Raw genomic sequence first — 144,179 nt, 5'->3', positions numbered from 1 at the left:
TTTGCTCTCGAACATGAATTACAAATTATGAGCAATCATAGCTGTTAAAGAAGCTCGCTGTTTTCCTGTTTTATCTCAGGAAACAATTTTTTTTTGCGGAAAGCAAATCTTGCCTTTTTTTTCGTTCAATCGAAGACATCCTCTTGTTGCAGGAAAAGAATGGTCCACTGCAGGCATTACGACCAACCAGTCGGGGAATGTGACAGTGTGCAGCTCGACGCACATGACTGCGTTTTCACTGTTGCTGGTAAGACCAATACTTTAATAACAGTAAATCTACTGCGTCAGTTTATTTTCTTCTCTTCTCGCGTGTGCTTTGTTACCAGCAGAAACACTAGGAAAAATCTGCGATACCGAAGGATAGCTTTGCACAAAACCGTCGATATAAAGTTTTACTCAAGCGCTGCAAAAATCCGATTTCGGAAGCGTCTAGGAAAAAAACATTCCTTTCTTTCTTTCTTTCTTTCTTTCTTTCTTTCTTTCTTTCTTTCTTTCTTTCTTTCTTTCTTTCTTTCTTTCTTTCTTTCTTTCTTTCTTTCTTTCTTTCTTTCTTTCTTTCTTTCTTTCTTTCTTTCTTTCTTTCTTTCTTTCTTTCTTTCTTTCTTTCTTTCTTTCTTTCTTTCTTTCTATCTTTCTTTCTTTCTTTCTATCTTTCTTTCTTTCTTTCTTTCTTTCTCTCTTTCTTCCTTTCTTTCTTTCTTTCTTTCTTTCTTTCTTTCTTTTTATTTCAAAATACACATGTAATTACATGAAAACACTCAAGGATCCTTAGCCAGAGGCTAGTCGTGGATCCCAAAATGAATACAAACAAGTCTACTGACGATTCAGGAGGAAAACAAACAAAAAAAAACACACACACATTTGTCGGTGTAGAATGAAACAATTGCAATACAAAATACAATACAAAATACAGACTGAAACACTGTCGTATGACATTCATATAACCAAATAAAAAATAAATGTCATTCTACATTCTGATTGCCACGTTCAATAGATTTGTAGTATTATGCCACGCCACAGACGCATATAGTGTCGCTTCACTGAGACGCTTCTGTTTGAAGGAAAAAATTCTTCAGTGCTCTAAATGTATTAGGTGAAGATATGACTGACCATGGGATAGCATTCCAAATTTTGACACCAGAAAAACGGAGACATCGATGACCATAATGATTGTTAGATATTGGAAGCAAGAACTTTCCATGAGCGGCTGAGCGAGAACTGGACGGTGGAGCCTTGTATGAAACTAAAGGAAAGGTGCTAGGGTTGCAGATAGCATTTTTTACAAAAATTGCTAAACGATAGTTTCTTAGGTTAGTTAGTGGCATAATGTTATTTTGTTTAAATAAAGGCAGTGATGGAGTTCTAGGTGCAACAAAATTGGTCATTCTAAGAGCCCTTTTTTGCAGCCTTATCACGGGTTCAATATACGATGGAGACGTAAGGCCCCAGGCCTCAATACAGTATGTTAGCTGCGACTGAAACAAACTGAAATATAATGTTTTTAGCGTATTAGTCTGAAAAGTATGACGTATTCATAAGTATTCATAAGTATGACGGGATCGTTCTGTGACGCTCTATCAGTGTGTGGAATGGCTCCTTCCACTAAAAGCAAGCCCTACAGCATGCTACTTATTGCAGCGGCTCACAACTTTGCAGCTGTCCTTGCGACGGTAAAGTTCTTTTTGGAGTATCCTCAAGGGCGCTTTACTGCATATACTTTTGAACGCAGCGAGCACAGTGTGCCATTTTTTTCGCCTGGTCTTTACTGTCCCCATATTCGTGCACATGTTTTACTTGAAAGCCCGAAATTAGCCTAAGTGCCAGTAGCCAAGCTGAAGAACGAAACTGCATTAGCACTGCCTAGTGTCTTTCTGGTTTCCGTGTCAATTCTCTTGAAGTTCAGCTTGCAGGAAGCTTCACTTGTAGCTGTCATGAAGCACCTTTGTTTTTACCTATTCACCACTCAGTTTCTTAATAGGTATACTACCGCAAGAAATTATTCACCTAAACGATGGAATGAAGTCATTATTATGCAATAATTGAAATAGTTTACATGAAATACACATTACCTGCGGCGCTTGCGTGCCGTAAGGTATTAAGACCAGCATTTATCACGCAGGCGTATGAAATATTTTAGTCTGTTGTTAAAAATGCACTCTTCAGTTTTGCCATAGAAGGTAAAAAACAAGCCTGAAACAATTCTCTTATCTTACTTTTCTCAGTTGCTTTGGTGGCCAGCCCTGCAAATACGCACGCAAAGAAGCGGTCACTTAGACGGGGTGTATAGTCGCTTTTACGCACAAAGAAACCCAAATTTCTTCTTGACGTTTAGAACACTAACGTATAATTTCCAGTCGGTATTCCTTGGCCGGCCAAAGGTAATTAACACAGCTTAAGGTACCGAATCTAGGGAACCGTAGGCATGACAGTCAAGGGTGCCGAAGCAGTGTGCGAAATTTAGGCGTCACTGTCTGAAACCTGAGAATTTTGTTTAAGGGCTTCATGCTAAACTGACGTTTTAAGACCATTCATATCTTTTTCATTCATTAGGATCCGATGCCCGGAATGTCGACAGTCCGTCACCACTACCGGATCCTTTCTCTAATATCCTACGTCGGATGCATTATGTCGATCGTCGGACTCTTCTTCACCATTCTGACCTACGCCCTTTTCAGGTGAGCCTATTCGCCGACTATTGCGATTGGCCCCATTTTTTCTGCTTCGAAGTCTGTAAAGAAAAGCTGTTCCTTCATTGTCTGTATAGGCAATATCATCCCTTACTAAACCTTTCGTGCTAGCACTAAAACTGAAGAACGCGTGAGAAAACTAAGCGTTACTTGGGTAAAAAATCTTGAAATGAATATTCTGCTCGCTGGTCAACAGATGGCTTTGCGCTGTTCAGCCTAATCAAACTGATAAAATCAGGAAATGGTTTATGGGGATTTAACGTCTCAAAGCGACTCAGGCTATGAGGGACGCCGTAGTGAAGGGCTCCGGAAATTTCGACCTCCTGGTGTTCTTTAACGTGCGCTGACAACGCACAGTACACGGGCCTCTAGAATTCCGTCTCCATCGAAATTTAACCGCCGCGGCCGGGACCGAACCCGCGTCTTTCGGGTCAGCAGCCGAGCGCCGTAACCACTGAGCCACCACGGCGGCCTGAAAAACAGGAAATTATTTTTACTGTAAAACTCTAGATTCCTCCCCATACCGTCTGCCTTGTTTCCCTTCCAATAAAGGAAAGATTAAAGTAATGAGAGACGTGAGAAGTCGATTTCTTCTGGTGCAATTGAAACAAAGTTCTAAAACACAGGAATGGGAAACTATCTTTTAGGGCCAGGCACCTCTACTCCTGGATTAAAAAGAAATCCATTTGACAGCAAACGCGGATGCAGTGAATAGTAAGTTCGCGTGAAATTATGAAAGAAGGATGAAGAAAAAAAAACAAGAACAAGATGGTTTGTAGCTTTGCTAGATGTTTCATTTATCTTCGAAACCTGCACAGCATACAACGTGCTCGGCAAGACGGTTACAAGCACAGCGCTAACCTTTATCAGTACTGGCGCGCTGCCAGCGGTTCAGTCTATTTCTGTGTCTTTTTTTTTTGCTTGCGCTACGTGCTTAGAAGTATTCGATACGAAGGATACTATTGACTACAGGTTTCTTTCATATAGTAGTTTGGTTTCTATATCTTCCAGCTATCCTGTACTCGTTTTTTATTGAGCCATTATTAACGGCCTCGAAGGTGATTCGAGGCCAGGCGTAATTGTGCTTGAGGCCATTATTAAGGCGAATTAGTTCATAAATATCTCGGTTTCAAAACAATGCTCAAGCTTTCTCTTTGTCTTCAGCTCATGCAACAGGTATTGTAAAAAGGCTTGCACCTCTAGGTTGTAATGGGTGCCTTAAAAGCGTCAGCGCGTGCTGTGAGATGTGATACATGAGATGTGAAGTTATAGTGTCAGGTTGTGGCCATTTCGTATAAAGCTTAATTTTCTGAACTTTAGTTCATTTTAAACAGGTGCCCTAATGTAATAACATATTTCTGACGTGTTGTATAGGAAGGAATGCATTCCGGCAAATAGCTTCCGGAAATTCGGATCGAAAATACAAGTGCAGAAGAATTCGTAGCATGATCTGTTGGTCTCCTGAGTCGAGGCTTTGGTTAAAGAGCAAACCAACCACCATTGAAACACAGGACGCAGGGAAAGTTCTCTTGTAATGCCATTCAGTTTGCTCAAATGCAAATGATGTACACCTAACAAGTCGTATCTTCTGCGTCTTTAAGATATGAGATAAATAAGGAGACCTAGTTTTTCTGACCATTTACGTGTACACACCCCGCCGCGGTGGCTAAGCGGTTATGGTGCTCGGGTGCTGACCTGAAATACGCGGGTTCGATCCCGGCCGTGGCGGCTGAGTTTCGATGAAGGCGAAACTCCAGAGGCCCGTGTACTGTGCGACGTCAGTGCACGTTAAAGAACCCCAGGTGGTCGAAATTTCCGGAGTCCTTCACTACGGCGTCCCTCATAGCCTGAGTTGCTTTGGGACGTTAAACCCCAATAAACCAAACCAAACCAAACCATTTACGTGTACACGCTAAAAACATGTATAAATGGGAAGCTTGCCTTAAAAATGTTCAAGCTGCCCAGAGTCCGTCCTCGGGAAATTTCGAGCGAGCTCTTGTTACGTGAACAGCGCCGCACTGCACGTATAACTCAAAATCAAAAGTGGTGGCCTGTATATTTTTGCGCAAATGATGCACGTTATGCAGTGGTGCTGTAATTCTAAGGCCTCGTTCTTTTTTATTTTCGCAACCTCACTTCCTCGTAACTCTTCTTCTCCAAAGCCGTCCGATAATACAAGCTGATAATGACTTTAATAGATCAAGAAAGGCGGGTGTAGTACAAAACAAGAATTTTGTGTCGATTACATGCTGAAACATAACATTTCACACACCCGAGCAACCAAATCTCAAATAGCGAAATTTTCCTTCGCACCGTCCAGCGTGTAGCTGCTCCTTCATCCTTCTATTGCATCATTCGTGTCGTCGGGCAGATCCCTGAACAAGGATCGGTCGGGCAAGATCCTGCTCAACCTCTGCTCGGCCATGCTGCTGCTGAACGTGGCCTTCCTGGTGGGCTCTCTGCACGAGCGCTTCCCCAGGCTGGACCTCTGCCTGGGGACGGCCGTGGCCACCCACTACTTCCTGCTGGCCTGCCTCGCCTGGATGGGCGTCGAGGCCGCGAACATGTACCAGATGCTCGTGCACGTGTTCGCGTCCTCCGAGACGTGCTTCATGCTCAAGCGCCTTCTCATCGCCTGGGGTAAGAGCGCCGCCGGCGTTGGTCGTCAGATATTCCTCTGTCGCATTTTATATGATCCCAATAGAGTACGACTGCTTCCAATAGGTGTGTGCAGTTCCTGCATGGCTCTGCAGTGGCGTAGTATATTTTCAAGTTTTATCCTAAGAAAAACTTGTACATGGGCACTCCCCTGCGGGATCCACGTAACCTGCCTACATCCGGTCACGTGACGGTCATGAATCAAGGTCATACGTGCCTTTCCCACCTAACGAGCGGCGCCCTTTTGCGATCTTTGTGGTAGCACAGGTTACCGCAAAGCCAGCTCGTCTTAGACTTTGCTATAGGTCTTTGGGCCATGAGCAAAAGACAGCGCGAAGCATGGCGATTGTCATCCTGAGTTTAGCACGGTACTAAGCACAGCCCGAGGGCTTTTAAATTTTATTATTCAAAATGAAAGGCGAACTTTTTTTATTTTATTTCTTAGCAGTGCCTGAATAAGTAATCTGCATCAAAGTGAGAAGGGCTTCTATTATGTTGGCTGCGAAAGGGCCCACTGGCAAGTATTTCTTCTTTCTGTCCTCGGCGGCAGCTTTTTCTGACAATAAAGGAAATGCTACAGAGCCTGACCGCAAAGTCAGGCCGGAATGAAACGCGAACAGCGCATGTCAAGAAAACAAATTTTTTTACCCTGCCTACATTCAGCTATAGTGTGCAGCTAGCCTGATTCATGTGTCTGGATAAAGGGTCTGCCGAAGGGCATAATCGTAAATAGGTTGTAAAGGAATATTTCGCTGCAAAGTAGAAATGTATGACATATGCGTGTTCGCGTTTCATTCCGGCCTGAGTGTACGTAACGGCGTCATTTTGCCAGATAGTCTAGCCTCACGAAGGTTCGCCTGGCCACTTTGGTCGTTGCTCTCTCCGCGGGAACTTCACGCTTTCGGTGGTATAGTTGGCGCCTTCTACCAGAGCTTATTACCACAAGACTTACCTGCGAAAATCATTAAAAAAAAGCAGTTGTTAAATCGACTGTCTAAGCGTGAAAGTTGTAGTGTAGGAGCAAATTATTGTCTGCAAGGGGAGAATATATTCAGCGACGTACGAAGAGAACACGTGCTTCGCCTCCGTAGCTTCCTCTGCATCACCGGAAAAAGTCACAGACGATCAGTGCGATTCTTGCGGCAAAGCATACGTGATCTAGTCCATCACTCATTCTGTGGCACGCTGTACCCTTCCCGTGTCGCGGGGCCTACTCCAGCTATCACCGTGTGCCACGCCGCACCCTTTCATCACTCTCTCCACCCCGGACTTTCCGTCGCCTTCCATTGACTCGCGCACTTCTATCTGCATTCTCGGTGAAAGCCGTGGGATGAGTGAAACCTCCTGGCGGGTCACGTCACACATTTTCCGGCGGCTATAAATATCTCGTCAAATTTCGGGTGGTCCACACCATATTTGAGCATGCACCACCTCAGGATATGCCATAATCACATCCCCAACATTCAGGACGACTGCGAAACCGTTTCACGTCTGTTTTTACAAAACATATATTGTTGGTTTCCGGAGAGGGAGTATCGCACGTCCACAACGTGGTCCGTGCCAAAATAGGGTATGGACCTCCCAAAATTTGACCTTGAAATGACCTTTGACGAACTGACGCAGATTCAATGGTGGGTTCCTAAGAAGTAGTAGGGCACGTCCCCAACATGACCTAGGCTCAAATATGGCGCGGACCGACCGAGATTTGACCTTGAAGTGACCTTAGCCGAAATCAGCTAAAATTGTATGGCGGCTTCCTGAGAGGAAGTATGACTCAATTCCAACGCTTCCGACGCCATATTTATGGCGTGTACCACCCGAAATTTGCTTTTAGAGTGACCTTGGATGGATTTGCCTGACGGTGAATTTGGGTTTTCTCGTGTGGAAAGCAGGCTTCACCTAGTCTCAAGATGATAATGGTCACCCCCTAAATTTCAAAATTGAGCTGAGCGACGTTTCGCAGAGATCTGGGTTACCTCCAAAATCTGTTTGGCCAACATACAAAATTTGGGTGGTCGCCCCAAAAAATTTTAAAATTGAGCCGACCCACTTTCGGAACCGACCACAACACCCACAATGGGTATTGCCTACCCCTAAAATTTTGGTTGCCCACCGTTTTTTTCTACAATATTTCATACTTAGCAATGCAAAACCACCAGCTATTTTTCCAACGCCTATTAACCTCTCCTTTTCTCTCTCTCTCTCCACTTTGCCTGCTTTCTCCCGTGGCTAACCACGCCACCAACGCCAGACACTTTTTGCGTTACGAAGGTTGTAATGCTAACGCATAAGCAGTTGATCTGGACTATACTAACTATTCTGATGCAACAAACGCGCGTAACCTACTTGGTCGCCAAAGAGGAAGCCAGCCAACACGAAAGCAATGTTGAGCATAAGGGCGCCACTTTGTAGTTAAAAATCACAGATGAACACGTGTGCAGTCAAATCCTGCATTAAGTACATATTTCATGGCTGTCCCTGCTGGCGCTTAAATTGCGACTTCCGAAGAACGTTCTTTAAGTGTGAGCTAGCGCAGCTACTTAATTCTATATCATACGAAACTGATGACGCTTACTGCATTTGCAGTCACAGTAAGAAAAAGCGTGCATGGCAGGCTCATTCCTTTCACAGTTCTCGCTTGATAATAATGAGTTCAAAATTTCTCTTTAGACCGATGAGAATTTCCTAACTGAACACTGTTAGGACTGTTAGGAAAGTGACTGCTGCTATGACAAGGAAAGCGTTTATCTTGAAAATTATTGCACACTTTATTCGACTGCTGTCTTTTCTTCCAGGGATTCCAGCTGCTGTTGTTGGAACTTGCCTGGCTATAGACCTTGAGCCTTATAGGGGTAACGATGAGTAGTAAGTATACCTTCATAATATTGATCTATTTCATACTGAAGTATGCATTAAAAACAAATTCTTGGCACAAAAATTCCATGGGCCTCAAATTACTCGATAAACGAGTGCTTAGTGTACTAATCGCCGCTGCAACTTTAAGTAGCTGTCTTTCAGATTGTGTTGAACCTTCATTTCTCACTCTTTTCGGTCTGGTCACAAGGAAGCGTAATAGTAGATAAGTAAATCTATGTTTTTTTTTTATTTTTCAGCTGTGTGATATCTTCCCGGAACCCATTCATCTACTACATCGCGTTCCTGGGCATCTCCTGCTTCATACTTTTCATCAACCTGCTTGTCTTCATCATGGTGACGCGGGTATTGTTCAAGCCGCGCATGGCTGGGGCTACCAAGTCTGCCAGCCACACGTCCGGGTCCAGCTCCGGGATAGCCAACCACCCTCCGATCACCGCGGCCCAAGTTCGCGGCGCATTCACCGTAATGACTCTGCTTGGCGTCACGTGGATCTTCGGCGTGTTCGCCGTGGGCGAGGCCAGGACCGTGTTCCAGTACGTCTTCTGCGTGTGCAACTCGATGCAGGGTTTCCTCATCTTCGTGGTGCGAGTCTTGCAGTATCCCGAAGCGCGGGCCGCCTGGGCACAGCTCGTCACCACGGGAACCTTCAAGAAGCACCGTGGAAGCGGACCGCCGACGGGGTCCTGGTGCGCGAACTCCAACCCCAAGCAGAATAGTCACTCCTCCATGGTGCGCGTCACCTCCACCAGCACTGACAGCACGAGCACCGTGGTTTTCAACAGCAACATCTGGAGCAAGGGAGGAGGAGGTGGTGGTGGTACCGGGGGTCCGGCTGGTGTTGGTGACTGCCCCACCAGACTGTCCCGCTTCTCTGGAGTCGGCAGCCTGCTGAAGAACTGCAATCTGCAGAAGGACGACAAGAAAAACAATGCTGGTGGACAAGCCAGGAAGAAAAAGGCATCAAAGGTACTACTTTAGCTACGAATCAATTTATGTAAACTAAACATCAATCACGTGCCAATTTCGCTGGCGTACTGTTTTACTAATTAAAGCATGCATTCAATTCTTATAATTCTTACAAATTCTTATGGGGCCAGTTTGTAGTGCATCTGATGAGCAGAGAACAGAGATAACATATCAGAAAAAAACGAACGCAGTAAAAGAAACATATTTCATAAATCTTCTTTGGCGCTTTGATCAAATGTTTCCGTCTTTTCCCTACATCCTGTCAGCATCATTGAACTAGTGTAGATGACTTTCGAAAAAGGGTGATTGGCATACAAAGATAGAATCAAGCTTTGGCAATGTGATTTAGTATTTTAGAGGGCAAACGTGGCCGTCCTCACGTCTGAACAAGCATACTGAAAAAATTTGCGCAGAAAAAACGAGGACAAAGCAAGACGATACAAGGATGAGCGCTAACTCACAACTGAAGACTTATTCCAAAACACAAGCACATATAAATAGGAAAAACAAAACGAAGCATACCAATCTGACATCAAGAACATCACATGTCACCCCCTGTGTACCCCAGTGATTTTGCCAAAAACATTTTGAACATGATTTTGAACATGGTTTTTCACTTAGGAGTGCTTATGGAACTTAACTAGAATTTGAAAGTTTTTACTCCATACAAAGCTCACTGTCCAGAAGTCTATGTTACGTAGGCAAAGATATACTGCTATAAATTTTACCGTCTTGCAATTTAGTAATTTAGCATTAATCACGAACGCTTTCGAGAACATTGTATTGCATTTATTTTGCGTCTTCTTCCGCACCGTAATATTCGTCATGCTGTCCAAACGCTTTCTTTCTTTCTTTCTTTCTTTCTTTCTTTCTTTCTTTCTTTCTTTCTTTCTTTCTTTCTTTCTTTCTTTCTTTCTTTCTTTCTTTCTTTCTTTCTTTCTTTCTTTCTTTCTTTCTTTCTTTCTTTCTTTCTTTCTTTCTTTCTTTCTTTTTCCTCCTTTCTTTCTTTCTTTCTTTCTTTCCTTCTTTCTTTCTCTCTCTCTCTTTCTTTCTTTCTTTCTTTCTTTCCTTCTTTCTTTCGTTCTTTCTTTCTTTCCTTCTTTCTTTCTCTCTTTCTTTCTTTCGTTCTTTCTTTCCTTCTTTCTTTATTTCTTCCTTTCTTTCTTGCTTTCTTTCTTTCTCTTTCCTTCTGTCTTTCTTTCTTTCCTTCTTTCTTTCTTTTTTCTTTCTTTCTCTTTCTTTCTTCTTTCTTTCTTTTTCTTTCTTTCTTATCTCTTTCTTTCTTCTTTCTTCCTTTCTTTCTTTCTTTCTTTCTTTCTTTCTCCTTTCTTTCTCCTTTCTTTCTTTTTTTCTTCAAAAGATTGTTGTATTTTCAAAAATAAACACAGGGTCCTGATATATCTGCTAGCTTTGAAGTTGCGCAGTTATTCAAATGCGTAAATTGGAAGAATAGAATTTTGAACGTTCCTTTTCACAGTTTACTCCAAATGTAACGTTCGTATTTTTCATACACAGGTAATCCTCGAAGAAGAAGACGCTAAGGAGAACCACAAGGAGTTCTATTCTTCTGACGACCAAGTCTCCGCTCTTGTTCCCGATCTCTACGCGGGCCAGGAACAGCAAATTGCAAAGAGCAACAGTCATAACACATCTGACCCACTGAAATACATCGACGACGACTCACGTAGTTCTGCCGCTCTCAGCTTTGCTAGCAACCAAAAAGCTCACATTCTCTTCGCTTACTCCGGCGGTGAGCTGGCTCCCATAAGAATCAACGGCATTGTCCAATCGCCGATCGAAAAGCCGAAGGTCGAGTGCTTTAGCACGTTCCAGAGACCCTCGCCAGTTCCCAGCACGCCGAAGATTCCAGAACTACCGGAGGGCTGGAACACTCCGGTGGCGACAGGAGCCGAACCACACAACATAGTCGTTTCAGACCATGAGCCAATGCGGAAAACAGCCACGGAGGAGACATCCTTCCTGACGGCGAATGGAGCTAGCGCAATGGTAGCGTCGTGATCAATGCGATCTCTCAAGAAACGCTGACTGCGATCCAGGTCTCCTTCCGGACGTCCGTTGTCTTCAAGACAGAGTGCCTTGTAGCCTTCACCAGTCCCGTTACAGGTGCCTGGCGCTATATCCAGTACGTAGCTCCAGGTGGAGGCATGACTTCAGCTTTGTTTGTTGCGAAATGCTGTCACCATGATTCTTGATGGCACGCCTTTCCACAACTCAGTGTTGGACAAGGGAAATCCTCTCCAGGGGGGCCTGGAATAGCATGTTCGTCCATCGCGCTTGTGAGCGAGACGAACTGCGGCCCTCCTCAGAACCGTGATCTCAACGTGTTGAAGGTAAAAAACAAGAATGGTGGGGGATGGTTTGTTGTTTTGGTTCGACACGCAACGCTCCGCGTTTTTCCGCGTCGTGGCCAAAGAAGAGAGACTGAAGTGCGGTGCATCAAGTTTAAAACTGTGGGCAGTGCTGCTCTTTGCTGAAGACTTTGCTAGTCTTGTTAGCATTCATGTGAAATTTGAGTTTTCATTCACTTGGCTTATGTGGCAAAGCCTGCTAACACTTGCCGCAGGTCATTTCATTTCAGTTGTTTTCTGACCCTGTTCCCAAGGTTGTTCGGACGCGTGGTGATCCCACGGGCTGTTGTGAGTGGCCTCATGGCAAGAATTACCTTTCTGTTTTTGAATATACATACCTGTATATAGGCATATCTCTCTTTACGCGAATGTTCCGGATTGCATCTAATTTATTGATACATATACACGATCATGTACATATTATCTAAGCTAATTTAGTATTGGAGACGTTTTCCTCTCTTGTGAAGGTCTCCTCTCTTGGCGTACTCTACTGAATTTTTTCTACGTGTCGTTGTCTTTGTGTGTGTAAGGATGATAATTCGAAAGACGCCACTTGGCGGAATACACAAGTGCATTTACGTCAAACTAGCGTATGGGGAGTAGCTTAGTGGAGAATAAGCTGAATCGCCTCTAAAGTTTTAGGCCGAGTACGAGCAACGCAGTATGGGGTTCTGTTTAAAATTAAATTTTATTGGCGAGCAAAGGACTGGTTGGTCCAACAGGTTTTATTGTTGTGTACTCGGGGGGGGGGGGGGGGGGGGGGGGGGTAGGTTTGTAATGGTGACAAGGCTGATCATTAAGTATTCGCTTTTGCTACATTAGCCTACGTGAATGCCTGTGTTATAAACTGGTGAAAGTAGGTGAAAGTATAACACACTACATGCTCACAAGAATTCAAGGCCGAATGAAACTGTTTCATGTGGATTTTGAACGTGCTTCGTAGTAAATTTCGAATTTGTTAGGAAATATTTGGGGTTCTGCAGGCACCTCTTTATTGATCTTGTGCTGGGGTTCCCTAAGGTCATTTGTATTCACGTGTTGATGAATAATTGACTAAGCAGACTAGCACGTTTTTCTGTTGGCAGGGCAATAATGCCTGCTTACGGACGGAAAGTACTGGAAGTAATTATTTGAAAATATGCTTGTACGGAACTGGTAAAACGCCTCAAGAAGAAAATGGTTCTTACATGGCGTTCGGCGACACAGCACTACACAAACACACATGTGACCGTTATTTTACGCTTCGAATTACTACGTTAGCGGGGTGAATTTTGGACTTTACATTTGGTGGGGCACAAATCTTTACTAATATTATGCACCAGTTCTCAGAAGGGCAAAATTTTATAGTAAAAAATTGTTTCTTCGAATGGTGGAAGTATTTGTTCGCTGGAGAGAAGGAATAACCGCGAACTTGACAGGACTGAAGAACGAGAAGAGGACAGGACGAGCTCGTTCTTCAGTCCTGTCAAGTTCGCGGTTATTCTTCCTCTCCAACATGTCAGATCAACTGGCCCAAAGCTTCCCCTTGTTGAACCTTATTTGTTCGCTTTTCGGCACCCTCTTGTTTCAGAAGGACACCAGCCACCCGTGTCTGACACACTATCTGGCTACAATGGCGAAAATTCTGATGAGACTTGTACTTAAGAAACATTATTTGCGTGACTTATACCAGGTGCTTACCCGGCGTCTCTGCGTATGGCCAGAGCAAGGTTGTAACTATAATTTCTGTGCGGAGTTCCCGCTGAAGACAAATATCATTACCATAGTTTCCTATTTACCGTCGGAAGCGAAGATGGCCAAAATATATGATGGTTATAAATGCTGATATTAATTTATCACTGGAGTGAGGTTGAGTTGTGTGAACAGTGCAATTGATGGTGTTTCTCCATTAGGCAATCCTGAAGTGACGTCTTCATTTTTACATCACGTAAAGAGCAAGTATTTCATCGTAAGTTTCTTCAGGAGCCAGATTCTTTCAATTTCCTACTCTGCGGAACAATAATTCACTTTTGTGCTGCATAAGTGCCCGCCGTATTACTTGTCTAGCCTCTAATTTTTCTGTTCTTGGACTGCTAAATCGATGCTGCATATCTTTTGTTCATTTTATTTACACTCCTCCTTAAATCGGGCCCGCCTTACAAGCGCAGTGCATGAAACGCAATGCGACGAGGCCCATTGGTTCGTCGGTCGACCACTGCATACAAATAAGACTTGCAAATGGTTTCTAAAATGATCTGGATTATTAAATTCGCGGTATAATTGGTACTCGCATTCCGGCATATCAGCGAGAAAATTGCGGGGGTCCAAAAATTTTGCCTGGAAATTCAACATCAGTTAATCATTCTCTTTGCCTGTAAATGTTGATTTACCTTCAGAAACACGCTCCCAATTTCAATCCTCGAAAAAAATAGCTGAGTTACGAGGCCAGTAAAAGTTATTTCGGCAGAAATCTGCGAACACCGTGCTGTAAAAATTAATTTTCCGATGGGATCTTTGAAGGCTACCGCTACGCCATCTCGAAATGAGTGAGTAAAAAAATAATGAAATGCGTGGCAAGCCACAACCAAATATTTTTTGTCGGAGCATAAGGTGCTGACTGTGAGTGCAGAGTGGTGCCGTGAAAACTTCTTTGCAAAATTTGTAAAGCATTTTCTGCAAACATTAAAGGAGAACACATGCAACTGTAATCGCCAGAGGGCTGTAGCCACCTTCCTTCGCAAAAGCGGATTGCCTAGCACCCTCTGTGCCGCTATGACCACTGGCCAGCATCTATGACAAAAGGCACATTAGCTTTAAGCTAAATTGAATATAGCAGCAGTAAAGCTAGGTTTTTATTAAGGACAAGTTGTTCCCGAATCCTCATTATCTCATAATTGTTTCTGATAGCCCTTTTGGCAATGAATCAGACATCAAGGTTAGTTTTTAAAAACTTCTTAGTCATGAGTCCTCGTTGGAGGCTGTTTGTAAAACGCGCTCTTCCATACCACCGCTAAGAAGGAAAGGTTTCTAGCATTTATGCGAATAATTATCATTAACATGTGTCATGTTTCTAGGCGCAAGTTATCCCAGAGCCCTACTACCATTTTTAAGCGAAGGGTTTGACGGTTAGCAGGCAATTTATAAACTCGCTATTCAAAGCATCATCCTACACGATGTTTATCAGGCATTACTTATCTAAATAGTAGAATTCTATGTCCATATTTTTTACGTGTCTATATTCATCAGACCCCCTTTTGCTGACAATATTTAAACGGTATATTACAAACCTGGGTTGAAAGAAGGGTTGCATTTTTAATACGCGCAAACATGTATTCTCTTCGCCCTTTATTTTAGTTTCAGAAGACTTCGGTGCTGTTCAGACAAGTTATTTGCTTTCTAGTCCTTTAAAGTGGTGCTAGCTGCTGTCTACACGCTAGTATTCCTAAAATGCGAAGGAAAGAATACCGCTTTGGTAAGGGCTTTTTTATGTTTACAGTTCACGATCGAAATACGGATAGTTCTTGCAAACACACTTTAATATCAAGACTCGTCATGGTCGGAAGGTCATTACACAATTGTATGAATGCTGCCGAGCGGGCCAGAAGGTCCTGTCATCTCGGTTTAAAACTAACTCTGTCGCCTCTGTAGTGTTATCGAACAATATTTATTAAACTCATAGCAGAGAACATGGTCCCTTGGAGCACCATCGAGGGTCGCAACGATGTTTTAGAGTTATACGCAAATTACATTTTTCTGCAAGCCGGTCTTGCATTAAAAAATCGCGCACTACATGTTGTGGCTCTGCAATAACATTTGCGTTGATTTCTAAGCTAGGCAGTGTCCAGTGAGGGCCATTTGAGCATTTCAGGTATGTGCGATCTTGGGTGTGTATGCGTGTATTTTGTGTGCGCATGATTTCTGCATGTTTACAAATCAAGGTGTCCCCTATCCCTCCATTTTTCTATGACCGGCGGGGTTATTCCGTCCTTTGTGCGTGGATGTGCCCCCGTGTTCCTGAACTGAGGGACCGGAGAGACTTTGAAATAAGGTCGTCGAGGAGGGTAGGAGCGAAGAAAGCAAGAAGTCTTTATTAAAGATGTGTTCCTTTTACCAAAAATCGCTTCGTGTCTTTCTTTGCGAGTGCTGCCTTTTTCCTTTGCTGCTCTGGTTCTTCATTATACGCTATAGGTACGTACGAATATTCGGGATTTAACTTTCAATTCTTTTGAAACAATTCAATAAAAGCCCACTAAAAATAATTTTACCGAGCTCATAATTACGACTATGATGACATAGCGGCACTAATCGAACTTTTGTTCTATAGAAGTCGCAGTGTTTATTCAATTTATCTTTAACTTAGAGGCTGGTGCATGATTGGAGAGCATGGTACCCAATTGCACATAAGCTAGTACAACCGCACAAGAACGTTTATATGTGCTGAAAAATCATTGACAAGAAAGCGTACCCGACCTAGCCGCTTTGCACAAGAGAATGCCGATCAACAACAGTAAAGAAAAATTTGACGGGTGTGTTCCTAAACTCAAGAGCGGACAAGTGAGAACATCAGCGGTGAGAAAAAAATGGCTGAAGTGTTAGCTTGGTTAAGCCTGGCTGATTGCGAAAGCAATAACACCTGGCTGCGCTTGGTTCTGCTGGTAGTTGGACATGGTTTCCCGTGTAGTGCAACTCTGGTCACGACTAGGTTGTGCTAATATGGTTACCCGTATGGATTCACTCTGGACACAACATGGGTCTACTATAAATGTACTTTATTTATTCCGATTAACACGCTTTGGTGATCAGTAAAGAAATGGCTTTTGGTCTGTACATCGGTGATGACATCGGCGTGCTCGCCATTCTGCAGCATACGCACATTGCTTCGCCAACCGTTGTTCCCTTTCTTCGTCTGTTTCTTCGGCACGGCGCCGTCGCTTGGCCGCGGCACACCGTTTGTACGCATCCTCCGACATAGCACAGCACTGCGAGGAGCACAGCCGCAGCCCCGTTTTATCCCAGTCATGCGAGCGCCCTCACTTAGCAGCTGCGCCGGAGCGAAGGATGAGCCTCCATCGATGAGACGAGTTAGGCCCCTAGCTCTCCTCTTGTCGTGACGTCACGCGGTCACGTGGTAGCGCGCCGCACCTGCGCCGCAGCGAAGGATGAACCTCCATCGATGGCAGAAAAGTGCAAGCAGTATTGCTTTCGCAATAAAAATAGCCTAGCCATACTCGTTCGCTTTCTTGTGCTCATAATGCAGGAGATGACATTCATGTAAGCATGACACACAAAGATAGAAATTTTGTTTTTAAAGGAGATAGGTATGATATAAGGACCTGCTGAAGAAGCCGCCGAGTATAACTGCGCTAAACTTTGTCTCAAAAAAAGTGCGGTTTTGAAGAAAAAATTTTTCCCTAGCTATTTCACATGTGGCACCAGATACGATACTTTTCTTGCCATGGTGCTGTGATGCATACATCAGCTTTGAGTAAACCAACACATATCTAAGCGTAGGCCTGAGTACAGGCCTTCATTTCCAATTTAAACTCACTTGTTATCCTAAAATGCGTCTTGTAGATACCATAGTTTTGAAGTGCTTAAACCTGCAGACACTGCGCGAAAATACGCGACTATCTTGTACTTGTATCTTGTACCAAATTTGAGGATAAGTCCAAAATGCACCTTTTATAAACCGGAGGCCAAAACATTTATACTTGCCCGACGTCTGAAAGGCATCATTTTATGTTAACGATGTCTTGCTCTAAGGCCATTGTGCGTTTAAAATGGAGACAATGAATAAATTTTTTCGCAGGGGATAATAATGTCAGGCTCATCTTGCATGAATGCGAAAATTCCTCCACTGTACACGGCAGTCCAGATTACAATGTAATTGCAGGAAATTAAAAAAGATTTACTTGTGAGCACTTGTCTACAACGCCGTATTTTATATTATTTACGAAATAATAAGCGACAAAGATCAGTTGTCATCCGGCCACAAATGACTGGTTAAAGGAGGTTTATTCATTTCAAAATACTGCAGCCAAATACCAACCAAGAAGCCCATTTTACTGATGTTTTGGCAGAATAACCTGATTCTTGTCGAAATTCGAGCTCCAATAATAGCAAAATTTTACCCTCTGATTTCCTAAAAAAAATATGACCCTTAAAAGAAGGGTTCAGCGTAGAGGTGAATCCAGACCCGGCGTTACTTGACATACCGCGAATCTGTTTCCTACTCTCTGCAACTCAAACCACGTGAGCACGTTCAACTAGGAAAACAACTCACAAAACATTGGTACGCATTTCTATGGGTGGTAAAATTCACATGTTGCACAGGAGGGCGTGTAGTTCCCGCACTGGTAACGATAACCTCAAGATATAGTGGATGGTCAAACGAAAATAAATGCAGTGGTCTAGTCATTTGCGTCTTCGGCTGTCAGCCTTTACACCACACGACTGAGTTTACAGGCGAGCGCTGTCACTGGTGAATCTTACATGATACTGCCCAGTTGTTTTGTTTCTTCTTTTAATGCTGGTTTGGTTTCGTTTATTAGTGTTTAACGTCCCAAACACGACTCAGGCTATGAGAGGTGCCGTAGTCAAGGTCTCCGGAAATTTCGACCACCTGGCGCTCTTTAACATGCATGACATCGCACAGTACACGGGCCTGTAGAATTTCTCCTCCATCGAAATTCATCCGCCGCGGCAGGGATCGAACCCGCGTCTTTCAGGCCAGCAGCCGAGTGCCATAACCCCTGAGCCACCACGGCGGGCCCTTTTAATGTGTTCGCATCATTGTTATCACTTGCTCGAAACCTGCCCGTTTCTGTAAGGTTTATGGTTTATGGGGGTTTAACGTCCCAAACACGACTCAGGCTATGAGAGGTGCCGTAGTCAAGGTGTCCGGAAATTTCGACCACCTGAGGTTCTTTAACGTGCATGGACATCGCACAGTACACGGGCTTCTAGAATCTCGCCTCCATCGAGATTCGACCGCTGCGACCGAGATCGAACCCGCGTCCTTACGGCTTGCAGCCGAGCGCCATAACCACTTAGCCACCGCGGCGACTGTCCGTTTTTGTGACGCCACCACACACCAAACGACATCCTCCCACTAGCTACCCACCTTTGCCCTCCATCGAAATCCACGACCAGAATCATTCACCCTTCTGTAAACAACCCACCCTCATTAGCCAAAACCTGCACCAAGAATCAACGATTGACTCACCCTCCAGAATGACTCCACCCACAATCCACCCGTCTTTGCCCTCTACCCACCTTCACCGTTCAGAAGCTGCCACCAACCACCCTACGAACATCCTACCGAAGCTTCAACCACAAGCAACAACCCACCTTCATTCTCGAAAAGGCTTCACCCACCACTATCAATCACTGACGTCAACCCTACAGGCACTTCCTCTCACGAGGCTCCCGCGCAGCACTGGAACCTCAGTGCGACAGCAAACTGCAGTCCAAAGCCGCAACGTGCAGGTGATCATTGTTGCAGGGAAATTGTAGCATTGTAGCAAGCGCTTCTGCAAAAGAAGATTTCTCACGTCACCTCGTGTGCTCGCCTGTGAATTTTTTACTTCATGCATCCAAAATGCACATTACAGCTGGTGTTACTTTCGGCACAAGCAAAGAGATAATGACCGAAGCTTCCACCACTAAGCATCTTCGAATATACCTGCTGTAGACGAGTTTCGAAATGTTTTTCCTACTAGGAGTACAAATGCAGCCTACTTTGTAGTGAACGCTGTCTGCTACATGAAACGAGTATGACTCAATGCAGCCCATGCCTATGGCAACGCATGCATTCATAACACTGTCGGCAGCTTGGCACACTGCGCTGGCGAATTTCGTCGCTAGAATTTTGTTTTCGATCGAATACACTCGCCTCCGATTGTTCCGTTGTGCCCGAGCTTTCTTGCGAGCGTAGGCAGATGCGCTTCGAGCGAGCGGGGAAACTGCGAAATGCGCCGATGCGAAGCGAGCATGCGCGGATATTGCTAGATAATACCTTTCTTCTTTCCAGGTCAGCTGTTCAAATTTACGCGATGCCTACTATTTTTCCATGAGTGCGCAAGAAGTCGTGTATAGCACCTTCACTGTCACCGTTGTTTCAGACTGTGTCAACGAAAACTGCCGCTCCACACTTCGGAGGAGCTTATGCTTACCCGGATAGCTTCAATATGAACACGCACATGCGTGCACCATTCCTTTCTCTGGCCTTTTGTGACAACAAAAGCTCCAAGGATTTTCAGTTCTTTTATTAAATCCCTTCACGGCGAACAAAAATCGCGATGTTCGAGTTTGTTCGCAGCTTGCACCTTTCAAGGACATTTGCCGAAAGGCGAATAAAATAGAAATATTCGAAACCTTAGCGGACCGATATGTTTCTCGCGGATGCGACTGAGAAGTCACTATAGCGAATCGGCCACGAAGGACTGATATGGGAGTTTGAGGAGACATGACTTAAAGACTTAGATTGAAATTGTTTCGCAATATTTATCATAATCAAATTGGAAATAAACGCGAAAAATATATTTTGCTGCAGTTCGATAGGTCAGAGCGTGTCGAACACGAAGAAAAAGAAGAGAATTCAAGTGTAAACTCAGCTCTTCAAACCTTAACTTTTCCGGAGAAAATGCGCGACTTGAATGGTCTCTCATCGCTAGTAATAATATTATAGGTAATAAAATTTTTCCAGCAGATTTTTCATCATGCTTGCTTGGATTGCATGCTGGACGTAGATTTGTGCTGTATTCTCTTCTTATACTTTTCATTCTTCGCCCCCCTCTCCGCGCAGAAATGAAACATGGCAAATAAATAACTGAAGTTGCCGCCTACACATACTATGCTCTTTGCATCTATTTTCTGTTTATTGTTCTGTAGTGATACTTTTGTGCACCTCGCTGTCAGTCGGCGTTCTTGTGTACGTGTCTACCTATATTGTGCCTTGCATGCACTGTTTTAGGTATTGTCATCAATCATAACTTTAGCAAGCTAATTTATAACTATACTACAAATGATACGATCTCGAGCCACCTAAGGCTACTGTATCTTACCATGGAAAAGTCTCTAATACGTCTAAATCATGTGGCAGTGCGCGGATATCTTTGAGTAAACCTGAACGCTTTGGCATTTTCTGACGCGCAAGAATGAATATGCGAATGCGCAGTACGCAGCAAGAAGCAGCAACTAAGTCCCACAGTTTACTAAATATTCGCCCAGCAACTTTGTTTTCCTCTTTCGCTACAGCAAACAGCCTTCACGGCCAAGAAGACCAGCTGTAAATAGTGCGTTCCTTGTTTACACGTGGCCAAAACAACGGCTATCTCCATCCACAAAAACTTCCTATAATATCGTTTTTGAGGGAAACACACAAGTACGCTAAAAACAAAAGTACTCGAAAGGCAGTGCGAAATGCGATGTTCAATCTTTGACACACTTCCATCCGCTCCTTTTTTTTCTTTTACTATTTTCTTTCGTCCCTGCGGTATTCCCACTGCACACTGGGTATACAAAACTTCACTCCCATCAGTTTTTCAGCCGCATTGTTTTATTCATGTGATGTGCGTGTTTCGGCCGCTCCATTCGCGAGACCGACGGAAGATACGAAAGAAACGGTTGGAAAATCTTTATGGGATATGTATATAGCGGATGTATATAAGTGCACAGAGCCTCCCAGCGCTCGCGTGCGATCACTCAGATGCCGTTGAAATGTGCGTGCCACCTTCAGCGGTATAGCGAACTGCCTCTGGCGTGGAAATAATTCACCCGACGAAAACACGAACAGAATTTCCTCCTGCCTTCGCATCCGAGCTTGTTTACTATGCCTGCAGTTTGCGTGCATTATTCGTGACGATACCGACACGCGTAGCGTTCCTGCAAGGCCTCCCGGCGCGCATGCAAGATATATGCGTGTGAGACATGGTCGCCTCTCGTTTTTGCACCTCCTCGAATGGAGAAACTGTAGGGTATACGTCTTCTCAGAAATGCGAAAGAAAAACAAAGGGGCGCGATGTTTTTCACGAGAACACTAGTCTTCGAGTTCTCGCTTTTTGCGGGTGGTTTTGTAAGAAAAATAAAAGAAACACGCGGCGTGAAGTGCGACCTTCATACACGCAAAGGGTGCGTTCGAGAATCGCGAAATAAAAATCACAAAACGAAAGCTGCTGTCTACGTGGTTCCATCGTCAGCTCTAAGTGCCTTTGCTTTTCACGGGTGTGGTTTGCGCATACCAATGCTTCAGACTAGACCGCAGTTCCTGCGTGATGATTTATTTCACCAGGGTACACCATTAAAAACCACCTCAGCACCAAGGTATACCTAACTGAACTGAAAAGACCATTGAAAGTAGAGGAATGTTTACCCAAGGCGCTTTCGGTCCAAAGGCCTGCACAAAAGAGAACAAGAATTTCTCACTACAAGAGAGTGAGGCGCAGTGCGCCGGTCTCGAATCAAGGCGAACATTCCCAGGTGGCGCCCGCAAGCAGTGCGGCACGTTTTGGAATTTGCTGGGGGGGTAGTTACTTTTTCTTCATCATATTACATGCAGACCGAGGTATGTAGCTCTTACTAAAGTGCATGCCTAGGGGCGATGCAATCAGGGTCGGTATATGGACATCCAGACCAGCAGAATATGCTGCTTCAGCGTCGACCGCTTCATCAACAGGTAATTTACAAGGCGCAATGCAATCACGACTATTCTGGAATGTTTATTATCCCTTTCGTTAGAACCAATATGCATAATGTGAAAAAAACTGAGCGTGGAGGCAGTTACAAGGAATGGAGGCAAGGAATAGATACAATAGTCAACGTCACTTATTCGTCACCGTGGATTGAAGTTGCGAACATTGAGACGTTTTCTCTTTTTTTTTCATTTTGATACATGCCCCGTATATTCCGGCAGGAGACGAATGTGTGGAACAGTTCATGTTGAGCAGCTATGGGTGTTATAATCAGCGTTATGAGATCAAAGCTCCTGCTGTGAATTTCCTCAAGAATGAACTGATCGAGCCGTGATGCAGATTTCCCGATTGTGAAAGGACAGATGACACGTTTAAGAGCTCCGTGTTACTATGCGTTGAACGTAAAAGACCCGAGTATATAATCAACAACTTAACACTAACAAGGCAACGTTTAGGAGTTAAAAGTATATTTACAATATACGAACATATAATGCTTGGTGCGAACACAGCAACATTAAGGAACATGGCGCCGGGGCGCAGAGCTTTTCTTTTCTTACATTCCCATCCACTCGCTACCTCCTCTTTTGACCGGTTGTTCTCCCCACAAACTAAAAGAATCTCTCGATCAACCTCCATGGACTAACGGGTCTGAGCTTTGGTAAGGCACTCACTGACAGCCTTCTGACTTTGAACACACAAATCCTCTTCAGCTACGCATGATGAACAGCTGAAGTCAAAACTCGTGCATTTAACTTGGTTTTTTAGGCAAAAGATTTAATTGTACATTCTTTAATTGCAGGGTCTGCTTCCTTTCTCCATTTTGCAATCATTCTTTGGTTCTGTATGGTGAATTGTGATGCAAACTGGAAAAGCCTTGGTTAAATCCCGCTTTGTTATTTTTATTTTTAACACAAGACATAAAGGGGACGAGACAGGCGCTGTTTTGTGCCCTGTATGTTTTGTGCCGCTTAAAAGCATTCCAACTTCAAAACATGAACCAACTAGCCCACACGCAAACGCTGCTGTATGTTCCTAGAATGTTGGTCTGGTTTGGAGGAAGTCCTCTCTAACTATGCCTGTAAAATGTGCGTGGGTGCAATCTACGGTAAGAATAAACGGGCAACGGGCAACCACTGCATGCACTAGACGGCTGCATTCCCCTTTTTGTACAGCCTCGGCACAGGAGAATGACAGCGTGTGCTCGAGAAGGCGATTTCGAAGTCCTCCTTCATGTTTATTGTTGCAGAACAAAGAAATGTCGAAGGCTGTTCACACTTCCACTCCTCCTGCTCAGTCTCTGTCTTTTTCACATGATCATCGCTCGTCTTGCTAGATACCCGTGGTAGGGGACACGTCCGCAAGATGCCCTTCTTCCAAGACGTATCGCGGGGTTACCTTTTGCTAACCAGTTATCCGTTAGAGAGCGCTTTGTGGCAGCGCATCGGCTTTTATTCTTCTGCTGCAGAAGATGGAAAACACGACTGCGTTTGATGAACTCAACACGTCATCGTTATCATCGTCATCAAACTAACTACGCCCACTACTTGACACAAGCCTCTGCTATTGACTTTCAGTGAACCCTGGCCTTGCGCCAGCAGTTGTCGGTTTATCCCTGCTTACTAATCTCATGCCGGCTTTCTGTTGTGCACATTACTAAGTTTGTATTTTCTTTGAATCCTCTACGTTGACCTCAGGGAACATTAGCTGCCATGGCTTCATATTGCATATGAACACACTAATAGCCTCCTATCGAAATGCACCAATTAACTCGACACGTAAAAAATAGGTACTCTCCGATCAGCGCACCGAACCCATCATACAAAAACCAAGCCAGCTCACGGGGCGAACATGTGAGTTCAGTGTATGCATAACATAGCTCGCCCGAAATGAGAGTGCTGAATCCGCTGGAAGCTTCTGAGCTTACTCATGTGCCTAATCAGACTATCTCTTTAAAGCCTGTTTATTTACCAGTGACTACCGGAGGCACTCGGGAAGCCCAAGTTTGGCTGGGACTAGGCTAGCATCAGTCGACAGAATGAAAAAAATTATGGCACACTTCAAATGATTCATGCCATACCCGCTTTAGGAGGAATTAAAAGCACTTCAGAAAAGTCTATATTACCGCTTCTTCTAGTTTTGTTTGTTTCCGTGGAGGTTTAACGTCCCAAAGCGACTCAGCCTATGAGGGACGCCGTAGTGAAGGGCTCCGTGAATTTCGACCACCTGGGGTTCTTTAACTTGCACATACATCGCACAGTACACACGCCTCTAGAATTTCACCTCCATCGAAATTCGACCGCCGCGGCCGGAACTGAACCCGCCTATTTCAGGTCAGTAGCTGAGCGCCATAACCCTCGGCTGCTGACCCGAAACACACCGGGTTCGATCCCGGCCGCGGCGGTCGAATTTCGATGCAGGCGAAATTCTAGAGGCCCGTATACTGTGCGATGCCAGTGCACGTCAAAGAATCCCATGTGGCCTAAGTTTCCGGAGCCCTTCACTACGGCGTCCCCCATAGTTGCTCTGAGCGACTCTGTCGTTCCGTCCAAGGAGGAGCGTTCTACATAGGTGGTAGTCTCATTTCCTATACAAGGCTTTCCTCCGATTCAAGAAGAGCCCGAAGGAAAAGCTATCTGAACAAAATTGACATGAGTACGGCTGGTGGTGCTATTTAAGCAGTCCTGACGAAAACCAACGCTGATAAAAAGAAACCTCTCGGTGCGCGCTGGAGCACTTGGGTCGAGAATAAAAAATAATATTATACCATTTTGACGCGCAAGCCGTAGTGCGAGGTCCCTCACCTATGGGTCGAGCAACTGCTTCGAAGGATACGCCTTCGTGTGGCCCTCAACCCAGCGGTAACCTGGTCTTGGCCGGCACAGTGTCATGCAACTTTCGGTGACTCCTGACTCGCCTGTCCCGCTCCTGTCTGCAGGGCGGACACTAAATACTCGACTTGGACTTGCCCCTCTTTGCTTGCTATCCGGCAGAAACACCTGCTCCGGTGCGGACTGCGCCCAGGGCGCCCACCGGATCCAGAAGAATAGATTTTTGGGCCACATCAACGGACGTTTCTGAACTTCCTTTGAGAGCCCAGTGTGAATCTTTGTAAATAATACTTTATGCCAGCGGGCACACTCTCGCAACAAAACAAAAAGAAAGGCTGACGTCAGCACGGAGCGTCCACGATCATGTGACCACCCAGTGCAGACTGCCCATGCGTGGAGGATGGAAAGCTCAGGAGAGGCCGTCACTATACGAGCTGCCCTTCAGAAAGTGTGCCAGAAGTCGTGCTGTCGCAAGGACTACTAGGCGTCTGTCCGACGGCGAAGCCGTTAGTAGCGTTGGGTGCAGCGACGTCGTCTGGTGTACTGTGTGCTGCGCATGCGCAAGCCCACTGAGGCGGCGTACAAGTAGGGCGGGTCGCAGCCTTCTCTTCCGGCTTTATAAATGCGAAGTAAAGGGCTATCTTGAATTCTTTCCTTTCTCCACGCTGCCTAAGCGTCGCCCTTCACCACAACTTCGTCTTTATCAATGGGGTTCAGGGACGCAAATAAGCGCAATCCAGAAACCGCTCGCAACAGCATCATGAAATTACTGGATGGCGTGGAATTTTGTACGCCAACGCAGGAGCAGTCGTTGCAGTTATAAGAAGCCGTCAGCGGCGATGTGGCACGTATGTCGCGTTGTAAGCGGACCATAGAAGTGGCTGCGGCGAAGTGTGGTGCTCAACGCTGCCCGTATGCGGGAGGCCAAAGCCACAAACGTGAGGCGACTCGAACACATGACAGATGCTTTCGGGATGTTGCCCACAGTCCGACTGCGCAACAAGATTCTGATTTCCGTGCCAACCTATGAAGAATGCACGGCGCATGATCTCCAAAGTATGGATGAAGAAGACGAAGATTAGTAAAAATCAGAGAATAATGCCCCACATTTTTTCCTTCAGCTCAACAACAACACTTGTGCATCAGGTGAGCATTATGCTTACCTACCGGTTTCTTGAAGGTAAAGTCGCCCCGTCTTTCCCCCGCGTTTGCATCCCGTAAACGACAGCACCGGCGTTCACCCCTTGCCCAAAAGCGACTGCTGTGCAGTTCGGCCCTGAAGAAGAGTTTCTGGGTGAGAACTTTCTCGTCATTGTTTCCATTTGCGGTCACGTCGTCTTGGTGGAAACTTGCATTCACTCAAACGCTGGGTACTCAGGGATATTGCCTCGCCGTGGGGTAGAGCGAAGGGTTTCGAAATTTCACTGTCTTCAGAACAACAGCCAAATATCACTCGACGGTGAACAAAATAAAAGAATAAAGTGGTGTCTCGTCAAATGGGAATACTCTCTTGTCGTTTCTGATAAAATCCCTTCGAGAAAGATTTTCGTCGGTGGCTGTTTTCGACGAGCTTTGTGCCTTTGCTGCGCACTACTGCGTGCTCTTTTGCTGATGGCCATTATCTCTTTGGCACCCATATTAGAGTCTGCTGGGGACATGTTCATCCTTTTGTAGATTAATGCACCTAGGGAAACCTAGGGACAAGCCCAAATTTCTATTGAAGGCACATTTTATTCTCGTGCTTTATAAGATTTAGCGTGGTGCTTCCTTATAATTGAGCAAACAAAAAATGCATTGAGATCGAATAGCGGCTGCGGCGGCCTCATTTCGATTACGCAAACTGCCTGTGCCCTGCCCCTGCGCTGTGCGATGCCAGAGCCTTTCAAAGGTTAAGAGGGCTAAATTAATCGGAGCTATTGATTACGGCGTCCCTCATAACTCATGAATCACTTCGAAGATTAAAGCTGACATACCATGGGATGCCTTTCAAGTTTGTTGCAAAAGACTAACTTGTAGATTGGCCAACACCGATGTAGGGTACCGTCCTATAAGCGGTGAGAAAAGCTCTTCGTCTTAAACTGTTTGTTTATACTGCTTCTGCGGCTTGCCACTGCTATGAACAGTAAGAGAACATTTAAGGCTTCGGTTTTCATTGGATGGACGAATATGTAGCGCATGAAAAATACCGTCACAAAACCGAAATTTAAAGAGAAAAGTTACACGGGGGGATAAGAAACAACCTGATATTAATATCTGGCAACAAAAGGGGAACAACGTGCATTAATGAACACAAAGTATGAAGAAACCAGCCCCCAAACATCTTGCTCTAATAGGAATACCTCGCAACAGGCAGTGAACGTCAATTAGAAATGATTATTAATTTTATTCTTGTGGTTTTTATGAATACCTTGTATTCTCATAAAGGAAGCTTGGACAAACTAAACTCGAGCAAAAAGTTTGAGATTTTTTGTTGTCTGCTGCGACAAAGCTGTACAGCATCTCCGCCTGCGTGATTGCACCTTCTCTCAGGCGTACCTCTACCAGATAGCCACATGTCAGGTGTCAATAAAATGTTTTAAAAATGTTATTTTCTTCACTCAAACTTAAATACATTCCTTCTTAAATACATTTGTTCTAACGTTCTGGCAAGTTACAAATGAGAGTGAAAAAGCAAAAAGTGTGCACATAAAGATAATTAAAACATCCAAGCAAAAGTACAAAAACACATGTTTAATTTTCGCTCGAACGAGTATGTCGCGTACAGGACTAGATCTGCCAGTTATGAGAGCAGGCGTCTTCAATTAACACACTTTAAGGAGCAAGAGGTATTCAGTGCTACAGTAAGTACAATAAGCAAAAACCATATTCTTTCCACCGAAGTTACACCAATGCTTCACGTATTTTATAACCCGTAATAAAGCGAGTCCATGGGTGTTACGTGTGCGCCAGTAAAAAAAAAACGTTTTAAAGAAAGAACTCGCGCTATATATGCAGTTTATGACAGGTATAACTCAAAGGTTTAGCTGAAAATTTTTATGAATTGAGAATATTGTTACTCCATGAACAAGTAAAAAATCATACTAGCCACTTCTCATGAAATGTATATCCTTGGTCAAAAGTCCTCAGGCCATACGATATGCTTTCTAGTTTTTTCTTCTCTTTCTCAGAAAAAGCAACGCATAAAAGCCGTGGGCAAGTACGAGACGACAAGGACGGGCGCTGAACTTACAACAGCTTTTATTGTGGATGTATTCACTCTTTTAAACATTCTGGTTTGGTTGGTTTGGCTTATGGGGTTTAGCGTCCCAAAGCAACTCAGGCTATGAGGGACGCCGTAGTGAAGGGCTCCGGAAATTTCGACCTCCTGGGGTTCTTTAACGTGCACTGACATCGCACAGTACACGGGCCTCTAGAATAGAATTTCGGCTCCAAAGAAATTCTACCACCACGGCCGGTATCGAACCCGCGTCTATCAGGCCAGCAGCCGAGCACCATAACCACTGAGTCACCGCGGCGGCTATAAGCATTCTGTTAGCCTTTGCTATCGTTCACTCATCCGCAAAAGGTGAAGTCTTTTTGGGAAAGGGTGACACAGCCCTCCCCCAGACTACATATCTGCTCAGATTCTACTATTTCTCTTGTGATGCGTTCTGTGCTCTTTCGGGTAATGGAGGTGTTACCAAGTGCCAGTGAACAATCCCGGCAAGTAAGACAATGATTTGCGAGGAAACCTTCAAAATCTTTTCCCTCGCGCGCATTTTTTACGTTCCGGGCATGCCCTCGTAAACTCTCGTTCACGCATGTACAGAATGTTTATAAGAGTGAATACTTTCACAACAACAGCTGTTATAAGTTCAGCGCCTTTCCTTGTCGTCCCGTCCGTGTCCACGTCTTTATTGCGCTGCTTTTTCTGAAAAATATGTACCAACACGCCCATCTCGCTGCGTTAACCAAGCTTCCAAGATGTATAGTGGAGTACTTCCGGCACCTGTCAACACCACAGGGTGGTGAAAGGTCGAAACATTGTTTCTCTGCATGCTGGCAGGTACTTAAAGATTCCGGACTGCTGCGAGCGCCTGATTACAGGGATTAAAAGAGAACCGTGTGCCCTGAAGACCTTTGACTAAGACTGTACTTGCGTTGTTCATTTACCGTCAGTGCTTCAGCAATATAACATAATTTAGAACGCAACCACCTATTTAATTTCACCATTAACCATTTGATAAGAATATTTTAAGCATGAAATGCTTTTAGCTCCCGTTGTCGGCATTGTGGTGACGTCACGCCGAGACCGAGAGCCATCATCCAGGCACTGAATTCCACTCATCCGGGCTCTGAAACGAGAACATCCGGGCACCGTACGAGACCTCACGAGATTCAACGAGACTCTCTAGGCCCTCCTACGGGACCGGCATACAAGCGCCGGTTGCTCTCCAAACGAATCACAAAAAATAACTGCTGCCAGTGTTTTCTCAATGTTTATCAAGATATCAGTCGAGCTGTGCATTTGATAATGCACGGAATTATAATTTCCGATTTCTAATAACGCGTGGAAAAAGCACATACATGCCACAATACACTTCGTTGTCATACGTGATCTGTTAGGGGCTTTGAGAGAAGGCCGCTTAAAGAAAGAGGGCGAGAAGGGCTTTCGGCGGAAAACTTTCGCTCCCTCCCCAAGGATGGCGCTGTGGTCCCACACTCACGCATGTAAAAGACCGGCCGCTTGGCCTTCAAGCCCTTTTCCCGTCTGGCAGGCAGATGTATACACGCTCGCGGAGTATTCGAACGCGCTGCATATACATTCTTGTCAGGCCTGCGTCTCGTCGTGTCCGCGTACGCTTCTGCATCGTCCTGGATTTCAATGCCGCCACCGTCACAGCTGCTTAAGCCGAGCAATGGAGCCTGTGTTAGGCCCGTAAACATTTCATGCTTACTCTACTCTCGGTTACGGGAGTGGCGCAATTTTTTTTTTGGGGGGGGGGGGATTGGGGGGGGGGGGGGGGGGAAGGAATAGTTTTTCCGGCAATGGCCATGCCCGTTCATTTCCGTAAACAACGGTCGTCTAGTACTGGTTTTAGGCCGAATCGGCGCTTAGGTCTCCTTTTCAGCATTTCAGTGTCAAATGATTGCCTTTTATGCTAGGAAAGGTTTCACTTTAACGTTCACTGCATAGTAGAAATTGAATATAACTTATTCGAGAGTTAATTTTATGCTTCGCTACTTGTAAAATGGAGCCTGGTGAATGAAAGAGACTTTTGCTAAGCTAAGGTTACAGTTTTAGCAAATCATTGAGCGCGAGCTGTTGATCTTCTTCTTCCTTTCTTTCTTTAAAAGTGGCTCACATTGAATATAGTTACTGGTTTCATTGAGGCGTTCGGAGAGCATCACATGAAGAGCCCACGCTGTAAAAAAATACAGCGGCCTTTACCTTCCGCACACGCATTTGTATAGCTCTTGCACAGCTGGGCAATGACCTCTGTTGGCTCGGAGGTGAACGTCACAGTGAAGGGCTGCAACGGTAACGGATCCTTTTACTCTCCGTTAAATCCTTTCTACAGGTTCGTCTTCATGACAAGATTGCTGTTTATTTAATGTACAAACAGGCAGGCTGCTTGATTTTGCAAATCTTCATCTTCACTAACCCATTGCACCATCTCTTCGGTCAGCCTGCCAGGTGGCACCAGGACGAGAGAAAGAAGCTGCACATGCGCGCACGAGTCTCACCTGGCAGGAACCCGGAGCAGCATCACTTTTTTCTGGTCCGAGCAGTGAGAGGAGATAAGGCCAACATGGTGAGACATAATTTTGTTTCATCGCATTCTTCTGGTTCCTGTGACGTCCAATGCTGCTTCGCAGCTCTGTATCGGTGTTGCGTAATTTCCCCAGTATCCAGCGCCTAACTGAAACTACCTGTCGCTCGCCCGAAGATCCGTTTCTGCAATATTCACTGAGGCCACACGTACCTCCAGAGCCATGGGTGATCGCGCATTACGTGACGGAAATGTGCGGCCATCGAGAGGTGGTTTGGGGACATAGTCTTCGGTTGCGGTAAGGGGACCCTGTGTTGCGCCGCCATAAATGCTTACCTTCCGCCATCCTCCGACCAAGGATTTAGTGGCATTTCCTTCGCGTGTTTGCAATGTTCAGAGTTTGGCCTGCGCGATATTTTTACTTTGGCGTCCCTGCACTAGCCGTCCGTTTGTACGGTAACACTGATGTCCGCTGAGGCCACAGGCTGATAATGTTAACGCGGGACAGGAAAGTGTACCCGTGGTGCGGCAATGTCATGCACATCCCTCCCCGCCGGGCTCCATCGTGTGAAAGCCGATTTAGCCTCGTTGTCGAAAATCTGGCTCTACGGGATTTCGACCGAAACACGGTGTCATGGTCGAAGCCATCATTCACGCGAGTCAATGAAGGCAGAATTAATGCGGTGCTAACTTGATACCACAATTTCTTCGGTTTAGCGTTACTACAGTCGTCTACCGATTCACATGCCGCATTCGGGAGCAGACATACAGAAAACTGTATCGTCATCATCTCGTCATTAGCCTGACTGCGTCAACAAGAAAACAAAGGCCTCTCCCATATCTCTATAATTGACCTATCTTGCGCGATATGTGGCCACCTTATACCCGCAAGCTGTATAGACATCTAGAAAGAGATCTATAATTGTGTCGAAAGCTGCCAGCTTGGGCATCGCTTCTCTACAGCCAATCTGCCTTGGATGGCGCCTCCAGGAGAAGGCCATCTTGGTCAGCCGAATTCGAGCCGGGTGCATTAGGCCGGACGATGATAGATAGTATTCGTGGAAGGAATTCGTGGAGTCATTCAAAAGCTACTACATTATTTGCGCTTGATCAGTGATTGCTCTATGGCAGTGCAAAGCGGTCTTAATGGCAGTGGCAGCCATGCGCGCCATCAAAGTGCTCACCATTTCGCGAACTTGGTGGCGCTGATTATTCGCCATACCCTGAGGGTAAGTGGCTGTGATTCTTGCAGCAGCGGCTGTTAAGGGCACACCAGGTTCTGCCGCATCGGTTTCATTGACGGCGACGTTGGCGGAGCAACGTGCCACACTATCGAAAGAGCATAGAGTAGTGTCATGCAAGGCGCCACAGTGACGCGCCGCGATGAATGGTCCATATGCAGTTAAGTCACATATGACGTCACATCAGCATACCACACTGAATGGACCGACATCAGGGACTTCAAGAAAAGCAGCAGAAGACAAAAATATCGAATAAACGGTATTATATCTGCAACCAGAAACTTCTGCCGCTTTGAAAAGTACTAAACCTTTGTGTCATCATCAGCCTGACTACGCCCACTGCAGGGCAAAGGCCTCTCCCATGTCTCTCCAATTAACCCTGTTTCTCGCCAGCCGCGGCCACCATATTCCCGCAAATTTCTTAATCTCATCCGCCCAAATAATTTTCTGCCGCCCCCTGCTACGTTTGCCTTCTCTTGGAATACACTCCGTTACCCTTAAGGACCAGCGGTTATCTTGCTTTCCCATTATGTGCCCTGCCCAAGCCCACTTCTTCCTCTTGATTTCAACTAGGATATCATTAACGCGCGTTTTGCTATGATAACACTCCTATGAACACTACTACTACTACATTACTACTACTAACACTACTGCTATGTTTGCTACTATGATAACAGTTCGGTTTAGCGGTTGAGAGAGTACAAATGGTGGTTTTGAAGAAAGCGTTCGGTGTCATGCTGGTCCCGGATATGTAAAACCAAAAGTGGTAAAACTGGAGGCTTGAGTTTTCCCAGAGTTCTATTTTCTCACCGCTACTTCAATGGCTCGCCAGGGGCATTTACGTACGTCACTTTTTTTTCAACCTTCTACCCTTCACTCGGCAGGAAGTGCCGTTTAGTTGTGGTGTTCGTGGGTCCTGACAAGGAAGAAGCGATAAGAACACTGCGTAGTACTTTATTGGGCAACAGCTGAGATGCTTACTCCCGCGGCGCTCATGCAGGTGCTCGCTTTTGTAGAGCCACTGCTGACGTCACTTGGCGCGTCATCACGCGTCTCACTCGGCTCACACACAACGCCGGCACGCGTCTCACTCGGCTCACACAGAACGCCGGCACGCGTCTCACTCGGCTCGCCCAGAACGCCGGCACGCGTCACTAGCGAAATGAAATTGTCACCACTTTACACAGCATTTCCTTCGACCCCGCTATAACACTCTTTCGGAGCCCTTATTTGTTCTAAAGAAAGTGTGAAAAGTGAAAGTGAAAGTGTGTGTGTGAGGGGTTCTCGTACTTGTGTTCAAGAGATTGTTTCCAAGATGGGTTGTCGGGAAATCTTGGTATATTTTTGACGTTTTTCATCGTTCATGTACGGCTTCTCACAGCCATCATAGTTTCCTGGATGCGTCTTGTATTCTTTGCTCCTCCTGGTTAAGCAGCCTTCATATAACCAATGAGAGCATTATCCGGATATTCCAGTAACACAAAGTGGACGCTCTTCAGAATGCGGTTTCTTTGGTCATGTGGTTCAATAAGCCGGAGCTATAAGCGCAAGTCTCTAACCGGACATTGCCTACTATGCTTCATACATGCTTCATCTGTTCCATGTCAGCTTGGTGGTTTCAAGGGGTATTGACACTAATCTCTTCTAGGGATCCGATACAGCTACATCGCTGTCGTGATACGGTCCCGTTTTGTAGCTTCAACTGCCGTAGTTTTTCTCTGGAGTATTCGTTCGGATCAACGACTAGGCAGCTGCTTTCGCCTGATCATGCAATATAAGAATGTTAGGTGGGCGGATGAAATTAAGACGTTTTCGGGGATGTTTTAAGTTTTCTTTTATCCCCATGTCCACCGAAATCTGGAACAGCATTGACCGTTCGTTGTGTAGTTTGCCTCCTGAAGAGTTTGACAGTACATTCATTGCCTTTTCATATTACGACCGAATACCCTGTTCATATTTGTATTACCATCTGTAGCTACTCCTTCAGTCTATCTTACCAGAGACCGCAGGATCTGTAAATAAATAAACAAGTACACATAAATAAGGTAGCCGCGGTTGGCACAGAAACAATGTAACTGGAGAGATACGGGAGAGGCCTTTACCCTTGCAGTGGGTGTAGTCCCAAGCCATATTCCCCAGTATTGGAAACAGATGGTATCACTCTGGTCATATGTAGGACCGCCTTTTGCCAGTGCCTTTCCAATATTGGGCCCATTATTTGTGCTTCTCGGGTACGGTTGCTACTGCTGATCATAATGCAGTGTATCTATTCGCCTTTTCCTTTCACAGCACAAGAAGAACAGTCGATTGTCCGCTGCCAGGCGCTTGCTGCTAGGCCGCTTGGACGTGGATGAGGTGCCCCTCACGGAGAGACGAACCAGAGGCTTATTTTGCAGCGAAGCGCTCCTTGTGGACGTTTCCTCCACTACGGACGTCTCGCGCGATGCACGTGGGGACAGCGTGGAAAACAAGGGGACTGAGCCACAAGAGGAGAAGGCCGGGCAACATTTCCCAAGGCCCACTGCAAACATTGAGGAAGATGGCGCGCACGCATTCTTGACCACGCGCCGTCTCTCTCAGTTGCCGAGGCTGAACAAGTGGTGAGTGCAGCCTCGTGCGATGCGGAGCATGGCAGTCCGCTCAAATGTGTGGCCCACCATTTTGTAACCAACGTGGAGTTTGCTACTCTGCAACGCACGCACATTCTTCCGCCGGCTTATTTTCTCTTCTGTCACATTTAACATGACGGTCGTTAGTATGCAATAGAAGATTGGATAAGAGTGAGCTGCGAAATGAATTGTGAATTGTAGCAGTAGTGACCCGTGATGTCTGTGGCAAGGTGCCAGCTTTCGCTGGTAGATTGCCAGGCCAGATGCTCCAAAACCCAACCTTCATATCGATGCCTTGAGGCTTATAATATGAGGCGCTTGCTCAACTTTATTATTTACCACGCCTGACATCGCCTGAGCTTCACAGTCACCTTCTTTAGACAACTGCTGTGTGTGAAAGCATACCATCAGAGTGTGTGAAAGTTATGATGAAAACCGATATCGCATACCTTTTAGTGTTTCAATAAATCAAATGAGTAGTAGTCTTCCTGCGTATTTTGTCACTGACTGTTGGACAGATTACATAGGTGCACCTTTTGCCAAAAATATAAAGCTAACGTGAATTACTTTTGCGTCCCCCTGTCCAGCTCGTTGTGCATCGCTGGTTCACAAAACCTCCTGAAAGTTAAAAAGCAGTCTCGTCGCCTCTCCTGTGAGGCTTACTACTTTGCCCAGACGAACGCTTTGCCCAGACGAAGACAAGTCCTCTTGTCGAAACGTTGGCTCAAGCAACCTGAGGTTTTCCCCTCCCTCGTTCATTATGTGATCGCCAAGGACCATCTACCACACCCTCTCTCTACCATATACTTCCACAAGGGTTATATGATCTAAGTACCCTGCTAAGAACCCAACCCCTTGGGCTCTAAGCTTTTGAAAAAGCTCTACATCAGTTCATAGTCTATAGACACACCTCAAAGCCAAATGGTCCAGCCCCGAGAACAGCGTGTCAGTGCTTGTTTAAATGCCACTATGAGTACGTCACTCAAAATCACCTGGTGCACTATATGAGCAACAGTAGAACGTTCCACTTTAAATCACTGGACCTCTTCGTTCCACTCTTAAGGCGTCGCAGAGCATCTGCCTTGACTGTGTAATGTCTCTTTCAGAGTGCCCATGCCTTCCAGGTACCACTGGCCAGGAATGCAATTGCAGAAATGCGAACTGGCGCGATGAAACGAGGGCGAAACACAAAGATAGTGTTAGAATGTGTTTCTTCTTCAATTCTTACCGCCATTGCACAGTTGGGCAGGAATTTCTCCTAACGACCGAATATAAATAAAAATCTAGGTGGAATCAACTACTCTTATTTAGCTGCGCGATGTGCATACTCAAATAGCCGAAAAAGAAACTCCTCATCCTCTGTTCGAAGGGAGGCAAAAGAGGCAGTAAGGTTTATTCACCGTACGAACCCCTATTGCTCAGAAGTGCTCTCGTACTTCAATAATCTGGATCCAATGACAACTGATGCGGAGTCGGAGGCTCATTAATTACAGATACGGAAGCTCGGATCAATGCGTAGGCTCATTAGGACACGGATACGAGCAAAGCCACATCTGTAATTTTTAGTTGAAGCATACCTAAGCAAGTTAACGTATCCCTTATGGCTCATATACACGTGAGCAACCCATTCTGCGGCCAGAATATATGTGTGGGAATTTCCAGTGGCGCGTATAGGATTGGTCAAAAGTTCCCAGGCCACATGGTCGTCTTTTCTTCGGTATATCCTGGCACTTAAGATGCTGATAAAGCTGTCACGGTTCTAAGAGGTTAGAACGATTCTTCTACCCTCTACAAATACAGGGTCTGTTCTGAAAGTAGTAGGACTGGTTTTTTGCTGGGCGAACGGGCGGACCAGAGGCGGTCTGCGCATGCAGGATCGCTGAAGGGAGATATTGGGAATGCTGGGGAAAATCGGCAGTCGGCTCTCGGCTGTTGAAGAGAGGAGGTCGCTTGTACTGCGAACCCCTGTCGAAACGTCTCGTCACGCAGAATCGTCGAGCGTTTACTGGATCAGCGATACGCGATCAAATTTTCAGTAAATCTCGGTAAAACGGGCAAAGAGACTAACAACATGATTAAGGAGGCCTACGGTGACGCTTACATGGGTAGATCAGGTGTTTTTGAGTGGCACAAGCTTTTCCGAGAAGGTAAGGAAAGAGTGGAGGAAGACCACCACTCCAGACGCCCTTCGACCAGCAAGACCAAGGAAAATGTGTAGCAAGTAGAATATTTACTTAACAGTGATCGTAGAATGAGTATCAGAATGATTGATGATGACTTGAGCATTCCTCAAACCCAAGTTTTTGAGATCGTGACCGAAAACTTATCCGTGAGGAAAGCGTGCGCGAAGTTTGTGCCGGGAGTGTTGCCAGAGGAGGAAAAGGCCAACCGGTAGGATCTTCTTCATCATGTGAATGAGGACCCCGCTTTTTTGCCCAGCACAAAGCGGCAACGCTGCCATAGCCCCCCTAGAGCCTCGACTTGGTCCCGCCAGACTTTTTTCTGTTCCCGAGAATAAAATCGACGCTCGAGGGGAAACATCACGGATCGGTAGAGGTGGTTCAACAGGCCGTGACGAGGGAGCTAAACAGCATTCCGGTCCAGGCCTTCCTGGAGGCGCACGAAAACTAAAACTCATTGGCAGCAGCGTGTAGGTGCGGAAGGGTGCTACCTTGAAAAATTGTAATCGTTTGTACTATTCTCTTGAATAAATTTTGTTTAAAAAAATGAGTCCTACTACTTTCAGAACAGACCATGTATCTTGAGTTTCGCGTGTGTAGTAACTGCCTGATTATACTGATGAAAACCAGACCCTGTGGCCTGGGAACTTTTGATAGATCCTGTACATACCGCGGCTACTGGACAAAGTTCACAATATAACTATTTCTGTATTATATGCAAAAATACTTCCTCTACCTGGCTTCGATTGTGCTACAAATATACAAGAGTGACAGTTTCATTCATAGTGCCTGGTTTTCTTGCATATATCCAAAGGATAAAAGTGGAGATTTTTTGCAGGTAAGTAATTCTCGCACTTCCGTAAGGCACCTGCACAGCACAGTGAGTGAAGGACTGAAGGAAAGAGTAAAAGAAGGCAGAGAGAATGTGACGCCTGAACAAGTGGGGTGGCATAGAATAATTGGTACCACCTGTAGGGTCTGCTCGCGGGCAGGTCAAATCTCGCGCCGCTCACCGCGGGTAGCCTCGAACCCTTTCTCCCGAGTGGCGGGGCGGGGGGAGAGCGAGGCTAGGAGGAAGCCTTCTTAAGGCGCGACCCCGAAGGCTGGCTCTCTCTCTCTTGGACCAGCCCTGCGAGAGGACCACCTGACCCCGCTGCCCCGACGATGACCGACCCCCTGCCATGTGAGAGAATAAACCGTTTTGTACAAAGACCTGCCTCGAGTGACTGCCTGTGCGTCCCCGCGCAGAGGAATTGCCCACACACCTCAGTCTCTAACGTACTTTGATGAAGGTGATGGTATGGGGATGTTCGCATTGTGATTTCGTATAGATGCGGCTTGGATTAGATTCGCGGACACAGTGCAGGCCAGTCGAATGGCATGAACCACTGAATCACCGCGGCGAGTCCTGCATCTAGTGATAAACCGGGTAAAGCTGTTAAAGAGCAACTGAAGCTGTTTTAGAATTCGATGAATTTAAGGTTGGCGAATGTGCAAAATGTGCAGGTAAAGCCTGCGAAATCGCCTTGCTCTGGCATTTGAAATGTTGGCTTCATCGCCGAATAAAGTTGTCGTCGGCTTTCTGCTTCTCTGATGTGCACAGCGACGATAATGACGTCACGTACGATGGCACTACGTTTCCAGCGAACAACTGGTTATTCCATGGAAGAAAACCGACGCCATCGAAGTTGAAGCTGACGATGCATTGTTCGGCGCCATCTGACGACGCACAGCAGCATGCGGGCGTAAGCAGCGGGCATCTGAAATTTAGGCAACAATGACGTCACTGCCGAGTTTCCTCGCACTCATACAGTGTAGTGAGAAGAAGCCTAAACTTCGTCGCGGTTTTAATCGGCGAGTATGTCACCATTTTAAATGCTAGTGCAAAAATACCTTGCATGATTTATCTTGACGCTTGATATATTCGAATTATTGAATAAGCTCTAATTCTCAAAAAGCCGTTTCAGCTTCCCTTTAAATAGCTTTACCCGGCAAACCCTACAACAAAACGCCCACGAGAGAAAGTAACCGCTGGCGACCGCTTCTTCGCAGGTCTCCAATGTCTCTCGTACAGGTGTCCATGATCGTCGTGGCTCTCGCAGTGGCCACGGTCGTCACGCTTGTGTTCACGCTCCGCGACCGAGATAACGGCGTGGTGGATTTTGGCCACGACCAGCGCTACTCTGGCGTGAAGGTCGAGAGCTTTGCTAGAGATGCCAGCGCCACGACCATGGCTCCTGGCCACGCTTCACCGATACAGGGCGACCGCGGGCGGCATCACCAAATCACCAGTAGTGACCGACATCAGGAAAGCGAAAGGTCATCCCACCTCACCTCACAGAACGGTGGTGAGCACGTGACAATGGGCCACGGGAACTCGCAACCTCTGCCCCGTTCTTCGACTCCTGATAGAGTCGTGTGGTTGAACGACGATGGTTTCTGGCCGGGGCGTTTCCCGTTTCCCGGTGCGGAACAGGCGGGAAAGCGCCGGGAAGGATACAGCCAGCATGATTCCGCTGGAGCGCGTGATAAGACGGCATTCACGCCGGCGAAACGAGCCCCGAACGTTGCAGTCTCCCCTCTGGAAAATGGAGGTCTTAACGAGTATGACAGAAGAGAAAGGCGCCTCGGACGGGTGGACAGAAAAACTTATTTGAATAACGCCGTCTTTCGCTTGCTGCAGAAGAACTGAGCTGGTGTGACGTCCTTCGGACGGCCTGGTGGCCTGTCGGAAAAAAAAATTGATATTTTTCTCGTACATAGCGCCTGTATTGAGCATCGAGCCATTAAAGAGTGACACCAGTTTAGATAAGTAGCTCTATGGCGAGCTTATTGTACTGGTCTGCGTGTGTAGATACCGACCCTGGTTGCATCGCCCTATAGACTGCACTTTAGTATGGCCCTAGCACCTCGATCTGCACGTAATATCGGGGAGTAAAGTAACTTCCTCCAAATTCCGAACTCTACCGTAGTCTATGCGGGCGCTGTCTAATGCTGGCGCTCTGCGCCTGTCTCTGTTATGATGAGAAACAAATTTATGTTGTGAGAAATTCCTAATCGCGGTGGGGCTGGCCTCTGGCCAGAAGTTTCTCTACTTATGAAAGTTCGTTTCAGTCGAGCTTGGTGTCCCTCAGTGTTGAGGGAGTTGCTAACCTGGTACCCTGGTGAGCAAAAGTATCACGCAGGAAATACGGGCTAGTCTGGAGCATCGGTATGCGAAAGTCACCTGCGTGACCAGAATGCGCTGTACATGGGACGGCATAGCGGCAGATGGGACCGCATAGGCGACCGCTCTCATTTTTCTATTTTTTGTTACTCGATACAGGTCTCGCATCACGCGGCGTCGTTCTTCTGTTTGTCTCTCAAAACCACCCCCAAACAGTGAGAATTGAAAAACGCGTGTTCTCACCGATCTCTTCGTGCCTTTATGTTTTTTCTTTGCATTTCTTGAGAAGACGGATATCCTACAGTTCCTCCTTACGAGGACTTGGAGCAACGAGGGGCGACCATACCTCACACGCATATATCTTGCATGCGCGTTGGCAGCCATTGCGGGAAGGCTATGCGTCGTTCACGTGACGAATAAAACGCAAGCAACAGGCCATGTAAATGAGCTCAGAGGCGAAGGCAGGAGCGAATTCTCTTTTTTCTTCTTCCGGTGAATTGTTTCCATGCCAGGGGCAGTTCGCTCTGTAGGCGGCGCGCACATTTCAACGACATCTGAGTGAGCGCACGCGAGCGCATCAGGCTCCTGAGCGCTTGTGTACTCCTGCTGTACACATCTCCTATGTACATTTTCGAGCGGCTTGTTTCACATCTTCCGCCGGTTTCGTGTTTGGTGGGGCCGAAGCAGTCACGCCGCATGAATAAAACAGTGCGGCTGAAAAATTGAAGTGAGAGAAGTTGTGCATATCTAGCGTGTTCTGAGGGAGGCTGCAAGGCGAATGAATAAAGAAAAAAGAAGTCGGATGGAAGTGTCAAAATAGGAGACCGAATTTCACATTCCCTTTACTGGTGTTTTCTAAGCGAAAAATATATTCAGGAAAGTGATTCAAGCTTGGCAGTGGCGTTGTTGTTTTGGCCACATGAAAATATGCGACGCATTATTTACACCTTTTTCGCTCGTTTCGTGAAGGCTGTTTCTTGCAGCGAAAGTAGGAAAACAGAACTATTCGAACGATATTACTAGGACCCCAAAAAATTACTTGTTATTTTTCTGCTCTCTTTTTAACCTTCGAATATTGCTTCTTGCGCGTCAAAGAAAAAACACCAGCGCGTTTGTTCGACTTAGAAATAGACCACTCCCTGCCGCACGGTTTTAACGTATTAGAGACATCGCCAGGTGATGATGGGGTATACCTCAGAAGGCTCGAAACATGTCTGTTGTGCTACAGGTGCGATTTACATTGCTAAAAGGTACGCTATCTAACAGTGCCTAAAACAGCACAAACAAAAAAATTGTCAGTGGCTTAGCTCGGCTATGCCAGGATACACGTGGCGAAAGCTAAGGCATAGCTTGGGTAGCCTTGGGCGAAGTCAGCGAAGGCGAGCGCGACGACGAGGCAAGCGTTGTGATGTCATACCAAACGGCGGCTGCGCGGCAAGGCACATGGTGTGACGTCACGCCAGATGGCGCGGCGAGCACGTGGCGTCCGCCAGCTGAGGCCGTTGATAGGCAACGGCTCAAGGTCGGTCTCTGCGCCTCCTCGGAGCACCGCCACAGCGAAATCGCAAGTTCGTGGCCAATGTAGCTTTCGCTACAAAACGGAGACGCAGGCAGACACGTAAGTCGACTCCACTATGGCTTAATTAAGACCACTGCAATCTGTATACAAGGCAATAAACAAAAAACTATGTGATGAGTATGGCTGTTGAAGTGGCTTCTTCAGACAATAATTGTAAGTCACAGCTGCAGATCAGCGCTCCTGTTCATGTCTCTTCCAGCGTGCGCGTCTTATTTGCACTTTTAAGTATGTCAGCACTCCTATGCACGTCTCTTCCAGCGTGCGCATCTCGTTCGTGCTTTTAAGCGGGAACAACAGTGAATTCACTCAAGCTTCAGCAATGGTATGTACCGTCTTTGTCAAAAGTAACCAGGCTGCATGCTTTGCTTCTAGCTTGTATAGTGGAGCCCCTGTGGCTTTCCTAAAGATGAAAAGGTGTTGGAAGGAAAGAAGACCCCATGTCCTTACCTTTAACGACCATTTCAGCTTGAGAGACGGTGTAAGGGCTCCGCTGTATGAACTAGAAGCAAACCATGCAGCCTGGTTACATTTGACAAAGACTGTACCTCTAATGTAGATAAAGTGATCTCCGTGAATTTACCTTGGAATGCAGAGAAGATGCAAACTAATTATTGTTTTACGGTAACAGAGTCTATTATAAGGAAGGGAAAATGCGGAGGGGCTTCAGAAAATCGGGGTGGGGAGGAGAATCATATGATGGAGCTTTACTGTTACTTGCTTGGCGCGTCTGGGTATTAAGCCTATATCTAGAGGTGAATGCTGAGGGGCTTTTATCATGCATTTTAATAATCAAAACTGGCGATGAGGATTGAATTATATTTTTATATCGAAGCTTTGTGGCTTATAGTGACTTCATACCCCAGGTAAATAGCGTTCATGGTTTTGCGACGAGATCCCGTGACAAGATGTATGGACCAACGCGCGAAGTTGTTCGATGAACGGCGTGGGGACGTTGCGCTGGCTGGACTCGGCTTTGCCGGATGAAAGCACAAGAGCGGCAGAAACGCTGCATATTTATTGATTATATTCATTATAGAATACTTATAGAACCTCATGCTGAAGTAGGCAACAAAGTAGACCCGCGTTACGCAAGGCTGAGTAGAAAGTTCAATGCGAAGACATCACGAAAGAGGGAAAAATGGTAAAAAGGTTTCCACGAAAGAGCAAAACCGGATATTGGTCAAAAAGCAGTTCTACGGCAGAAAGCATATTTTCATTTTCGAGCGCAAACAGACATAAAGGGTTGGGTAGGGGAATCGCTCCATTCGGCTTCAGTTCTTCAAAAGGATGAATAGTAAATGCTACTTTTCGGGCCAATATAGGAGTTATTTTGTGAGGATGTAATAACTTGTGACCCTAGATGAACAATGCCGCAGTTATGTTGAAGGGATTAAGCAGAGAACGCAGCGATGAGACAACTCACAAAAAAGGCGACGCTGGGACAGGCGCTCCATTTTCAAAAGAATGAATTACGACTACATTTAATCAATGAGAAAATAACGCCAAAGTATCAAACATATTCCGAGTTCATTCAGTTTCAAGCGTAGCGCGCCTCCTGTTTTCCTCTCTGTGTGTTTTCTCAACGCTACATTCACCGGGAAAATTGTATGTCGTACCGACTGGCCCCTCAATACACTTTGTTGAAGGGTGAAGACGGAACTGGCTTTAGTAGAATTTAGGGTTTAAGCAGAAGCTCTAATCTGGGTAGCTTCCTGCAACGCTCTGAAAACTGCGCTACTAAACAATTGCTGAAATTTGAGGGCGTGTTAGTTGCAAAGAGTGCATGAGAAATGTCAGCCATAAGACGAAAAGAGAAATTTATTTGGTCTTACTTTGACCTGGCTCCTTATCGCTTTTAGTGTCTTGTCTGTTTTTCATCATGCAGCTGCTGACGGACATTGTAATGCAAGTGCCTTGTTTCTTCTGCCCTGTAAAAGTCCCTTATAGGTCACTCACGAATGTTTTCCGTTCTTAAAGCGCAGTATGTCGTCGCAGTGCCAGTGGTATCGGTGAGATGTGCACTGACATCGCACAGTACACGGGCCTCTAGAATTCCGTCTCTATCGAAATTCGACCGCCAGAGACGGGATCAAACCGTCATCTTTCTGGTCAGCAGCCGAGCGCAATAACCACTGGGCCACCGCGGCGGCTCGCAAGAAGAAAGCGGAAGAAAATTATTAAAGGTTGGCGAAACGAATGATCTTTAATTTAAAAAAAAATAAACACAAACGTACCACCTCGCAGCACTGGCCATTTTAGTGGCCGAGGTAATTCTTGTATTTCGATCTGTACGTTTCTATGGGCAAGCAGTCGAGGCAGAGGGAATGTTGAAAAGATGCTGGAAAGAAGCAACTGCCCTTCTTTGCGATACGACACATTAGCACACCATCTACACAACTCTAGTTAGCGCAGCCGAGGATGAGCTTTATTTAGGGAACTGTTTTTAGGATACAGGTAAGAAATCAGCCAGGAGAAAGAGTCATCTCTGTGCAAAATACATGAACGGATGGGTATGGAACATCTCGCGGAATAAATAACATGCCACTGGACAAGCGCAAATGTAGCTGTGTCTTCTTTCAAATATTCAAAGCCCCGAAGAGATTGGAGAATTGCGCATTGCACAGCCGCCGGTTTCCGCAACACAAGTTTGTTTTCTCTCGCGCGATGCGACCTCTACGCCCATACCAGCGCTTTTTTAAGCGCGAAAAGACTTATGCCCTTCGCATTTGTGTCGTTGCTGAAGCCCGAAATTTTCAAGGTTTCAGCTAAAAAATGCAATCTTTTTGAGCTTAGGCTTCTTTCGTTTCCTTTCTCTCGGAAACGACATCGCGTACTCAGAGACCATTAGGGCAATGACGTTCGACATATTTTCTTCCTTGGTTTTCAGCCACGCGCTAATTTTCATGTGCTTGCTTCAGTTTTGGTGTCTGTTAATATATGTATTCCTCTAGTGAATAGAACTGCAATTTTTATCAGCTTTTTCAATGACCTTGTAGAAACAGAACAGAACAATGAACAGGAGGAGAAAACTTTAAACGCTCAAGAGTGAAATCTAGCACTGTGCACGCGCTTGGTACTTCTTAATGACAAGGTCGCTGCAAACACGTTCACCTGTCTTAACGTCTACCTCGATTTGGTGATCTTTGCTCTCTATCTCGCAACAGCACAAATAAAGGTCTTACTTTGTCGCCCAACATTGCTTCGTGAAGAAGGCGCACTTGTAGGCTTCTTATATACTTCAACTTTTCTGATATCTGCGAGCAGCTAAAAAGGTACTATAGCTTGTGTAAACCGTGAGCATGTTTGAGCCCATTGAAAAGGTTCAAAAAGGATTTACGCGCCGATAAAATCGACATAAAAAACGTTTAGCTAAAGTAATGGTAATGGTGATGCTGGTAATGATGGTGGACCAGTGACGATGGTGGTTTTGAGCCTCAGCAAAACACTACAACATGATCGTGTTTTGACCAACGACAAACGAGCATTGCAGCTGTCATGTCTTGACAAATAACAGTACGCGGCGATTTATGCGAAGAAGGTATAGGGTACAGGTCTGCGATCTGTAAAATTTGTTGGTTGGAGAGAGGAGGTTGAGTGCTTGTACAGTTCTGGGTGTTATTTGTCAGCCTTTAAATAGAGCTCACAGTTGGCACTCTTTTTATCGATGTCTTGAAATCAGTACGCTGCGTAATTTTGTGATTGTTATCATTTATGTGCTGTAAAACAAAATTGATTGTTATAATTCTTGGGATATCTATCGCATTTGATGCTTGACGTGAAGAGGTATTCCCTAGAAAAAAATTAGATTTCTCAGCCTCCGGCCGTCGAAGTGCCGAGTGGACTTGAACATTCGGAGCTTTCTGTGATCCCTCGTTCCTAAAAGGCTGGTTCTCTCGCTGTGCGGATTCTTGGTAACATGCGATCTAAACAGATGGCAGGAAAGAAATGTATTTCATCGCAGTCACTGATTTCAGACCCCTAAAATATGTCTAGGTATGAGGCTGGGACGTGCATTCTTTCCGTTGGCAATAATACTATGCCACTGGATCGCGAGGCATAACTAGAAGAACGATTTCCTCAGAACTTGCGTCCCGCAATATTTGATCACATTAGTAAATGCGCAAAACATATTGCATAAAACTATCAAATGCGCGAAGAACATAAAGAAAAGTAGTTACGTATTTCTCATTCTTCGCCGCTGGGGACGTGTATTGCATGCCTTGTTCTAAAGAGAGAGCATTTTAGAGAGTTGATTTCGGGCATTAGAAATTACTTCTTTTTTTTTCAGCTGTCATTGTTATATTATTTCTATCGATGCCTTAACGTATTCGTTTACCGTGTCGAAACATATGCGCTAAGTCAATATATATTGAAACCGTCGGCAACATATTGCTGCCGAGGTGTCAATGTCCTTAGTGCGGGCAGCCTTCAAAATGCTCCTGTATTCCTTTGATCTGTCATGAAACAAAAGTGCACACAAGTACAACAGGATAAGAAAAAAACAGAGGTCACCAGCTTCATAAATTTCCACTTTTATCACGAAGCTCAGTCCTACGTAGGTAGGAACAAATAAAAAAAATAATTGCTGGTAAAGCTCTTTCATAACATACTTGTTTGAACGTTTATGAGGAATTAAATGTATATCTTAAAATATATTAAGATATCCGGAAACTAAGGGAAAAATTGGATAACAAGAATACCTTGATATTTTGCTACTTATCATTTGTAGCGATAGCCCCGCTTTCCCGACATGCAACGGCTCAAGCATTTGTGTTTTTGTAGGCCCCGATCTAGTGATCTCCCGGCGCACTTGAATCCACTCGGTACCACTCTGATTTATGTCTTGGGTAGACGAATCTAAGCCGCATGAGTGAGACTCGCCGCTACAGTGTTCTCTAGACCATTGCGCGGAAGTGCCACTCGCTCTTCCGGGGCAGAAAGATTTGTCCTCGAACGCAATCGCGGAAGTGGAGGTCGGGAATGCACGCCCAGTTTTCCCCAACGGCCTCAGTGCGCCCCGAATTCGTGTTTGATAGATTGCCGCGGTATTTCGAGGCACTCAGGCAGTGCGGATTTTGGAAGCAGCGCGGACTCCAGTGTCAGGTAGTACATCGTTTCGGGCCAAAGCTCTTGGGACAGGCAGCGAAGTTTCCAGAACTTTGAGAGGTATGGGGCACGTTTCTCCCGGAGAACGATTACAACGTGAACGATAGAAGCCTCGCCCGGAAATGAGAACTAGCGCCACATCGGTAAACTTCGCCTGATTAATCAATCACGCATGATTTAACTATTTTCGAATGGTTCGATATGACAGTGTCAGCTCGCTCCTGTGAGCGCTTTGAGTTGTCTTCATAACTCTAATCGGATCGAAAACTTAATACTTGAAGATGATATCAGCAAGATATTTGGGAAACTTTAACTGTAGTCACTTGTATTTAACAAAGAAATAAGGAGTAGCACTTGGCAAGTGACCTGTTCTTAGAGGCACCAAATATCTAATGTCCGCATTCTATGGCGACATCAAGCTTACGAAGCGCATCAGCTCAATCTCGTTATTAGGTTATGGGTTTTTTATGCTAGTAAAGCGCCAGAAGACTGCTGGCACTTGCATCGATCCCTCAGTTAATCAACCGATTAAATCTACCAAGCAAGCAAGCAAACATTTTTTGATTCGGCCAGTGACTCAATCAGTCAATTTATAGATCAAATCAATTTAACCGATCAGCCCCCAGCGGACTTTTAAAGGCACAGTTAATTTTTTAATCTGAGCCCTAAAGATTGAATTTTTGTTTTCACGTAGGACATGCTTTTGTCACCAGGGGATCGGTCGACTCCCTTATCTATGAAGGCGCGTTTCCTCTCCTCAGTATGTCATCTTTCCATGCTGAAACTTCGGGATGTTTGTTCTCATGAACTGGACCGGTAGTCGCTTACTTATAATTTTCTCGCGGCCATGTTTATGTACATATTATGCTGGGTTCAAGTACAGAGCAGCACGAAAGACTAAAGTAAACAATGAATGCTTTTAATGTCCCACACTTGCGTCTTTTTTATAGCTTTGATGAATTATATGCTTGTGTACTTTCTATAGTACGCTGGATCTTCCTGTGTGCACAACGGCGCCTACCTATTCCAGGTCATAGATCTTATGGTTCCTTGCAATCTTTAGAGAAAAACAACACTTTGTCTGGTCAGCGAGGCCTCATAGACTGCTGTACTTGTGGCTAGCTATCCTAAATATGACGATGGTGTGACTTTAATTGGTTATAATAAAGTTTTGATTATAAGAACTGGATGTCCTGCAGAGCAGACGGTTTCTGTTGTGCATTTCACACCTACTCTGGAAAGTCCTTGAGTTCGGAAAAACACCTTTAGGAAGCGCGCGTTGTCCTTTCGCTGCCTGAGAGTGATTTCAAGGCTTAGTGACAATTTCATCTTTAATGTCGATTTTTTTTAAAAGACATTCTTGTAACGCTCCACCGGGAGGAATTTCGGGCCATAGGAACCACTTATCAAAACGGCATTAGGAAGTGTCCAAAGAAAGCAACGGAATAGAAGCAGCCAGGAAAAATTGGTTCTTGCTTCAGTTGCGTAGGTTACGCGCTTTTATTGAAGTTAAAAAACAACAGTGTAGTAACTATAGCCTGCAACTATACCAGCATTGAGCTTAGATGTTTCGTAAAGCGATGGTTGTCTAGAGCGCACGAAAAACAGGAATTTTAACCCAAAACTCATTTCCTTCTACAACAGTGGTATGGCAGGTGTCGGCCTTTCAGATCAACTTCAGACTGGCGCGCTATGATTAGGCACAAGGACTTGTTACAAAAAACAGGACAAGACAGGTACGTATAGCGCGTCAACCTTAAGATGACAAACCAACTAGCCGCCAATACAGCATTCCTTTCAGATCAAGCCGTCAACTGCTACTAAATCTGCACAAGGGACAAAAATTGGCGGCGGCTGTTGGCACGAAAGATCAACTTTGCACTCATGAACGGCAGAACAATGTATCAAATTGCCAGAGACGAGCCTGTTGACCATTTTTGCTTTAAAAGAACGTTATTCGTAATTACCTACGCCTTCACATGCAGCAACCAGCGGTTCGAAGATACTCTTGCTCAATCGTGTCTGATGCTTCTTTGCATCAGCAAATTAGATTGCGCGCAAATTAGATTAAATGCGGTGCCAGTATAGCCAGAAAATATTCATGAGGGCCTGCATGAAGTGTCATATCACCCTGTGTAAAAATCACGGACACAATAGCAAAATTTACGGTACCAAGTAGGAGTGGGGCGAATTAGCGGCCTGTGCTATGGGGAGGACCCAGCCTACTATAAAATGTGCACCTGTGTAATTTCGGAATGAATGATGTAATCATGAAGAAATTTCAGTAATCTGTTTTCTTTTAACAGAACATTATGTGCTAAAAATGAAGAAAATCTCACGGTTAGATTATTCTTGGCCTCTAATGGGTTAATCAATCAGGTATGCCTCCCGATAATCAATAACTGTAACATGAACGCTCTTCGTTCCAACACTAACATATTCCTGGTATAAAGCTTCATTCATGCCTGCTGCTTGCATGCCTGCTGGAAATATGTTGATTTCTTTTTAGCTGATTTTCATTACATTTAGAAGCACACGGGCAAGAAAAGTGATTTGTTTCTTCAGATCGTCATGTAACAACATCCGGCTTTGGTAACTTGTCCATTTTACTAAAGCTTACGGATCATGCAACGGTTCACTGCAGGCGGTGCTTTATTGGGCCTAGTTATAATTATGCAACATATGTGTCGGTGTACCACGTGTGAAAGTGGTAAAGAGACCAAGGAATTTTTTTTTTTTGCGTTTGCCCATGATACGCGTAAAGGAGCGGTGAGAGGACCGGAAGCGCTAAGAGTGACGAAGCACCTCCCGGTGCTGGATTAATATATGTTGGTGAGAGCAGGGCAAAACTTGGCATTTTGTTACTTAGCGCCCTCGAACATTTAGTCGTGAAAAACATATTAATTACTTCTTAAGCTGGCGCGAACCACCAGATGTTCACTGCAACTGCACTTATTAGAAGATTGGCGTTTTCTGAGAAGAGAAAGAAATATCGAAGTGAGATATGGGGAAGGATCACTGAATTGATAACGGTCAAAATTCGGCACACCAGGTTTTTCAGAACGGTGCAGCTGAGCCTGTCAAGCGCTCCACCTCCCGGGGTGCGGCAGAATGCGATATGTCAGCTTTTTAACATCATTGCATTTTACAGTGCTACTACCCCTTGTGCTGACTCTTTCCTATTTAGTGCTTGGAAGCCTTGAAGGGATCAATTATTTCGGCGCCATTTCTTTGCCGGTACCTGCTAATAGCAAAAATAGGGGTATGATTCACAAAATCCTGCGCCGTATGGCTCTTTCTGACTTATTTCATGTGTTCATGCTGCAACGATTATTTGAAGTTTAACGTTTTTCCTTTCTACCTGTGTCCCGTATGCGTCATTAAATCTTCCAGCAATGCTGAAACGATAACAAATTAAGAAATAGCAAACGCTCGTAAAAAGGTAAATCGAAATGAAAAAAATTAATTTTCCACGCGTCGCAAATTACGTCTTCTGCATCATGAACATGAAAGATGAGTTGTGATATTTTAAGGAAGGTGATGAATGTTTTGAACGAAAACACCTTCGACGGTGGTCCGTCTGGTTGGGGTTTTGATAGTTGAGAGAAAAAACTGACGCCAACCAATATTTTAATTTTGCCCAACGTTTCGGGACCAACTCGGTCCCTTCTTCAGGGGTGACTAAAGAGTGCCAGCAGCAGCGGGGTGTTGCCTTCGCTTTCCCTTTGTTAGCACGTGGCGGAGTCCACTAACGTGCGTAGAAGGGAGCGTTTGACGGACTTTTCAAGGCGTCGCACTAATAAAAATTTTGATGGCCTCTCTGTTCCATCTTTCCCGATTTTCCTCTCTCACGATATTGCCATATGAACTAGTCCATATTTTTACTTGCTTGCGACTAAAGTCGCTTTGGGGTTCTATTTAAATTTCAATCTCGTCCTTCTTATTTATTTTTTCTTTCGGCAACAGCGGCTGCTGGGACGCAAGCTGCGAATATACTCGAACATTGCGATTTCCGTTCGCGCCTGAGGAGATTTAATAAAAGAGCTCGGAACCTCTGGAGCGTTTCTTAACGCAAACAACAGAGAAAGAAAGTGTGCACGCAGATGTATGTTTGCACGAAAAACACCCGGTAAGCGTACCCCACACACGGAAGAGTGCAGCGACAGTTTTCTTTGAGGCAGTCTCCGAACGCCGGCGACGGCGGAGGTGCTCTAGTAGACAGGGCTTGGAGCACGCTGATGGAAAAATGAACTGCATCGCGGAAACGTAGCTGACCTGGAAATAAGAAACGTATTATTTATCAATATCCGCAACCATTCGCGGTGCGCCGCCGCTTTTCGAAGTTTTTTTTGCTCACTCGAAGCGCATCTGCCTAAGCTCCCAAGATTGCTCAGGCACGTCGGAGCATTCGGAGGTGAGTGTATTCGACGGAAAACGAAATCCGAGCGACGGAATTTTCCAGCGAAGTCTGCAGAGCTGCCGACAGTCTTACGCGCGCGTGCGCTGCTATAGGCATGAGTTGCATTTAGTCGTACTCGTTTCATGTAGCACAGAGTGTTCACTACGAAGTAGACTGCGCTTGTATTCCTGGTAGGAAAAATTATTCGAGACTTAACTACAGCAGGTATTTTCGAAGATACTTAGCGATGGCAGCTTCGGTCGTTATCAATTTGCTGGTGTCGAATGTTACGCCGGCTGTGATGTGCATTTTGGAAGCATGAAGTAAAAAATGCACAGACGAGCATACGAAGTGGCATAAGAAATCTTCTTTCCTAGAATCGGTTGTACATTTCGCTGCTACAATGATTTGATTTGGTTTATGGGGTTTAACGTCCCAAAGCGACTCAGGCTATAAGAGACGCCATAGTAAAAGGGTCTGGAAATTTCGACAGCCTGGGCTTCTTTAACGTACACTGACATCGCACAGTACATGGGCCTCTAGAATTTCGCCCTTATCGAAATTCGACCCCCGCGGCCGGGATCGAACCCGCGTCTTTCGGGTCAGCAGCCGAGCACCGTAACCACTGAGCTACCGCGGCGGCGCGCTGTTACAATGATCGCGTGCACGTTGCGGATTTTAACACCATTTTCCTGTCGCAGTGAGGTTCCAGTGCTGCGGGGGAGCCTCGTGGGAGGAAGTGTCTGGAGGGTTGTTGTCAGTGATTGATAGTGGAGGGTGGAGCCTTCTCCACAGTGAAGGTGGGTGATTGGTGGCAGCTTCTGGATGGTGAAGGTGGATAGAAGTCAAAGGTGGGTGGGTTGTGGGTCGAATGATTCTGGAGGGTGGGTAGTACACTGGTTCTTGGGGCAGGCTTTGGCTAATGAGAGTGCGTTGTTTTGTGAAGGGTGTAGGATTCTGGACGGTGGATTTTGAAAGAGGTCCACTGGTGTATGGTGAGGTCACAAAACACCAGACGGACAGGTTTCGAGGAAGTGATAGCAGTTCGCAATTGGTAGCGAGGGGCTGGAAGTCGTAAGAGAATATATCTACTTAGGGCAGGTAGTGACCGCAGATCCGGATCATGAGAGGGAAATAACTAGAAGAATAAGAATGGGGTGGAGCGCATATGGCAGGTTTTCTCAGATCATGAATCGCAGCTTACCAATATCCCTGAAGAGAAAAGCACACAACAGTGGTATCCTATACTGGTACTCACCTATGGGGCAGAAACGTGGAGGCTAACAAAGAGGGTTCAGCTTAAGTTAAGAACAACGCAGCCAGCTATGGAAAGAAAAATGATAGGAGTAACGTTAAGAGATCGGAAGAGGGCGGAGTGGATGAGGGAACAAACGCGGGTTGAAATCTTAGTTGAAATCAAGAGGAAGAAATGGGCTTGGCAGGACATGTAATGCGAAGGCAAGATAACCGCTGGTCCTTAAGGGTAACGGAGTGGATTCCAAGAGAAAGCAAACATAGCAGGGGAAGGCAGAAAGTTAGGTGGGCGGATGAGATTAAGAAGTTTGCGGGGATACAGTGGCGGCAACTGACAAAGGACAGGGTTATTTGGAGAGACATGAGAGAGGCCTTTGCCCTGCAGTGGGTGTAGTGAGGCTGATGATGATGATGATACCAATAAACTTACCAATGTTTTGTTAGTTGTTTTTCTGGGTGTACAAGCTGGCTAAGTTTCAGTTGCTGGGAGTAGGAGCAAGATTCGTTGTATACTAAGTAGCAATGGGTCTGGCTGCACTGTTACGCTGGCACCTTCTTTTAAGTATTATATTCTGCGAGGAATTCAGGGTCTAATATTCTGGCCATGTTAATGAAGCTAGAATATGGATAAATATGAGGTTGTTGGGCCAAAAATTAAGTTCAAATAAATGGACTTTTCCGGTGGTATTTAGCCACAGGGTTTCTTATAAATCTGCTTTAACTACGCATTTTTGTGCGCAGCATAAAATGGTCATTTGCGCTCAAGAATTCATAAAGAGTATTAAAAAAGCCGGTGATCTTGAGTGCTGATTCAAAATAAATTTTTTTCTCATTTCTTGAAATTACAATTGCAGGGTTCGGCGCGGTTATTCACATCGGTTTCATCAGGGGGTCCTTCGCACATATCTACCTCCTTCAAAAAAAAAAAAATTCCTGTCCTTGTCACTCATATCCTGTGCAGAAATTTCCGCATCCAAGATCAGACTGACGTTCTTTGTTACGCACTGAGAAAATATTTATTTGTTTTCATCGCTTTAAACGAAAAAGAGCATTAGAGGAAGTCATCGTTAACTCGGGGAAACGCGTCGTACAATGGTGCCTGTAAGACGTTTCGTAAATATCAGTGTTTTGGCGTCTGGCTTATAAAACGTGCTTTTTGAACTTAGCCTCAAATTCGGTCACATCAGAAATTAGAAACGTTAAACCAGTAATAAATCATCAGCTAACCGGAAACTACACTCCGTAATAAGTAAAAATATTAGCCAATCCTTGCACAGTGTCTACAGATTTGTGAAATCGAAACTATCGTATCTAAAAGACCCATTTTCATTTTCAAATAGCAATTGAGTTTAACTCCGAAACGAAGACCCGTACTCATGCATACGCTTAGATATCGATAGTTTTACTCATATTCGAAATATACATCACTGCATCTTGGGAAGAAAAGTATTGAATCCGGTGCCACAAGGGAAGTACTTGCAGAAGAAACGTTGTCCCAAAAACCGTACTTTCTCTGAAATAGAGATTGGCGTAGTTATTTAGGGCGTCTTCTTCGCAAGTCCCTCAATCATACCTACCTTCTTTAAAAAAAATAGTGCTGTGACTCATACTTACATGAATGCCTCCTATATTCTAAGCACAAGGAAGCCAGCGAGTACGAATAGATTTTCCTCACCGCTGATGTCCACACTTCAAGTGTCCACTGTGTAGTTTAGGAATGCTCCCACGAGATAGTTGTACAATGTTATCAATCTGCAGTCCCCTGTGAAGTGCGGCTAGGTCGGATGCGCTTTCTTGTCAATTATTTTCCGATTAATGTGCCCGTGGTTGTACGTCTCAGCCCGCTTATGGGCAAATGTGTGCAGTGCACTACATTCAGGCACCAGCCTTTAAGTTAAAAAAAAAAACTCAATAAACACTACGATTTCTACGCAAGAAAGGCTTGGTTACGGCCGCCATGTCATCATAATTGTAATTACTAGCCCGCTAAAATCCTTCAGTGGCCTTTTATTAAGTACTTCGAAAAGAACTGAACGTTCTGATCACGAGTATTCGTACGTAGCTAAGCGTGTAGTGAGGAACCAGGACAGCGAAGGAAAAACATCAACGCAGCATTCACAAAGAAAAACACGAAGCGGTGGTTGGTAAAAGGAACATATCTTTAATGCGGACTTCTTGTTTTTGTCGCTTTTTTCCACTTCGGCGACATTATTTCAAAGTCTGTCCGGTTCCTCAGTTCAGGAACACGGGGGCACGTTCACGCACAAAGGACGGAATAACCCCGCCGGCCATAGAAAAATGGAGGGATAGGGGACACCTTGATTTGTAAACATGCAGAAATCATGCGCACAGAAAATACGCACACACACGCACACATCCAAGAGCGAACGTACCTTACATGCTCAAATGCCTCTCATTAGACATTGCTTAGCTCAGGAATCATCGCACATGTTATTGCAGAGCGACAACATGCAGTGTAAAATTTTTTAAATCAAGACCGGCCTGCAAAAGAAATTCGGTTCCGTATAACTATGAAACATCGTTACGACCCTCGATGTGCTCCAAGGGACAATGTTCCCTGCTGTAGGTTTTTGTAACTAGCGTTTGCTAACATTAGGGTATATAATTAGACCCAGGCGCCAGGTCACCTTCCAGGTGACCTTAGGGTCCACTCGGCAGCATTAATAAAATTGTGTACTGACCTTCCTACTATGACGCGTCTTGGTTTTCAAGCGCATTTGCAAGAATGACCTCTCTATTCCTATCATCATCGGTAACCATAGAAAAGTCACTAACCTAGGCACCATTCTTACCTTCGCGTTCCAATAATGCTGCCGTGAAGACAGTGGCAAGGCACCACTCTAACGTTATACTAAATAACTAAAGTTGCTAAACAGGATAAAATCTTTCGAAACCAAATTCAAGCTTCTAGGCGAGGACTTCCGGTTGGGGCTGTTAAAAAATTGAGGCCTTCTTCGAATCCTGGTTGGAAATCTATTGTTAAAATTATCTCAGTGATAGGGGGCTGTGATGCATTGAGGTAGGTAAAAAATATAGACGTAAAAGGTCTACCGGGAAGATTAGTAATGTCTGAAAAACACCGTGTTCACTGATGATTTGAGCGACTTAATAAAGTACCTGTTAACCCTCGAGCTGCTTGCATATAATATTTAATAGCGCTCTGGGGATAATTTGGCGCGTTGAAATATGAAACTTCTTATTAGTAATAATCTTCATAAATGCTAGAAATATTTCCTTCTTACGGGTTGTTTGTGAACGTGTCTTTATAAGCAGCCTCTGATGTGTGATTTTATATAACAATTTTTTAAAACGCACAAGGCCCTGAATTTACCACACAAAACTAACCTAGGACTATAACTCACTTCTACACATAAATATTTCTAAATTTGTTCTTAAGAAATATTTACCAGATAAAGTGGATTTGCGAACAATTTGCCATTAATAAAAGCCACCTTGTTTTGAAATACCTTTACTGGCGCAACATTATTTGGCTGAAAGCAAGTGTGCTTGTTGTCATAGATGTTGGGCAGTGGTCATAGCGGCAGAGTGGGTACTAGGCAAGTTGTTATTGCGAAGGAAGGTTACTGCAGCCCTTTGGCGATTACAATTGCATGATATCTCCACTTGTGATATATGCAAAACATACTTTACTTTGTTTGAAAAGGAGTTTTGACGGCATGACGCTGCACTCACTTCTGGCAACCTTATGGTTCGAGAAATTATTTTTGTGGTTTCCCGTTCTTTTCATTATTTTTATTACCTCATTCCATGACACCGCTGGGGTGATCATCGAAGATCCCATCAAAATGTTCATTTTTACAGCACGCGTACCTGCAGGTTTCCGCCAAAGTAAATTATACTGGCCTCGTGGCTCAACTATCCACTTTCAGGATTGAAATTGTAAGGGCCGCCGCGGTGGCGCAGTGGTTATGGTGCTCGGCTGCTGACCCGAAAGACGCAAGTTTGATCCCGGCCGCGGCGGCTGGAATTTCTTTAGAGGAGAAATTCTAGAGGCCCGTGTACTGTGCGAAGTCAGTGCACGTTAAAGAACCCCAGGTGGTCGAAATTTCCGGAGCCCTCCACTACGGCGTCTCTCATAGCCTCAGTCGCTTTGGGACGTTAAACCCCATAAACCAACCAACCAAATTGTAAGGGTGTTTCTGCACATAAATCAACAATTACAGCCAATCAGAATGGTTAACCTGGTTTGAATTCTTTTGTGTGCTACATCCAGGAAAAATTTTAGCCCTCATGCAATTTTTGCAATGAGACGCTGAATGGAAACACTAATAATGCCGCGAACGTAATAATTCATAACATTTGGGAAACCATTTGCGAGTCTTATTTGTGTGCAGTGATCAACAGACCAATCAATGTGCCTCGTGCACGCAGTTTGTGCACTGGCTTTCAGGCATTGCGCGTACGAACTACGCAGAGGCTGATTTAAGGAACATTGTAAATAAAATGAGCAAGGCAGAAGAAACAAATATTTAGTTGCCGAAGAATAGAAAAATTAAAAATGCTAGAAAACTAATACGGCCGGCACTTAAACAGTACGAAGATGGGTTACCTTTCCTCAGAGTAGGAAATTGAAAACAATGTAGTTCCCAAGGAACCTTATGACCAAATGCTTGCTCAATCCGTGATGTAAAAAAGAAAACGTCCCTTCAGGATTGCCTAATTGAAAAGCATCATCAATTACAATGATTACAGAAGTCCACCTCCCTCCAGTGAAATGAAAAAAAAACGTGATCATTTATGTCTGCCATGTATTTTGGTCATTTTCGCTGCCGATGTTCAATGGGAAAGTTTGGTAATCATATTTGTCGTCTGCGGTATCTCCGTGCAGAATTTATAGTTACTACCCTACTCCGGCCAGTCACAGAGACGCAGGGTAAGTAGTTGGTGTAAGTGACGTGAATAATGTTTATTAAGTAGAAGTCCCTTCAAATTTTCTACCATTACAGCCAGGCAGTGCGCCAAGGGCGGTTCACTATCCTTCTAAAGCGAGAGGTTCCCAAAAAGAAAACGAATACTTCCACCATTAAAATGAATAAAAAGATTGTTTCTATAAAATTGTGCTTGTCGGAGAACAAGTGCATAATATTACTCAATGATTTATGCTTTACGAAAATTAAAGTCTAGAACTCACTTTGCTAAGACACTGATTCCAAGCATAATGCGACTTTCACGTGTACATTTGGGTAGTGCGAACATCTCCGAGCGCCACCTAAGACAGTTTACATTCCTGACGCGTTTTAGCAATTCTCTACAAGTAAATTTTCAAATTACTTCCTTGATTCTACCTGCGTGCGCCGGCATTTCTGCTCTGTCATAAAAAGATAACCGAGATAGTTTCCTTAATCAATCATTCCTACACTCAAGAGAATAAATGACATCAGAGAACCCAACCGAAAAATGAAGGAAGAGGTGTGAAATGAAAACAAATGATTTCTGAACAAACTCTAGATTAACTGCAAAGCATGTTTGAAATGAATGTTCAAAAATTTCATTGTATTTTGTATTCTTGTGAGCATGTCGTGTAATATATTTTCGCTAATTTATAACAGGGCCGTGCTCACAGCGTGAAGCAGGAAAAGCGAATCCATTATGATCCCCTGAGCCCGCTACAAACAATAGAATTTATTGGTCCAGCCAGTCCATTGCTGGTTAATAAAAATTAAAAGAACTTACATACTGCGTTACTTGTATTTGGATTAACACTTCAGAGCCGATACAGCTTTCACCCCACTTAGCTAGTCCCCTTACGTTAGCTTGACGTAAATGCATTTGTGTATCCCGCTAAATGGCGCCTTTCGAACTGTCAACGTTACACACACAAAGACGACGACAAGTAAAAAAAAAGTCAGTAGAGTACACCAAAGGAGACCTTGACAAGTCAGGCAAACGTCTCCTATAATAAATTTGCTTACATATTAGGTATATGATTATGTATATGTATCAATAAATTAGATGCAGTCCAGAACATTCGCGTAAGGAAAGATATGCCTATATATATATATATATATATATATATATATATATATATATATATATATATATATATATATATATATATATTCAAAAAGAGAAAGGTAATTCTTGCCTTGAAACCGCACACAACAACCCATGGTGTCACCATGCGTCCGAACAACCTTTTGTGAACAGGGTCAAAAAGACAGTTCAAATCAAATCACCCACATCAATCGCCAGCAAGCTTCACTCTTGATTTGTCACATCAGCAAGGCAAAAGAAAACTCAAATGTCACTTGAATGATACCAAAGACTAGCAAAGTCTTCAGCGGACAGCAGCACCACGCATAGTTTCAACAGTGATGCACCGCACTTCAGTCTCTCTTCTTTGGCCAGGACGCGGATGAACGTGGAGCGTTGCCCGTCGAACAAGAACAACAATAAACACCTTCAACACGTTGAGATCACGGTTCTTAGGAAGGCGACAGTTCGTCAAGCTCACAAGCGCTATGGACGAACACGTCATTCCAGGCCCCTCTGGACAGCTGTCAAGGCTTGCCCTGGACCAGCACTGAATTGTAAAAAAGCCTGTGATCAATAATTGGTCACTGTTTTTCGCAACACAAGGCTGAAGTCTTCCCTCCACCTGGAGCGAAATACTGGATATAGCGCTGGGCACCTGTAACGGGACTGGTGAAGACTAAAAGGCACTCTGTCTTGAAGACAAGGGACGTCCGAAAAAAGAGCTGGGTCGAAGTCAGCGTTTCTCGTGACGTCGCATTCATCACGACGCAACCATTGCACTAGCTCCATTCGCCGTCAGGAAGGACGTCTCCTCCGTGGCCGTTATCCGCATTTTCTCATGGTCTGAAGCAACTATGCTGTGTGGTTCGGCCCCTGTCGTCACCGGAGTGTTCCAGCCGTCCGGTAGTTCTGGAATCTTCGGCGTGCTGGGAACTGGCGAAGGTCTCTGGAACGTGCTAAAGGACTCGACCTTCGGCTTTTCCATCGGTGAATGCACTATGCCGTTGATTCGTATGGGAGCCGTCTCGCCACCAGAGTAAGCGAAGAGGATGTGAGCTTTCTGGTTGCTAGCAAAGCTGAGAGTGGCCGAACTGCGCGAGTCGTCGTCGATGTATTTCAGTCGGTCAGACGCGTTCAGGCTGCTACTCTTTACAATTTGCTGTTCCTGGCCAGAGAAGAGGTCGGGAACGAGAGCCGAGACCTGGTCTTCAGAAGAATAAAATTCCTTGCGGTTCTCCTTAGCGTCTCCTTCTTCGACGATTACCTGTGTTCAAGAAATATGCATGTCAGATTTGGCACGGACACTGAGAGCGAACGTTTCAAGTTCGTTCTAGTAATTTACATTAAAGTTTAACAGCGCATGTTCAGGCATAACAAAAACAGGGCGACCCTGTATTTATTTTCGATAAAACGAAAATGTTCTTAAAAAAAAAGCGACTGTTTGGGTAGCATGAAAAATAATTCACAGTAGAACATGACAGCAATTGAATAGCCGTACAGCCGGCGCTCTCCAAAGCATTCGTGATTTTTATAACCGCTAAATTTCTAGACATCGACATCCATAGCACTAGCTGACTCTACGTAACATATACTTGTCGGTATCCAGCGTTGTATAAAAAAAACTTTCATATTCCATTGAAACTGCATATAAACTTTTCAGCTCAAAAAAGATGTTCAGAGGCGAGCAGGGCCATAATTAGCCTCAAGAATATATAAGCGCAAGGCCGCGTTCCCGCCTTCTATGCCCATGTCGTTTATTGCTAAGACTAATGTCACTGATAATACGTAGGAAAAGGCAGAAACACTTAATCCTTGCACAAAGAATATATGGGTATATCAAATAAGTTTCTCTATGTGTTAGTGTTGCCCTAACAACCTGTAGTGCTCTTTATTAAGCACAACTTTGCTCACCAAATGAAACACGCAGTGCCTCCATTCGAAATTTTAAACATTTTAAGAGTTGAAGGTATGCCAACGTGGTTGAGTGAGTAAACCAAAGTGCCTGCGAAATTGGTGCGCGATTGTTGTTAAGTTTGCATAAATTAATTCTTAGTTACAGTAGTACCTTTGATGACTTTTTCTTCCTGGCTTGTCCTCCAGCATTGCTCTTCTTGCCGTCCTTCTGCACATTGCAGTTTTTCAGCAGGCTGCCGACTCCGGAGAAGCGGGACAGTCTAGTGGGGCAGTCACCAACACCAGCCAGACCCCCGGTACCACCACCACCACCTCCTCCCTTGCTCCAGATGTTGCTGTTGAAAACCACGGTGCTCGTGCTCTCAGTGCTGGTGGAGGTGACGCGCACCATGGAGGAGTGACTGTTCTGCTTGGGGTTGGAGTTGGCGCACCAGGACCCCGTCGGCGGTCCGCTTCCACGGTGCTTCTTGAAGGTTCCCGTGGTGACGAGCTGCGCCCAGGCGGCCCGCGCTTCGGGGTACTGCAAGACTCGCACCACGAAGATGAGGAAACCCTGCATCGAGTTGCACACGCAGAAGACGTACTGGAACACGGTCCTGGCCTCGCCCACGGCGAACACGCCGAAGATCCACGTGACGCCAAGCAGAGTCATGACGGTGAATGCGCCGCGAACTTGGGCCGCGGTGATCGGAGTGTGGTTTGCTATCCCGGAGCTGGACCCAGACGTGTGGCTGGCAGACTTGGTAGCTCCAGCCATGCGCGGCTTGAACAAGACTCGTGTCACCATGATGAAGACCAGAAGGTTTATGAAAAGGATGAAGCAGGAGATGCCCAGGAACGCGATGTAGTAGATGAATGGGTTTCGGGAAGATATCACACAGCTGAAAAGTAAAACACACAGATGTACTTATTCACTATTACGTTTTCTTGTGACCAGGTCGAAAAGGTAGAAATGAAGGAACAACACAAACTGAGAGATAGCTGTTTAAAATGGCAGTAAGCATTAGCCCCAGTAAGTATGTGTTTATTTTTTAACGCGAGCTTCATTGAAATTTTGATCAAATAATTTGTTTTTATTGAATTCTTCCGAAAACAAAAAAAGATCACTTTCCTCAACGAATACTTACTAGTCATCGTGACCCCTGTAAGGCTCCAGGTCTATAGCTAGGCAAGTTCCAACAACAGCTGCTGGAATCCCTGGAAGAAAAGAAAGCAGTGGAACGAGCTGCGCCATAATTTGCAAGCTAAACTTGTTCCAGTAGTACCATTTTTCCATCATTGGGAAGATAAAGTACGACCATACTCTCATTTACAAGAAGTATGCAAGGAATAGGCCAGTCATGTACGGTTTTTATTGCTGTGATTGCGGTTGCATTATGCTTGAACAGCTTCGCATGAGCTAGAAATAGTAGGCGCACTAGTGCACACGTAAAGAACACTTAGTCCGAAGTCTCTATACAAGCGCCATGAGGGACGGTCATTGAAGTTCCTATTTAACGTAAGATATTACTGCTCACCTGTACATCTGCGATTTAACATAGAATGTGGTTCTCTAATGTACGAACTTTGCTTTTGGGCTGACTAGCCCTTTCTGTGGAGCGCAAGTGCGTTACAAACGTTTGTTGCGTCAAGGAGGGAGGAGGAGAGAGACTTTAATGAATAATGGAGGTTTGTTGCGTCAGAATAGGTACTATGCGTCGCGACCATTTCGTATGCGTTAAAATTAGAACCCCCATAGTGCAAAAAGGTCCTGGCGTTGGCGGCGTGTGAAGCCTCGTTGGATAGCCGGCAAAGCGGAGATAAGGAAAGCGGTAGAGGGTGAGGCAGGGGAAACTGGAGAGGGCGAGTCAGTGGGAGGTGACCGGGGGTGACAGGGAAACCGCGTCTGCCAATCAGAGTTCGCGGTGGGGAGAGTGGTGAAAGGTTGCGGCGTGGCAAACCGTAATTTCTTGACTGTTTCGGGCGAGTCGAGAGCGGTTACGACTATACGAGAGCGGGTATGACGGGTACGGCGTAATGACACCGTTAGGGACGCTCAGCCTCTGTAGCCTTCTCTTCACTGACAAAGAAAGCGGTCGCCTGGAAGAGGCAGGTTAAATTGATGTCCTGTCGACCCTTGCGAAGCCAATCGAAGAGAAGTCGTTCTCATTTTAATGGAGATCACTTAGAGAGGCACTGCTCATGAAGATATTAGGCTGTATCAAAAACTTCGCTTTTGATTCGGCATGCTAAAATTGCCAAGTTTTCACGGCCTGTTTATGGCTAAGACATCGAGTAAAGTCCGTGCAGACTTTGAGGCAAAGTGGGCTACGACAACGATCGCAAGCGGGCGCCTCTCACTTCGTGGGTGAATCACGTGATGAGGCGTGGCCGTCCTATGACCGTGAATTCGTGATCATCATGTGACTGTATGCTGAGGTTCTACACTGAACCGTTCGGGAAGGGCTCCGTATAATAACTTCTCCTAAACCTAATTAGTCAAGTGTCTCGCGACTGCCTAGCCGCGGAGGAATTGCACATATTATGCATTGGAAGCAGTCGCACACTATTCAGATCAGCTAAAATGCGGCAGAGGAATATCTCCAGCGGCGCTCTTACCCCAGGCGATGAGAAGGCGCTTGAGCATGAAGCACGTCTCGGCGGACGCGAACACGTGCACCAGCATCTGGTACATGTTGGCGGCCTCGACGCCCATCCAGGCCAGGCAGGCCAGGAGGAAGTAGTGGGTGGCCACGGCCGTGCCCAGGCACAGGTCCAGCCTGGGGAAGCGCTCGTGCAGAGAGCCCACCAGGAAGGCCACGTTCAGCAGCAGCATGGCCGAGCAGAGGTTGAGCAGGATCTTGCCCGACCGGTCCTTGTTCAGGGATCTGCCCGACGACACGAATGATGCAACAGAAGGATGAAAGAGTAATTACACGCCGTATGGTGCGAAGCGAAAACTCGCAATTCGCGAATATTATCTTTCGTATTGTAATCGATGCAAAATTAATGTTCCCTACGCCACTAGCTTTTCTTCACCAATTAAATTTATGTCACGCTGGAAGTGTTGAGAGTGTTAGGGAGAACAAAGTTTTGAGGAAGTGAGGTAAAGAAACCATGAACGAGCCGCCAGTTTTCACTTTGAGTTCGACAATGTGGTCCGGTTCGCATCTCCAGGGCACAAAACTTCCCGACAGTGTAATCTGAGTAGCTTGTATATTTTTAAGGAATGCCTCATGCTGCTACGCATTCTTGCCCTGGACACCTAATCAGTATACAAAAATACGACTTCTGTTTATCATTTACCTTAAAGAAGAGCATACAAGTTGCTAGGTATGCGTCGTTTGCACGTAAACTTCATGGCATTACAAGTGAAGTTGCATTATATGCGGTGTTTGAATGCTAGTTTGTTAGTTAACCAAAGCATGGTAACCAAAGCTCACATAAAGCTTTCGCTGCGTTCTGAGGAGCCGCGACACAGGAGACCAATAAATCATGCTTCGAATTTTGTATTTGTATTCAGCATTCGAAGCTCCGGAGGCTCTTTGTTGGAATGCATTATTTAGCATAGAACAGGACTGAAATATGTGCTTACATTGGCGCACCAACTCACAACGAACTTCAGTTCAAGTAATTCCGCCTTGTATCGAAAGGCCACAACCTGACACAAGAACTCCTTATTCCATGTATCGAACAGCATCTGCTCACGCTTTGAACGTACTCATGTCTTCCTCGAGGCGTTAGGATTTTCGGCAGTACTTATTTTATAGCCTGGAGACACGTAGAAAGCTTGCAGTTTTTTTTTTCATCGAAAACCTTGCAAATAAGTTTTCTTTGGTCAAGGCCTCAAGCCCAATCACACCTGGCCTGGAATTCCTTTCAAGCTTGTTAATTGCTCAATAAAACACAATGCATGATAAACACAGGGTCCAGAAACCTAATAAATTATTTCGCAGAATTGAACGAACCTGCGCGTGAAAGCATTTTTCGTATGGAGCACTTCAAAGTGCGTAGTGCAAAGGAAACCACGGCAAAGAAATAGGTTTGAAGCTATCTTGCTCTGTTCGTTTTGCGACTTGCGGGTTTCGAAGAAGAATGGCACATCTAGGAAAGGACAAACCGTCTCCTAGGAGTTTCACTGTTTGTTCCTCTCTCTTGCATAATTTTAAGCTATCTTTATCATTCATTGCGTCCCCGCTTGCTGTCCAGCGGATTTCTGTTTAACCCAGGAGTAGAGGTGCTTGTCACCAGCAAGCAGTTTCGCAATCCTGTTTTCCAACTTTGTTGCATTGGCACCAGAAGAAGACTTCAGACGTCTCTCATCACCTTGAGCTTTGCTGTCCAGGAAGGGGGTCGGGTGGGAAGGAGGTGAGTATAGGGAGTGCGCCAAAGTTTTGTTTACAATCATAATTTTCTGCTTTTGTAACTTTTTTTAGGCTGAATAGCACTAAGCTATTTGTTCATCGGCGAGCAGGGTACTCATTTCGAGCTTCTTGACCCAATTTGTCTTAGTTTTTTGGCGCTTTCTGCAGTTTGGTGTAAGGACTCAATGGTTAGTATGTGTTCTTGTTGAATACAAATACAATAAAGAAAAATCTTTCTTTTACGAACATCAAAACATAAAAATGGCGCTAATAGCAATAGTCAGAAAATAGGCTCACCTGAAAAGAGCATAGGTCAGTATGGTGAAGAAAAGACCAACGATCGACATAATGCATCCGACGTATGATATTAGAGAAAGGATCCGGTAGTGGTGAGGGGCCGTTGACATTCCGGGCACCGGATCCTAAAGATGGAAAAAGATAGGAAACGATTTAAGGAGTCAGTTTAGTATAAGGCCCTTAAACGAAATTCTGAGGTTTCGGACAATAGCATCTAAATGTCGCACGTCGCTTTTGCAGCTTTGACAGTCATGTGTTCGGTTTCCAAGATTCGCTGCCTGTGGGTGCGTCAGGTACATACCTTTTCCTGGCCTAGTAGTAGCAAATGTAAATTATACATTAGTTTTCTAAACGTAAAGCGGAAATTTGGGTTTTATTGCGGGTCGACAGCGACTATATAATCCGTTTAAGTGACCGTTCCTTCTCGGTACAACCAAATTGTCGTCACCAAAGTTTTCAGTTGAAAGGTTCAATGGCCACAGTTACGCAAGCATAAGTTCCAAATCGGGGGAAGTTGACAAGAACTCTCCTTCAATACTCTACGGGTGTCTACGGCATGTCTGCCGTAGGAGCCCGCTTCATAACTCAATAACTATGCCTGCGATGTAGTAATTATTTACTAAGTCTGTATTACTGTCCCCTCCACGAGGGATGCTTCGTGATATCTCCAAGTGCAATTTCCGCTGAGCAGAGCTTACAATGAATTGACATTGAATTCGCACACAGATTAGGCACTGCTTATGCAGTTTAGTGCGTAACCTTGTTTAGTGGCTGCTGGGCTAATTTTGTGCTTTCAAAAAAAAAAAAACGCATGAATACGGGGACAAGAAATACAGACGAACAAAACGCCACATTATGGTCGCTGCGTTCGAAAGTATATGCAGTAAGGCGCGCTTGAGGATGCTCGGAAAAGAGCTTTAGCATCGCAAGGACCGCTACAGGGTTCTGAACCACTGCAAGAAAGTCGCATGCTTTCGCGCTTGCTTTTAGTGGAAGGAGCTATTCCACACACTGAAAGAGCGTCACATAACCATCCCGTCGTACTTATGAATTTTTTCTTCCTAGACGCTTCCGAAATGAGCTTTCTTCACCACTGGAGTAAAACTTCACCGAGGAGGTTTTTTTGCAACGCCACCCTCCTGTGTGGCATATTACGGCAAGTTTTTCTGCTGCTATGAAGCGCCAGCAAGAAAAAAAAAAAGCTGATGCAGTAGATTAAGTCTTATTAATGTAACGTCTTACCAGCAACAATGAAAACGCAGTCATGTGTGTCGAGCTGCACACTGTCACATTCCCCGACTGGTTTGTCGTAATGCCGGCAGTGGACCATTCTTTTCCTGCAATAAAACGACGTTTTTCATTGAACGAAAAAAAGGCAAGTTATTCTTACTGTAATGTCGCGAGCTACATTAAGAGCTTTGATTGCTCTTAGTTTGTGATTCGTATTTCAGAGCAAAAGCTGCATAAAAAAGAGCGAATTGCAAAAGCACAAAGCTCCCTATGGCGCACAAAGCAGTCATGGCGTTCAGCGGCTCCGCACGAGGTAGCGAGTTCGTATCCCAGCCGGAGACGGTTTCATTTTAGCGGAAGGAAAAAGCCAAAGCCGCCGCGTGCTAAGCGATGCAAGGACACTTTAATGAACAACTCGTGATCGCAATTAAATCGAAGACCTTGACTACAGCGCATGTCACAGCACACGCCGAACTTGAGCACTGCCAATATCGCATGCTAATACTAACAATATTGTTTCTCTACTATATCCCGCGGAAAAGCACTAAGTTTTAACACATGACCCGCCGTGGTGGCTCAGTGGTTAAGGCGCTCGTCTACCGAGCCGGATTACACGGGTTCGAACCAGACCATGGCGGCCGCATTTCGATGAAGGCGGAACACAAAAGGCTCCCGTGTGCTGTGCGATGTCACTACACATTAAAGATCCCCAGGTGGTCGAAATTATGCCGGAGACCTCCACTACGGCACCTCTTCCTTATTTCACTACCACCTTCCTCCCTTCCTACAACGGCGCTGTTCACGTGTCCAACGAGATATGTGAGACGGATCCTGCGTCATTTGATTTCCGCAAAAACCGATTTTTGTAACACATAACGGTAGGGAGCCGCCGCACAAGGCTTCTAGAGATCTTCACATCAAAGAATGAGGTCGGATCCAAGTTCTCGGGCTATGCGCGTAAAACTCTCTCCCTGATGTCCAAGTCGCACAAGCTAATTTTCGATTTCTTTTTCAGTCGTCTCAGGCACGCTAACTGCGTACCAGGAATGGCAAGCAAGAATATGCTATATGTACTTACTGCTGTCGTCCCAGAAGGCACAGACGTATCTTTCAGCGCTGTATGTCGGGTACGAGTAGACCAACGGCTCCGTCAGGTTCTCGATCTTGCTGTCGCCAATCTTCGCCGACAGGACAACTTGTCCTTTATTCCGAAGGACCAACGGAGATATAATATGAATAAGTACTTATTCACCAATAAGATTGTATTGTCATCACTGTCAGTAGCAGATTTGATTTCAGTTTTGCATCTGCGGCGGATATATTTTAGTGACCCATGAACTCTCTTTGTATAGAACGCACAAGACCCTGTTTTGATTCAAGCTGGCAGTAGCCGACCGGCTGGACAAAAACCGACAATTCATAGTGCCACGATTTGGTCAAACTTCAGTGGAAATTAAAGCTGGCGTCATGTGACGCTCTAGCGCCTGTCGGCCCGACCACAGCGACAGTTCGAGACAGGAGAGCAGGAGTGCTGAGCAATCACGTAACGTGCTAACGAAGGATCAGTTTTAAAGATTTGGCACTGGTTTACTGGCGCTGACTGCAGCTTCCACGTCAAAGATGATAAATCATGATCGCGAGTCAGGGCAGAGTGCTCAGATTGCAACGAAGTATACGAATCAGTAGCTCTCTTTTTCCTTACATAAGCATGGGCAGATCGTCGCGCCAAAAAGCCGCGCATGTTACTCCTCGAGTGCTACTGCTGGCGGCTCAGCGATTGGCTCATATTAAAATACTGGCTGGAAGGCTGTGCTGGTTGAAGGCAGAATAATCACATAGCGTCATAATTAGCTGTTTCAAAATTAGCGATCACGGATCTATTCTCACAAAACCTATCTTGAGCAAGATACCGACATTATTAGGGCGGTTAAAAGGGGCGATACGTGAGTTGTGGGCAATATGATAACCTAAGGATGGGAACCAATTAAAAGTGCTGCTGTTCATATCATCGCTGGGCTCTCAGTTAAGCTGTTCATAACCACATGGACGTGATAGGGGGCATTCAGCATCCTTGCTGCCAGACGCTGTAACTTATCAATGATGAACCCAAGCATCTGAATACGGCAGCAGATTGCTACCATATTTCGAAGCTATGCGTTTAAAGCAGTTTTATGTGAAGCATATTAACGTAGGTTTCGGGCCTTAGCGCGAGGCTCGGCGGTGGCCACCATTGACCTTCAAGTGACCTTCAAGTAGGTCACGTGATGACGTCACACCGGCTGCAGATGGGGCCTCATATCGCGCCGTCGGTCGCCTCCCGGCGGTAGCCACCATTGACCTTGAAGTGAGATCACATGATGTGACGTCACGTGATGACGTCACATTGGCTGCAGATGGGGCCTCAATCGCGCCGTCGGACGTCGCCCGGCGGAGGCCTCCACGCTTCGGTTCGCGCCGTCGCGCGCGACGCGGTGGCGGCGCCACCATCGCTGTATCACGTGATATGTGACGTCACGCCAGGGATGAGGCGGCGCGCGCCCGCCGTCGCGTCAGTCTCTGTGCCCGCAACCGCGCCAGCGTCTTTGCGCCGGGCGTGTATGCGGTCAAGATGCCTCCAAACGCTAAGGACATGCTTCGCATCCACTGGGCTTAACCTTGATAAGCCTCCAATTTTTTTTAAAAACCTCCGCACGTAACCTACTTCTCACCTGCGCTGACGAGGGAAGTGAAGCTGTGGCGAACCGGCCTGAAGAACTTGTCGTTCCGGTAGGAGACGAACGCGATGCGCGGGCCTTTCTCCACCTCGTGGATGGGACGGTACGGCTCGCCCGCAGCAAGGCGCGAGTTGTTGATCGCCACGGACAACGCCTCGAAGGGAAGGGTGATCACGATGTTCTGTGAAGGAAGCGTGAAGTGAAGGGCACCAGTGAGATGGGAAGAATAAAATAAAAGTAAATGATTCTCGAATTTGTTGGTGGTGGTGAAAACTTTTTAATAAACAACAGGAGAGTTTGCAGACCAAAAATGGCCGTTTACATAGGTGGAGTCCTTAGTCCGGGACCCCGCTGGACGAGGCCGCTACTCGCGCCCGTTGGACTAGAGCCCTTTGAGACTCCAGCCCCGAGCAGTTGAGCAGGGCTGCCTCCCATGCCTCTCGGGAAGGGGAAGGATTGGGGCCTCCCATGGGGAGAAGTATAGAGAGCTGCACAACCTCTCCCGCCGCCCCTTCCCTCTAATCCGCCCGCGCGCTGGAAAGGGGGAAGGGAAAGGGCGAATGCGAAATTTTATATAGGAAAACTGCTGAATCTCATTCTCTTTTTAATTTTTTACCCCCTTTCTGCTAGCTCTCCGCCTAAAGGTGACCCATGAATATGTCCCTGCAATCGACGCTTCACAGAGAACTCCTAACCCCGAAAAGGGAGATAATGGAACAAAGGTTCAGAACCAACAAGGACAGAGAGATTCGCAAGAGGAGCTTTTCTTTGGCTTCCTTAACTGCGCTGGAGAAGAGAAGGGGGAGCATATAAGAAAAGAGATGTTGAAGATGACACGGATTGATGTCATAAGACAAACAGCTTGATAAGATGTCCAAGACCCAATTCACAGGACGCACACATGTCGCATAGACGCATAAAGTCTTATCTTGCATCCCGGGAACTTTTCTGTGTGCAGTGCTTTAGGCGCCGGAAAAAAGCGGACCACGCAACCATATAATGCTCATTTCCCTCATTCAACCCACGGATTGAGATCACATTCATCAATAGGCGTGACACCAGTGATTTTTTAGTCAAATCAGGCATACGGCGGCAGCTTTGGAAGGTGACGAGTTTGTGGAAATGCGCTTGAGCACACAAACACCCCGCGATAGCACTTACGTCTCCATCATCCTGTTCGTCGCCGTCACCGGAGAAGTCCTCGTGGAGGTAGTGGTCTCCGTTGGACCGAAGCGAGAAGCTGAGGAAGTCCTGGCCCTGCGAGAGCAGCTTGGGGGACCAGGCCACCGCCTTGACTACCAGGTTTTCGTTCTCGATGATGAGAGCCCCTGGACCCAGCACCACTTCGGAGGTGAACCTCTCCACCACGGAAACCAGCCTGCGCGTAGCCAACGCCATCTGCCATAAGTATCTGCTATCAGATCGAAGGCAGCCTCGTAAATGAATACCGCCCTCATCATCATTACTCTCCGCCGAGTTCGGTTATCTACTCCATTAAGGCATCTCTAGATGGCATCGAATTGCCCCCGTTTAGCACCAAATATGTGCGAGCTATTCGGGCTGTTTTATAAATATTAAATTGTTTCTTCAGCAGCATCCAAATATCGTTTCTCTTAATGCCTTATTATTAAGTGATCGAACCGAACAGACTATTGTGAGTTGCTGTATACGCTCAGCGACTATGTGCTCATCGCCTCCGCTAAAATAGCCGACCTTTCTGTCTTGCTTTTTAAATAAACCTCTCTCTGCTAAGAGAACTGTGCAGAGACATTTAGTTCAAACCCTACTATTTTCTTGCTTTCAGCAGGTGAGTGTGCGACTGTAATACCTATGCTGATCCTTTCACCGAAGTCGATGTCCCCAGCATAGTGTATTATTGGTATAAAATGATCACCAAAAAATTGAATCCGACAAAAGTTAGAAAAGGGCTAAAGCTGTACCCAAACCTGAAAGCCGTTTATATAGTTTCATGCACAAGAACAAAATGAACGCATGTGCGGCCGTCGGAGCAATAAAATGAAGCGTGAGCTGCTGACTCAGCATGAACGATAAGGATGCAATCAAGGTTCTGAGGACGGCTTGCATGTTCAGAGTCGAAGTTCAACCGGCATTAATTTCTCGAAAAAATAAAGCTGCATCTAGTGGGGGAACTTCAAATTCCTATATTTTACTCGTGCCTAGTGCATCTACCAGCGGCTAGCCTCTTTGCATGAAAATAGGTGTGCTTGAAGGTAGCCATCAATAAAGGGCAGAAACGTACTTTTCGACGGCAATTCCATTGGCGTCTCCCTCCTCGATGACGCTGTCATTGAGTGCCAGGAAGTTGCTAATGACGTGAATCATGGCTTGCGCGATCTGCAAGAGAAAGAACGCGTATCATTCCATTGAGGTTTTTGAGTTCTCTCCAGAAGAAGAAGAAAAAATCTATTAAGTTGCTTAGCATCCCGTTACATCATAGTCTCGTTGCCAAAAAACAAATCCGTTTCCCTACGATCTCTAAACACCGCTGCTTTTCAAAAGCAGAGTTCCCGACTACGCCAGTCCACGAAAGTCGTTGACTGCCTCGATTACGTTTCCCTTTCTCTAGCATACAGATTCTTTCCCAAAAAGTCGTTAGGTTATTTACAGTGTACATTCTACATCCCGTTCAGTTCGCACATTTTTGTTACAAACACTTACTTAAATTATCTGCCTGTCCGGTGGCATTAGCCAGAGTGCCGGCGTATGAGAAATATGAGCCAAGATATGAACCGAAATTAGCGAAAAACTTGATTCATTGACCCCATTGTCTCATTTCTTTTTTTGCTGCATGCACTGGGTGCGCAGAACATTTACTGTCACTCCAGATAGCACTGAGGGTCCTTCTGTTGGAGCAATAGACCGCAAATGCGGCTTTCATGCGAGCACTTTCTGTTTTCATAACATTCGGTCAGTGTTTTATTTATTTATTTATTTGAAATACTGCCAGTCTCTGGTTGAGACCTTTGCAGGTGGGCATCACATGTATAATACAGGGTCAGGAGAGCAAGCTGCCGGGCTAGTTGGTGAAGCATGTTAAATTGAATTCAGCGCAAAAATACAGACAAGGGACAAAGAGAGACACACTGAGACGTACACGAGCGCTACTACCAACTGTTTATTCATGCTGAAGTACAGGGGATATATAGGAAGGGGATGAAGAGCATGCGCGTAGCGAGGTACAGATAATGCACATCCGTCAAGCAAACGAGTTAATCAAAAAACGAATCTAAAAAAGCACATTCAGATGAGTATATGTGTACCGACGTGTCACTGACACAACGTTCGGACAGCTTTCTGATATAATAAGCTTCTAAAACGAGCCTTGCCTTATCATTACCGCTCTTGCCAAGAATCGTGGTCTTCTCTAATCCCGCCCTACATTTACACGAAGCAAGGTGCCGCACAAGATTCACATTCGTGTCGTTATTTTCTATGTTTTTGGCATGCTCCCGTAGCCGGTCATTAATACAGCGGCCAGTTTGGCCAACGTATGAAGCCCCACATGAGAGGGGGAGGGGGATGTATGTCTTTGTCCCTTGTCCTTGTCCTTGAGGGGGATGATGTCTTTGTCCCTTGTCTGTATTTTTGCGCTGAATTCAATTTAACATAAATAATACAGGGTAAAGGATAAACATTTCAAAAAGCGGCTGTGCAAAGGACAACAATAATCTAGACAATACATAGCTCAGAAAGACTGAAAAGAAGTTTGAAAGATTTCCACAAGCAATTCAAAGGAAAAAGCGTGCTAGTTAAGAAACATAAACATAATATAAACATGGGCATAACACATCGTATACACCTTGAAGTTGAAAAAGCTTTCGAACCACAACTGTAGTTTTAAAACGTGCCTTCTAGTTCAGAACAAAAATTTGAAAATGAATCAGCGTTAGTTATAGATGCGTCTAGACGGTTCCATTCCCTTGTTGCTAGTGGGAAGAAAGAATCTTTGAAAGTGTTACTGTGATAAGGATACTCGGTTAGCGTATACGCGTGCTGGTTTTTTAATGCACGTTTTTGTGACAGTGAAATGTACTTTGATGAAACGATCTTAAAAATGTTGTTAAGAAGCTGATAAAGGAATTGTAGTCGGGCGCGCTTTGCCCAAGTTGATAGTGTTTCGAGCCCGGAGATTACAGCTAGTTGTGTTGGTGAGTCAGTTTTTTTGTACTTGTTGTGAATAAATGTGACTGCTTTACGTTGAATTTTTTCAAGTCGTGAAATATTGGTTACAGACTGAGGAAACCAAACAGTGTTAGCATAACAGTGTGTTTTGCTTCCTCCGACGCTGCATCTATTTGATCTGGGGCGCACCGGACCCAATAAGTCGTTGTTTCGTGCTTCGCTTAGGCGCTCGACATTGTCGGCCGTATTCAATCGCATGCTCTCAGTTTTATACGTCACTGCATCGTTCTTCGAAAACACGAAGCTGCTGTCGGGACTAATGTGACTGTGTTCATCCATTATTCGGGGCTCCACCTCTATCTAGCAATACGCGGCGCCCCACTGCGTGTAACAGAAATCACAATACAGCTCGCTCCGATCATTAATGACCGTTCTAATGCTGCAGTCCTCCTGCGCGGTATCCAAGGTAAGTCCTTGGAATAAATAGTAAAAACAAGGGTGCTTTCTATTGACCACTAATTGTCTGTTTGCATGCTTAGCTGGAATCACTGCTCTTTTTGCTTCGTAATCGCAGAAACGTATTGAAGGGACCATCAGCCACCTGTAATGAATGTAAAAAAATCCACCAGTAAAAAAGCTACCGTCATGCATATAGTGAAAGCAAATGAAAGTGCTTAGGTACTACGCGGGTTGGCGTTGTTCACCAGATGCAATGCTTAAGGAAGTCATAAAAGAAAAATTCGGAATTGAGCAGGCCCACTGTCCTCGAATCAAGCGATTCAGCAGCTAAACGACATCGCGATCCCCAAAAGGTTGATAAATAAAATGAAGTAGTAAAAAATTCTTGTTAATTATTTTCTTAAAACGTGAAAGCCAAACAGCATGAAGCGAGCTTTCCACAACGTCATGCTAGTCACTAACGTTGCATCGAGGGTTAAATTACGTAAACTGACACATGGACACAACGTTGAGCAACTTATCTCAGGTGGCGAACCGTAGGCGATATCATGAAGAGCAATTTGAGTATCTCTACGGAGCCGCCGAACCTGCCACATTTTTTTGCTTTGTTTGAGATGTAATTCCACTCAGGGCTGTCCGCACCTTCCAGATACTTTCGGTGACAAAACCGCCCACCAAATGCAAACGACGTGGTCAAGAAGGAATCGCTACGCACGAATTCCTTGAGATTAATTCTCTACAAAACCCCTGCACCGAGCCTTACAATTTGAACGTACGTGGCAGCTACCGCTCTTAGCACGCGCGCTGACACACTTTAGAAAAATCTGGTAAGAACTTAGCCGCAAAAGTGCTGCATTCTGGTATAAGCCGGAAATCATTACATCATTGTACAGTAATTAATAATTATTCAGTGCTGACTCGTCAAATACTAGCAGCAACGAAGAAATACGATGCTGTGGAGAACTTAGAACAACTATTAACACATTAGGAATATTTTAACATGCAATTAAGGTTGGTACACAACCGGTTTTAGATTTGAGCTCCAGCGGAATGTTCCGCCGCTGCTGGAGTATCATCCGCGAAAATGGGCTCTGCGAGAGAACGCCGCCGCGGCCGAACCACCACGGCTGGTAACAGATTAGGCTAACGAATGAAGTTAATAACAGTCGTGGTTCTTAGTTCAGCCTTGAGCAAAGTGGAGCGTTGGGGTAATTGTTATTGCATTTTGACAAAAGAGGTTTGGCGCGGAAATGCAGGATGAAGGAAGAAAGGTGACAGGAGCACTGGAGCGAAGAAAGACGACATGGTCTCGTGAGCGCCCCAGTGCCATTAATCCTGAGGACATCATCATCCAGTGCTCCTGTCGCCTTTCTTCCTTCGTCCTGTGTCTCAGCGCTAATCCTCTCTATCACATTATTCACCCTTGCATTTATTTAGAAACCTTGCATTATCATGCAGCGAAACTACCACTCCAGTAAACAGGCGCTGCTCCCAAGAGTCACGAAGTCGTTTAACAATCGACCCTTCCTGAGTGGCTGGACGCTAACCTTGATGTCCTTGATGGCATAATCGACGACCGGCTCGATCTTTTCGGCCAAGCTCTGCAGCTGGTCCGGACGAATGCTGCTCGGGTCATGTGTGAGGAACTCAAGCTCGGAGGTGATGTTCTCGGCCGCTTGAAAGCTCTGCGGCGGACGAAGTATAGTATTGGGCGATAAGTGAGGCATCTGATCTCCAGGACGAAGTGACACAGTAAATTTTCTTGCGATATATTCACAGCGGGGTAAAGCGCAAGCACCATTTGAGACCACAAAAATAGAAATTACGAATGAACGTAAAGATTTCCCCTTGCCTTGTATCTGCAGTGCTGGGCCGAGGTCTTCATCCAGCCGGTCTCTCCGTTGGCGAGGAGGCGGCACTTTCGACGCGCATACTTGTACTCGCTCGCCGGATTGTACGCACCGTATGGGCACTCGACCTTCGCCACCGACCCATGCGCCACGGGTTGCCAATGGAAGGTGCCTTTGTCCGTCTGCTGGAACTCTTCGGGGCACAAGTCTGAACGGGGAGTGATCGCAGTGCATATAGCAAGAAGCGTAGCGCTCGAGAACGCAAAATGATTGCAGCACAGATACCGCAAATAACTCACATTGGATACATCGATAACCCGCGAAAAGCCTTTAGTTGTGCGCACGGAGAATACCAAGTAATTAGGGCCCTGAGTAAATCCTGCCACCGTTGAGAGTCATTTGCAGCCGCAGGCCTTCATGCACAAGGCAACATCACGGGCATAAACATACAGGCAATCATTCATTTCTTCAAATAGTAACAGATGGAGTGAAGGAACCTAATGAAAGTATGAAGCACCAACGAGAATCTTCACCACCATCATGCTTAATAATAACAAACTTGCATACGCAATCAGTGACCCGTGCATAGAAGTGAAATGGAATTTTGTGTCATTTTAATTGTAGAAAAAGTAACATGCAGTAATCTAGAGCACAATAACGGCAACATATTAAGGAAACTACAGAATAGAAGGAAACGGTCTGCCATATTTGTATGTGGGGAGGTAGATTCTTGAGATTCAATTTGAAGCCTATGTTCCTCTTACTCGTGCTTCTCAGCTGTATATAATATGAGCACGATTAGCGTGGAAGTCGATCCCCTCCAGTGGGCATGCCATGTTTCCTGGCTGACACTACGAAAGGGATTGACGAAAATGAAAATCGAGAAAGGTTTGTTGCGTGGATTGGTCTTGCATTTTTGGGGCGGAAAGAGGAGGCGGGGAAGCACTTATCGAATCGATTTGCACAATTTTCTTTGTGCTAGCAATTTGTGGCTATTCATGAACAAAAACAAATCTCCGCGAAAGTAAGGTTTCATTGAATGTCGGCCTCAGACATAGGTATGCCGTAACGAGGTCCCCACTCCCCTTCCTTTTCTGCTCACAATTTGAGAGTTAAGCGGTTCGAAATTGTTTACAAAGCTCTGAATAAAGATCCAATAATCTCACCGACAAAATACCGAACATCATGCAACCGTTGCATAGAGAATGCAGCACTGGTAGAATGACAGCTCGAGAGCATGTAGTTTGTTTGTATGGTTAGAGAGCTTCATGACCCCCCTGTATGATGAGTTTGAAAGTACAGTGTCTGTGAAAATGAAATAAAAAGAGAGAAATGCTTATAACATTCATATACAGTGGAAAAGCATGGCGTAATATGGCAGGTGCTGCCAGCGGTGGAATTTGTGTGATCCAGGTTGCTCTTTACCAGCACCCTGAGATGGCAGGTTCCTCCACCAATGTTACTCGTGCGATTCAGATTGGTCTCAGACTGACAGACAATCGTTAGACAATTTTGCTCGAGTCAGAACTATCGAATTAGTGCTTATTACTTCAAATATACTCGCTATACAAAGCGTTCCAACCATCCAAATTGCATTCACCCAGTAAATGGAAGGCCTACCTTTGAGCTCGCACAGCGGACCACCGTATCCAAGCGGACAGTGACAGGTGAAGCTGTTGATGCCGTCTTCGCACACTCCACGGTTCTTGCATGGACTGGACAGACACTCGTTTATGTTCTCCTCACAAAGTTTGCCTGAAATAAGAGACACCCCATTAATTATTCAGTGTCGCAACACACCTACTTTGGCTCAGTGGTTACTGCGCTTGCCTGCTGACCCGAAACACGCGGGTGCGATCGTGGCCACTGCGGCTGAATTTCGATGAAGGCGAAATTCTAGAGGCCCGTGTGCTGTGCGATGTCAGTGCACGTTAAAGAGCACCAGGCGGTCGAAATTTCCGGAGTCCTTACTACGGCGTCCCTCATAGCCTCAGTTGCTTTAGGACGTTAAACGCCAATAATCGAAAAAAACAAATAATCATCTTGGATCTGAAGCGATGTTTCATGTTGTGAACTTGCCTCCACAGCTAGTTAGGGCCGACCAGCGCAGTGTGCAAGATTATTTTGTTGCTTCAGGCACGTTTATAACACTTCTCTTAAGACTGATCATAATCTACAGTCTTCAGACCCTTCTCCACAGACACCCGCCGCGGTGGCTCAGTGGTGACGGCGCTCGGCTGCCGACCCGAAAGACGTGGGTTCGATCCCGGCCGCGGCGGCTGAATTTCGATGAAGGAGAAATTCTAGAGGCCCGTGTGCTGTGCGATGTCAGTGCACGTTAAAGAACGTACCCCAGGTGGTCGAAATTTCCGGAGCCCTTCACTACGGCGTCCCTCATAGCCTCAGTTGCTTTGGGACGTTAAACCCCAATAAACCAATAAACCAAATCTTCTCCACAGACATCTATTACCCCCCCCCCTCCCCCCCTCCCATTTCAGTGCAGTACGGTGCAGCAGAATGTAGCTCCAAAATACAAGGCTGTCTTGACTTGAGATAGCGAAAGCCAACGTGTAAGAGACACAGTAGACAGCTTAATGTGTTTCTGTGTCCAGTCACACGCGTCTCATCAAAGAGCGCAGCTGTCAATACATTCCCGTAATCTCGCTTCAGTTTTCTGGGAGACAGCTAGGCATGATCGGTGTTTATAATCTTTGTTCAGGAGACAAAGCAACCACGTCATACAGGGCGCAGTGAAATCAGAGGTCGTATGCAGTGCTTTGTAAACGTTCGCGAGCCACATCACACTCGAGTGGATAGGGCTGTTTCCGCACCTGAGAGTGAAACTTCTCTGCCACTTAATGGGTTCTAATGTTTGTGGAAATCCTGCAAAACTTTACTCAAAGACACTCAGGAGTCAGCAGCCCATTCCTCAGTGCGATTTGAAACCCTGGGCACGCATGTGTCTGGCACTGCTAATGGGTCCAAACGCTACAAGTTTCATATACGCCAGAGCTGTGTTTTCCCTCGCACTACCATTGCCATATTCTTTCCCATGTGACCTGGGGAGTAAGAACAAGAACTGTTCGTCATATACAGCACCAGATACTGGGGGAAAGCAGAAATTGCTTTGTGAACAGCCGCTACTCGAACGCATATGAAAGTGTGATAGAGAAAAGTGCGGCAAAAAGTCCTGCACTTCCTGTCTCGCCTTGTAGTGCATAACTAATGAAGACTGCTGACCTCATCCCAGTGCTACCCTCCGCCTAAAAATCTTAAAGAAAGCGGACTGCAAATCCAACCCACCAATCACTTGAATGAGATGATAACTGCTGGTACATTTTCAGCCGCTAACCGGCACACTATGCCTACCTGGTCACGTGATTCTCACTAGTTAAATCATATTTCCGGCCACGGCAAACAATGATAGCTCATTAGTAGATGCGGCAGCCCTAGACCGGCAACACTGCACATCCGCTTTCACATTCCCCGTACCTTCAGCGCAGAAAACAGCTCCTTGGTATGAGTGGCCGCTGCATCCGCGATTGAAGCACTTGGGGAGCCATATTGCTCTGGCTGTCATAAAACCGCAAGTGCTTCCTGCACGCAACACACCGCAGCCAGATGCGGCGATAAAAGCAACTCCTTTCTCATAGCTTTGGCGAACAGTGGTCCCGGGGTTCGAGCCCCGGATCAGGAAGAATTTGACAACGATAGCCATACATGTGATCTTCCCTGTTGTCGCAGGTTCGCATAGGAGGGGGTGAAAATTCTGACATTTTGTTTTTGTTTCAACACCAGAGACTTCTCAGCAATGGGGTCATAATTTCGATTACTTATAGCCACGATTCAGTCTCCTAATTCTCCCTGATGGGCAGATACTGCCTGTGACGTCATGACGCCTAGAAAAAGCGAGACATCCATTCCGTTGATTTCGGTACGGAAAAAGAAGAGAAGAAACAAACCGCGATAAGAATTGCTGTAAAATACGACGCCGCTCCACATTTTCTTTGCAGCTAGGCTGCAGCGCCAAGCCACGTGCTAATGGTACCTTCCGCTTCTCAGAGAAACTTGACGCTTTCCTGCTTGCTCGCATATGGTCTCGCATATGTTGACATTTTATTGCTTTTCAAGTACCTGTTCTCAAGTACCTGTTTTAAACGCGGGGCAAAATCTGATGTGTCTAATCAGCGGCCCACTTCCCTCACACCAATATCCTGCAAAACAGTTAAACACATATTATATTAGTTATTAATGCAGCACTTTTCTTTTATTGAGTTTTTAAATCCACGCCAACACAGATTTAGAACAGTATTTTCAGGTACTACTGAATTGACAGAATTTTATTATGATTTAACGCCAGTGAATGACGGCAAACATCGGGTTGACTGGTTGTTTTTAGATATGCAGAAAGATTTCAATAATATCGCCCACTCGGTGTGACTGCAGAAGCTGCCAAATCTTGACATTGATGACACTATACCCGCTTGGATTGCAGAATATTTAACTTTACGAAAGCAGAAGGTAGTATTAAATGCCACCTGCTCGAGTTTGGTCTCTGTTACATCTGGCGTCACCGAAGAATCCGGTCTGGGCCCACTGCTTTTCTTGTTTTCATTATAGACATCTCAAATGAAATAACCTCTAAATTGAGACTGTGTGCCCATGATTGTGTTTTATATTCTTTTATCACAAATGAGACAGCCTCCACATAGCTGCAGGTTGATATCTACCGTAAAAAGCACTCGTGCCGGGAAAATTCTGTTTTGGAACAGCAAGAAGTGCCTTCACCTCATGTTTACAAAGGAACGCAATAAACTTTCTAATAGCTTTATCTTGGACAATCAAATAATTGAAAATAAGCACTTTACAAATATGTGGGCGTTACTTTTTCTGAGGATAGAACATGGGCTGCGCATATGCATAGTATAGTTAGTAGGGCGGAAAGAGCACTGAGCTTTTTGCAACGAAATTTAAAGAAAGTAACGATGGAAGTAAAGAAGGCTGCGTGTCAAGCGTATGTGCAGCCGGTATTAGAGTCCGGTGTGGGACACGTTCTATCGTGTGCATGTTAACGCATCGCAGAGTTACAGTCTGTCGCTGGTAAATTTCTTACTGAGAAACTTGACAGATTTCTCTGCACCTCTAATATTAAAAGAGAACTCTGCTGGCACTCTTTAAATGAGCCTTGCAAAAAGCCTAGACGTAAATTCTTCTTTGCAATTTCTCCAATTAAGCAGGAATCATTGCCTCGAATTACTTCCAGCAACCGCATTATGTTTCTTCTTGAAATGATCACAGATTGAATGTTCGCCCACACAACCACCGCGTAGATTTGTTTAAGTAGTTATTTTTTTCCCGCGTACCATAAAAGATTTAAAATTGTTACCAGAAGATGTGGTCTACCGCAAAATTGTGCCCCTGCTATAATACCCAAGTGGCGCTGCGAGTATTGTAAAAAAAGAAAGAATTGCCTCTCTCGCGACAGCACCGACCTGCTGTATCACAGCAATGAAATGACACGGCAGCGAGGAACAGCAAGAAAACGATACTGGACTAAAGCAGAAGCAATAATTTTCTTCGTACCCACGACACACTGTGCTACCTCATCAGGGAAAATACCAAACACGGAACGCGCTCAAGAAGGTATCACTTCTCGATAAGAAATTACCAATCAAAACATTTTTGATGGCCGCCTAGAAGGCGAAAAGAAAGATACCTGAAAAATCGAAATGACAACGAAATGTACTTAAATTGTGTAGTGTGTCGCAAATTCAAATTGGTTTCTGCGCCCGTGAAATTGTCGCGATCGACAAGCAAGCCAAATTATTCCTGAATGCGGCTCTTTAAGACGGCCTGCCTAGATTTGCACAGAATTTTCTATCTTAGCATAAGGTACTGAAGTCGAAATCTCGGGGCGTTTGGGAGTTGTTCGGCATAACCGGTGACCTCCGGCAGCGCTTATATTTCCCTCACCCTCTGCCTTCTTTCTTCTGAGCGATAAAAGCCGCAGTGCTTTTGCATGCGATTGGTGACGATGCCGGAAAAAACATCGCCATGCAACTCACTTTTGTAAGGTTGCCAGAAAATCAGAATTCTCTGAGACAACACCGTTATTGATCACAAGTCCTTAGTTGCGACCTCTCGTCGTCCAGACATTCAAGTATATATCCCAAATTATAGGCTTGTTGGAACCACACAGACGCCGATATCACGCACTACATGCTCATAAGCCGAAACCAGCGAAAAAGAACCACACCCACAGCCGTCGCAATCGGCTGCGGCGAGAATTGACATGCAAGCCGCCTTATCCTCTAAAGTCTGTCACGTTGTCGGCTGAGGCCCTACAGGAACGTGAGTGATCAGCTACTCGCAGCGTAAATCTATCCTGTCTTCGCAGCACACAAGAGGTGCTTCTGTCGAGCACTGGATTATTTCCGCGATGCACCGTTTAGGCCGCCTGCATATTGCTAATGTATACCTCAGCGCCAACAACACGTTTCTCTTCTTCTTGTGTTCCGATTCTTGCTGTGAAGTCTCTTATTTTGCGGTTTCAACTGTAAGCATAGTAGTCGTCGTACAAAGCCCATAATTAAAAACTAATGTATTAACCTGTTGGCAAGAGCATATGTAACCCAGATGATTCGAAAGGGAAGCTCTATAAGCGACGAGCGTGTCGACTCCACCTACGTCGTTGTATCTGAAGTTTCACGGATGGAAAAAAACGTGAACAAAGCACACACGCATCCATAATACTTTCTCATATATTCTTGGTGAAAAAGGCAGCTGTTCTGTTCTTTTTTTGCGTGTGTGTGTGTGCCAAAATTACTTCAATCTGCTCATACTTTATTCAACCGCGTGCATTTAAAGCAAGAGGTGTTGAAACGCTGCTATGAGTTGCCGGGTTCTATGGATGTGGGCATTACCGCGAAAACAACTCTTTCTTCAGGATAAATATAGCGTACACTCATTCCAGAGAGAGGATGAGACTGACCCCCGTATCCGGGCAGACACTGGCAGGTGAACTTGACGTCGGACTCGTTGAGGCACCGGGCCCCGTGCAGGCAGGGCGCCGAGAAGCAGGGGTCGTACTGGTGGCACGTCTTGCCGTAGTAGCCGTCCACGCAGAGGCAGCTGAAGGTGTGCGACGCGTTCGACCGGCACATGCCTCCGTGCAGGCAGGCCGAGGGCTTGAGCAGGCACGGGTTGAAGTCGGAGCAGTTGCGTCCCGAGAAGCCCGTGAAGCAGTCGCAGCGGTACTCGCCGTGGCTGGTGTTGACGCAGGTGCCGAACGTCTTGCAGGGCTGCTCCGAGCACGGGTCGAAGTGCGCGCACGCCTCGCCGTAGTAGCCTGGCTCGCACAGGCACCGGTAGCCGGGCCGATCGTCCGTGGTCTCGCACGAGCCGTGCTTGCACACGTTCAGCAGGCAGTCTGGGAGGAAGAGGCGGAAGAGAACGTACGTCGTTTAGAATCGCGTTCAGGAATAGAACATTTCCAAGCATTTAGAATGCGTATTTACCACCTAAACATTTAATGTAACTTAGAGCGTCTAGAATACCAACATTCAGAATTGCCCCAAGTTTTCAGGATATGAACCTTTACAAAAAATTAGAACATTTAGAACCATAATTTGGAATAAGAACAACCAAAAGACCAGGAACTGCTGCTGGAGAGAAACTGAGAAGGCAATTATATGGCTGAAATTCCGGAGTGCTTGAATTCAGAACAAAAAGAATTTGGTATCTTGGCCAACAGGCATTCGCTCATTCTCAAACAAGTCTGCAAAACGGCGTAAGATAGGACTAACACAATGTCGCCGTAAATTCTGTCAACACTTCTGCACTCTCAAAAAGCGGAAGATTTGTGGTTTTTATTTGATTGTATGCGAGGGTACTTATGTCAAAATTGAATACACAGGAAAAAAAAGTCTTCCAATCTCAACTCGTTCTACGGTAGATGAGTCAGGCATAATTATCAATGAAGAAAAAAGAAACACTGGACGGAAACATGAGCCGTGCATCGGCGCATCATTACTCCTTTCTAAATTATTTAACCTGACTCCAGCAATTCACTCCTTGAAACTAATAACTATAATGATCCGCTTATATCCGCTGGTCGTTCTTCGCTCTTCTTAGCAAATAATAAAACGGTTCTCGCCAAACTGGTCAGACAAACGAATGAAGATCAGCCTTAAGGACACTGATTCACATACTGTCTCAGTAGAGACGAATCAATCACGCGTGTCATAATTGCAGCTGCGACCTGCCACACGAAAGGATGGCTCCATTTGGATCTTACCTAAACGAACCACAAACGAAATGTGCAAAATATCTACGTTTGCATTATAACCCAATGCACGGGATTCATGCCGCGCTTATGGGCGTCGGAGGTAGTTACTGTCAATCTTGCTTACGATGCTGGCCGCGTTGCCTGCATTGCACGAACCACCTGATAAGTAGTCTCATATGTACTGCATTCATTCAGCTATCAGTCGATACCTGTCAAAAAAGGGATTGGTGAGCAGCTTCAATTCGGCACTGCAATTGGCGAAACTAATTATGCATTTGATTTATCTGGAATACCTCCGTAGACGCTGAGTTGTCGAAATGAGACTTTCCTGTTATCGCAGTTACACATTTCATTGTCTGAACAGTAATGAAGCAATTGAGAACTCAGAGACTAAAAAATTTATCGACTAATTGAATGAACGATACATAAATACTAACCTTGCTGACTGGCCACCTGACTAAATGCATGAGAGTAATTCGCTGACTGGTAGATGAATTTGTTCGTGTCTGAAGGAGGGAAGAGTTAAATAAGTTATTCACATATCAAATAAAGAACTGAGTGACTGACTATACGAGGACTGGTTTCACAGGCATATTATAGCGGAAAAGACGGGATGACAGAAAGACAAGACGAACACGGGCGCTACTGACAGCTGCCTTATTGAAGCGAGAACGACTTGAAGGACTATCGTCTTGTCTTTCTGTCGTCCCGTCTTTTGCGCTATAATATGCCTGTGAAGTCTGAAGACCTACTAGCCCTACATTTAACCCTTTTGAGGACTGGTTTATTCATTAACCTATTGAACAATTAATTAATGAGTGAATGATCTGTGCTCACAGTCGATGCGCGTGGCGAAGCGGTCCACGGGACTCCCGATGCCTTCCTCGCGGCCGTTCCAGGCGTGCACGCGGTACTCGTAGTCGGTCCAGGAGCGGAGGCCGTGCACCGGCACGCACTTGTCGGCGGCGCCCGTGGTGACGTTGACGAAGGAGGTGACGTTCTCCGCCACCGCTCGGTACTTGACCACGTAGCCGGACACGTTGCCGTACAGGGGGCGCTGCCAGCAGATGCGCACGCTCGTCTCGTTCACCACCACGGCGCGCGTGTTCTGGGGGTCTGCGAGGGAGAGGAGATTGAGCAGGTGAGTCAGTGAGTGCGTGAGTGAATGGGTGAGTTCGTGAGTGAGTGAGTGAGTGAGTGAGTGAGTTCGTGAGTTCGTGAGTGAGTGAGTGAGCGAGTGAGTGAGTGAGTGAATGGGTGAGTGAGTGCGTGAGTGAATGGGTGAGTGAGTGAGTGAGTGCGTGAGTGAATGGGTGAGTGAGTGATTGAGTGAGTGAGTGAATGCGTGAGTGATCGAGTGAGTGAGTGAGTGAATGGGTGAGTGAGTGAGTGAGTGAGTGAGGGAGTGAGGGAGTGAGTGAGTGAGTGAGTGAATGAGTGAATGAGTGAGTGAGTGAGTGAGTGAGTGAGTGAGTGAGTGAGTGAGTGAGTGAGTGAGTTAGTGAGTGAGTGAGTGAGTGAGTGAGCGAGCGAGCGAGCGAGCTAGCTAGCGAGCGAGATAGCGAGTAAGTGATTGACTGATAGAGTGAGTGACAGAGCGAGCGAAATAGCGTGCGATTAAGGAAGGGATCCACCACAAATTACTCAATCCAGGGTTCTCCCGATTGGTGACCATTACCTTTTTTCTCAATTTTACCAGAGATGGTAGCGCAGCATAAGGTCTGTCTATATTTGCCTTACAACTTCATGGCATAAAATGCAGCATACCAGCTGTGAAACCTCTGCGGAGTGTTATTCCATTCTTTTTCAAGGTGTACTAGGGCTACAGAAGTGCAATATGAGAATAGTAATTTATTCCGGTCTCTATAATGGCACTTCGGATAATTACTGGTAGAAATAGGAAAAACTAGGAAAACCAAAGGTGTTTATTATCGTTCGCGATATGAGCAGAATATAGCACTTCAGCTGTGACGAGCACTTCAGTAAGCTCATTATTTTCAAATGAATTGCAGAACCAAATATCTTATTTTTTTATGAATACAACAGTTTATCAGTATTTACTTCTTCGCTAAAAGCAGAACAGCGAACCAAAGTAAACAAGAAATGAACAGACGTAATTAGAAGGTGTCCAAAAAACTAGCGCCATGAGTACCTTCGGGATAATAAAGATGGCCCATTTGCATATTGTCTTTGCATAGAGATATTTGTATAAACATAGTCTCTTAGGCCGCGGGTCTTGAGTACTTGTTCATTGACTTCACCCTCCGGCCGTTGGCACATCTACTGCATTAGTCGAGACAAACTCCAGCTCCTTACATTGTACTGCGGCACCTTAAGAAAACGTATCGGTTTGCTTTTCCCAGGGTATACATTTATTTCGTTCACTGAAAATACTTTTCCTTCTTTCATGTTTTTTGACGCAGCGTGCATCTACGTTTTTTTTACACAACATTGATTCCAGTGCCCTTTAATTTGTAGCGTCGTATGGGCATATGTTTGCAGCGAAAAAAAAATTCAGTTAGGAAAGCACAACAACGATAGAAAAACTGCGAGCAAGATATTTATACCTTTTAATGTGAGGTTTGTGGGTTTGTGCATAGTGAAAGGAATAACTCTAAAGAAATCAAATAAATATCTGCGACTGTGATTCGAACCTTGCGGTGGCGCGAAAAGATCAGCGTTGCTGACCACTAGGGGTAAGGACTACAATATCGCCACTTATTTTTTAAACATGGTACTTACTATAGTGATGCACTGTACTATATGCATTAACTATGTACAAATCATAAAGAATATAATTGCAAATGAACGCAATCCATAATAGGACACTCCTAGACAACCAACCACGAGAAAAGACTCAAGACAGGGCACATCACTACTACAACATAATACGGCACATCTAAGGAACGATTCACTAGAAGAAGGACAACGAAGAGCGCAGCACCAATTGTGGTTGCCATTTCGCTTAAACCCGGTCTATGCACACAGTTCCTTTTGATGAATATTCATTCTGCTAATGTGGTCTTTTGCGTCGCAATGCGTGTCCATCAAGCGTGTTTTCCAAAGGCTGTCCAATCAAATAAAAAATAACATGTCTGAGGAATAATTAAAAAATGTCAGTGTGGCGACATATTGAACGAAATTCGGCATCAAAACAAGAATTTTTTTCCAAAGTCCATTGCTAGATATTCCAGAAGAGTAGTGCATGTTTGCTATCGATTAAACAATGCTCAATCGTTTCTCGAACATGAAAATGCGGCAGTGTACCGTATATACAAAAATTCTATATTTTCTAACCGCATTTTAACGGGCAATGTCTCGATATGTAGATTATAGCAAAATGTCTTGGTAGACGGCAAAAGAGCCATTTTATGTACTATTTTGAGTACGTTATCTCATAGGAAATCAACTCACAGAGCGGTATATAAGCGGAGGGAAACGCTTACAACTTACATCACTGTACAACCGTTTCCTCGACACTAAAAACAGAAACTCAGGTAAAAAATTCGCTGTGGCTTAGCTTAGTTAAGCCCGCTAATTGCGAAAACAATATCCGTACCTACGCCATGGTTCAGCTGGTAGTGTAGCTGGTGATGGTGCTTGTGGTTAGACTTTTGGCGATGCATCTGTTATACAATCCAATCCAATCCAATGTAATGTAATGTAATCTAATCTAATCTAATCTAATCTAATCTAATCTAATCCAATCCAGTCCAGTCAGGCCGCCGTTCATGTGCACCGCCGTCGCACACGGACGGCGCGAGATCGCGAAGCAATGTTAAGCCGCTGGTGGTTGGCACATCTACTGCTTTCTAGCGACGTGAGTCGAGCCTAATCTCTTCAGCGTAACGCCACAATCGCGCTCCTAGCGGAGAGCGCAGGAGTTAGGCGCCGGTGGTGGCACCACCGCGGCTTACGACGGCGCGAGTCGGTCGCCCTTCTCTTCGGCGTGACGTCACACATGACGTCACACAGAGGTCAACTAAAGGTCAATGGTGGCACCGCCGCCCCACGGCAAAGGCTGAAAGTGCGAGTAGTAAAGCTTTCGCTTTAAAAACGAACAAGCAGGAAACGAACAGCCAAATACACATCATGCATGAAGCCCGATAAACACGTGCCATAAGATAGATTTGAAGATATAATGACGTTCAGCAAAATATGAGCTTAATTAACTTGCACAGTAATGTACCCATTGTTGGCTGTGTAGTGTCACCGAAAAGCATGAAACCTGAAACAACCTGTCAGACATATACAGGAAGCTATCGCCACAGCCGACCACGCCACATGATAAACTGCAACACACGATCGCGCTGTGCATTGTACATCGTTTTCTTCACCTACTAATACTAGTTTCAAATATTCGCGCTGTGACCTATATGGCGATAGTGACAGGGAGATATGCGCTGCATGCATTGGCGTGGACAACGTTGTGACAGAATCAAGGCACTAAAGCTATACGCATTGCCGTTGACAACACTGTGGCAGAAACACGGCAGCGGAGCAGAGGCTGCAGGCATACATTAGGTTACTTGGTGTTGATGATGAAAAAGTAGATAATGCGCCTAACTGCCTCCCTGCGTCAGTGGACAAATTTCCGCATTTAAGGATCTCTCAGCAATTTTCATGTATTCAATTCTCTGGTATTGTCTCTCGTTTTCTTGTTTTTTTTTCCTCTTTAATTATTCCGTGACTTATTATCGCAAGCGCAACCATTAGCATGGTACCAGTTCACCCTCTTCTCCTGGCCCCTCTCACTGAACCCTGGGAAATCCTCTTTCGTTGGTGTGTCATGTCTCTGAGGCAACAACAACAACTCATTCGCCCTTTCATATACGTGGCGGTGGTGTCCACATGCATTAATCTGTGCTTTCGGAGAATATTTTGTTGTTAACTATGCTACACCGCCAGCCATTTTTTTTTATTTCTTCCGGAAAGAGCCCATGCATTGTCATTTGTGTGCAACTGACAACTTAGCATAACCAAAAGGTGGCGTCTACCGTCCGATGATCATAGGATTAATAAAAGGTTTTCTGGGGGCCAGTGAGGGCCGATGCATACGAAAAAAAAAATGGCTGTGGCTTAGCTTGGTTAAGCCCGGTAATTGCGAAAGCAATATCCGTAGCTACGCCATGGTTCAGCTGGTAGTGTAGCTGGTGGGGATGCTTGTAGTTAGACTTGTGGTGATGCATCGGTTATACAATCCAATCCAATTCAATCCAGTTCAATCCAATCCAATCCAGTCCAATATGCTAAAATGGTAGCTACCGGCCTCGCTACGCGACGGGATGAAAGTGCAACTAGTATTGCTTTCGCAATAAAAATAAAGTACTCCTCTTGATATGTCTTTACGGTATCGGCATTCCAACAGTGCAGCCTCAGTCCACTAGCGTATTTACAAGCCGTACACCATGCAGATGGTAAGAAAACTATGCACGGAAATGCGATCACATGGCATTATTTCGGCGGAAGAGAGTCTAGTAATGCAACGCAAAAGGTAACAAGCGCCCACAAGGGATTGGTAAATGATTTTCGCGGTCAGAGCTGCCGGTTAAAAAATGAGGATAAATTACTCTAAACGGGGAACAGACGAGAGAAAACCAACTTCCAGGAAAACGAGTCGATTCGGGGTCTTGTACTTTAAAAGCTCAGCGCCAATACGTTGCATCACAGAGCCAACATAAACAAAACACTTTTGATTGGGCCATAATCCAATCCCACAAAATTTCTCCTAGTCTTCTCTAGGCGACGCTGCAATAAACCTCTGCATGGGGTACGGCATGGAAATGCGCTCCCGCGAACACATGCCACTCCCCCCAACTTCGCACGTTTTTTTTTGTTCGTTACAAGACTGCTGCTTGCTCCTTTTACCGTAAATGTTTCAATTTCTCCTGAGATTGCGTCGAACGTATTCGAGACAAATCAGGGGATTAGCTGCGTACTGCTTCATTGGAATATTGCCCGCGCGGCATGTACCGCAAGCGTTGTATAACCAGCAGAAGAACTTCTGTTCTAGTGTTGCTAGCTAATTAAGCTGATTTGTAAGGTTCGTGTGAGCCGAGGAGAACAGTCAACGTTATCGCTGATTCTTGAGAAAACAAAGTAATAATAGAACAGAAAGTTTCAAAGGCGAGGAAGGGGTAATCAAAGTTGCGCTAATTAGTTTCAAGATTCCGAAGTTGCTCCAGACTGTCGATGTACTTTCCAGACCAGTTGCATTCCGAGGGCCTGTCATTTTCTTCACTGAAAGTTTTCAGACACCGTATCTAAGACTTCAGACAATGAGGTCAACAAAAAGACATATCGGGAGAACTACAGCGCTTGGAATTTTGCAAGCGGTTAATTTTCTGCGCAAATTATCCAAAATGAAGACAGAAGACTAAGCAAAGCCTTACTAAATCGAAAAATTACTGTTGCCGGCTCAAGCTCTCGACAGAACGATAGCAGAAAGTGCTTCCTAGAATAAAGTCCACCCTCTTTTACGTCTCATTGGTTGAAATACAACCTTTGTTAAAGGTCCTTGAGACGACCTTTGCTTCAAGCATCTATGCGGGTGTGTAGCCCCACCGTTGTAACAGCTAGCGCCTGAGGCAGATGCTGATTCAGTAGCCGCTGATTGCCGTAAATAAAGGACTTTCTGGAAACGCAATGACTCACAAAAAAGAGGCAAGAAAAGAAGTTACAAAGCTAGGTTTACTTGATTTACAAGGTTTACTAGGTCTTTCATTACCAGCTTATTCCCCTCCATTCTCCTCTTCACAATACCCTAATGCAAGAAGGGCACTTCGAACTGAAGTACAGAGTGCAACTAAGGCTATCCGAAACTTAGAGACAACACGCTTCAACCCATGCTATGCCTGAGTGGAGCGCGGTTCTCAAAGAAGCGAACTCGAGCAAACGTTACCCAATGCCGAAAGGGTCTACCTCTATATGTATTTTTCAAAAACGCATTTGGTCTTAACGGCCGCTTAAAGGTCTGTAGACACCTACTTATAGGCGCATTTGTTTGCTCTGTACTGATGCATAACACATTAGAACAAATGAATGACCCCGAAGTAGTCGCTTACAACCGCTAAACGACTGCTAAACGAGTTCTTACTTGATGCGGTTTCGCTTTCCGTTTCAACAACCGAGCGTTGGTTGCGAAACGTAATAAATGCTTCGGTGAGGTGAAGGATGAAAAAAGCAGCAACATAACCGATGATGCATAGTGTATTGTCGCTGCAACCGTTAAGCAGGCTCGCTTAGCTATTATAGTAAATTAAAGCTGCGTATTAGTGGTTAAGTTCTTTTTTCATCCCTCGTGGACCCTAAACAATTCTTGCACGCCACAATCAACGTCCGCTTGTAGAAACCGAAACTGAAGCAGCATCGCGAAGGAAGCTAATTTTTTATATTTCGAGGTCGTAAGGGAATACCAAAAGGAGACCCATGCATACAAATGTCTAATGATTGTCAAAGAAGGAAACAGGTAAGCACAAATTTGGTGTCGATACCCCTTTAAAAAGCGTCACGCTTGGTGAAATGGCAACCAGAAGCCCGTTTAATGGCATATTTCCGGGATAGATGATGCGAGTACACGTTCCCTGGTCGCCTTTCTACTTGCGTGTCTGATTGTCGAAACTCGTTTAATGATTTTCCAGGGCCGTATTCTTTAAGCTGTCCATTGGCCGTTCGCATTTCTAGTCTATCCGGTCCGAAGTCAGTGATCACTCAGATATATCCTGGCTTTCAAGCGTCTAGAGCAAGCTAACCGGCTGTCTGTTTGGTGGTTGGCGTCCGGACCTCATCTTTGGCTGCTTGGCACACTCAATGGCAGCCAGCGGTCAGTTCCGGTCGCTGCTGTTGACAAAGCGCTACGATCCACCTCACCATCGGCTACAGATTGCATCTAGCTTCAGCCGAGAAGAAGCTCCGGTCGCCAACCACAAAATTGCTGGGCCGCTGGCTACAGACCCTTGAAAGCCGTGGGTATATCTTAGTGACCAATGACAGGAAACCGAATGGACACGAACTAGGCAGCGACAAATAGACAGCTTATAGAATATCGCCTATGATTTTGTTCAACAACATTGCAGCCTTGAAGTTGTACGAAGTAACTTCAACCTCGCAAGAGAAGGGCCAGTTCTCAGAAGCAGGTTGTCATTTTCTATTTTTCAATTACGAAACTGATTTCAAGGAATGCGCGATTGAGGCTGGATGCGAAAGTGACGCATGCATACGGTGATCATTTTGTCCAGTACTGGTCAGGCTATTGCAGAATAGCAGCATGGCACGTACTTTATATGACGCTAAGAACACTTGGCGGTGCATGGGTGTTGTGCACGTAAGGAAATCACGAGTAACAGCTTTACTTCGGATTTTGGGCCAAGCACAAAGTTAGCAACTCCGTTAAGAACGACGAGTGCAGAGGCCTAAACATACATGCGCGCGCGCACGCACACGCACACACGCACACACGCACACATGCACACACGCACGCACACGCACGCACGCACGCACACAGGCAGTCACATAGAAAGAGAGAGAGAGAAGCAGGCGTCTGCAGTTTGCGAGTGCATCAAGAAGATTATATTGAACAGTTCACGAACATTCTGAACAAATGACGAGTCCAATAAAGTAGTTTAACATAAGTTTACGTGCGCCATGACCTTCGTATTGCCGTACCTGGAAGGCACATTACGGTACCTGCCACTCTATTGCTAAGTCAAAGCTTCCGAGCGGTTCTGATGGCGTTTTAAGTGCCAGCCTCAACGGGTGCCGTGGAAATCGATAGCGGCGAATACACTGTTTGCGAGTATTTCACGACTATACTGCCATGCAGGAACAAAACCGTAAACTCAATACAATGCCACTACAACATTAAATACCGCCTCATATGTCAATGTTAATATTAAACTCTTTGCTGATGACTGTATAATTTACCGCGAAATTAACACACCAGATGACCACATGGCCCTAAACCTCGCTGTAGAAGCCGTATCTAGGTGGTGTAAAGATTGGCAGATGGCCCTTAATATTAATAAGTCCGCTCTTCTCACAATAACTAGAAAAAAAAACATCAGTCGTCCTACACTTACGTTGTCAACAACGCCCCCCTCACTCGTGTTAACAGCTATAGACACCTCGGTATAATAATATCCCATGATCTCAGATGGGATTCACATATCACCTATGTCACATCAGCTGTCGTTAAAAGACTCCTGTTCCAAAAAGGCATCTTCAACAAGCTCCTCCTCCAACAAAACTAATTGCATACAACGCTTTCGTACGTTCGGTACTCGAATATGCGAACGTTGCATGGTTTCTGCATACTAAATATCTCATAGGAAAATTAGAAGCTATCCAAAGAAAGGCAGTAAGATTTATGTTTAACAAATACAGGCCTACTGACTCACCCACCGAACTACTGAAGACAGCCGGCATTCTCACTCTGGAAAAAAGAGCTAAACTTGCACGACTAAAATTACTTTACCAGTTACTCCATAATCAGCTTAACATTGATAAAACTAGGTACCTGATGACCCCAGAGACAAGAGCTACACGTCACAGTCAGTCAGAAACATTAAAAGACCACAGATTTCGTACTGACTGCCTGAAATACTCCTTTTTTCCACTTACAATAAGAGAATGGAACACCCTTGACCACTCCATTACCCGCAGCACATCGCTAGATATCTTCACTCAGTCGGTAGAAAATTATCTTCACACGTAAACACACTTGAATTCAGAGCCTTTGTTGACAACTTCCTTTTTATTGTTTCTTGGAAAAAACAGCGCTAAACGAAAGGACAACGAAAAAGAGTACAACAGGACCGGCGCTGTCTCAACTAGCTCAACTCTCCTTTTTATTGCCTTGCTATTTTTCTTACCAGTGCTTGTTCGTTTCTAATCTCACATATATCCCATGTATTGATTATGTTATCTTGTCTTCAACTAACTGTACAATCCGACGATCCTATTGCTGTACCCATGACTATTATGTACTGAACCTTCATTAAGTGCGACACTGTAGTCGTTCTATATTGCCCTTCAATCCTTCTTCTAGTTCACTCTTTGTGTCCATTATTCATTTACGTTGTTATAGTTTATACTTTGATGTGCCTTATTCCAGCACCCTTCCTGTTAAAATCCCCAGTGGATTGACAGTATTTCTAAATAAATAAATAAATAAATAAAACTATAATCGACTTCTGTCGCATGTACTCAAACTTGCAGTCACGTCTACAAAGTCGATTTCGATTTTCGAAAGCGTCCGCAGTAAAGCGTAAAGCATTTACAGTGCGGTCATCGACAATGTTGTCCTGACGACAAGGAAATAATGAGCGGTTACCCGAGAGCTTGTGCAGCAACGTATCATCATGCACCGACCGATGTCAGGGCAACATCTACACAGTACTTGCTGTTTTCGGTAAAAACAAAAATCCAAGAAAGTGTGCGGGAGGATTCGACTCAAATATCAATCGATATTTCAGTTTTATTTAATTTTTTTGCTTCAGTAGTTACAGAAGCTCTAAAAAAAGCGAGAAAGCAGGCGGAGCCATTACCCGGAAAGAATATATTTTTTTCTATTTAGGAATTCTTGGAGACTACAGAACGAGCTTCACTCGAGACGCGATCGCAGTTCTGTTTTGATGCGTTCGATGAAAAAGACTGGCATTGCAGATGCAGTCATTGGAAATTTAAATTGCTTTTCCGATGTGTCGAAGCTATGAACAGGAGAAAAAAAAAATAAAAACTTTGCGACTCGAATTTCTCGCCGCATACATTTTCTGCGGCCTGGCTTCAACTTCATCGCTCCTCAAATTTCACCGCTTTCGCTGTCTAGTACTTGTATACGTCGAACGCGTTCGCCTTATTTTGTAAGCGAGGTATAGCTCTTCGAATACATGACAAAAATACTGTCAAAAGAGGAGGAAATCTCTCGAGAAAAGAGAGAACGTTCTGCGCACGATATCAGATGGAAATTAAAGCTATTCCGAGCATGGGCGAGCGAGGTGCGTCAGTCGGTAAACGAGTAGGCGAAGGGGTGCGCTGGTGCATATGACTTATGGGCAAGGAAACGAAGTTGCTATTAGTTTAGCGATGCTTGCCCGATACTACTACGCACCTGTAACGCTCACGTTGTTCTGCCGTATGATAGGTCACTAAAGACAACACTACCAAAATTTGTTCCACGTTTCTCGCATTGAGTAAAAGGATCGATTGCTATTTTGAGCAGGACTTTGTTGTGTTGGTAGTTGTGCCGACAGTTTATCTAGTCTGTTGTTCTTAGCACAGCCTGCGCTAGAGTGAATAAATACGCAGCCCAAAATAATGAGAGACATTACCGGACCGCCAGGGCAATATGAAGGAAGAATTTACCGTTGCAGAGGAGTCGTTGGTTCTGTATGGTTTCAAAAGCGCATGGTTTCGAAAGCCTAGGGTATCGGTTATGCTTACCCTAGTTCGTTGCAGAGAATATTTTAGGGCTCGAGGCCATACCTATGAGAATGAACCTATGGGATGAACAAACATTAAAAAGTAACACTTTTTTTCATTACACATCCGTGGTCATTTAGTGACTTTGGCGCTCGGCTGCTCATCCCAAGGTTGTGGGTTCGATCACGGCCGCACCGGGAGCATTCAATGGAGCCGAAACAGAAAATCGCCCGTGTTATGCGTGATTTCAGTGCACGTGAAGAACCCCAGGTGGTGTAAATTTACCAGTAGCCCTCCACCACGCCGTCCCCCATAGCCCATGAGCAGATTTGTACGTAACACCATAAAAGCAAACAATTGCATACAACAAATAACATTTTTTTTTTCGAAGTGTTTAAAAGGTTTTGCTAAGCAGCCAGGTTTGCAATGCTGAAATTATTTTATCAATAATCGATTACTAGTAAACTGCAATGTTTTTTCCATAAACAAGTCGGAACCAAGGCCATAACTTCCAGAACCTGCAGTGAGGAAGGAATTACGTGACGTTAGAGCGACAACGGTCGAGCTGCGGAGAAGTCGCACTCGCAAGTGCGTCCGCACATGCCAGCTTGAGTGGCCTGCATTTGACTAAACGTGTGTTCCGCGCCTCGCATTTCACCACACCGGCAGTGCCGTGTTTACTGAGCTTCCACTTTGTTCCCTCTCAGCGCAAACAGCGAATCGCGTCGCTCTGTTTAACTCACAGGTGCAGCGGAGGGTTTCGTATGTTACAGAAACGCACTTCCCTTCAACGCGTGTCAGTACAGATGTGTTCTGAAAGAAACGTGGAATAAAATTCCGGGAAAACTTCAAAAGCAACTGCAGGTTAAATTATCAACATAAATTATCATCATCTACAGGAGACTGTAGATGAAGAAATCCTCACCACCTCCTCCTCGTCCGTGCATACATGCTATCACTAAAAAAAAGATTATTTTAAGATTTATGAAGGTTTAACGTCTAGAGCGGCAGAGGATATCAGGGACGCCGTAGTGAAGGGCTCTTGAAATTTCGACCACCTGGGGCTTCTTAACGTACTCTGACATCGCACAGTACACATGCCTCTACCATTCCGCTTGCATCGAAATTCGACCGCCAAAGCCGGGATCGAACCCGCAGCCGAGCGCCACAACCACTGAGCCACCTAGGCGGATGAACAGAGTGATTAATTCTAAGTAATAGTAGACAGTTAAAGGTCTGTAATTGTTCAGTTGCTTTTCATTCGCGCTAAGTGACCACTGAAATCAGCAACATTTCAGGACAAGTAACTCCAATTGCAATCAATTCCTTGTTTCTTTCTGACCTTTACAAGAATACTGTGAGCCTCTTCGGGACGTTAGTCCCTCGGATTTGCTATTTGGTTATTTTTTTAAGATATGTTTACTTGACGATCTCTTATCTCCCTCGTAGCGAAGGCTTTCTACACATCCCTTCCGCTCGGCTTAGCTGCTCTTGACGTCTAGACTCGAGAAATATCCGCCTCGGAAGACCCGTAACGACGTTTTCCATCAAGCCTGCACGTCGTTGAAGAGCGTACGAAAGCGCCGTGTGAACACTCCTAAGTAAAACAAAAGCTTTCGGAGGACTGAAAGGAACGTCGTCTCTTGTTTATAGAGGCGTAGATGACTGTTCGAAGAATGATGAATAGAGCTTCTACGAGGCAGTGTTGCCGAGCTTGCGACAGCACGCAAACACACGCAGGCTCACAGACTTCCGTGCTAGAGCGGAGGGAAATAAACCAGCGCGGAAGCAATAATGTACCCTCAGAAGAACGCAGCTACGGGTGATGAAAGCAGAAGCGGAAGTTAGGGCGCGGATCCATCACAGCGCGCTTCTGAACGCTTCCGCTTCTTGGAAAAGGGGACGCTGACGCGAAGACGAACGACGCTTGATGTTTGGAGGAAGAGGGAGCATGGGGAGAAGTGCGGGAACGAGCGAAGGGTGCGGAGAACTGGCACGTCGAAGGGAGTTGTTTAGGGAGAGTTCTTTGAGGGAAGCACTGTTCTCGCTGTGGAGGTAAATTCCGACGCACGCAGATTAAGGTAAAAAAGGGAAACGATGCGAAAGGCAAGATGTTAAAAGGGAAGAATACAATACAATGTGCGAATGAAATTTAGGGAGTCCTCTCTGAGGATAGACAGCGCTCCTTATCGCGATGGGAAAACGCGGCTGATTTAGGGAGTAGGGAGGAAATGGTAGGAATAAACTCTTGGGTGTCGCGAGAGTGGGATTTTCGAGAGGGAAGGGTAGCAGGGGAAGAATGACGATAAAAAGGTAAAGAACGGAATTCGATTCAACACCGAGGGCAGCGGTGCACTTCATCAGAGATGGAAAAGCACGATCGAGGCCGCCGGGAAAATTGACGGCCTTCAACGTCGGGTGGCGCAAATATAAAAGTCAAGCGCGTCGCAAAAGCCAAGAACTCAGAAGTTGGAAGAACTTTACGACAAACGCCGCAGTGGAGTCGACGCCGCTCAACACCCCTTGTTTGGGCTTTCACGACATCAGTGTGAACTGCTCAGTCGCTGGCGCGCCCGAAAGGGTTCATTGTTTGCCGATAAGAGGGTACATAGAAATCGACGGCAGGAGAGCGACGTGAAAGCGAGTGCATAAAAAGGAAGAAAATACAATAAAGTAAAAAAAGTTCCTGTACACGTTGTATTTTTTTTTCTGGGTCCTGCCACTGCTTCTCTTAGCTAGTACTTATAAGAAAGCATTGTGAACGACGAAAAAAGGTGCTTTTTGCGCTTGTTCAAACACTTCCTCCCGTAAGCACACCGACAAAAGTGCAGTTTTTCATTACTTCCTTAGCAGTACTTCCTAACGTCCCAAACGCATCACCGGCACAGAGAAGTCTGCTGACGCTAAGCTCCAGATAAGTTTGAGGCACATTACGCTCCAAGTAAAACGCAGAAAGACTGCAGAGAGCGCAAGAAATGTACATTTTAGAAATACTGAGAGACAGATGAAAAAAAAAAGCACAGACAAGCTTGCAGATGCAAAAATGAACAATTTCTACTCAAGTAACTGAATTGTGGGTCAGGTTATTTGCTTTGGTTTGGTTTATGGAGGTTTGACGTCCCAAAGCGACTCAGGCTATGAGGGACGCCGTAGTGAAGAGCTCCGCAAATTTCGAACACTTGGGCTTCTTTAAAGTACTCTGACATCGCACAGTACACGGGCCTCTAGAATTTCGCCTCCATCGAAATTCGACCGCCGCGGCCGGGATCGAACCCGCGTCTTTCGGGTCAGCAGCCGAGAGCAATAACCATTGAGCCCCCAGACGACCATTTGGAACGGTCCCACTTCAGTCGCTCTTAAACATTTAAAAATTAATGCTCCTCCTTTCGCGTTGAGACATTCAGACATAATGCTCTCGACGTTTCTCGCTATAAAAAAAAAATGTCACAAGAGCCCTATTTTAAAACACACTGTTACAGGGGGCATCACCTAAAAAACACTTAATCTAGACTACTCTGCTTGATCTCTCTCAATGCGTTCTTTGACCACGGGCAACGCTGAGAAACTAGAACTTACTACAAAGTAAGAGCCGCAGAGATATCGGAATGGGCAAGCCGTCTCAGCTTAAAGGAAAGAGCTATAAGTGAAGGTGGTACGAGTTTCACGATGACGAAATCATTGTGTGCAATGAAAAATGATGCAATACCGCTTGAATTCATTCTTCATATTCTTCTTGTTCCTCATTCGCTGTTATGAAAGCGCTGAAGGTTACGTTGGATTGTGGCAATTCATTTTACAGAAACATTACGCCGCGAACAAAAATAACTATGGCATCAAATCCGAAGAATATTATTGCATCACGCGCTGCTTCCGTTGAGAGCCAATTGCACTAGGTATATGCTTCCAGCAGCGTCATAAATCAGGATACTTTTAACGGACTTCGCGCTAAACTTCTAGGGCAGATAAGCTTTCTCTCATCTCTGCCCTTGTACAACAGTGTTGGCAGCCCCCGCTGAACGATTGCTTCAAAGTATGTCATAATGCCGACAGCAAGCATAAATCGCTTCGTAGCAGTTTTGCTATGTGTTTTTGATCAATGAAAATAAAAACTAAACTGCCGGTAGTAGAGGCGTGCCTACAGCCGTTGGATGGTTTTTGGAGGTGACACGTACTTAAGAAGGAAAGAAAATAGTTTGTCCATTTAGCGCCTAAACAACATTAAGCGAGTTCACTGCGCTCTTAAAGAAACCATAAAAAAAAGAACGAAACTTCGAAAAGAAAGTGTGAGAAATGGCAGAGTGCGGAGGGCTTATTGCGCGTTTGCGCATGCATGATGACGATCGATTGTGCATCGTCGATCGGCGTAAATCAATCACCACTCTCCATCTAGACGGCTTTCTACGCCGTGCATTAACTACGAGGGGTAGCCCGGAAAAGTGTGCGCATTCCCAATGTTTGCAGAGAAGCAGCTCGAGTCGAGGTGCAGAAGCATCGGCGGGCTGAATCACACCGGTGGCTCCGCTCCGAGCTCGCTCGATATACTCGGTAGAAGGCGATGAACTTAGATGTCTTTTTTTTTAACTATCAAAAATACAGCACGTGTCTCGTTTTTTTTTATGATGGTGGCATTGCTTCTTTTCTCACGTGACGGAGAGCAGTGCGGCTTTAGTTTTCCTTTCTGTCCTGCGGCATTACTTCCTTTCTTATCAGTATCATTAAAAACTCTTTACATTTTAGCACTGTAGATCCCAGTACACTCCTTCATTTGACAAATAATGCTCCAGAGTACTTAAGTGCAGCTCTCCGTAATAATCATCATCGACGTCTTCACCGTATACCGTTGCAACATAAATTTGTAGTATCATCTTCAAGTGGTGTAGTTTATTCACATTCAAATTCTTTAGGGCGTTGCCTCCGTCGACATGCCTGGTAAGGGTCGCCGTCTGCAGGGCAGGCTTCACAAGAAACTTGCTGTTGCAGTTGCACGCTACGCCGCTTCAGTTGCCGCCTAAAGTACCGTACCCACGCATATAGTTAATTTTCATTTACAATTATGAGAAACAGACAACTGAGTGTATATATATGTAGGGAGGGAGACGTTTGTTTGTACTTCGGCCAATGGCAATATCATGGCGGTTGGCCAGAAATAGAGCCGTATGCGGCAGAAAGTTTAGATATGTTAAGCTGGGTTTAAGCTATATTAAACAAGGTATATCCTCTCATTTCACAGAGGCGATTGTCGCAGTACACTCCTACCATGGACACAGAGAAAGTCTGATTTTTTTTCCTTCTCTGGGGTGCGTACTTCGTACTACGCGATCATGAGTGAACAATAAATATATGAATTGAATGGCAGTTGATCAGCTCAAAGCGACGAAGCTAATGATTCGTGCCCCCTACCACGCTAATTTTGCTTACGCCCTCCTCGATACAGCATAACCTGTCCTGGCTGCACCCCCCTCCCCCTTCACTGCAACGCACAGTACTTATACCTAGATGTTCCCCTCCCGCCTCGCTTTCACGTGAGAAGCATGGCAGCCTATCTAGACACTCGGTGATTGTTTGTCGTGACTGTTTTTTCTTCTACCATGAGAAGCTTTCCACACAGTCTTGCTTGTTCATGTGCGTTAGGCTTCAGTGTGCTGTATGTATGTGCCGGTGTGTGTGTGCATTTGTGTGTGCGCGCGTCAGTGCGGGTGTGTGCATATGTGAGTGTGCGTGCGTCTGTGGGTGGCGTGTGTGTGCGTGAGTGCCAGTGTGGGTGTGAGCATGTAAGGCATTAAGAGCTATTCTCATGGTCCTGAGAGCGACGTACATCGCCTCCTTCCCCCTGAACCCTTCTGCAAACAAGGTTCGTGGAGAGACGTAAAACGCCACTCGAGACGACGAGAGTGGAGGTGCCATACAGCAGATATCACGATGGAAAGCCCTGACCGGAAGAATGGAGCTAGAGAATAAAAAACAAGAAAACATCCTGCCCAGTCAGCAACGGTCGACTCAGCAAACAGAGTCCGCACGCCAGTCGAGCCTCAACGCTTTAGCGCAACCCCCACGCGTCCGCACTTCGACAAATTCCGGCGCCTTTGTTTCGCGCAGCGCTTTCACTTGACGCTCTCCCTTCTCCCCGCCTTTGGCGCTCTCCGTTTATCTCGGGCGTTTCTGCGTTGCTGCACCTTTTCCACGCCAGCGGCACTTGCACGGGCTTGTGTGCGGAGACCCGGCCACTTGTTTGCGCTTCGGCCTCCCCCTTTGCGCCCGCTTTCCCCAGGACCCCAGGCGCGCTTCTAGACGTGTGTTGCGTATGGCCGCTTTGCTTTATTTTCTGCTTTTCATTTGGAACCCTGATATCTAGTGCTCCGGAACCTGGGGAGTCCCGCTGCAGCGCAGCCCGTCTTTGGTTCTGCAGCCGCAGACTGAGTGAGACAGGGCGAATAATACGCAGTCAAAGTTGAGGAAAAGAAAACAGGCTTTCTCTTCCGTATTTTCCACAGAGAATGAAAGAAGGTTTCTTTATTTTCATGTGAAAGATATATAGGGATGGCGCAAATAATGTGACTGCGCGCCTCTAGCATAATAACGACACATGCGGGGTGTCTGCAGCGTGCCCGGGCTGTTAAGAGGTTGTATTAGTTTTTGACAGCAAACTGCATTTTCAGTCACTTAGAGATTTCCAGGCGCGTTACAGATCCTACTTGCCTAAGTTCTAGAACCCAATTTCAGCGCCATATAAAGTAACGCCAGTACAATAATTTCAACTTGCCAGTTAAGGAACTGCGGATCGCAGTGCCAGAGGCTCCTCTGGTAGGTTTCAAGAGCATAACACATAGAGCCGCCGCCTGAGAGGCGTTCAGCGATATACTTGTGGCGCGGTGCGATTTTGTTCCTAAACCGAAACCATGTTTTAAGCAGCCCCCGCAGTTCATCTGGGCACGAGAAGTGACGTGGCAGAAAGGTGATCTCGACGTTTAGGACTAATCAGCACACCGAGTTTCAATGCGTGGCCTCTGCTGGTATTCCGCGACTGCTAAGAATCCAGAAAGATCTGGAATGGTGTAACTAAGCGCAAAAGCAGGGGAATGACAGAGAATATGTATGATACAAAATAAAATCAAAGTGGTAATGTCGCCGCGGTTGGCACAAAATGGAGTTAAGTACACGTAGCTTTTGAACACGTTTCTCCGCCAGTGGACACATAAGCCGGCTGATGATGATAGCGATTATCACAATGAGAAAACGAGCAACACACGAAGCAGGGATCGATCTTCGTGGAAAGATTAAAACGCGGTATAGGTCGCCTCGCCTGTCTCCAAACCGCACACTTATCAATTGGACAGATCAAGGCTCGCGTACCACGGTGAACGGTTGCCCTCGGAAGCCCCGACAGAGCACAGAGGGAACGCTGAGTAAGCTTCTCCAACGGCTTCCGCTTCCTGCTTGGAAGACTGGTAATTAAACGACCCGGGCGCAATTAAGTGTCATCACAAAAGAGAATGCGAAGCGGGGAAGGAAAAATCCGGGTCCCAGAAAAGAGAACTCTGAATGGAAAAGAGAACAAAAAAAACGGACAAGGCTGACTCTTCGCAAGCTGCCTCCCTAATTACGACCGGAGCGCGATGACAATGATCGCTTCCGGTTGTCAGAGAGTGGTAGCTCTTGTTGTTTTTTTTTTCGCCGACAAAGTGCTTGGCCCTTCCACGCGTCGTTGACCCAAGATGTCTGACCTGCTCGGTTCTGCGAAGAGAAGCTTTGTTCCCCTCACCTCCCTGTGCGCCACATGTTCTCTGCTTGCTAGTGAAGGTGATGGTATGGTCTCGGCGTGCCCTGTTCGCTCTCAACGGAAGGAATTGCCGGCTCAGCGCAATTTCCAATCGAACTACGAGAAGCACATTGCCAAACTTAAGTCTCATGAAACTTTCAATTGTGGGAGCATTGAATGTGACCAATTCTTCACCCGGAGTCCAGTGAAGCTGCGGTTGAAAAACTTTTAGCCTTGTAGCGATTCCAGAATTGTGTGTAACCCTGCAATTGGAATGTATGTCACCATATTACGCACCATAGTATTTGAGCTGGCGTACAAGAACTTTAGTCCTCAAAACATTTAACATTAAGCCAAACGCATAACGTAAGCTTCCATCAGCCTTGCGTGATGTAATACCGGCGAAGGGTACAGAAAATAAGTCGAACTAAACTAAGTCGACTTGGTTCTGAACCAAACTGAGAACCAATCGAAACGGACCAGCCCCAATGGACTAGAGGTAGCGTGTCTAACTCGCAATCCAAGGACATAGCTTCGTTGCACAACTAATTACCCTCATTATCCCAACTTCGCAACGTCACATGTCAAAATTATATTCGAATCATACTACGACCTCATAATCACAATTTAACTCGATTAAATCATTTTGATAAACTGATTCAAATTGAGACCCACGACCTTCTCGACGAATCGGGAATTTCTCGACACGCTGACGTCAACAACTGCGGCGATTTCTCCCCTGAACAGGAGCTTAACGCTTCGCATAAAATTAACGAGGGCCCCGGTGCGTAGAGGACTGGAACTTATGGAAGTTTTCACTGCACATAGTTTTAGCTGATCGTGGCCAAAAACCGCAATAATATAATGACATTTTATGTTCATGCCCTAATTCCACCTCTTTAGTATTTTTTCGCTCTTCATCAATGGTAGAAACGATTCCAACCACCGCTATTGATTGCCTCGATGCACCAGTAAGCGCGGTAAATAGCAATGGTTGAACGGAATGGAGGAAGATCATTAATTTGTATGCGATGTGTGTGGATTTTACGTAGCCGAATGCCAAAGTCACTGAGCACGGCAGCGCGTGGAATAATAACTATAATAAAATAACGGCCAAGTCTTCAGAAGACTGTTCACAAAGGGCTACCATTTCGAACTGGGGGGTGCTAAACCTCGAAGATCCCCTGCAGTTGTCGAATGAAAGAAATAATCGCCTGAGTTTCATCATCATCATCAGCCTGACTACATCCACTGCAGAGCAAAGGCCTCTCCCATGTCTCTCCAATTAACCCTGTCATTTGCCAGTTGCGGCTACTGTATCCCAACAAACTTCTTAATCTCATCCGCCCACCTAACTTTCTGCCGCCCCCTGCTACGTTTGCCTTCACTTGGAATCCTCTCCGTTACCCTTAAGGACCAGCGATTATCTTGCCTTCGCATTACATGCCCTGCCCAAGCTCATTTCTTGCTCTTGATTTCGACTAGGATGTCATTAGCCCGCGTTTGGTCCCTCACCCACTCCGCTCACTTCCGATCTCTTAACGTTACACATATCATTTTTCTTTCCATAGCTCGCTGCGGTGTCCTTAACTTAAGCTGAGCCCTCTTTGTTAGCATCCACGTTCCTGCCCCATAGGTGAGTACCACCTGAGTTTAATCAACAAGAAAATTTATAAAATTCACAAGCTGAATCGTACAAGCGCTGTGAGTATGACGATGGTGAAGACTTATGGTGCAAGGGCAGGTGTCGCCAAAAAAGCACCATGGCTCGAGCCAGGTTCATTACACAAATCCCGGTCAAAGACAAATTTCGCAAGCATTTCACCGCATATAAGGAAAACACCAGGCCGGGGAAAAGCATGCACTCATTTTATGACCGGTGGGTACCCGGCCACTCTGGGGGTAGAAACCGCACATCCCGCTTGCGAGATGGGCGCTCAAACCACTAGGCCACCACAGCGGTACGACCAGGACGCCGTACACTGCAGTACCAGGAGCAAAGGTATGCACAGCTCACTTGCCGCAAAAAAAATTAACGCATATTCATACAATTCTCACAGATCAAAAGTTTGTCGTTACTATTACGCGACACACCTAGAAGTGACTTGCCATTATCGTTAACACAAGAGAAGACAACGGGAAAACAAAAGCAGCACCTGCGTATATACAGTAGAAAAGTACACTGGATCCCGCTGCTCGATTATGTCGATAGGAGAGGCTCTAACGACAGTGAAGAGACATACGAAATGGGCGCGTCATATGGAGTTACACTTTGTTGTGGTTGTTATAGCAGTTCATGCTTTATTTCTCTTTCTGTCGATACATGAATAGCCTGACAATGTCGTTAGCGCGAGGAGAACACGTACGGGCCTCGCAATGAGCGGGACTTTGTTGCGGTCCGAAATGAAAGACACGCAGGCCGAACTAACTGCCCCATTTTCCGCGGCCTCCGGAAAAGCTCTGGAAACATTCGCTCCGTTCCACTTATGCCTTCGGGCTGCGGTGGCTATATGACGATGGGGTCATTTAGAAAGCCATTTACTCAATCATTACGAGATCACCACTGCGCCTAAAGCAAGAGCAGCTACAAAACAGAATTGCGGCAATCGAGGTGAATTGCAATCTGAAACACAGCGATACCTGCCACTCGGTTGATCAGTGGCTACGGCGTTCCGCTGCTGAGGCGAAGGTAACAAGCTCCATAGAGGCCCCGGCTGGCTGCGTTGTAGACATAGACATTAGCTCGACCAGCACACACCGGTGGCTTACACTCTGGCCCTGGCATACGCTCTTTCCGTACAAGCGGGTATTTCCCGCTGTCTCAAGGCATTCAGTGGACAACTCCACGCAGTTGCTGCTCTTTGAAAGAAATAATTTTCCTGTTTTTTATGGCTGTCTTGATGTTCACACTTCATCAAAGTTCTCCTTTGGTGCTGACAAAGTTGGATTTAAGAATGGAGCATTTTATCTGACCACTCGATTTCAAACTTGCTGTGTCGAAACCGAAGTGTGCTCGCAGTTCGAACGTAAATATATATATAGTGCTGTAGCTTATCCTGAGCGGCCCGCGCACAACAGCCTGTCTTGGCGTTGCCGCAATTATTTTGCGCAAAAGGCCGACGGTAGGGGCGCCTGTACATCATAATGCGGTCTTTTCAAGGTTACAAAAGCTCCGTTTCCAGTGAAAGCGGCCTCTTTTTAACTGAAACGGTGCAATCTATCGATACAATCCAACTTCTAATCGTACTCAGTGGTCCATTGATTCTAACCCGCCCCTGAGTTAGGTTACTCAGAGCGAAAACCGAGAACGACAGCCGCTATGGGTTCTGCGTTGTACACACCGATGCTCCAGCTCAATGTGATATCGCAGCTGTTAAGCGTCCACAAAAAGCTAGCGCTCTGAGACGGTTGGGTGCAATGCGACCAGGCCGCATGGGCTACTTGCTTATTTACATTGATCTCTAATAGAGAGCCCCACCGGTTATCTCCATGACGCGAGTTAGTTTCGTAGTGGGATTGTGAAGCCCGTCTAGGGACTACGATTGAGGTTCCGGCCGATGTCCTACTAACAGGTATAGCTGTAAAACCTTTCGTCATGGCACGTCGTCATGACATTGCACTATAACTCCATATGACTGCGAAGGTAGCTAGTTTATAAGTCCTCTTAGTGATCAGCAAACTTCCTCCGAATACTCAATTACGATGAAACCAGTCAGTTTAAGGGACGACATCGTCAATTAGTGTACACAAGGCGCACTGCTGCGAGCTCCTCCCATGTGTACGAAAAAAGCTTCCAGTATCGCTTATCCGAAAATGTAACGGCATAAGAATAAAGCTGAGAAAACTTTGGCATATAGACCCACCCCACGTTCTCCAGCAGGTGGTATAATACATTACATAATTATTCCTGCAGAACAAACGAAAATTTACACTGAAGTCCATGCTGTGCCTTTCAACCTTGTACAAACTCTCTTACCTCTCAGTCTCACCTTGTAGTACAAGCATATAATTGATGCCGATCACTCTTATATTTTATTCTCTGCCTAGCAGTAAAAGTGGTGCCACACGCGGTCACTTTGGACAGCGTACATAACGCTGTACGCGTACGCCTGGTACCTGGAGCCCGTACATTGGAGCGTGTGGGCTCCAGTTATCCGGCCGCTGCGCGCACGCCTAACGCATCGGAACCAATCAGCGCTTGCGGTATCACGGTATCACGGTACAGTGCACGCTAAAGGCGTCTGATGAGCAATCACCGTCAAAATACGAGGAAACCAGCGTGGCGAGCGTAGCCAGTAATGCGAAGTGTATAATAATTAAGCAGGGCAAAATAGACCGGCGGAGAGAAAGGCTAAAACGGAAAACAAGCTCGGAATCTTTCAGCTCGCATTCTGTACCCTCAGGCTACATATGGGCGCCGTACGCAGAAATTTCGGAACCGCAACCTCTCAACGGCACTCAAGCTCTGCTGTGCTTGCTAGGCGGACGGTGAAGTGGTTTCGTTCTCACTTGAGCTTTCGAAGCGGCAGTTTTGGGCAGGCTGCGGGCGTTAAGAAAATATAAAGTGTCTGTTTTCTTTTTTAGTGTGCGCTCATGCTGACACGCTCACATATGCATGTCGTCAACGTGTTTAACATGTGAGAGTGTGAGGTCTCCATATTTTCTGGGAATTGAAAAGTCGGATATGGTATGAGATATGCTGAAAAATATCTTAAAATACCCAATGAATGCACCATCGCCTCTCATTTGGCTTATGAGACAAAGCAGTTTGGCAGAGCCGGTCATTACGTACGCAGTCCGCGAGGAAGCGGAACGCAAGGCCGAATATCCTTCACAGCTGCACTCCCGCCCATCAACCTGGTCTTGGTATCCGCACACGCTGGAAACGCTGGAAACGAAGGGGCGACCAACTAGCCCGAGGACTAACCAATCACGCGGCCGGCCCCACGGACCCAGACGCTATTGCCGAGGCTCCCCAGACGTTTGCCTAAATCGCTAACCTCCACAAAGAGGATAGCCGACAATTCCCGGTTCCCCACCCCGACTTATATCGAGTGCAAGCCACCTTGCTCCGCAGGTTGCAGACACCGTCTGCCAAAATTGTAAGCAGGGAGAAATCGCCACCCAGGCGCACACCCTGTGGGGCTGCGCGAGAAACCCGCCCCCAAGAACCTTACTGCCAGCTCCCTCCGAGGAGGGATGGAACCAACTCCTCAGAAGGCCGGACAAGACCATCCAACTGGCACTTGTGTCGTGGGCTCAGGAAGTCGCCCCCACCTGGGGCCACATCATGCCCACCTGCACGAATTCCCGACATTCTATGGCAATAAAATTGTTTCTCTCTATCTCTCTTTAGCGCCTTTCATTCGAGTGTTCTTTCTATACGACGAAGATGCAGCATAGAGATGCGATAACCAGCTGAACTGGTATTAGGAGTGAACACGTTTCCACGCGGAAAACGTTCATCCAGCTAATGTGTGTTCTTCAAGATTATGCATGCGTTTCCTTGCCGACAGCTACAGCCGGCTGGCGGCTGCGTGCTGTGGGCAGGAGCACACCCGGCACAATTTCCGTTTACAACCCACAGGAAGCAATTCCCAAACGCCCAAATCGCAGCGACCACAGCACAGCCAATAACAAGGGTAATCTGCGATCATTTTTGCTGCGTAGTAGGTCCACATATACTCGATAATCGAACTCACAGGGCGCCGTTTGATGAGCAATACGTATGTCAGATGGCGCCTGAATGAAATACGTTAGACAGCGACTGCTACATGCATGATTTTGAGGATACCTCGAAACGTACGTGTACACTTCACGACAGCACATAAAGTACCGAATGCCACAAGCTCGCGTCTTCGTCACCGATGTCTAAGTGCGTCAGCGCAATTAGCAGTTTGTTATGCAGTCTTCTGTTGCTCTCGATTACTTCACGTAGATTCTTTGGACACACGCAGATTTTTGTCTACCGGGCGCGTGCATTGTTGCGAGACGCAGCCGCAGGCGATGCAGCGGAGAGCAACTGCCTTTCGATGGGGCTGAGGGGAGGACTGTGGCGGCCTGCACTTGCACCTTGATGCCGTGAAGGCTGACTCGGTTGGCGGGCTACTTCCAGCTTCCGACCCTATTTCTGGTTTTCCAAAGTGGCGCCTTTGATTGGTCGGAGAACTCTATCGTCAATGCGTCACAAAAATGGCGTAAGTGTGCGCATTCCCGAGTTTATGCTTTGGCCTTCATTTGCGATTTTCTCAGCACCGCATATTCTGTTTCACGTAGAAAATACAACGGTTGTGTTTTCGAAAAAAAAATCTGCCGGTCTTGTTTATTTATTTATTTATTTATTTATTTATTTATTTATTTTATTTTCACAATACTGCAGACACTCATTTGGGTCCAGGCATACTTTTTTTTTCATACTTTCCTTTAGTTTCCTGTTAAGCTTAAGCAAGGTAGAAGTTTCGGCTAGTTAGTAAGGCACGGTTCTGAAGGGACGCTTGGCATGACAGAAACACTCCTTCAGCCCTCGTCCTGCGTCCATTTCTTGTCCTTTTTGTCACGCCAAGTCTACCCTCAGAACCTTTAGGCTCAATTCAGTTTTCTCCCATCCCATCCAATGCACCAGTAGCACGGTGACTACCTGTCGCGGTAGAAAAGCAAGAAACGCACACATCAAGAGGGTCAATAACTCGAGGCGAATGCGATTTTCTGACCCCTTTTATATAAAGCCGCTTGCATGAGCGGTGCTTTTAGTCCAGTTCCTAGACACGGTATTTTCATTCCCTCATTCCCTGTAGACCATCGTGTTATAGAAACGCGTGAAAATCTTATCCGGATATTCTCTACAGTGCAAACGTGGTATAGACGATTTCAGTATTAACTGGAAATTGAGGATTGATTCGTTACCTGTCTGTTGTAACGGTAACAACTTCCGATGTTGTGAAGCAATGGAAAGCGTCTATGTGCTTGATAGTACCAGAAGAGCTGGCTACGCCAGCGTTTGGTAGTCTTCAAAAAGGTTCACGTTAAATTCGCCCTTCATAGCGGATTTTCGCAGCTTGTACTGCCCGAACGCTGTGACATTCAAACTTTTTGGCAGATTTTATGTCCACTTTTTGCTTCTTACGCAGTCCCTCTTCACACTCTCTCCCATTAGTTCATAGAGCGAAGGGTGCAGTATCCCTTAGGCAGGGCAGGAAACTTCAATAATTTCCGCACACGCCTACTCGACACGCCTACGCTCTTCAAACGACGGATCGGTTGCTAGGGCTTAAATGGGGCCTGAAGTGTTGTGCAAACATGAAGGAGGCCGCATTTTTTGCGCTTTGCACTGTGTCGCCACCAGCTCTGAGCCGGAAAATATGCTGAGTGCCGGCAGGTGGCAGTAAACAAGCTCTCGTCGTCTATTTCACGCCTGAAATATTGCGCGAGTCCCTGCTGTAATGGGGCGAAGATTGCGTGACGACTAGATGAAAGGGAAAAGAATAAAATACCTTCTCAAAGACTTCTTTCCTTTGTGCATTTGTGTCATTTGGTTTTATTTCAGTTTTTTTGTAGAGAAAAAATAGCCACTGAAGGGTTCCAAAGACAACAAAATTTTAGATTGTTTTGGAACATTTGATGAGTCACTTCTGCCACACAGGACCTCGTCAAACAAGGATTCCATGCCATTAGTGCATCTTGTTGATTCGCTTATTAAACTGAATCGATAATAAGCTGCCTTCTTATGAGTTGTTTGTGTTGTTTGTGGCTATTTATTGATAAAAATAACAATAGAAGGAAACGATGTTGGCAGCCGCAGCATCTCCTATCCAAACCTGAAGCATCTGAGCTAGCAGATAGCGGGAATAAATGGACAGGGAGAGAGAGAGAAAAAAGGGGGCAGTGATGGAACTTTTTAATAAAAATTATCATCTTCACATTGACATACCAAATAGCGTATTGTTATATGAAAGGTCGGCTCACATAAACGACGTGAAGTCTTAATCTTACAAGACCACTGGCTATTAGTAGGCACTTATTCTACCATATAATTGAAAAGAGAAAGAGATGACGGTTTGATGCTGATAACTGATTACGTTCCCTTAGTACCGACTCTGTCACTATCAAAGACTATTACAGACACCAATTCTTCTGCTTGACATATTACACTCCTTATCCTATAGTCTGAGCTCGTGTCTGCGCTCGTCTGCGCTAGTGATAGTCTGCGCTCGTGTCGTGCCTTCTACCTCGTGTCCGTGTTTTTTTCGCGCAGTTGAAAGTATGAATCCCCACCAACTCGCCCAGTTTTCCATCCTTATTACACTCCTTAAGTTAATTTGGACTAATAATTTTACGTAGGAATCATTAGTTGGCGTCTGTGGACTGTTCTAAAATCCACGACGATTACTTTACGCTTTAAAATGCCGCACTTAGAATTTTTCTCTTCCATCGCTCCCTGGACTCTCCTGTAGGTAACTTCGAGAATGTTAGGCAATCTGCAAGTTCGCGCCATATACATAGGAACTTCCAGAGTGCAGGGGGTATGTACAGATGCAGCCACAGTAGTGCGAAGCACGCTTTGGCATTTCAATTTTGTCAAGCGTCCTGTATAGAAAATATCGAGGCATTTTGTGTTCATACAAGGGAAGAACAGAGCCATTTGATAACATACGTACGAAGCGCCTCGTAACTTTCGTTACGTATGCTGTGAGACGAGTCTGGTAACAGGAGCGTGATCAGCATTACTACGTCCGCAACTATACAGGCACAGATAGCCTCGCTGAAGAGTATGTAGATAAGTTTATAATAACAGCTTGAGACAGCAGGTTGAGCGCCATCAGTGGATCACTTAATAAGCGCCTAATTTCTACAGAGTGCTGTAAGAATTTAAACTCATACATACATGCTCTAGGGTTAGTATTCTAAATATGACCACTATGACGCGGAAATTTAGCGTGACTTAAATAGTTCCTTCAAAAACAGCACACGCCGCCGCCGGAGTCCCAGAACGCGTTAGTAGCGCATACTCTGCCACCGCCTTTGAATCTTCTTCTTCTTCTTCTTCTTCTTCACTATATAAAAATGGCACATACCCACGCGGGGGGATTGGCCAAGGTACGGTGGTGAATGCCAAGGGGGGGAGAAAAAAAAAGCGGGAAAAAAGCGAAGTAAAATAGTGAATGTTTGAAATTAGAAAATATGTACGAATTGTAAAAAATTTAATTAATAAACAAATTAGATATTCCAGGAATCAATTAAAATACGCTTTTTGGACATTCAGTGGAATTTTATATGGATTTAGCAGGGTAAACGACCAGTTGCAATGATGTAATCATGAAGGTAGCCGCAAATAGAGCTTAACGAGAAAGCCGTGGCGCTCGCACCAACCGAGAGTAGAACGGGTAGAGACAAAGGGAGACCTAACCTCGAAAAAGGGATTTCCAAATACTGTTTCCTCTGAAATGCGAACCGCCGGCAAGAGAGGAGATAATGGTCAATTGTTTCAACTTCTCTGCATGTGCTACAAAGGTTTGTCGTAGCGAACCCGCATCTGCATAAGTACAAGTTGAGGTGGGGGATTCTGCATCGCAAAAGCGTCATGGACACTTCACACCGCCTTGCCTTACATGAACGGACATTCCATACAGCTACCTTCTTCTTCTTTCGAAATGTTTACATTAAATCCTAAGTATTTTAGTGCACTATTTTAGTGACTCACTCTTTCGCTACAATTATTATTGCTGCAGCGGTAGGTACAGTTCCAGCCGAGATGACCACAGAGGAAAGACCGGTGATCAGTCGTTACGCAACTGTCACCTGAGCATTTAGGGCTCCAAGCAATTGGCACTGACCGGAATGGCACATGCACTTGGCGTAGGCTTCCGTAACGCGTATCTGAGCTGTCCAGCGATACCCTGGTAGGGCGAGAATCTCTCGTCTAGCAAATTCGTCGAGTATCCGTTGCCTGTGGAGTCCTGGAATGAGGAAGCCACCCGCTCGACCACTCAAACGAGTTGTTGTTCTTCCTAATAAATGTTTCTCATCATCCTCCTGCTCTGTTGTGCTTTTGATTTTTTTAACTAGCTGAGTTCTTGCTTTCGCCCACGTGTACTCTTGAGGCCAGTGTGGTCGAAGAATAAGTATCCTCTGTGTGGCCTTTGATTGTTTTTGTTACTGTTTTCAGCAACCACATATACCTAGTTCGTGTCAACTTTCACACACAAGCCCTCGCCTTCGCGCTAACATTTGAGACGCGCGGCGTCTATTTAAGATGCTTAACCTCCGTTGCGTCTTATTGCGAGTCTCGAGCGACTTAGCTTCTGGAGCAAGTTTCTGAGCTTCCGCGTGCTCTCGAAACGCTAACCCTATATTTCCAAAAGACTCCACATCTACCCTGAGCGCTTCAACCAGCTTTGCGCTTCCGTCACAACTTTGGGAGCACTGAGAGCGAGAGGTTTATCGACGGTGGACAGACTCAGAATTATGCCGGCCTTCACTTCCGAAGACCCTGCCGCACGCTGCCTGGCGTAGTCGTCACGCCTCGCAGTGCTAAGAGTTATCTCGAAACCCTGCTTATGCCTCAAGAGGTGTTCAAGCGGCCGACTTGTTAATGAGTTCCACGCTTCCGACGGATAGAACGTTTCCTTTTCACTTCGCATGAATAACTGAATATGGGAGTGGCTTTAGGGTAAACAACTTCCACTGTTACGAATAGAGCGGAATGAGGAAGCGATACGCGAGAGAGAGGGCGCAAACTGTTGGTGCTTAACTACTCACAGTTATTCCAAACGATCTTTGCAACACAGCACAGCTGCTGGTGCCGTTTTTGCTCATGTATCGTCTGCTGTTTGCGCTCTGATGCCCGAAGAGGACATGTAGAGGATAAGGCAGCTTAAAGAACGCGCGGATAGAGCAAAGTAGCAGGTAATTGATATTAAATAACAACTCTTCGGGAACACAATCAAGCTGCTAGTGAACGTGTGTAGTGTGTTTTCCAGGTGTCTCACCTTCTCATGTCATTTGTACTGTGCCAGTGGGAACATCCCAACTGGTAAGCATTTCAGTACTAGCAAACATTCGTCACTTAGTAGTACATGGTCACAGTGGGTTCGGTTCTTGAGATGCGTAAGTAAAAGCCGCAACTCGCTTGTAATCAGGTAGCAGCAGAGAAATACGAGTTTGAACGCGCTTATACGAGACGGAAGACCACACCATGTGCGAGTATGCGCTACGTACTCAAATTTTAAATATAGTTCTGCAAGCATTCACAGCGCCTGAACATCATTGCTGGAACTGAAACATGAGCGAACTGAGGCTAGATACTAGAGGGAGACTAGAAAAGCTGCCCTCCTGTTCATTACTTAACCTGCGAGCAACTGGCAACCGCACAACACGCGGTGGTCAGCCTCAACCTCGCAGGCGTGGAGCAACAAGTGACGTGTTGCTTTGATGTTCGCCGTAGTATATTGCGTAACTTCTTCGAAAGGACGTCCTAATGGCTGCGTCTTCTCCGTGCAACATTTTTATTTCTCCCATATATCCCGAAGTTTTCGCCGTTAGCCACGTTTTAAAAGTGCAGCCCGTCAAAGGAGAAATGCACGGGAGCGAACATTAGGTCCCTCCTCAGAGGTAGGAGCAGCCATACGAATTATTGACGTTCGCTGTCCCTGTGCATAATTCACTGGAATGGCCCGCATACACGAGGATTGGAGTGTGCTTTACAGCATCAACGGCCCCACCTTGGGGCCTATTTTATGTGTTTCGATATTTCATTGACTACTGTTATATTCTAAGTGTGGTCCTACGTGTGTGTCTTTACAGCTTTGCTGAACCTCTTAATCCGTATGGTTTGCGTTTCAGGCGTGTGGTGTACAACCAACGCCTCCCCTCGGCCATGAGCTCCGCACAGTAGGCCCACCCTTAGTTCTGACTTTTAAGTTGCTTTGAGCAATACTATACTGCACTAAAGTGCCCTCAACAGGGTTGAGATGAAATTCATGTGAAGTGAAGAGTCCTGACCAAGATTATACGGATGCACGTGTGTACTCGTGTGTGCAGATATGCGAGCGGTTACACGCACGCAGTAACAGAGTGCGAACTAAGTCATGGATAAACATAGAGGCTCACATCGAGCGCATTTGTTGGTCGTGTCAACCTAAGCCTAATCTACGGTTGTTTCATTACTTGTTTGTCGAACTTGGCCACTAAAATTACAACCTCATGGTTTACTTCGGAACAGTGAATACAATGTGAAAAGTGGAATGGTTGCCTTCAATTACTTTCCATTAGCTCTGTATTCTTCCAGCGTACAGTAAAAAAAAAATCATTGGCACTTACAGCCTCCGTTGTGTTACGAACGAATGCAAAAAAAGTTTTCATTAGAATCTTGTTGAACAATGCCTGTAGTTGGCTAATGCGGCTACCATTACCGAACGCGCTCTACATTGCCTCACGCTGTAGAAGGGCCGCTGTTCGCATGCAAATTATACAACCAATTTTTCGCCAAGCTCACGTGGAGCGGAATGAAAACAATGTTCGTATATATTGTTTTCTTTTCAGATGTGATAGAGGTTATCATAGAAGCTCTTAATACCCGTGAGAACTTCTAGGTGTTCGAATCGGATACATTTATTTAAATAATTCATTTTTACAGAGCGCCGCACACTCGAGGTTATTGCTTGAGTGGAATGCAATAAAAGAAGCAAAGAAAACCGCTATAAGAGAAATTTAGGAGTAGGCTTAAAAAATCCTTCAATGACAACGAACTGATCTTTTCTCCTGAGGAATTACGAACTCTATTGATGTGGGAGAAAAACCTGCACTTAAAGAAGTCAGTGAGGGCAAAAAAAGTCGGAATGCTTAAAACATGGAGTTTACTTGTAGAAGAAGGTTTGGAACAACTCAGATAATAATCTAGCAAAGAGAAGCAAAGTGATTTGATTAAAGTGCACATGATTTCAAGGCATTCAAGACGACGACGTTCGGCAAGAGTAGTGAGACCCAGTTAGCGAAACAAGTAGCCGGCGAAAAATTCATGCCGCTGCTCCTACAAACAAAACGCGCGCAAAACTCCTTCAAATATGAGCACGGATTCCACTTTGCTCATAACAGAGTGCGTATATGAGTTCCAAACTTGCACGGCACCCAAACCACACCGCCCACAGACGGAAGAACATGCCCACTGTCATTACTCACCCGAGATGGTCTTGACGAGGATTTCGACTCGCGCTCTGGCCTGCATCTTGGGCGAACCGCCGTCCTCGGCGATGACGGTGAAGGCGATCATGGAGTCGGCGACATCCGCCAGACTGCGGTTCAGCATCACCTCCCCCGTGATGCCGTCCAGGGCGAGGTACCTGCAGTGAGAACGAAGAGCGACGTTGAAAGCCTGACATCTAAACTGCGCAACTCATGACTTGCAGCTAGAACACTGCATTCGAAAGAACAACAGCGACGTCCAAGAAGAAAGCGACAGGTAGACTAAAGCACTCGTCGTGAGAGACACGTTCTGGAAGAAATCTAAACTCACGCGTTTTTGAAGGTTTAAGAAACAAACCTCTTTTGAGAATGCGGTAAAATGCAATAAAGTGGTACGTAATCGTTTATTTAAGAAGGCGAACACTCGACCACTTCCCTGATGGCGTTCAGGATGCTTGGCAAACATCGAGAAGTTTATTCTTGTTTCACCGAGTGAAAGTTTGCTTTACAATTTTTCACATGAGGGCCTAAGAGTCGTGTAACTTGAATCTTCATTCTCGGCTGCGGTGACAGTTTCATCAAGAAAAGCTCCATCCGAAAATTACTGGGTATTTTCGCAATTAAAGATTTGATTTTGGATGTGTTGATTCTAATTATTATATGACACCACATTGAAGAGCAATGACTGGGAAAAGAGATTAGCAAGTACTTAACTGCATTATCTATACACGTATAAGATTTACCATAGCGGTAACATGCAGCAACTTTTCTGATGTGTTCGTAAATCTCTAAAGTAAGTAATCGGTTCACGGCCGCACGGGTTTAGTTTAATCTTCGTAACTATTCTTAATCGGCTGTATTCAAGAAAGGAGTAACAAGACTCGGTTCATTCGAACCAACTGGAGAAAGTAGATGTAGAAGCAGGATTTAGGGAAAGTAAAAGAAAGCATTACATCGAATATACGGTGTCTCAGCGTTATTGTTCGCAAAATGCCTGTGAGTATGTTGTACTCTTATCATAAGAACAAAGCTTGAAGCTCTTCAACTTAGTCTTGCAACACTGCAAAGCGATCAGAATCATTTACAGTGTGTTATATCACAGTTAAAGTGATGAAAGTGGTACCGAAGTGCAGATAAATGAAGGCCCAATGAAGTCAGGGATAAGTTGCAGAGGACATGTCATTCCCTGACAGCTGCCTTCCAGAGATAAAAGCGGGTGTCCGTCACATGAAATTCAATCTTATATCGATAGAGAACCGCCCAGCGTTGCAACCTGTCTTCTTGCGGTTGCTGGTCATCGCATTATTCGCTGTTTTCTTAAAATCTAGCTAACATCAGACCGCTCACTACAAGAGACCGTAGAAGGCGGATGCCGTTAACCCACAAAACATAGTTTGGAACTTGTACTTGCTAGCTCTAGACTTATGCCAGCCTTTCCTTGACAGCACCAAACAGAAGTAAAACTGTTAAAATGAAATTCACGCGATATCAAACGAATTTCACTGTCAGCAGTGTGGGTAAAAAGAATGTAGAAGAAAAAAGATGTGACCAACTAATGCATTCAAGGTTTCCCATGCGGATAGAGTCCCGAAACGTATCGGTCACGTGAAGTTGTTATCTGATGATGCATTTGCACGCACATGATGACCACGTGGTCTTGGAGTATTGCCACAATAGTCAACGGCGTAAAAGGGGGAGGCCGGCAGTATTCACCTCAGCGCCCTTGTGGACTCCGGTCCGGCCTCGAGGCGGTAGTAGACTTCGGCGTTGTAGGGCACCGGGTCCGGGTCGTGGGCGCGCACCTGCAGCACCCGGTAGCCGGGTCGAGTGCGGGTCTGGTGCACCTCCGCGCGGTACACCGAGTGTTCGAATCGGGGCGGGTACTCGTTGGGCACAGTCACTTCGATCTGCATCGTCTTAACCTCGGTCACGCCCTGGCTCACGGCGGCAACAATCACCTGTGCAGACAAAGGGAGGAGAGAGAGAACAGAGGGGGAAGGGTAAACTTGCATTATTCTCCATCCTTTCTCAGTTTCCTGTTTATGTATTCAATTATTTTGGAAATCTTAAGTGGCTCCTCAGAGCATAGCTTCATGATGGACAGGCTTATTCACCAACACATTTTCGGACATGCACAAGGAATAAAATAGAAGATATACCTGCGTAATGAAAAGATAAATGGCATATACAAACCACAAATAACTGAGGTAACAATCATTAACACCTTTAGGTACAAATTATACAGTAAGGCGTAAATCTTGAATTTTCAAAACTTTTCAAGGAAGATGCTAAGATTGCAAAGGAAAAAAATGCACCCTAGCTCCTTAATTATGAATTTTTAGTAGGGTCCTCATTTGCGCACATTCTGACATTCTGACTGGGGCTCCAGCGTACTCCTTTTTGAGGAAGACGTCTTGCCTCGCCCACATTCGCACTCCCCATCCAAACACCCTTCCCACTTCACGCCCTCTTCTCCCTCACCGATGGTTCCTCTACGGAGTGAAGGCCCTGTTTAAACCCCGCCAACTATGCACCCTTTGCAGAGTTGAAGACAACTCCTCATGTCGAAACGCTGGCAACCATCCTGGGGCTTTTCACGCCGTTGTTCACTTATTGTGCACCAAGAAACCATCTACTTGGACTCTATCTACCATGGCCGCCATTTTGTAGGCGCTTTAAAGTTCTGAAACGTGCAAATAATAAACGAAAAATTACAAGTTCCTTGACGCCACATCGGCGCTTTAAACGGCCGATTAGTGGGAATCCCAGGATTCACTGCTCGCACGCAGATGCAGCCAGTCGAACTATCGCTTCTGTAAGATGGGTGCTTTTCTTCAGGGGCATTCAGAGGTACAGTGCTGGAGAGAAGTTTGCGGGATGCGAACTCATGCCAAAAATTTACTTCATCGCGATAAGGCACACCAAGTCGATGAAATGCATACAAACGTCATGCCTGCTTCATCAGCGAGAGGAATCCTATCTGGCTGGCTAGTGAGGCAACGCAGAAATAATTTTTCAGTGAATCCGCATCTCTCAAACGTCTCTCCACGACTCTAAATCTTTGCGCTGGCTGGTTACTAAAATGCCGCCTAGAAAGGAATACATGATGCAATCTGTAAGAAACATGATGCAATCTAGAAGAGTAACTGAATGCACTGGTTGCCGTTCCCACAATGATAGTTACTTTACTGAACTCAGTTTAGATTTCTAGGGCATCCTGAGAATGACAGACTGATCAAGAAAACAGTCCATTTCAGTCAGGATAATATTCCAGTGCTAAAGACGACTCTGACAGTCTTTCATATGGAGCACGTTAAGGCCGCAGATTCAGAGTGGACGGGACAAAGAATAACAAGTTTTTGGTTTAATGCTCTCACATCGGTAACAGCAATACCCAATAAGAAAACCGCGTTGGCTGTGTACTCGCTGTTTTTCCCTCCGTCATGCCCGTTAAAGAAACGACACCCCTCTCCTAATGTTTGTTATTGATTTTGCTATGTCCCCGTGTCCACACAACCGCCTTAGATCGTACTTTGAAGATTGTTTGACATTTTTTCTTTTTTTGAAGCAGTAATGTATGTTCCCTGTAGCACTGAAGCAACGAAAGTATTAGGGCGCTGCACTGCGTCGTGAACAAGACTCAAATGCTGGGAAAAAATGAAGGAGAGAGCATAAAACGCGGTAGGAATTGCGCAGCGCCGTTCCTTCCATGTCCATACGATCGTCGAATGGCAGCAAAGGCCGTCAACACAGTTCGCCGTTACCCGAGCGTTGCGCGGCCAAGCTCTCAAATTGGCCGATCAAAGGGAGTGTAAGCACGGAAGACACTCACCAAGATGGTGAAGCAAAATTAATGAATCTAACGGAATAAAAATACAGTGAACGAATACAAATTAATGCGAATGGCGGTAGGAACAACAAAGCTGGGACACGGCTCGGCTTGCACTGACTCTACAACAAGATGAGAGAACGAGGGAACATGGGCAAAAGATTCCTAAGGAAAGCGCGCTGGAGCGAATGGAAGCATTAAGAAAGAAAGTTGTGCAGAGAAGAAGTTAAGTGAAAGGGACAGGATGAGGAGTAAAAAATGCATGTCATGACAATATAAGCTACAAATGGGGACACCAAGAAGGCCACAAACGGTCAAAGAACTTGACTTGGAGCTTGGTTTGGCCCTGCGTGCTGTGCAGAAAGAGGAAAAGAAAAGAAAGGAGAAAGGCAATACTGTAAGAAAAAGCATGTTGAACAATATTTACAAGGAAGCACATGCCAAATAAGGAAAGAAAGCTAATGTGAGCGTGTACAGAAATGTTTCAATGGATGGAACCCCGATAGATGTTGAGGAGACAGCGGCGGTGTTTCTAGGGCCGGCGTGGGGACAGCAGCTCGTTTTCTGAGTGGCGAATAAAACTTGTCTGCCATTGTGAGTGTCCCGCCATCACGGGGCTCTTTGCGCACGTTATTTTTTTTTTTTTTGGTAAGGTTCTCTAGAAAGCCTAGCGACGGCGTGGGGCGCAAAAGGCAGGATGGAAAACGCCAACAAGTAAGGCGAGGAGCAAGTGGTATTTTATCCGGACACAACATAGCAGGAATCAGAGGAAAATGTCTGAAATGGTGAGAGAAGTCCCGTGCGCGCAAAGCGAAACCAATTTTAGGAAACTCAGCGAGTTGAAACGAAGAGAAACCATGGAATGAGAGAAGCTGTGCCCATGGAAGCAATTTTCTTAATGAACTGTGGAAATAAAAAGATATTGCGGTTGCGAAGATGGCATTGTTAGATTACTACATAGAGATAAAAGCGGAATAGAAAGGAAGAAGTGCGAGGGGCAGAACGTGATCGGGTAAAGTAACGTGAACGTGAATTAGGGCCCGCCCTCTAAGAGGGAAAGATAAAGATAAGGAATGAAAGAAGTGAAGAAAGAAAGGAAGAAAGAAGGAAAAAAAGGGAAGAAAGAAAGGAAGGAAGGAGGAAAGAAGGAAATAAAGGGAAAAGGGAGAAATAAATAAAGGAAGAAGAAAAGAAAGAAAGTAAGAACGAAAGAAGGAAAGAAAGGCAGAAAGAAAGAAATAAAAAGACAAAAAGAAAGAGAAGAAGATAGAAAGAAAGAAGGAAAGAAAGGAAGAAATAAGAAAGAAAGAAAGATAGAAAGAAAGAAAGAAAGAAAGAAAGAAAGAAAGAAAGGAAGGAAGAAAGGAAGAAAGAGCGAAAGAAAGGAAGAACGAAATAGAGAAAGAAAAAGGAAGAAAGGAAGAAAGAGAGGAAGAAGGAAAGAAAGAAAGAAAGAAGGAAAGAAAGAAAGAAAGAAAGAAAGAAAGGAAGAAAGAAAGAAAGAAAGAAAGAAAGAAGGAAAGAATGAATGAAAGAGAGAAAGAAAGAAAGGAAGAAAGAAGGAAAGAAAGAAAGAAAGAAAGAAAGGAAGGAAGAAAGAAAGGAAGAAAGAAAGAAAGAAAGAAAGAAAGAAAGAAGAAAGAAAGAAAGAAAGAAAGAAGAAAGAAAGAAAGAAAGAAAGAAAGAAAGAAAGAAAGAAAGAAAGAAAGAAAGAAAGAAAGAAAGAAAGAAAGAAAGATGGAAGGAAGAAAGGCTTGGTTTCTTAATGGGGTCTAACGTCCCAAATCGACTCAGCCTATGAGGGCTGCGTAGTGGAGGGCTCCGGAAATTTCTACCACCTGGTGTTCTTTAAAGGGAAGCTGAAGAGATTTTCGAATTCATCAAGATTCTCACGTATGGATGTGGGAACCTTAAAAATCATGCGGGCGAAATTTTTATGCAGATTAATCACTTAGGAGCGACGTAATCGCCGTTTAAAATTGCGCGGTAGCTCCGCCCCCCGCTGTCCGCCGAGCGCTGCTGATGACACTGACGATGCGAGCCGAAACCGGAAACCGTGGGGTGGTGACGTAAACATTGGTGTTCCGTCGCCACGCAGCCTCCGCGACCGTGCTCGTTTCTGCGTGCATGCCACCGTAAGTTGCTTCGATCTGCCCGATCTGCCGTGTGTTCCTGTATTTGTGCGTTTTTATGTTTGTGGTGACGTACAGAAAAGTGTGTAGCATCGAATGAAGCGGTGGATCATCATGCCGGCGTTCTGCGCAGCTGCACTAACACCAGCGGCCGCGACGATGTGGTCTTTCATTATTTCCCGCAAAATAAGAAGCTTTCCGCGAGGTGGGTCGCTGCTGTGAAGCGAAGCGATTTTAAGCCCTCAAAGACTACAGTGCTATGCTCTGACCACTTTCGTGATGAAGACTATAACCAGAGCCTGTCGATAATGCGTTTACTGGGCCTGTCAACAAACGCATTTAAGGCAGAAAGCTGGGCTAGTTGGTGTTTTGAGCAAACCAAATGTTTATCTGTGCACTTAAGATTTGAGGTTCTTGTATCGGGAAGTGCCATCACGCATGCGATTCAAATGTTGATTTTTATGCTCCGGATTGTCGCCTATAAATTCGTTGTTGTTCTCGAGAATAAAGTCAGTTGATGTCTAGAGCCTGTGTTGTCTTTCTCTACCCTGTCGTCCTTGTTTTTTAAGCGCTACTACTATGTCCTCTCAATCCTGTCAACAAAGTCAGCTCGACTGAAACCCGGCGCAATACAGTCTGTCTTCGCGCACAGGAGCTCGTCACTGCCACCGAGGCCAGCTTTCGCGAAAAGGCGGAAGCTCGAGGTAAGAATTTGTGCTTTAACTCTATGAGAATTTGACTGCGCGAACCGGTGTTCTGTGTAGTGTATGGCGCGTAATTTCGTGGATGCAAGACTTTCGGAAGTAGTGAGATTAACGGCGCTGGAATGAGAACGTCAGGACGGCAGCGAACTGCAGCTTACAAAATAAGTGCTTAGCTTTTATGCTTGCAGACATGCATCATGCATCTCGTACAGCATTACTCATATCAGAGCTCGGCCCTAAATTTTTTGGCTGAAAAAATAAAAACTTAAACTGCTACTAATGCTGCAAGAGCTGAAGCGACGCGAAGTGCGCCCCACAACCGGATACTGCGCACCGCGCGTGAGCAGAGAACTTTGTTCGGTAAGCCAGCACGTGAAAAGACGTTATATGCAGACTCTTTACTCAATTATGTTGGAGCTCAGATATTCTAGGATTCATGCGTAGCCCTCAGTGGCGAGAACATAGGGAATAGTACGTGGCACATTTTTCTTCGTGCTCGGAGCGCCGAGAAAATTCTTTGCAGATGTTTCTGTTATACGGGTGCGCGGCGTTTCGTTTTCAATTTGGATTCGCCTGGGGCCTGGCTGATAGCCGCCTCGTCAGCGCCCAATGTGCGCAGTCATGGCGCTTGCAGTCCGGCCCCAAAGCGTACACTTTTTTTTGAGCGATCTACGTCGGACGCGCCCGCTGGCGCTGTGTTAGCGCGTGAAGTTGCCTGTCAGGGCGTAAGTTTTTAAAGATATCTTTTTTGCTTGGCTATAGTATTTGCAGGATGTGCTCCAAATCTGCAAATACAACATAATATGAGAATAAAAATTTAATTAAGATATGCAGTTTAAAGAGCTAATGTAAGCCTTCTGCCTATTACTGGTGTCTGCCATATCCCCCAGTATAGCCCCAGGGATAAAATTAATACTATGTTAGGTACCATTTTTAAAATAAATTTTGGACCTTGTAAAGAAACACCCGGTATATAATAAATGATCTCACTTTGCACGGAGCTCGCCAATCAACAAAATGGGTTATGAAATAAACTAGAAGATTTTACTCACTGAAGCACACTTTTGTTCTGTTTGCAACTATAACATCATATGGCTTATGCCTTTCAGGTTCTTGCCGAACTGCTGCAAGATCAAGACTGCACACCAGACAGTCAAGAATGCACACCAAACAGCAATACAAATCAGGACTGTGCAACAAGTCGCATGCCACTGGCAGATGCTGCTGAGGACCCTGCATCGAACTTTTCCACAAGAGATGACAAGGCTGACAAGTCTGTTCAAGTTCTAATGCAGCCAATACCAGTAAAGTGTTCTGCCAGGAATACATTTGTAATAACACATGTAGTCGTAAAAAATTGCCGAGTGCACCATGGCTTCATACATTAATAATAATATTATATAATTGTGCGCCACGTGTGCTACAGCCAGCCTTGCGATTCGGCCTGCTCGGTTGCAGCACGAGGCCATCGAATTAGTAAAAAAAATCACTTGTCGCTTGATCTGAGAACAGCACTATAAAGGCGGCCGCAAACGGATGGAGATATTCCTACAAGGGCTTGCAGTATGAAGCAATTCGCCTAAACAAGGATTTCATTTTACTGCCAGATCCCATCTTGGCACGCAGAACGGAAGGCGCACGTTTGTCACCTCGACGAGTTCTGCCGCAAAGCGCCGCGAACTTCTGTTTTACGCGTGTGTTATGAACCGAGCCGGCACGCAGCGACCGTGAAGCGATGCCAGCATAAAATTTGCGTGCAAAATGAGCCTGATAACTTCTTGCGCATGTCAGTGGTCTGTGTGCATTACAAGCAGATTTGCGGCAGCACCGACAAGCGGCAAGACAACAATGCCGACGATCGCATCCCGCTTACATTGCATTAGGAAAATTTCGTGGAGCAGTGCTATACTACATTTTCTCGTTTCAAAATTAATTTATTGTATCTCTGAATGAAGTTTGGCTAGAAAAGTATGCTTACAAAAGGACATCTCCAACACGTGGAGATGCTGACACTTCGCTTTCGTTCAAGCCAAAAGCACCGCTTGCGCCATCATCGTTGCTTCCTTGGAGCGGTTTGCTCTTTGCGATTGGTTCGTACATGTAGGGGATGACGCCAAGATCCTCCTGGTAGTCTTCGATGTGTTCCATCGTGATATAAACATCAAACCAACAGCCCCGAACCACAGCGCGCCGCGCTTCATGTACTACATCGGCGGCGACCGAGCCGGGCTAACCGAGCCAACGCCAGTGTTCACGTCACGAGGCGCCCAACCAATCACAGGCGGCAACGAGGCGCGCGAGCTGGCCCTAGGCTGCTGCTGCACTTTTCGCCAAAATAAAATAGGTTTACGCTTTCCTCTGCCTAATTTCGATGAGAAATTCGAATTCCGAGGGTGGAAAACTGTTAAGTGCATCTCTTCACTCAATTTTTTTGGGAAACCTTTCAGCATCCCTTTAACGTAACTGACACCGCACAGTACACGGGCCTTTAGCATATCGCCTCCATCGAAACGGGACCACCACGGCCGGTCGGGATCGAACCCGCGTCCTTCGGGTCAGCAGCTGAGCACGGTCATCGCAGCGAAAAGAAGGAAGGAGGGAAGGAAGGAAGGAAGGAAGGAAAAAGGAAGGAAGAAAGAAAGACAGAAAGAAAGAAAGAATGAAAGAATGAGGAAGGAAGGAAGGAAGGAAGGAAGGAAGGAAGGAAGGAAGGAAGGAAGGAAGGAAGGAAGGAAGGAAGGAAGGAAGGAAGGAAGGAAGGAAGGAAGGAAGGAAGGAAGGAAGGAAGGAAGGAAGGAAGGAAGGAAGGAAGGAAGGAAGGAAGGAAGGAAGGAAGGAAGGAAGGAAGGAAGGAAGGAAGGAAGGAAGGAAGGAAGGAAGGAAGGAAGGAAGGAAGGAAGGAAGGAAGGAAGGAAGGAAGGAAGGAAGGAAGGAAGGAAGGAAGGAAGGAAGGAAGGAAGGAAGGAAGGAAGGAAGGAAGGAAGGAAGGAAGGAAGGAAGGAAGGAAGGAAGGAAGGAAGGAAGGAAGGAAGGAAGGAAGGAAGGAAGGAAGGAAGGAAGGAAGGAAGGAAGGAAGGAAGGAAGGAAGGAAGGAAGGAAGGAAGGAAGGAAGGAAGGAAGGAAGGAAGGAAGGAAGGAAGGAAGGAAGGAAGGAAGGAAGGAAGGAAGGAAGGAAGGAAGGAATGAAGGAAGGAAGGAAGGAAGGAAGGAAGGAAGGAAGGAAGGAAGGAAGGAAGGAAGGAAAAGATCGCATAGCTTACGGGCCGCTTTTGGGCCGGAACACGTTATGAAGCTGTACGCTGAAAACAGTGCTAAGAATTTTTGCGCATTGCTGGTTTAAAAAATGAACATGATGTGCGCAATTTCTGCAGCGTTTGTAATTATGTGCTTCACTCCTAGCGGCACTTTAAAATCTTATAATTAGCTTATTCTGCGCTTACCTGTAATCTTGTTACCGTCATGACTTTTTACCCATCGGTTTGACGCGTAAAAATCAAGCGTCAATTTTTATTTTAAGAGTCGGGAGCACGTTCTACTTTCAAACAAGTACATCGTTCGCCGCACATCTCCAAACTGCTAGCAGAGCTAAGCCGCTCCTCAGTTTCAATTCAGCGCACTCTAGGTTGGTCAAGGCGGGAATAGCGACGGCATGTCTCACGGCTTCTTTGCGAAAATCGTGCTCCCATAGGGTTCAGACTAGCTTCCAGGGGCAGGTTCAGAGACTGAGGGACGCTGGTTATCCGGATATGGCTCTGGCTCAAATATCCGAGAGGATATTGACTAGGGGCGTTTGTCCAGCAAAAGAAAAAGAAAAAGACGGCATGCTTACAAGAACCGTGGCGATTCCGTACGTTCATGGCATGTCTCACCGTTTGAAGAAGGTAGGCTCGAGATTTGGGGTGAAAGTGGTTTTTACAGCGAAGGATAAGATGAGCAGAGTGTGCAGCGCGGTAAGGAGGAAGATCGAGTGCCGGGACGACCAAGCAAGGAATGAATGCACAGTTTCCCACAAGAAACCACTGGTCGTGTGCAAGACTGGAGTCGTTTATTCGATACCGCTCTCCTGCGGCAAGACGTACATCGGCCAGACAGGCCGCTGTATTAATGAGCGGCTGTTTGAGCACCGCAGATCAGTAAAAGGGGCAGTGTCCTCGAACCTGGCTTTGCACTGCCGAACATGTAAAGACTGCTTCCCCCATTTGGACAGGACTAACATCTTGTTCTGTCACCCAGATAGGACCTGCAGGGAGTTAGTTGAGGCGTTTTTGATAAGCCAGGAGACTGGAACATGTGTCGCCTCGCCTTCCATTAATCTGGTAGATAAAGAGTTTCGAGCTCTGGGGGAATGTGTGGCGACAGGTTGATTGCAGGGTCTTGTCATGTGCTAAGATGCTGAATGGCTTTGTTGGGATGAGGCGGTTTTTGCAGTCCGCTACATGCGCGTACGGGTTTGTGAGGGCTATCGCGATGTGTCTGTGTTTTATCGTTGTGTTTGGTGCGTATATAAGTAACCCTTCTAGAAATAAAACTCAGTTGTTAGATTGCGCTCGTGTCGTCTCTTGTTTCTTTCTCTCGTCCTGTGTATCGCGCTGTATTAAGATGAATCCGTTCCAACTTGCCCAGTTTTCTGTTCTAGTTAGCAGGGCGTGGCCATTGTTTAGATTCCTTAAATTCTAATATCATGGTGTGCTAAAGAATTTTGCCCCTTCTTCATTCCGATGGAAATAACTTTATTCTTGCACTGCAACCTAATACACAAATGAAAATCTGCAGGAAGGAGTCATAGATAATGCTTGCATCGACACGCCTCGTAAGTGAGAGAATTGAGAAAATTAGAAAGAAGAAACACAACAACAGCAGTTTTAATCCATTTGAAGTGAGTACTACGGTTGCTTCCAAAGTTACAATATCGTATAAATTAAAAACAATTTATAGCGTGGACGAGGGAAATAAGGACTTTCCATTTTGGCCGCGGAAAGACGGAAGTAATTACGTGTTTGGTGCTTTTTGTATAAAATGATAACTCGAAGCTGGAGCTATTTAGCAAGAATGAAAGCCCGTAAATTTCCTCAGAGCCCCGGATAAAAATGAGGAATGTATGACGGCTGTCTAGCAGAAGCGGCAGTCAGACAGCGATTACAAATGATGATCACATGTCCTTTAGAAAAAGAGAGATCATATGCATTAGGCGAACGCGTCTTGGTAGCACACTGAATTAAATAGAGCCTTTGACTTCACTGGAAAATAGGAAAAAAATGACAAGTGAATGACCATTAAAGGGGCTTTGAATCTTTACGGTCTTTGTAGACATAGAAAGGATGGCATAAACGACGGGCCTTTTCAAAAACTACATAGTCGGCGTTAGGGCTTCGAGATCATCGGAAAGCACTCTTTGCTGCAGATCAAAAGCGGGCAAAATGGTATTAAGACCAGCACTTCATCCTCGAGACAGGCTGTTAGTCAGCGAGTCAGGCAACTGTGGACGATTAGCCCTTTGCCTCCAGTCCTTGAAAGAGTAATTCTAAGCCTCGGGGAGTCTAATTATTGCGCCAATGCTGTTTGTCCCTAACAGAGCTTTTATGCGCCTTTTACTTAGTTGAGTCTTTGAGAGTACTTCTATGAGCGAGATAAATAAAGTCAATGCAATTCCCTCCATGCACAAGTACACAAGGCAAGACAGGTAATTTTTTAAATAAAGGCGAGCCACCGTTCAGAAAAAAAACAGTGGCTGCAGCAAGCCACACAAGGAAATTGAGTTAATATCACGTGGGTCACTAAAGGAAGACGTTAGCCTAAAATGCGAGTGGCGGAAGAGAGAGTCCGCACTGGCCCCATTTTGTCCCGTAAATGTTGTGGTGACGAAGGGCTCAGACGCCATGGAATTCAGGACGGCCACCGGACAAATGAAAAATTGTAAACCGAACGGAATTTAGCAAAGTGTATTCTGAAAATTTGCAGTGATGCTTTTCTCTCTCAACTGCCAGCTTTCCTCGAATGTTACGAGCCTATTCGTTAGAGAAATAAAAATAAAATATTTACGCTGGTTGCTTCTATCGCAAAATTTGTGACATCTGGCGCAAAAGCTGCAATTTTTGTTGAAATTCGACCCCTTACATCTTCATAGTACGGTACGGCCGTCCGTCTACTGTTAGTCTGCATTCGCGCTTTCCCTAAAAACTGCATAAAAACCCCGCGGAAACGCTTCCTCTGTCTGGCTTTGGCAGAATGAGAACACTCGTGATTCGAGCTACTCTACGTCTCTACGCGAGAAGCACGGACACGCATTACTGCTTCCCTGCGTTTGCCGCATTACGTGCCATGGTGTAAACGTGCATGACAGCGCAGTACGGCGGTATGCGTCTGGCTTTGCGGCGCGATGAATAACCTTTCTAAGTAAGTATCAGAAGATTCTATGTTCGCATCCTGGTAGTGTCTTTTTTATGTTTACACCTTTCGGTGCACATTAAGCGAACCCAATAAAGAAAACGAAAGACATTGCCTGCGTTCAAGAAGAGAAAATAAACTATGCTTCAGCACAGTTACATCTATCATGCTCCATGTGTCAAACTTTGAGGCGAAAGATACACCTCGCCCGAGAATACGCTGACGGGTGCTACTCTGCACCGGCAGTACACCCCCCCCCCCCTCACAAAAAAAAAGGATGCTAAACAACCTTTCTTGGCTGACAAATGAGCACAAAGATGGCACGGTTAAGTCCATCTTCTTGGTAAACTGCGTCTTTGTTATGGCAGGAAAATGATCGTGACCAGGCTTTTATAGCCCTATTTCTTTTTTCTTGCTTAACGATAGAGGCAAAGAATTGATAGTATTAGTAATTTAGGCAAAATAAGACGCTCCTCAGCACTACGATTGCAAACTAGTTGATACATTAAGGTCAGTCGCTTAAGAGGTCAAGATTATTCATATTCAGTATATTCAATACAACAAATGAGTTCGGTTCGTGGGTTATACTAAACGCCAAGTATCACATAAAGCGGAAAGTATTATGAACACCACTTCTCATCAGTCCAGCTGTAAATCAATGCGGGGAATGTGACTATCTTTTACAGCCTTTTTAATCAAACGAAGATACGTACACCTAATTTCGTTGCAATTATGTCACGCGAAGCTTTTTTTCTCTGGCTGTCAATACTTTCTCCCGCCGAGATTCATTCTGCTCTGTCGCTGTGGCTGCAGTCGTTTTCAGTCCGAAAAGACGTGTGGTACCAATGCAAGTTTCACCATCACCACCAAATACCACACACTGAATAAAAAATAAATAAATTTCTTTTACTTTTGGTACAACTTTCGGTTTTACGAGGGCCACTTATCTCGTTTGGCTGTAAGCTTGAAATCAACAGGAAAAAATGGACGCTTCTTTAATAGAACGCAAGTGTGGTTATCTGTACATTCTGAGATGGACATAACCACAGCCGTAAACATCGCCTCACTCAGTTCTCACGACAAAAATGCCTCCACATTTTCGCCTATGTCGCTCTCTATTCCGACAGAGTAAGCAGCTTCGAGAGCATGGTGGCGTCGATGGCACTCTTCCAGCAGTTGGTGATGCTCTGGTGTTGGAATATAAAGGTCGCAGGTTCAATGGTCCGCTGGGAAAGCGAATAACGTGCCCTTTTTTGGTGTATTCTATCCTGATTCATTCCGCATAATTCCAGAGCGAGACATTATCTGTATTTGAAAATATTTACGACCTGCGGTTTCTTCAAAACCACCGACTGCCGTTCATGTCGCGACACTAAAATTTTGGCATGAGGCAACGTACTATCAGCAGCGAATGAAATGCGAACACGAAAACAGAGGTGGCAGCATAAAAACAACAACATATTAACTCCTGGATTAGAAATACAAGCGAAGTTGAATAACACTTCTAAAGAAGAGTCTTCGTGCCTTCGAAATTAAAGTAGTAGGAGCTAGTATTGAGCGTCCCCTGGTTAAGAGCTGCGTAATTTTCTGTTCGTGGCTCGCTTGTTTTGTTCGCGTTTCATTTCTTACTGACAGTACATGTAACAGCGAAAGAAGGCGCATCAGTTTACGTGATATCAGATAAGAGCTGCTAGTTTCGCAAATGAAATACAGCAAAGAGACACCCGGAGGACTGTTTTTCAAAAAAAAAAAATGGCCTCGCCTGTAGCTCCACACAGTCTTCCTGGGATACAGCAGTTTTTTTGTTTTTTTTTTTTCAGTTTACAGCCTCCGGGCTTTCTCGAAGCCTGTGTTGGCTTGTGTGCTGCAGCCTTTTGCTTTGGACGTCTTCGTCTTGCCTATTTTGCGTCGGAAGTCGCTGCCGCTGACAGGGAGAAGTTGTTAGCCGAGAGTCGCTGCCAAACGACGCGCGCTGATGTCAAGAAGCATCGCGCCGCGGCGCTGTATGCAACGCAGGCAAGCGGAAAACTGAAGAAGAGCGAAGACGCGTAGGCCTCCGCCTAGTAGGACCGAAAGCGGAACGTCCTTGCAATATTAAGGTTAGGGAAGGAAAAAAAAGTTTGAACAGCAAGAACGCACGCTGTATACCAAATGAGGAAGATGCGCTGAAAGAGCCTTGAACAAACTCTGTAAAACTTTTATCGAGAAGCATAGGACACGGCACTCTTGTGAGTTTTTGGCATTGTTTGTTGTTTTTTTTTGCAATCTCATGCACGAGAAGGGCCAGTCACTCAAAATAATTGCTCGCTTTCCGGAACGCCCCACTGGCAGGAGCCGTTGCGACATAGATGCAGAGTTGATAACAGTGAAATGATCTTCCTCTGACTTTGTTTTTTAATGTTCTCATTTGCTCTCTTCGGCGTTCATGTTATAGAGCGCCTGTCACTCACGAAAAGGAGGGATACTGTCATGAGAGGTAAAAAGGAAATAATATTCCCGGCCTGCGGTCCCAATTTAGTAAACGGTGTCCTGCAGTGGGCGTAGTCGGGCTGATGAAGATGATGATGCTGCTGATGGCGATGATGTCCTGTTGCTCTTCAATATTAGTAGGCAGTTTGATATCTGTGTATTTGTTCTGTTGTACCAAGGCGACAGACAGAAGAGTCATTTTTAAGCCAAACCTTCCCGGGAGTGCTACTCGGTCTAGGAGCCCTCTGGCCTGCCCCTCAAACCTGGCAGGGTTAATATATTAATGTATTCGCCGCCTCGCGCGGTGATACTCTATACTCCAGTAGCAAAAACAAGGCTCTGCGCTTATTTGTGTGCCCAGAGGCGTAATTGTATGCATCACAGACCTCACCGACAAAAATGCGTGGAGCATGCGTTCTGGAGGCACGGTTCATTTATCAATGCCTCTAATCCATGAACGCTGTATGAAAAACGCAAATGAAAAGCGAATTGTTGCTGTGGATTATAAGGGACTCGCAGTTCCTACAGTCTTCTTTACAGTGTACCTTGGTCAAGGGTGAATATATTTGAAGAATTGGATAAAACAGCGCAACAGAAGACGAGGCAAGAGAAGGACACCGCTGGTGTTTGTCCTTCTCTTGTCTCGTTTTTCATTTCGCTGTTTTTTTTTTCAATTCTTCGAAAATGTACCAACCAGCCCGTATTTGCCCCCTTCGTGAATATATTACGTATACTGTTCCTTTTCTTTTCTTCTATAAAACCTTTTTTTAAAACGTCTTTGCTCATAGCATCGCCTTTAACTTTGTGCAACTACTGAAAATTCATGTTATAAGCAGAGAGATTGTAAAACGGCGCCGCAGAATGTGAGGTGCAGGCCCGAACAGGCCAGCAGCAAAACTGAAGGCGTGCTGGTACAGCAGTGTCATTTTTTGTTTGGTATGGCTGAATAAAATATAAAATCGAGGAGGGCAATTAGAACGAAAAGAGGACTGAACATTGTAAAGCATGAAGGAAAGCGAGGAGCCCAGAAATTGAAAACAAAGGAAAAAAAATGATGGGAAAAATAACGCTTGGATGAGGACAACAATGAGTGTGAAAGGTAAGAACGCAAAGAGCGAAGGAAAATGAACGAAAGAAGGAGAAGCGAAGTGGCTGTGCTAAACCTCCGATCATCGATGCGTTCTTAGCACAATAAGCCATCACAGTAAACATCGCACTTTGTTCTACTTATCCTTCACGCCTCTATCCACCAGAGAAAGAGCACTGTTCACAAGAGGAACTGATATTTTATTCGCATCTAAGTCAGTCTGGATGAAATATTAAGAAGTACTAAGCATACATTTCATTTTCGACGCCTCCACTTCGACTGGCTACACATCGGCTCTGGAGCCGAGCACAAGCATTATAAACAAGGAGCCCTTTTTTGAACTCTGTCTCGGACGGCGAAGAAATCTTCTCGCGAGCTTCAAATTCGCACTAGTTTCGTGTTTCTATTTAGAAAAGATTAAAAAAGAAACAGACGGAAGAATGATTCCTCGAGTACTTTCTAATAGAAAACAAAAAGTGCAAACTCGCAAAAAATACAAGCGCTCTGGCGAAGTTTTCGAGATTCCCTACCTGCAATAGGCTTTCGCTAAAATCCTGAAGACACTTTTCAGCTTGGGTCATTTCGTGTTGCCTAGAAAAGAGTGTGGACCCGTGTCATTCGAAGCGGGGCCTTGCTGAGCTTCAATAATCACATGGGATGCAGTTCAAAACGCCGAGTTCCAGAGGGGGCGAATGGATGAAATGTTTCGTCCTTTTGCTAGAAAATGGCTGGGCCCTAAGGGACTCCAGAAGGATGGCCCGCCTCCGTCTAGCAGCTTGCTCGGCGCCGCCGAGGGGGACTGCCGCGCTCCGTGATAAGTGGGGATAATCGGTCGCCCTCGGATACGGTACACCATGCCGTATCGCCGAACGTGCCGAAAACAGCTGGCGCACAAAGTTGCGAACGAGTGAGTGGGACATTCGGCGTTCTCATTTTGTAGCTAAAAACTTCTCCAACTCTCAAAGGGGTCCGCACCACGCAAGAGGGCGCTAGTTCTTCATTGAGGTCATTGACCTGGGCCTCTGACTTGTTTAGTCAATCGATTATACTGGGTGTTTCACCTAAGAATTTACACGATTTGTGAAAAAAAAAAAACCTTCTTAAGTTAGAAGAGAGCTTTTTTCGGCGTAGCATTGTCAGTGGTGTAGTACATTCGAATACGGATGCGACATGCTGACTAGCAGGAAGGTTAAGTGATACTGAATAGGTAAGTTTTTAACTATTGATGAGAGGCTCTTTTATTATTGAAAGGCGTCTAGCCCACCGTAATTATTATCCATATCAGTTTTTAGAATTTAGAAGCCAAGGTTACCCTCAGCGCTCTGGACCAACGAAGTTTGGCTATTTCGATAAAAAGATGCGTGCACTGGAGAGGTTGCTTTTTCTGCAAGCCCCTCGAAAGCGCACGCAGTTTGGCGCGACATATCCAAAATTTGTTCGGCCAAAGCACCAACGTGTTTTAGAAATTCGAAAAACTGATATGGGTATTACTTAACGTGGGCCACGGGCCTATCAATAATTAAGGAGCCTATCATTAATAGTTAGAAAGTTAACTATTCAATAATAGTTATCAACCCTGCTAATTGGCACACCTTAGCTGTATTCTGCTCTACTATAGTGCTGACAATGCTATGCAGAAAAAAAGCATTCTTTTAACTCAAAAATGCTATTTTTAAATATTATGTAACATCTTAGGAGAAGCACCCGCTATAGTAGAAATAGATTATAAAGTACTAGTTAAGCAGGTGCGCTCCTTCTGCTGGGGTTAGCTCATGTTGACGAAGTAACGATATAAATGTAAAACAAAATTATAACTTACGTATTTAGGGGAAAACGTTGATTGATTTGCCAGTGCTTCAAGTGAGTGTTAACATTAATTATAGCGTCTTTATAATCTCTAGGGACGTGTTTTGTAACAATCCATCACCCAATTGACTCTTCATCTCTGCCGTATTGGTATTCTACACCTATTATTCTTGAGCGGGCGATTGACGTCCGTAGTACCTGTTTAAAAGAAGGAGACAACCCTGTAAAACGATACAAAAAGAAGAGATGAACAAACTAACCCGAATGAGCACACTTTGAGAACCAGTGAACATTTTCTGGACGGTAGCAGACTGTGGCGCCACATATGTAATGGGTGCAACCAGCAGTTGGCTGAACACATCTGAGCTTTGAATTACTTTGGCCAGTTCATCGGAATGCCTCAAGTAGCGCGACAGTCCGACAACCTTTCAGTTGTGTCTCGATTGGAGGGCCAGGTGTTGGTTCTTCATTCATATGTGGAGTTCCGCATCTGGGATGATGAGAAAGCTCCATATTAATGCATCCACTCTTCGCGCCTCCTTCACATGATTAACAATAACATTTTTTTTTTCTTACAGCGGCTACTGAACAACACACATGATCATTCCTGACCATGTACCCGCACTCCACTGTGCCCCTCGTGACCATGTGGCACCCACCTCGTATTTATCGCCGACCTTCCGGGTGATGGGCCGTGCGGTGGTCATGTTCCCCGTGATGTGGTTCAGGTGGAAATAGCTGGAGTCCTTGACGTCCAGCAGGCTGTAGGCGACGGGCTTGCCGGGCGCCGACTCGTCAAGCGCGCGCACGGTGGTCACGTGCACGCCAGCCGGCGCGTTCTCGTGCACGCGCGGGTCGTGGAACGGGGACCAGAACACCAGCACACCTGCATCAGGCAATGGGAAAAGGAGGCAGGGGAAGAAGAAAAAAATCCCGTTAGTGCGTGTCCAGGGCACCTCACCTTTATTGCACGTACTTAGATGAATGTTTTACTACAATAGCATCAGAAGCCCCATCGGGAAGAAAACGTCGTCGGTCATAAAAGACTCTGATTGGCTAATTACGAATGACTGAAGAGAAGTGACGTAACTGAAGGGAAGAGAACAGAGTGAGCTGTCAATCATGGCGTGCAAAGTAATTTGCTTTGAAGAGGGATGTAACATGCTGCAAGACGCCCTTCACACGCATGTTTCATAAGAAAACGATATTCAGGTGGTTTTTGTAGCCCTGACCGAGTACCTGCTGATCATGGCATCATGGCACATCTTAGCGCAAAAGACAGGCACTGCATTGTGCAAAAATGTCGATTCGATGACTGCCGTAAGCGTCAGTCGATGTGATTTTTGTAATGCGTTAAAAAAACTAACAACGTTATGAGTATAAACCTAGAATATCACCTCGTCGGAGAACTCTTTCAAAATTTCCCCGTTTTATTTTTCTAAAGATGCGTCCAGCAACTACTGCGCGATGTCGTCATGTGAGCGTTTTCTTTACTTCCCGCCGGAACATCGTTGCGCACAGTCAGCTCCGAAACGTCAAAGATGCCGCAACGCTGCATCGAAGCGCTAGTCATTACGTTTGGTAAGAAAGTTCTTTTTCCCTTCTTTCGGCAGTGAAACAGTCCTCTAAGTTCTGAAGTCAAGACTCAATTTAGTATAGAGGTATATTTAAAAAAAGAAAGCTGCTGAGCTCCACTGTTCGCCCTCCCTCATGTCTAGGCTTCGTCTGCTTTATTTTTGTCTTTTGATATACTGAGTTCCGAGTTTCCAAATGACTGAAACAACAAAGAATGCAAGCGCAGCACACGTGAGCTGAGTTTACAGTTACGCAACTACTGCAACGCTAGTTGCAACATATTTTGTCAAAACAAACCAAAGAAGAAGCTAAGAAAGCAGCTTTCTTTCTCCTATCCTTCGTTAAGAACGTAACAGAACCGCAAAAAAAAAACAAAACAAACCCGACGGGCTGTTTTTTCCTCGCCCTATCAAGAACTTACAGTGGTAAGTTCATTAGAGCTCCAGATCACGTATAGCACTAACCCCCCCATTCCCTAAAGAAAGGATGGAGAAAAGATGAAAATCTTTACAAAAGGTGCGGCAACAAGTCTGCAGAACGAAGGTCAAGCCAACACACGCGAAAGCAGACCGACGTCGAAATGATCAAGACAAGCTCGCCACTACAGTTTGCGCAAACACAAAACAAAACAGGAGAGCTGAGAAAGGTTACGAGATTATTAACAAGGCGAAGACCGACGAAGACAAGATAAAACAAGAGCGGAGGCTCAGTGAAATCAACACGGCTGGACGCGTTGCCAAGGGCAACGAATGCACCTTGTTCATTTCCTCGGTTTCAGCATGGCTTGCAGCGGGTGAGTAGGGCAGGGGGATGGCGGAGGGGGGGGGGGGGGGGGGGTGCGTTTCCACGAATGATGGGGAAACTTTTATCTACGACCCTATTTACATTTTCAGCCCAGAGGTGTCATGCAGCATTCTAGAAGTAGACATGGCGGCGTCCTCTAGTAAAGCGCTGCATTCAACAGATTGGCTTGTTCGCTTCGACGGTTTGTGATCAGCCAAGAACATTTGTTGACCGACAACAGAAACCTAATAGAGGCATCCGGACTACAGTACTCAGTCTTGCAATTTGTACGCACCAGACAGAAATTTGAGAAGTTTACGTAGGCCCCTCAAATCTGTGCATGACAGGATTAGTGCTGATAAATGTTAGGGTATCTCGCAATCTCGTCAGCCATCGAGGGTACCTTGGAAGGCAAAAATGATGCCGACCATTCTTGCTAAATTCTGACGTTTCGGCCTCAGCACAGCAACCTGTGTTGGGAACTTTATAGTCTCCTGGCAGGCGTCCAGTTCGAAACTTTTTCACACAAAATTGTTTTTGTGTTTGGCTTTCGATCCTTTGTTTAGCACTGCGTCGATCAGCAGCTCTGCTGATTTTTTTCTTAAATCTTGAGACACTCACAGCAACGAGTTAATCTTATTGTTCCGCATTAATTAGGCTGCTTGCTATTTTTTTACTTGATGGCGTCCTGCCAAGATAGGATGCGGCTGGAATGAATGCAGTTGAAGAGAATTCCGACTCTCCCGTTGTTTAATGGCAGCTCGATAGCTTCGTGAACCCAACGAACTGTGATACCTGATGTACACTTTCGTAAGTAAGGCACAACTCTCACATGATGCTCTCACTCTCACATGCTGTTTCATCGTCATTAATTCGATGCAAGATCCTCCCTTACAAGCGCTTTGCACCTTATTATAGGCACCAAGTGCAAGGAAGGAGCATGAGAAAGTTTGCTGTGCTTTGCGAAAGCTCGCAAGCGAGGTCCTTCTTTGTCTGTCGTTGATCCGACGCCGGCAAGGAGCTGTCCAGCGGGGTGTCACCAGCCGTTGTCGTGCGGACGAGCCGTCTAGTCTCGCTGGCGTCAGCTCGGCAAGGTATTAAAAATACGAGCACCAGCGGCGGCACACTACGTTAGTTGATACTGTGTGGCTGAAGGGACAGACTCTGAAAGCAGGTGGTGTTGTAAGCGTCGTTTTTTTTTTTTTTACTTTTGTTCCCTTTTGTAGGGAGCACGAGTCAAGCACGGGGAAGCTCAGGCCTTCAGCGGTCAGATTAGCATCTTCTGGCTTATTGATTTTTGTGAGGCTGTATTTGCAAAGCTGCTGCGCTTAGTACTGCACTGCTTACATGTGCCTGGCACTGCAACGAAAGGACGCACTAGTGAGGATTTAGCAAATAATGGAGTTAACTTCATGGAATTTATCAGTCAGGTTTAGGGGGGGACTGCGAAACAAATGGAGATAATAAGCACATAGAGTACTCATTCTTGCAGCAGTACATTCAATTGCAGGACTAACTAATTTCTTGTCACTGTTTGTTATTTTATTTCCTCTACTGCTTGTGTATGTTGAATAATAACTTTTGTCTTAGTTAGTTGGTGCATAGCTAATTGATTGAAATGACAGCCCGAAAAGAACGAAGTCACATCTTGTGTGTTCCTTCTTGTCTTCATTCTTTTCGCGCTGGGGTTTGTCTCAATTAATTGCTTTTATAAGCATAATAATGTTTTTTCTTCAATGAGGCACTGGAGACGCGCACGACAGCGGCAGATTTCACATAAACCAAAAGGCCCTTTCAAGTCTGCGTGCAGATCCTTTTTTAAAAAAGAAAAAAAAAACAAAACAGTGAGCATATACTAGGGCTCTTTTCGACGTCACAAAATGCAGTTGAATATACGGCTGAAAGAAGCAATGAACTTTGAACTTTTACCTCTTCCCCTTGTGCGCATGTAATGTCACTTGCATTTGGTCCGTGAACTATCAGCTGTTTTTGTATTTGTTGTGAACTGCCACCTTCACACAAGCCCCACTAGCAAGCTGCTTCTTATCTTGTAACTGAGCGCGGACGTTTACCCAGAATTCATATACGCGCCTCCAAAACACAGTTGAAAAGTTTAACAATTCTGCATTGTAACGTCAGCAGGCATAAAGGAGGTCTGCTTCATGAATTTTCATCAACTGCCAGCACTGGTGATTCAGCATGTGGTTAAATTTGATAGTATGCGTCCAGCGACGCCTGTGCACGATGAAGTCGTGCAGTACATGACATATAACGCAGTGGGACGGCGTCCTGAAAGCGGCAGAGAAAACTAATTGACGCAGTCATATTTCTTCATGGGTCTACTGGAGGAGCACGAATTTCGCGCCGGCTAATGAACCACGCAGCCACGATGCATGCCTCCTGTTAGTGCTCCAACCAGGCCCATTGTGCAAGGCATCGCGATCACAAAACCAAAAACACACTGAACAACGCGAGCTGCAATTCACAATTCTTTGCGCTTGGTCCCTTGCATAGTGATGCTCAGTTTGCTCTGGGCGCCAGCCTTGTTACTGAGAGCCGCAGCTTTCCTTGGAAACACGAAACAGACTGAGCTTGAGCAACGCGCTCATTTAGGTTGTCTCCATCAGTCCTGTATACAAGAAACAATAAGATAACAGAAACTACGTACTGTAGCATTGAGGACAGCCAAATAAAGCGCACGGCGCAGCGGACGAGCTCTTCGCATTCACAACTGCAGTTCACCGGCGACTGCTGAGTTGCGAAGCCCCGCACTGTCCTCATGTTACTCAAGTTCACCCAGATGTGTTCTAGGCTGCACTGGCCATTATAGCCTTGGGTATCAGATGGTGTCTCTCGGCCTAACGAGCTTGGAAAATCCGCCTCCAGAGATGTGCATGCTGAGTGTGTATGTCCACTCTCTCGCCACTTCACGCCCTCTTTTCCTAAGTTTGGCCAGCGAGCTTTCTTTTCACATCTTACTCAAGTAGACATGCGTGCCTGACTGAGCTCCCAGGCACAATTAACTGTGAGGAAAGCGGACTAAAGCTGACGAAACGTGTGACGGTTAGCTTTGTTTTCATCACGGCAGTCGCGTTATTTTTAAGCTAAGCCAAAAGCATTTTCTACAGAAAAACCAATACCCTCGGCTACTGTGTGCACATCAAGAAATTCATGACGTTTCTCGCGTGAAGCAACCTGACGAGGTGGTTTTAATGCAACCGAAAAGCTCATATGCGAGAAAATATATACGCGCAGCACATAAATATGTACGGCGACAAAAACGTTCGCTAGGTGCCTGCCAACAAGTTACGTTTACTTGCCTACAAAGACCTCAGGCTTACGACCGTGGCTACGCTGATTTGCTCTCGGGATACTTAAGTGCGTAAGTCTTATCTCCATCGACACCTTGAATATACACACTGAATGAAGAATACGCTAAAGCTGTGTGTGAATGTGCTTATGCGAACAATATAGCACGAGAACTTTGGGAAACCGCGAAAGCTGAAACTCATAAGCATGGACTGCTACGACTGGCGAATAGAAGGAAGAAAGACGGTGTAACCACACAGGGCTTGCAGTGATCTAGTGAAGGAAGCGAAGGCACGTGAAAAAATAATAAAAACACCGTTGCAGCGTGCAGCGTTGCAGTCATTTCAAGAACTTCTGAGAAAGTTTCGAATAACATCGGCGGTAGCGCAGTAAAGCCAAATAAAAAAAATTACATAGTGTGGCGTTGAGCAAGAGCGCCGCGCATAATATATCAAGTAGGCAAGAAGGAGGTCCAGAATGGCAGTCTGGAAAAGCGACTAGGGTAAAACTTATCCAGGAAACTTTCCGAAATGAATCAGCGGAGCTTTTTCGTAAGCCTTGAAGCGCATCCTGATAGGTGCCGTTCTTTCTTTCGTCTTTGGGCATCTTTATCCTTGATCAAGGCGATAAAAAAAACAGGACAGCTAACGCACAGCGTGATACTACGAGGTTCAACGTGATACCGTACTGACAATAAAAAATGTTAAAAAGAACAAAGCACGTCGTACACAAGTCGCGAATCAGAAACGGTGCTGCACTGTCTGCTTAATGCAAAGCCTGGGACAAAGCTGTGAGGCAGGGGTCTTAGAAGCATGCCTTGAATCCTTCTCTGTCAAACGGGCGCTTAACTTTAAAAAAAAATTGTGGCGGAGGCAGAGGACCAAATAAACACGGAAAATAGAATGAAGGCGAAGCGAATGTTCGAATGTATGAACGAACGTACCATCATGATGGAAAGAAACGCGAACAGAGCGGAGACTAGGCACTCCACTTTTCGCATTTCTTTTAAACACGCTTTTATTTCACTGGTAGCAAAAATATGTTAGAGACGTCCGTAATGCATTCTAGGGCGACTCCAATGCCTTTCTCTTACAACCCTTGTAAAAGCGCATTCAAAATAAATTCGAACAGCGGAGCACGTAGGCGCCGCGCTGTTCGCGTTTCTTTTCATCGTGATAGTACATGGGCCCCAGGACCTGGGATCAGAAGGATGCTCCAGTTGGCTACTCTAAACTGGCGCAAAGGCAAGAGATAATCGAAAAATAAAAGAAGAAGAGATATGACTGGGGTCTGAGGAATAGATGTCAGGATAATCTTATTGATAAGAACTTGCCAGTCAAGGAAATTTTATCATCACATTATGGTTTGAACTTTGAGCTCCTGATCTGTGCAAATAAGACGCGGATTGCACTTAACTATTAGCATTGTTCAGTCACTTAATAAAATTTGGTGATAACCGTGCTGTGAATAAATGGCTCTTGTGCAATGATTGTCTGACTAAATCATCAATCCCCGCTGAACTGATTTGGTTCATCGTCGTTCGCTGTAGACACAGTCGCGATTCCTGTGACGGCGACTGTCTTTGAGTCGCACCGATTACACAACATGCAATGCCAGTGACGTTCGGCCAAGTTCATGAAAGACAGATCGTAAGGATTATCTACATCGTTCCAGAGGCGAACTGCACTGCCCCGGAAAACAAAATTGAGAGAAACTCTAGCGTTTTAGTTGAAATGCTCGTGTCTCAGCAGGCTTCAACGTGCAGGCAACTTGAACTGCTCGCATTCCGTTAACATTAAAACTCCGAGGGTAACCCCACATTTTGTTTCCTGTATTTTCGCAGAAGGACGCTTGAGCCCTGTAGGGAAGAGTACACGCCTGAGCGTTCCCTCAAGGAATAGTGCCGCTTCGGTTGTGTTTATGGCATCTGCGGCAGCACCATTGCTAGGCCAGTGCGAGAAGAGAGCTTTCCTCAAGCAAGCCGTAGTGAAGGGCTCCGGACTAAGGCGTCCCTAATAGTCTGAGTCGCTTTGGGACGTTAAACCTCAATGATCAATCAATCAATAAATCAATCTTCAGTTTGGCGCGCTATAATTAGGCACAAGGACTAGTGACAAAAACTACAGGGCAGGACAGGTACGAGTGGGAACTTTCAGCTGTTTAATAAATGCACTGCTCTCCGTAAACGTACTTTCCTCCCCTGAAAAGTGATACAACATCTAGCTTCGTGATGTAAACACTTCGCGAAAGTTTCGTGCGTATTATCTCCTCTGGTATTCACATAGTGCACAGTGGGCAGTGCTAGCATAACAGTAAGCAAATAGGCAAGATTAGCAGAGGACTACTGGCATAACGGTGTAGTGATACAGCGCGTTGCACCACGACTGTATGCACAGTGCGAGACAGTTAACGCTACCATTGTAAAAAGGTTGCTGCTTAAAAATAGGCGTAGGAGTACAGAAGTTATACCATCGTAATATCGCTGCAAGGTACCAGCGTTGATTCTGCGAACGCTGCCGCAACATCTGGAACAAAGACTGACTCCACCGGCGCTGGTTCACAACAGTGTTCTTCCATCGAATACTGCAACTCCACGCGTGCATATAAAGCGCCTCTCCGCGACGCCTGTTTTGTAACCCGACTGAGGAACAGACAGCGTGCCGAACCAGAATAAACAACCCGGAAGAGAAGATCTCATTTAACGCGCATCACTTCACGTCGACGCATCCCGATTCTTTTTCGCCTTTTAATGTACAGCTCCCGTCTCTACTGCGTTTGCCAGCCTTGGAAACATTGCGCAACCGACGGGCATATATGCATCAGTGAGCAGCGTCAATGCTGCAGTTCTTTTCTTTCAGAGATTTACTTCTTCTGACATTTTGTGTTGTTGAGCCATAAATTTAAAGCCTATTTAAAGACATGAATAAAAAATTCAAAAACAGAATAAAGGATGACCCCCTTTCTACGACACCTTTTGACCGGAATTTGATTTCTTTTTTGTTCAGTGCATGACGCCTGTTGTTTTGCTCCACAAGAAGATATATGAGATTTTAAGGTTACGAAAGATGCACCCTGTCAGATGTATTTGTGTATTTGCTTGTCTGGTTGTTAAAAAAAATGAAGCGCAGCACGGATGGAGCTCGAAATCGGATAAAGGACGACGAAGCATGGGCACGCGCGTCTCTTCCCAGCCATGGGCTCCGGAGTAAACAAAGTGGCAAAGGGTATAGCGGAAAACAACGAGCGTCACTCGCAGAAAACAGCACAAAGACAAGCCGACACGGAAAGTAAATCAGATGGGATTCTTAGCGCTTGCTCATCTCAGCATGCTTTTGGACAAAGTGGAGAAGATGGGTGAATTTGGAAGCGCATTACGGCTTACAAGTGGAAGTGAAAAAACCGAGGACGGCGCATTTTCCGTTACGAAATAAAAGCTGCTTGTAAACGTGAGGGATATGATATAAAGGTTTCTCGAGATGAAAATTCCTGCCTGTGCCGAAAGGCAGAGGTGAAATGCGTCGAGTTGTGTAACACAAGAGCACCAACGGGATCGCTCGCCATTTATTTAAATATTTGCAACAGATGAACGTTAGTGCATTACGCATGCAAGCGCAGTTTAATGCTCTTGATACTAATGAAACGATTGTTTTATGTAGAAGCAAAACGCGGCCTAATCTTTCAATAAACTGTCAGATTTGCTCCTCTACGCTACTGCCATTACCGTTGCTACTGGGGCCAGTTGGTTTAGCATCTTCGTTTCTGCCCCCTGATTGTGGTTACACAGGAGAAAAACGCAATCGGTTGTCGTTATTATTCCTCATTTGTTGTCTCCATATCTTTTTGCCGCGCACAAACAAAATTGCTCCTTGTGGTGAAAGGAAAAAAGTAAGAAGAAAAAGAACGACAACAGGGAGTGGGGTGATAGTTCGCGTTTCGCTGTATATGCATTGAAAACATGACTCGCTTCATTCACAGCGCGAAGTGAATTTCTTTCGACGACCAACATGGCGATGATGCAGGCCAGGACGTAGAGCTGGAGGGATCTTACCTTTTCTTCCCATTTTTATTTTTGTCCCTAGGCAGGGCAGCCAGAATTTAGGTGAAAAACACAGAGAGACTGTTCCTTTTTCTTGCAGTGCGACTAGAAATTGTAG

General features: G+C 45.5%; 3 protein-coding genes across 4 annotated transcripts in view; 2 read left to right on the top strand and 1 right to left on the bottom strand.

The window, feature by feature from the left end:
* The window catches only part of LOC149336094 (uncharacterized), a 250,884-nt gene extending 238,611 nt beyond the window's left edge, over positions 1–12,273 (top strand). For both annotated transcript variants that reach the window (XM_089554654.1, XM_089554653.1), the window contains exons 14-19: positions 153–247; positions 2,551–2,675; positions 5,059–5,327; positions 8,141–8,210; positions 8,459–9,188; positions 10,704–12,273. In XM_089554654.1, the coding sequence (XP_089410780.1) occupies positions 153–247; positions 2,551–2,675; positions 5,059–5,327; positions 8,141–8,210; positions 8,459–9,188; positions 10,704–11,207 (1,793 nt within the window). In that variant the 3' untranslated portion in view covers positions 11,208–12,273. The remainder of the gene's footprint in view (positions 1–152; positions 248–2,550; positions 2,676–5,058; positions 5,328–8,140; positions 8,211–8,458; positions 9,189–10,703) is intronic.
* Positions 12,274–30,527: 18,254 nt separating this feature from the next.
* On the top strand, positions 30,528–39,530 carry LOC149336093 (uncharacterized). Its single transcript, XM_089554079.1, has 3 exons — positions 30,528–30,560; positions 34,339–34,649; positions 38,891–39,530. Exons 1-3 carry the CDS (start codon positions 30,528–30,530, stop codon positions 39,528–39,530), a joined length of 984 nt encoding a protein of 327 aa, XP_089410205.1.
* Positions 39,531–54,489: 14,959 nt separating this feature from the next.
* On the bottom strand, positions 54,490–135,260 carry LOC149336092 (uncharacterized). The gene is made up of 18 exons (XM_089552579.1): positions 135,018–135,260; positions 117,661–117,905; positions 115,945–116,105; positions 84,435–84,713; positions 82,302–82,739; positions 76,931–77,065; positions 75,313–75,518; positions 75,008–75,145; positions 71,119–71,213; positions 70,020–70,236; positions 68,853–69,039; positions 67,223–67,345; positions 66,157–66,251; positions 64,915–65,039; positions 62,873–63,141; positions 61,402–61,471; positions 60,426–61,155; positions 54,490–59,624 (listed from the first exon to the last, which is right to left on the bottom strand). Exons 1-18 carry the CDS (start codon positions 135,063–135,065, stop codon positions 59,121–59,123), a joined length of 4,065 nt encoding a protein of 1,354 aa, XP_089408705.1. The 5' UTR covers positions 135,066–135,260; the 3' UTR covers positions 54,490–59,120.
* Positions 135,261–144,179: the final 8,919 nt, after the last annotated feature.

The sequence above is a fragment of the Amblyomma mixtum genome, chromosome 7, assembly GCF_055824585.1.
Source record: "Amblyomma mixtum isolate Tamu chromosome 7, ASM5582458v1, whole genome shotgun sequence".
NCBI classification, from domain to species: domain Eukaryota; kingdom Metazoa; phylum Arthropoda; class Arachnida; order Ixodida; family Ixodidae; genus Amblyomma; species Amblyomma mixtum.
This window is presented reverse-complemented; position numbering and strand designations above follow the sequence as displayed.

What these genes read in the sequence shown, in the direction of transcription:
- LOC149336092 (XM_089552579.1), bottom strand. Translation starts at nt 135,065, where the DNA reads ATGACCACCGCACGGCCCATCACCCGGAAGGTCGGCGATAAATACGAG. An exon ending in AGGTCGGCGATAAATACGAG is followed by an intron (nt 117,906 to 135,017) that starts GTGGGTGCCACA and finishes TTGTCTGCACAG; the next exon opens with GTGATTGTTGCCGCCGTGAG. An exon ending in CTGACCTATGCTCTTTTCAG is followed by an intron (nt 63,142 to 64,914) that starts GTGAGCCTATTT and finishes GTCGTCGGGCAG; the next exon opens with ATCCCTGAACAAGGACCGGT.
- LOC149336093 (XM_089554079.1), top strand. Translation starts at nt 30,528, where the DNA reads ATGACCTCTGTTGGCTCGGAGGTGAACGTCACA. An exon ending in GCTCGGAGGTGAACGTCACA is followed by an intron (nt 30,561 to 34,338) that starts GTGAAGGGCTGC and finishes TTCCTTTCACAG; the next exon opens with CACAAGAAGAACAGTCGATT. An exon ending in TTGCCGAGGCTGAACAAGTG is followed by an intron (nt 34,650 to 38,890) that starts GTGAGTGCAGCC and finishes GCTTCTTCGCAG; the next exon opens with GTCTCCAATGTCTCTCGTAC.